The 125542-nt window shown below is 52.1% G+C and overlaps 5 protein-coding genes and 1 pseudogene across 7 annotated transcripts; 4 read left to right on the top strand and 2 right to left on the bottom strand.

Moving 5' to 3' along the window:
- Window positions 1–46182: 46182 nt before the first annotated feature.
- On the top strand, window positions 46183–56474 carry FAM234A (family with sequence similarity 234 member A; the record flags this gene model as incomplete). The annotated part of the gene is made up of 11 exons (XM_080704030.1): window positions 46183–46450; window positions 48847–48963; window positions 49268–49459; window positions 53434–53564; window positions 53964–54096; window positions 54322–54451; window positions 54796–54936; window positions 55209–55284; window positions 55509–55664; window positions 56069–56171; window positions 56263–56474. The coding sequence occupies 11 exons, from the start codon at window positions 46183–46185 to the stop codon at window positions 56472–56474; spliced, it is 1659 nt and encodes a 552-aa protein (XP_080560156.1).
- Window positions 56475–58824: 2350 nt separating this feature from the next.
- Window positions 58825–65712, bottom strand: RGS11 (regulator of G protein signaling 11; the record flags this gene model as incomplete). The annotated part of the gene is made up of 20 exons (XM_080704029.1): window positions 58825–58909; window positions 59154–59220; window positions 59263–59331; window positions 59449–59546; window positions 59631–59713; window positions 60711–60849; window positions 60931–61018; window positions 61189–61304; window positions 61382–61495; window positions 61601–61662; window positions 61733–61762; window positions 63537–63605; window positions 63936–64017; window positions 64150–64226; window positions 64495–64553; window positions 64667–64718; window positions 65176–65282; window positions 65348–65398; window positions 65463–65559; window positions 65650–65712. 20 exons carry the CDS (start codon window positions 65710–65712, stop codon window positions 58825–58827), a joined length of 1608 nt encoding a protein of 535 aa, XP_080560155.1.
- Window positions 65713–67123: 1411 nt separating this feature from the next.
- On the top strand, window positions 67124–68830 carry ARHGDIG (Rho GDP dissociation inhibitor gamma; the record flags this gene model as incomplete). Its single annotated transcript, XM_080703037.1, has 6 exons — window positions 67124–67196; window positions 67840–68019; window positions 68098–68181; window positions 68348–68424; window positions 68498–68561; window positions 68631–68830. 6 exons carry the CDS (start codon window positions 67124–67126, stop codon window positions 68828–68830), a joined length of 678 nt encoding a protein of 225 aa, XP_080559163.1.
- Window positions 68831–69109: 279 nt separating this feature from the next.
- PDIA2 (protein disulfide isomerase family A member 2) lies at window positions 69110–71854 on the top strand (the record flags this gene model as incomplete). The annotated part of the gene is made up of 11 exons (XM_080702587.1): window positions 69110–69323; window positions 69810–70016; window positions 70083–70216; window positions 70288–70425; window positions 70489–70605; window positions 70680–70805; window positions 70870–71067; window positions 71160–71280; window positions 71345–71526; window positions 71626–71724; window positions 71810–71854. Exons 1-11 carry the CDS (start codon window positions 69113–69115, stop codon window positions 71852–71854), a joined length of 1578 nt encoding a protein of 525 aa, XP_080558713.1. The 5' UTR covers window positions 69110–69112.
- Window positions 71855–72594: 740 nt separating this feature from the next.
- AXIN1 (axin 1) lies at window positions 72595–122370 on the bottom strand (the record flags this gene model as incomplete). Of its 2 annotated transcripts, XM_080702826.1 has the most annotated exons (11): window positions 72595–72721; window positions 73134–73301; window positions 74373–74480; window positions 75914–76159; window positions 77166–77336; window positions 77694–78217; window positions 79295–79432; window positions 83121–83217; window positions 86573–86713; window positions 109563–110520; window positions 122347–122370. In XM_080702826.1, 10 exons carry the CDS (start codon window positions 110435–110437, stop codon window positions 72595–72597), a joined length of 2595 nt encoding a protein of 864 aa, XP_080558952.1. The 2 variants fall into 2 exon arrangements, with proteins under 2 accessions (XP_080558952.1, XP_080558951.1); XM_080702825.1 differs by lacking the exons at window positions 74373–74480; window positions 122347–122370 and having other exon boundaries at window positions 109563–110437.
- On the top strand, window positions 92382–105177 carry LOC308267902 (sulfite oxidase, mitochondrial-like; annotated as a pseudogene). Its single transcript has 5 exons — window positions 92382–92623; window positions 93954–94137; window positions 101613–102731; window positions 102971–103116; window positions 104918–105177. The product of its transcript is annotated as a sulfite oxidase, mitochondrial-like (transcript).
- Window positions 122371–125542: the final 3172 nt, after the last annotated feature.

The following is a 125542-nucleotide window of genomic DNA, read 5'->3' as shown; positions in this document are numbered from 1 at the left end:
GGTGGCGCACGCTTATGATCCCAGCGCTTGAAAGGCTGAGACAGGAGAATCACACAGGTTCGAAGCCACCCTAAGCTACTTAGTGAGGCTCTCGGCAACTTAGTGAGACCCTGTTTCCAAATAAAGTATAAAAAAAGGTCTGAGCGTATAACCCAGAGGTAGAAAAGCCCCTGGGTCCCACCCCCAGTACCACAAAAAAAGAAAGAAATAGGGCAGGGAGTGTAGCTCAGAGGTCTAATGCCCCTGGGTTCCAACCCCAAACCCGCAAAAGAAGGAAGGGAAGGAAGGAAAGAAAGAAAAGAAAAAATAGAGCTGGGGGTCTGGCTCGAAGATAGAATGCCCCCTGGGTTCAATCCCCAGTATTGGCAAAAAATAAATAAAATGGGCTGCGGGTGTAGTTCAGAGGTAGAATACCCTCGAGTTCAATCCCCAGTACCACAAAAAGGAAAAAAAAAAAATCCAGTCTAACACCTAGTTTTGCCCCACCCTTAAACCTAAGTCTCTGCTCTCCTGCGGCTTAGTGATGTAAATAAGATAAAATGTAGTCAATCCAGTACTTGGGAGGCTCAAACAGGAGGACCGCAGGTTACAGGACAGCAAGTTGTGAGACTCATCAACCTATTGAGACGCTGTTTCTAAATTTAAAAAATAAAATAGGCGTGGTGGTCCACGTTTATAATCCTAGCTGTTGGGAGACTGAAACAGGAGGATCCAGTTCCCGGACAGCCTCATCTATTTAGTGAGGCCCTTTGCAACTCATTGAGACTCTGTTTCAAAAAACAAAGAATGCTGGGGTGGTGGCACACGCTTGTAATCCCAGTGATTGGGAGTCTGAGAAAGGAGGGTCACACTGGTTCGAAGCCAGCCTCAGCTACTGAGTGAGGCTCTCAGCAACTTAGTGAGACCCTGTTTCCAAATAAAATATAAAAATAGGTCTGGCAGTATAGCCCGGAGGTAGAAAAGCCTCTGGGTTCCACCCCCAGTACCACAAATTAAATAAATAAATAAGTAAGGAATAAAGAATAGGGCTTGGGGTGTGGCTCGGAGGTTAGAATGCCCCTGGGTTCCACCCTCAGTACTGAAAAAAAAAAAAAAAAAGAAGTAGGTCTGGGGGTGTAGGTGTAGCTTGGAGGTAGAATCCCCCTGGGTTCAATCCCCAGTGCTACCAAAAACAAAACAAAACAACACCAAAGAGTTTGCTAGCCATGAAACAGTATGCTTATCATTTAACTACCCTGACTCTGGGGTTTTTTATTTTTTGTACTGGGGGTTGAATCCAGGGGCATTCTACCTCTCAGCCTTTTTTTTTTTTTGAAACAGGGTCTTGCTAAATTGCTGAGCGTCACGCCAAATTACTGGGGCTGGCCTCCAACCTGCAGTCTTCTTGTCTGTTTACCAAGTACTGGGGTTGCAGGTGCGCTCCACACAGCTCAACATTGGGCTGTTTACCTCTGTGAATTAAGGGTGCTAAACCTGCCTCTCACATTTTTTTTTTGGCAGTCCTGGGGATAGCACTGGGGACAAAGCATGCTAGGCGGCTCTGCTGCCATGCTCCATCCCCAGCCCTGCTTTTTTTTTTTTTTTTTTTTTTTTTGGTGGTACTGGGGTTCCTGGAAGCCCTCCTTCCTCCGGGCTACACTCCCAGACCTATTTTATATTTTTGAAACAGGGTCTCTTACGCCAGGACGGCTGGCTTTGAACCTGCGCGATCCTCCTGTCTCCGCCTCCCAAGCGCGGGGATTACAAGCGTGCGCCACCACGCCCGGCACCAGCCCTGCTTTTTGTGAAAGTTAAATCAAGCATGAAATTAATATTAGTCCTATGATTATGCTTTGTGGTTGTCCCTCTGCGAGCTCCGCCAGCCACTCAGGGTAAAGAGTGAGCTGTTGCTGTGTGTGTAACGGGCTGTAACAAGCATCTGTGTGTGATGTACATATCTCCACCACATTAAGTTATTATTACAGATCTTGACTTATCTGCACCTTTCTTAAGTCATAGTTCAGGCTACCCTTATCTTTTTTTTTTTTTTTTTGTGGTACTGGGGGTGGACCCAGAGGCTTTCTACCTCTGGGCTATACTCCCAGACCTATTTTATATTTTATTTGGAAGCAGGGTCTCACTAAGTTGCTGAGAGCCTCACTCAGTAGCTGAGGCTGGCTTCGAACCTGTGCGATCCTCCTGTCTCAGCCTCCCAAGCGCGGGGATTACAAGCATACGCCACCACGCCTGGATTAATTCTTTATTTTGAAGCAGGGTCTCACTGAAACGGGTTTCTTGAGAAGAAACACGGAGTTTCCTTAGAATGAAACAGGGTTTCTTGAGAAGAAACACGGCGTTTCCTTACCGGATTCTTGTCTGTGGCAAACGAAGAATGACACCTGCAGACGGCAAGAAGGGGAGGAAGAAGTTTATTGGAAGCAGCAGGGAATAGAGAAAAGTGGCAGAACACCCCTAAGGGCTGTCGGGACTCTGGTGCCCAGCAACTATCTTCAGGATAGTTGAGGGTAGCCCAAGCCAAATGCCTTCAGTTGCAAGCTGCTTTCTCCCAAAGCCCACGCAATCTGCCAGAAAAGAGGTTCAGGTCACCCCTAGGGGCCCTGGTCGGCCTTGATGTCCAGCGGAGGCCTTCAGGTCACTACCCGAGTGTATCCCGGGCCAAGTGCCTTCAATTGCACCCCACCTTCTCTCAAAGCCAACACAACCTGCGAGAGAGAAAAGCTCCCCCAAAGGGGAGGGGTTCCCAGAGTGGGTAACCGTCCTGCTGACTGATCTAGGGGTTTATATAAGTCCTCTGTTACTTGGAGTCTGGGAGGCAGTTCTTAAAATTTGCAAAGGGTATTTACATGTCCTTGAGGGGCCTTCTTTCAGTAGAGGTGTCAGACTTGCTCCAGGGATGTCTCCTGGGTTTGCTGATTAGTAAACAGATGGTTTTGTGAAGCTTTGGTCATTCTTATCTCTGAACCTTGGAAGGGCTGGTCTCTTTTTAGGAGCCTTGGAAGTAAGATTTGTTGCCCCTCAGGAAATTAAGTTTTTCTACTGAGGCCTCTTCCCTCCCTACCTACTTCCTTTCTACCTCCTCATCACTAAGTTGCAAAGGGCCTCACTAAGTAGCCAAGGCTGACCATGAACCTAAGATACTCCTGTCTCAGCCTCCCAAGTACTAGATTACAAACCTAGGCCACCAGGCCTGGCTCCTGCTTATTTTTTACTTTGAAACAGCCTCCCTAAATTACTAAAGCTGGCCTCCAACCTGCAATCCCCATGTCTCAGCCTCCCAAGTACTGAGATTATAGGTGTGGGCCACTAAGTCAGCTCCCATTTTTATTTTCAATTTTTTTCCCCTAACAGTGCTAAAGTTCTCTTCAAAAGGCAGCATACGGCCAGGCTTGGTGGCGCATGCTTGTAATCCCCGTGCTTGGGAGGCAGAGACAGGAGGATTTCACAGGTTCAAAGCCAGCCTCAGCTACTTAGTGAGGCTCTCAGCAACTTAGTGAGACCCTGTTTCCAAATATAGTATAAAATAGGTCTGGGAGTGTAGCCTGGAGGTAGAAAATCCCTTGGGTTCCACCCCCAGTACCCAAAATAAAAAAGTAGCATATGTAATCTCTTTATTGTAAGCCTGAAAACATGATGGCTTTCCATTGCACCTAAAATCTGTGTGTGTGTGTGTGGGGGGGGGGTGTTCCTGGAATGGAACTCAGGGACATTCTACCTCCGAACCACAGCCCCAGCCCTATTTTTTATTCTGTCTCCTGTCTCAGCCTTTCAAATGCTGGGATTACAAGCATGCGCCACCATGCCTGGCTTCAAATTCCTTTCTGTAGTTGGATGTGGTCCCACAAGCCTATAATCCCAGTACATGGGAGGCTGAGGTAGGAGGATCATGGATTTGAAGTCAGCCTCAGCAACTCAGTGAGAAGAGACCCAGTTTCAAAATAAAAAATAAATCGGAAGTGGTAGTACAGGCTTGTAATCCCAGTAGTGGGGAGGCTGAGTCAGGAGGCTCAAACCATCCGCAGCAACTTCATGAGGCTCTCAACAACTCAGTGAGACCCTGTTTCTAAATACAAAATAAAATAGGTCTTGTGATGTAGCCCGGAGGTAGAAGGCCCCTGGGTTCCATCCCCAGTACCACAAAAATAAATAAATAGGGCTGGAGGTGTAGCTCAGAGGTAGAGTGTCCCTGGGTGGTTCAATCACCAGTACCACAAAAACAAAACAACCCTCTTTCCCATAGCACATTATGCCCTGAAAAATTTGGCCCTTCTGAGACCAACTTCACATGGGTTCCACTCCCCAGACGTCCTCCAGATACTGAAGTGATTGAATGCTCTTTTTGGCATTAAAGCTTGTGGCATGGAGGCTGGAAGCTCAAAGAGAAAGGCATTCCAAGCCAAGCTTGATGGTGCATGCTTGTATCCCAGCATTTGGGAGGCTGAGACAGGAGGATCTGAGTTAACTGACAGCCTCAGCTATTTAGTGAGGCCCTTTGCAACTCAGTGAGATCCTGTTTCAAAATAAAGAATAAGCCGGGTGTGATGGTGCATGCTTGTAATCCCCACGCTTGGGAGGCAGAGACAGGAGGATCACGCAGGTTCGAAGCCAGCCGTGCTGGCTTAAGAGACCCTCTGTCCAAATAAAAATATAAAAAATAGGTGTCTAGGAGTGTAGCCCGGAGGTGGGTTTCCAGGAACCCCAGTACCACCACCAAAAACATACAAACAAACAAAATAAAGAATAAGCCAGGCATGGTGGCTCACATTTGTAATCCCAGCGTTTGGGAGGCTGAGACAGGAGGATCGTACAGGTTCAAAGCCAGCCTCAGCTACTTAATGAGGCTCTCAGCAACTTAGTGAGACCCTGTTTCCAAATAAAATATAAAATAGGTCTGGGAGTACAGCCCAGAGGTAGAAAGCCTTTGGGTTCCACCCCCAGTACCACCAAAAAAATTAAAATTAAAATTAAACAATAAAAAATAGGGCTTGAGGCATAGCTTGGAGGTAGAATGCCCCTGGGTTCCACCACCATCCCCATTACCAGAGAGAGAGAGAGAGAGAGAGAGAGAGAGAGAGAGAGAGAGAGAGAGAAGAGAGAAGAGAGAGAAAGAAAGACTGCACGCGCGCGCATGCGCGCGCAGAGAAGGGGACATTCCAGGGCAGGAAGCTTGTGACACCATCTTTTGTGACACCATCTTTTCACATTTCCTCACCCTCCATAGAGAAGCAAAACACTTAATATTCGGTGCAAGATGGAAGAAGCAAGAAGAAACACCCCCTTGCCATGCTCTACAAATACTTGGGAATCAGGTTGGCAGGAAAATAGGTGTATTCAAAAGCCAGCTTTGAGATAAATAGAAGAGGCCTTCTGTCTAAATCTTCCATCTTCAGGGGCCTCAAGAGTGATAAAAAGCTTATATAGCCGGGTATGGTGGTGCACGCTTGTAACCCCAGCATTCAGGAGGCTGAGACTGGAGGAGCATGGTTCACGGACAGCCTCAGCTACTTAGTGAGGCCCTCCACAACTTAGTGAGATGCTGTTTCAAAATGAACAATAAAAAAAGGGCAGGGGGCTCAGAAGTAGAATGCCCCTGGATTCCATCCCCAGACCCGCAAGATTAAAAAAAAAAAAAAAAAAAAAGCTTATATAAAAGGAGGCATGCCAGGCGTGGTGGCGTGGTGGCGCACACTTGTAATCCCTGCACTTGGGAGGCTGAGACAGGAGGATCGCGCAGGTTCAAAGCCAGCCTCAGCTACTTAGTGAGGCTCTCAGCAACTTGGTGAGACCCTGTTTCCAAATAAAATATAAAATAGGTCCGGGAATATGGCCTGGAGGTAGAAAGGCCCTGGGTTCTAACCTCAGTACCACCAAAAAAAAAAAAAAAATAGGGCAGAAGGTAAATGGTAAATCTATATGCGGATTTAGTTAGAACCTGTTAGTATCAGCTTCCTAGGCATCAGTCTTCAAGGGGAGGAAAGTGTGTGTAAATTCAGAGATTAGAAACAATCTGAGCTGTGCGTGGTGGCACACACTTGTAATCCCAGTACTTGGGAGGCTTAGACAGGAGGATTGGAGGGTCAAAACCAGCCTCAGCAGCTTAGTGAGGATCTCAGCAATTTAGGGAGACCCTGTATTCAAATAAAATAGAAAATAAGTATGGGGGTGTAGCTCAGAGATAGAAGGCCCCTGGGTTCCATCCCCAGTACCAAAAAAAAAAAAAAAAAAAAAAGAAAGAAAGAAAAAGAAAAGGAAAGAAAAGAAACAATTTGGGGTTCAAAGGATCTGGGTGGGTTTTGTTTGTTTGTTTTTTGGTACTGGGGATTAAACTCAGGAGTACTCTGCCTCTGAGCAACAGCCCCAGCCTTTTTTTTTTTTTTTTTTTTTTTTGGTGGATCTGGGGATGGAACCCAGGGGCTTTTGACCTGCAAGCTACACCCCCTGCCCTATTTTTTATTTATTTTGAAAACAGGGTCTCATTAAATTGCAGAGAGCCTTACTGAGTAGCTGAGGCTGTCAGCAAACCACAATCCTCCAGTCTCAGCCTCCAGAATGCTGGGATTACAAGCGTGTGCCACCACGTCTGGCTCCCTCCCAGCCATTTTTAATTCTGAAACAGTGTCTGAATGTATTGCTGAGGCTGTCCTTGATCTCTCAATCCTCCTGCCTTAGCCTCCCAAGTACTGAAATTACAGGCATGCAACAGCACGTCTGGCTAGGAATCTGTTCCAAATCCCCTGGTTTAGCTGGCCAGTTATTGTTGGATTGGTGTGTAGATTCTACCAAATAACTCAAACATAAAATGCTTATTCCTGAAAGAGCAAATCTGAAACATTTAATAGTGCCACCTCGGGGAGGGCTTTAGTGTTAGTCTGAGGGAAGTACTCTTTCCATAGCCACTGGCTGTTTATTATTGGTAAAGTTTGACAAGTGACTCCATGTGATTTTCTCTTGACATTGCTGATTATTTGCCAAACATTTTACTACCACACTACAGGAGCTTTGTCCTGGCCTTTGATCTGAATGGTCACATTTCCAAAGGGAAGCAACAGTTTGAATCAGTGTCAGAGACCCCCTTTAGCCAATTTTAAGCAACAGAAGTTTTATGGGGGGAAAATTAGCTCTTAGGCCAGAAAAAACAAAACATTAATAAGAGCAAAGCATCCCAGTCTGCATAATTCTGAACCAACAATCTATTTAGTTTTATTTATTTATGTATTTATTTTTGGTGGTACTGGGGGTGGAACCCAGAGAGTACCTCCGGGCTATACTCCCAGACCTATTTTATATTTTATTTGGAAACAGGGTCTCACTGAGTTGCTGAGAGCCTCACTAAGCAGCTGAGGCTGGCTTCGAACCCGTGTAATCCTCCTGTCTCAGCCTCCCAAGCGCTGGGATTACAAGCCTGCGCCACCACGCGCGGCTTTAGTTTTATCATTTTTATCCACTGAAAACCAACTTGCAAAAGTAGTCCTGTGGCCGGGTGTGGTGTTGTACCCTGTAACCCCAGGACTGGGGAGGCTGAGACATCAGGATCGCAGGTTCAAGGCTTGCCTTAGCAATCTTGTGAGGTCCCTGCAACTTGGTGAGACCCTGTTTCAAATTTTAAAATAAAATCGGGCTGGGGTGTAGCTCGGAGGTAGAACAGCACTGGGCTCAGTCCCCAGCACCACACCAAGTAGGAATGGGCTGGGGCGTAGCAGAGGCAGACGTCCCTGGGTTCAACCCCGGTATCACAGGACCGACGACGCCTTGAAACCTTGGTCAAGCGCGCCCGTGATGACCCGCTAGCAAGCCGCGGAACATCGAGGTCTCCCACAGACAGCCCTGCCGGGACGGCCAGCGACACCCGGGCAAGACGGAGTCAATCCGCACAGGCTCTCAGCCCTCGGTTGTGCGTGGACAAGACGCGCCGCTCGTGCGCAACCTCACTCACAGAGCACCCGCACCGCACAGGCGCACGGGGTCCACCCGGCAGCGCGGCGCTCCGCCGAGGCGGCGCGGTGTGATGACGCAGGGGGCGGGGCCTGCGGCCGTTGGGGGCGGGATAAGAGGCGGACTCTTCCGGTGTGGGGCGGGGACCCGGGCGCTGGTTCCGTGTGGGCGGGGCTTTATGATAACGAGGGGCGGGGTCTGGAGGAGCTTCCGGCGTGGGCTGGGCCTGCCGCCTGGTGGGCGGGGCTGCGTGGGGCGAGCCGAGACGGGCTGTCACGCCCGGGCGCCGTCTCCGCGCCTCGGCCTCTGCCGCTGGGCGCTGCGTCTCCCGGCTGCAGCTCGCAGCTCCAGGCCGGCGGTGGAGCCGGCTTTCCCGGCAGCGTGCCGCGCGGTGAGGACCCGAGGGTGCCGCGGCCCCGGCCTCGCGGACGAGCCCGGCTGAGGTAACCATGGACTCGCGCCGGCCTCGTGACCCTGCGGCCGCCCCTGGCCGAGCGGCCGGCGAGCGCGGCAGAGAACGTGCAGGGCTCGGGCGGAGCACCGCGCGCCGCCGCAGCCCGGGCTCGCTACGCCGGAGAGCCCGGGAGCAGCAGGAGGTGGGCCGGGGCGGGGGCCTGGCCACCGGCGCCGCCGCCTCTCCGCTCCGTGTCTTCCGCGCTGCTGGTTTCCGGGCAGGTTACCTGCTGCGGTTAGCAAAGTTCCTCCGCCTAGGTGACCTCGCTCGCCCGAGCCGGGAGGTCTGGTTCCTAGTGACCCCAGGCTGCTGTTTGCAGTCCTGCCCTGGCCTCGTGACCGCCCCCGGGGGCCCCTTGTCCTCCCTGGTAGGCAGGCAGCCCCGAGGAAAGGGGTTGCGGGAGGTGGAACCACTGTGCCTTTTATGAACTAGTCTCGGGGTCTAACACTTCCACCATATTCTACTCGTTAGTCTTAGGAAGTACAAAGGACTTCACCTTCTGAAAGGAGGTGTAGCGAAGAGTTGGTGAACATATCTTAAAATCACCAGCTTCGGTGGCCCACGCCTGTATTCCCAGTACTTGGGAGGCTGAGACAGGAGGATCACAGGTTTCTGGCCTGCCTCAGCTGTTTAGTTAGGCCCTCTGCAATTTAGTGAGATACTGTTTCCAAATAAAATAATAAACGACGTGGTGGCGCACGCTTGTAATCCCCGCACTTGGGAGGTGGAGACTGGAGGATCGTGCAGATTCGAAGCCAGGCTGGCTTAAGAGACCCTGTTTCCAAATAAAAATTAAAAAAAAAAAAATAGGTCTGGGACTGTAGCCCGGAGGTAGAAGGGCTTCCAGGAACCCCAGTACCACCAAAAGTAAATAAATAAATAAATAAATAAATAAATAAATAAATAAATAAATAAATAATAAAATATTGGACCAAGCCGAGCGTGGTGGCACATGTTTATAATCCCAGCACTTCGGAAGCTGAGACAGGAGGATGGCCCAGGTTCAAAGCCAGCCTCAGCTACTTAGTGAGGCTCCCAGCAACTTAGTGAGACCCTGTTTCCAAATAAAATAGAAAATAGGTCTGGAAGTATAGCCCGGAGGTAGAAAGCCCCTGAGTTCCATCAGCAGCACCACAATAAAAAAATAAATAAATAAATAAATAAATAAATAAATAAATAATTGGGCCAGAGATGTACCCCGTGGGTAGAAGGCCCCTGGGTTCCCTCCCCAGTATCAAAAAATAAATTAAATTAAAAACTAAAATCCCAGCATTTGGGAGGCTGACACTGGAGGATCACGGTTCACAGACAACCTCAGCTACTCAGTGAGGCCCTTTGCAACTCAGTGAGACCCTGTTTCAAAATAAAGAATAAAAAATAGGGCTTGAGGGTGTATCTCAGAAGTCGAATGCCCCTGGGTTCCATCTCTAGACCCGCAAAATAAATAAATAAATAAATAAAATAATTAAATAAAATCACCAGCCTCAAGCCAGGCCTGGAGGATCACAGATTCCTGGCCAGTCTTAGCAATTTAGTGAGGCCCTCTGCAATTTAGATCATTTCCAAATAATAATAATAATAATAATAATAATAATAATAATAATAATAAAATAGTGCCGGAGTTATGGCTTAGAGGTAGAATGCCCCTGCCTTCCAATCCTAGTATCACAAAAAAATTTTTTTTAAATTAAAAAGCCAGCGAGGCGTGGTGGTGCACGCTTGTAATCCCCACGCTTGGGAGGCTGAGAGACAGGAGGATCACACAGGTTTGAAGCCAGCCTCAGCTACTTAGTGAGGCTCTCAGCAACTTAGTGAGACCCTGTTTCCAAATAAAATATAAAATAGGTCTGGGACTATAGCCCAGAGGTAGAAAAGACCCTGGGTTCAACCCCAGTACCACCAAAAAATAAATAAATAAATAAATTAATTAATTAATTAATTTAAAAGCCAGGCATAGTGGCGCACTTGTAATCCCAGTACTTGGGAGGCTGAATCAGGAGGATCACTGGTTCACCACCAGCCTCAGCTACTTAGTGAGGCCCCCTGAAACTTAGTGAGACCCTGTTTCAAAATAAAGAGTAAAAAATAGGGCTGGGGCCGGGCGTGGTGGCGCACACTTGTAATCCCCGCGCTTGGGAGGCAGAGACAGGAGGATCGCGCAGGTTCGAAGCCAGCCGCGCTGGCTTAGGAGACCCTGTTTCCAAATAAAAATGTAAAAATAGGTCTGGAGTGTAGTCCGGAGATAGAAGGGCTTCCAGGAACCCCAGTACCACCAAAAAAAAAAAAAAAAAGGGCTGGGGATGTAGCTCAGAGGTCGAATGCCCCTGGGTTCAATCCCCAGTACTGAAAAAAATATATAAATAAAATAAAACAACGACACTACTTACCACTTCTGTGACGAAAGAGTGCCCCATTCTTATAATTCCAGCTGAAGTTCTGAACCTGATAATCATGTGGGTTTTAATTTCTGTGCATGCAGTTAGTTGGGTCTGAGTAACAAACCCTCCCAGCAAAACCACACTGAGTGTGTGGGAAATAGATTTCCAAGGACCTCAAGTTACTCAAAAAGGCATAGATATTAGGTAGCCACATCTGATTTGTGTCCTGTGTTTACCTTTGGTGGTGGTGGTGTGTGTATGTTACTGGGAATTGTATCTGGGGCATTCTGTCTCCAAGCTATACTCCCAGTCCCTCTTATTTTTTATTTTGAAAGAGTCTCACTAAGTTGCTGAGGCTGGCCTTGAACCTGGAATCCTCCTGTCTAGGTCTCCTAAGTACTGAGATTGCCAGCATGCAACACTGTGCTTTTTTTTTTTTGGTGGTACTGGGGATGGAATCCTTCTACCTCCAGGCTACATTCCCAGACCTATTTATTTGGAAACAGGGTCTCTTAAGCCAAGGAGGCTTGCTTTGAACATGCGTGATCCTCCTGTCTCTGCCTTTTTTTTTTTTTTTTTTTTGGTGGTACTGGAGTTCCTGGAAGCCCTTCTACCTCCGGGCTACACTCCCAGACTATATATATATATATATATATATATATATATATATATATATATAATTTTTTTTTTTAAATTTGGAAATAGGGTCTCTTAAGCCAGCAAGGCTGGCTCCGAACCAGAGCAATCCTTCTGTCTCCACCTCCCAAGTGCGGGGATTACAAGCAGGCGCCACCATGCCCGGCGACACCATTCATTTTTAATATCCTCTGTTTTTTTTTTTTTTTTTTTTTTCCCAAAGAGGAGAGCTGTTGTGGAACTAGAGATAAAACCCAGGATCATTCTGCCTCCAAGCTACACCCCCAGCCCTATTCTTATTCTTTATTTTGAAACAGGATCTTACTAAATTGCAGAGGGCCTCACAAAGTAGCCAAGGCTGCCTGCAAACCTGTGACCCTCCTGTCTCAGCCTCCCACGTACTGGGATTACCAGTGTGTGTCACCGCTCCCGGCTTATGTCCTCTGTTCATAATCAGTTTTTAAACTCACTTGTTTCTGCGAGGTATAGATTGGAGTGAGGAGAGAATACTAGGGATTGGACCCAGGGGCGTCCCCCAGCCTGCCAAATGGTGGGATTACTAGTGTGTGCCACTGCCTGACTGCAAGCTATAGATTTCAAAGAAAATGGTTAATGATTGCATTCATAAATGACTCTTCCAAGAGAGGTTGGTAAGTAAAGCCTAGCAAGGGTTGGGCATGTGTTCAGAATGTGAATGCTTACTTTCTGTCAGGCACTGCTGTGCTTTGTCCATGGAAAACAAAGCTAATAAAAACAAGTTCCTCAGAGTCTGAGAGAGATCTGAGCAGCTCCTCCCAGAGTCCAGGGCAGTGCGAGGAGGGGCATGAGGCATGGGGAAAGCCTGCAGTGGACTTCAGGCCTGAGTCCACAGAGGGAGAGAGGGAGAGGGTCAGGTGAGATGGCGAATGCAGGACAGCAGTGTTACTGCAGGAAGCAGACTTGGGGCAAGTGGGGTGGGGACTTGGGGTCCGTGACGCTAATAAAAGGGTAGGAGAAGCCAGGAGTGAAGAGACCTGGAGCTAAACAAGGTGCTGTCTTTGCTCTAAAGTGGTAATGAGTAGTTCCAGGATTGTAAACAAGTGAAGAACATAACCAGCAGAGATTTTAGGAAGATGGAAGAGGGCTCCAGAAATCCAGGGAGAAGTTCTAAGAATATGACCTAAAGCAGTTCATTGAAAGAGGAACTACATTTAAGAGATGAATGAGTTAGAATCCATAGGACCTTGCTGGGCATAGTGGTGCACACTTGTAATCCCAGTGTCTGGGAGCCTGAGTCGGGAGGACCACAGGTTCGCCGCCAGCCTCAGCATCTTGTGAGGACCTTTATAATTTAGTGAGACTCTGTTTAAAAAAAAAAAAAAAGAATAAGCCGGGCGTGGTGGCGCACAGTTGTAATCCCCGCGCTTGGGAGGCTGAGACAGGAGGATCACACAAGTTCGAAGCCAGCCTCAGCTACTTAGTGAGGGTCTCAGCAACTTAGTGAGACCCTGTTTCCAAATAAAGTATAAAATAGGTCTGGGAGTATAGCCTGGAGGTAGAAAGCCTCTGGGTTCCACCCCAGTACCACCAAAAAAAAAAAAAAAGAATAAAATATCAGGCTGAGGGTGGAGCTCAGAGGTAGAAAACCCTGGGTCCCACTCTCCCAAAATAAAAAGAATCTACAGAACTTGTTTCAGAGTTTACTGTTTATAGCTTAGAGTGGTAGCACATGCCTGTAATCCCAGTACTTGGGAAGCTGAGACAGGAGGACTACAGGTTTGTGGCCAGCCTCAGCTACCCAATGAGGCCCTTAGCAACTTAGTGAGAACCTGTTTCAAAATAAAAAATAAGCCAAGCATGGTGGCGTACACTTATAATCCCAACATTCTGGAGGCGGAGACCAGAGGATCCTGGTTTATGGACAGCCTCAGCTACTTAGGCTCTTTGCAACTCAGTGAGACCCTGTTTCAAAAATAAAAGACTAAACTGGGCATGGTGGCACACACTTGTAATCCCAGTGCTTGGGAGGCTGAGACAGGAGGATCGCACAAGTTCGAAGCCAGCCTCAGCTACTTAGTGAGGCTCTCAGCAATTTAGTGAGACCCTGTTTCCAAATAAAGTATAAAATAGGTCAGGGAGTGTAGCCTGGAGGGTTCTACACCCAGTACCACAAAATAAATAAATAAATAAATAAATAAATAAATAAATAAATAAATAAGGCTTGGGCTGTAGCTCGGAGGAAATAAATAAATAAATAAATAAATAAATAAATAAATAAATAAATAAGGCTTGGGCTGTAGCTCGGAGGTAGAAGGTCCCTGGGTTCCATCCCTGGTACTACAGACAAGTAAATAAAAAATAAGAGGCTTGGCGTGGTGGCGCATGCCTGTAATCCTAGCGCCTGGGAGGCTGAGACAGGAGGTTCGAGGCTAGCAAAGTCCTTCAGCAACTTGGTGAGACCTTTGCTGGGCATGGTGGTGCACACTTATAATCCCCGTGCTTAGGAGGCGGAGATAGGAGGATCACGCAGGTTCGAAGCCAGACGCACTGGTTTAAGAGACCCTGTTTCCAAAATAAAAAAAAGTATAAAATAGGTCTGGGAGTGTAGCCCGGAGGTAGAAGGGCTTCCAAGAACCCCAGTACCACTAAAAAATAAAAAATATGAGCTGGGCGTGGTGGTGCATGCTTGTAATCCCAGCATTTGGGAGGCTGAGGCAGGAGGATCTCAGTTCGTGTACAGCCTCAGCTACTTAGGCCCTTTGCAACACAGTGAGATCCTGTTTCAAAAAATAAAGAACTACTGGGCGTGGTGGCGCACGCTTGTAATCCCCGCTTGTAATCCCCGCGCTTGGGAGGCAGAGACAGGAGGATCGCGCAGGTTCGAAGCCAGCTGCACACGCTGGCTTAGGAGACCCTGTTTCCAAATAAAATGTAAAAATAGGTCTGGGAGTGTAGCCCGGAGGGAGAAGGGCTTCAAGGAACCACAGTACCATAAAAACAAAACAAAACAAAACAAAACAGCCGGGCGTGGTGGTGCACGCTTGTAATCCCCGCGCTTGGGAGGCTGAGACAGGAGGATCGTGCAGGTTCGAAGCCAGCCTCAGCTACTTAGTGAGGCTCTCAGCAACTTAGCGAGACCCTGTTTCCATATAAAATATAAAATAGGTCTGGGGTATATAGCCCGGAGGTAGAAAGCCTCTGGGTTCCACCCCCAGTACCATAAAAAAAAAAAAAAAAAAAAAGCCGGGCGTGGGGGCCCACGCTTATAATCCCAGCACTTGGGAGGCTGAGACAGGAGGATCGCACAGGTTCGAAGTCAGCCTCAGCTACTGAGTGAGGCTCTCAGCAACTTAGTGAGAACCTGTTTCCAAATAAAATATAAAATAGGTCTGGGAGCATAGCCTGGAGGTAGAAAGCCTCTGAGTTCCACCCCCAGTACCACCAAAAAAAAAAAAAAAAAGGAAAGGAAGGAAGGAAGGAAGGGAATAAAAATAGGGCTGGGGGTGTCTCTTGGAGATAGAACACCCCGGGTTCCATCCCCGGTACCACACACACATAAAAAGGGCCTCACTAAGTTGGTGAGGATCTTGCTAAGTTACCACACTGTCCTCAAACCTGGGGATCCTCCTGCTGTAGCTTCTCAGTGCTGGGTTAGAGGCCTGACCCCCACCAGGCTAGGTGAAGTAAATTTAGAATGATCTGAGATGGAGGATGTGAGAGTAGCGCTGCTTTCTAGGTGAAAATGGCTGGCTGTATGTTGATAATTGTACCTGGTAATGATACATGGGGCTGGTGTTCTCGCTTTTATGAATATTTAGACATTTAAGTAATGAAAGGCATTAAAGATAATGATAAAGAAGCAGATTGGAGCTAAAGTCAACTCATTTGTAAGGTTGATAAAAAATGATCAAATTAGCTGGGCGTGGTGGCTCAAGTTTGTAATTCCAGCATTCAGGAAGTGGAGGCCAGAGAGGATAGCAGTTTGCTGACAGCCTCAGCTACTTAGTGAGACTCTTCGCAATCCAGTGAGACCCTGTTTCAAAAAATAAAAAAGACTTAAAAAATAGGACTGGGGGTGTAGCTCGGAGGTAGAATGCCCCTGGGTTCCATCCCCCTGCACGGCAAAAAAAAAAAAAAAATCAAATCAGAGCAAGGCATGGTGGCACAGTTCTGTCATCCCAGAATCTGGGAGGCTGAGATAGGAAGATTGCAGGTTCAAGGCCAGCCTCAGCAATTTAGCAAGACCCTCAGAAACTTATCCAGATCCTGTTTCAAAACAAAAATTTAAAAGAGCTGAGGGTGTAGCTCAGAGGTATGGGTTCTATCCCTAGTACCAAGGAGGAAAAAAAGTAATCTAGTTATCTGGGCACAGTGTCACATGCCTGTAATCCCAGTATTTGGGAGGCTGAGGCCAGTGTGTATGTGTGGTAATTTAGCAAGACCCTCTTTCAAAATGAAAAATAAAAAAATAGAAAGGACTGGTAGTATGGCTCAGAGGTAGAATGTCCCTGGGTTCAATCTCCAGTACCACAAACATGATCAAGTTATACTGTGTGTGTGTGTATGTGTGTGTGCATATATATCTATATATATATATGTGTGTGTGTGTGTATATATATATAGATATAGATATAGATATATAGATATATATAGATATTTTGGTCCTGGGCACTGAACCCAGATGCATTCTACCACCAAGCTACACTCTCAGCCCAATTTTATTTCTTATTTGGAAACAGGGTCTCACTAGGTTACAGAGAGCCTCTCTAAGTTGCCGAGCCTGGCTCTTGAATCTGCAGTTCTCCTGTCTCAGACTCCCAGTACTGGGATTACAAGTGTGAGCCACCACACCATGGCTGAGTTCTACTTAATCGTAAGGTCTCTTCCCCCCAACACTTATTGTAAGGACTAGAATGGGTAACACTGGGCACTATGGCAACCTCAGGGACTTTCGAGGCTGAGGCTGGAGGATTGCAAGTTCCAGGCCAGCCTGGGAAATTTAGTGAGACCCTATATCAAAAAATAAGAAGTAAGCCGGGCGTGGTGGTGCACGCTTGTAATCCCTGCGCTTGGGAGGCAGAGACAGGAGGATCGCGCAGGTTCGAAGCCAGCTGCACGCGCTGGCTTAGGAGACCCTGTTTCCAAATAAAAATATAAAAATAGGTCTGGGAGTGTAGCCAGGAAGTAGAAGGGCTTCCAGGAACCCCAGTACCACCAAAAAAAATAAATAAATAAGAAGTCAGTGGTATAGCTCAGTGGTAGAGCTCTCCTGGGTTCAATTCTCAGTATCATAAAATAATAACAACAACAACAACAACAACAACAACAACAACAATAATAATAATAATAATAATAATAATGAGTAACATTGATTTATGTAGGAATTACAGAAAATAAAGTTTGCTCTAAAATTCAATTTTTTATTTTTGGTGGTCCTGGGGGTAGAACCCAGAGGCTTTCTACCTGGGCTATACTCCCAGACCTTTTTTATATTTTATTTGGAAACAGGGTCTCATTAAGTTGCTGAGAGCCTCACTAAGTAGCTGAGGCTGGCTTTGAACCTGCGTGATCCTCCTGTCTCAGCCTCCCAAGCGCGGGGATTACAAGCATGCGCCACCATGCCTAGCTAAAATTCAATTTTATTTTATTTTTTTATTTTTTTATTTTTTGGTGGTACTGGGGGTGGAACCCAGAGGCTTTCTACCTTCGGGCTATACTCCCAGACCCATTTTATATTTTATTTTGAAACAGGGTCTCACTGAGTTGCTGAGAGCCTCACTAAGTAGCTGAGGCTGGCTTTGAACCTGCGTGATCCTCCTGTCTCAGCCTCCCAAGCGCGGGGATTACAAGCGTGCGCCATCATGCCCGGCTCTAAAATTCAATTTTAGAAAAATCACTTCATAGCCAGATGTGATGACACAACACTTGTAATCCCAGGAGAATTATGGTTTGCAGACAGCCTGAGCTCCTTAGTGAGGCCCTTTGCAACTCAGTGAGACCCTATTTCAATATAAAAAGAATAAAAAAAGAGGGCTGGGGGTGTCACTCGGAGGTAGAAAGCCCCTGGGTTCCACACCTAGTACTGCAGAAAAAAAAATCACTTCATGAACAAATCTTCAAAATGTATTCTTTGTGGTAGTTGTTCATCTGACGTGCTAGTGGCTATTCAGTCTTGGCTTACTCGTAGGAGATGCTGTGAGCACTCTCCATCACCTTCAACATCTCTCAGTTGTATAAAGGAAAGGAACCCATGTTGAGGTTTTTGAGTGTGGACTGCACATACTGTGTGATACTCTTGCCTTTGTCAGTGAACCATGACCTTAAAATTTGCTCTCACTTGAAAAATGACCATGGGCCATTCTTTGCTTTGAGGTTACTCTTGGTGAGGAGGCGGGGATAGCTGTGCACTGTCAACAGCTGAACACTGTAGCGCTCCTTGTCTGACATCTGCTTTGCTCAGCCAGAAAGTCAGTGCCGCCTGGCCTGGTTGGTTATTGTGGGTGTCCCTCAAGTACCTCCTGGTGAATTGCTGGTAAAATGTGTGGTCCAGCCTTGGCGGGGACACAGCCACATAATGGGAAAGACATTCTTTTTGTTTTCTGTCGCACTCTGCCACTCAGCTACATCCCCAGCTCCCCTCTTTTTTTTTTTTTTTTTTTTATGGTACTGGGGGTGGAACCCAGAGGCTTTCTACCTGGGCTATACTCCCACACCTTTTTTATATTTTATTTGGAAACAGGGTCTCACTAAGTTGCTGAGAGCCTCACTAAGTAGCTGAGGCTGGCTTCGAACCTGCACGATCCTCCTGTCTCAGCCTCCCAAGCGCGGGGATTACAAGCGTGCGCCACCACGCCCAGCTTTTTTTTTTTTTTTTATAGATACTGGGGATGGAACCCAGGGATAGTCTACCTCAGAGCTACATCCTCAGCCCTATTTTAGGAAATTCCACTTAGTTGCACAGGGCCTCACTAAGGAGCTGAAGCTGTCCTTGAACCTGTTATCCTAATGGCTCAGCCTCCTGCCCAGCTCTAGCCCTACTTTTTATTCTTGTTTTGAAACAGAATCTCACTAAGTTGCAGAGGGCCTCACTAAGATGAGGCTGGCCATGAACCTGCTATCCTCCTGTCTCAGCCTTCCAAGAACTGGGGTTACAAGCATGCACCACCACGCCCAGCTTTTAAAACCAGTGTTTGAAGCCGGGCGTTGTGGCGCATGCTTGTAATCCCCGAGCTTGCGAGGCTGAGACAGGAGGATCGTGCGGGTTCGAAGCCAGCCTCAGCTACTTAGTGAGGCTCTCAGCAACTTAGTGAGACCCTGTTTCCAAATGAAATATAAAAAATGGGTCTGGGAGTATAGCCCGGAGGTAGAAGGCCTCTGGGTTCCACCCTCAGTACCACCCCCAGTACCACCAAAATAAATAAATAAATAAATAAACAAATAAATAAATAAATAAAATAAAAATAAATAAGGATGTTAGGAAGCTGAGACAGGAGGATCATAGGATCGAAGCCAGCCTCAACAACTTAGCGAGGCCATCCAAAATTTAGTGAGACCCTGTTTCCATATAAGAAATAAAATCAGGCTGAGGTTTAGCTCAGAGGTAGAATGCCACTGGGTTCAATTCCCAGTGCCACACACACACACACACACACACACACACACACACACACACACATACACAGAGGATGTTAACTATCTTTTAGATTAAAGTGCTTAATTTTTAAAGATTTCTTTCTTTGGCTGATATCTTTATTTTTCTTTTTAATAATACTAGGCATTGAACCCAGGAGCATTCTACCTCCAAGTTACACCTCCACCCCTTTTTATTTTATATTTTGAAACAGGGTCTCTGTAGGTTGCTGAAAGGCTCACTGTTGCTGAGGCTGGCCTCAAACCTTCAGTCCTGTCTCGTCTCCCAAGTACCAGGATTACAGGTGTGCACCATGCCCAGCTCACTGATCTCTTTTGTTCACTGTCTGAAAATTTCCTTAAAAGAATGTTATAGAGCCAGGTGTGGTGGTGCACGCTTGTAATCCCAGCATTTGGGAGGCTGAGACAGGAGGATCGTGGTTCAAGGACAGCCTCAGCTACTTAGTGAGGCCCTCTGCAACTCAATGAGACCCTGTTTCAAAATAAAGAATAGCCGGGCGTGGTGGCGCACGCTTGTAATCCCAGCATTTGGGAGGCGGAGACAGGAGGATCGCACAGGTTCGAAGCCAGCCACGCTGGCGTAAGAGACCCTGTTTCAATAATATAAAATAGGTCTGGGAGTGTACCACAAAAAAAAAAAAAAAAAAAAAGAATAAAAAATTGGGCAGGGGGTGTAGCTCAGAGGTCAAATGCCTTGTTCCATCCCCAGACCCGCAAAAGTAAGTAAGTAAATAAATAAATAAATAAATAAATAAATAAAATGCTATAAAGCTTGGCATGGTGGTGCATGCTTGTAATCTAGCAATCAGGAGGCTGAGACAGGAGGATCCTAGTTCACAGACATCCTCAGCTACTTAGTGAGCTCCTTTGCAACTCAGTGAGATTCTGTTTCAAAATAAAGAATGAGCCCGGCATGGTGGCACACGCTTGTAATCCCAGCATTCGGGAGGCTGAGACCGGAGGATCATGGTTCGCAGACAGCCTCAGCTACTTAGCGAGGCTCTCCACAACTTAGTGAGACCCGGTTTCAAAATAAAGAATAAAAATCAGGGCAGGGGGTTTAGCTCGGAGGTCAAATGCCCCTGGGTTTCATCCCTAGATCCGCAAAAAGAAAGAAAGAAAGAAAGAAAGAAAGAAAGAAAGAAAGAAAGAAAGAAAGAAAGAAAGAAAGAAAGAAAAATAGGTCTTGGGGTGGAGCTCAGAGGTAGAATGTCCTTAGGTTCCATCCTCAGTACCACCAGAAGAAGAAGGGGGGGAGGAGGAGGAGGAAGAAGAAGAAGAAGAAGAGGAGGAGGAAGAAGAAAGGAGGATGGCAGTTCAAAGCCAACCTCAGCTGCTTAGTGAGGCCCTGTTTCAAAATAAAGAATAAAAAATAGGGCTGAGGTTGTAGCTCGGAGATAGAAGGCCCCTGGGTTCAATGACCAGTAAAAGAAAGGAAAGGAAAGGAAAGGAAGAAAAAGAAAAAAAAGAAAGAAAGAAAGAAAGAATGAATCTCAGAGTTGCCAGTTTCTTGTTCTGACAGTTCCATTCTGTCCTTCCTGGAGTTTTCATGCTTTCCCTATTTAAAAGACAATTCAAATGAGACCTTTGTTTTTATTTTTTGTTCTCTGACTTGATTAACTATTCTTAGAGAAAGAACACTTAAAGAAAGAGGTATCTTTTTTCTGCCATTTTTCCTTTTTTCTTTTCCAGGAGGTACCTTTAATTTCTTTCTGCCTATGTATTACTATGGTATTCCTGCCATCTTGAAACGTTAATAAGTTATGAACCATTGCACAATTTTATTGTCCTCCCTACAATCAGAGTTCTCATTCCAACAGATAGCCTAAGAGCCAGTATTCTCCAGGGAGGTCAGGTGTGGCGGCCCTGGTGGCCTTGAACCAGTGCAGTAGCCTCTTGTCTGGATTCCTGATAGCTCCATGATGCGTCCTAAGTAAGTAGTGAGACTGTCAGCAAGCTAGTGAGATTCTGTTTAGAAAAAACAGAATACGCCGGGCGTGGTGGGCACGCTTGTAATCCCCACACTTGGGAGGCGGAGACAGGAGGAGCGCGCGGGTTCGAAGCCAGCCGCGCTGGCTTAAGAGACCCTGTTTCCAAATAAAGTATAAAATAGGTCTGGGAGTGTAGCCCCGAGAAAGGGTTTCCAGGAACCCTAGTACTGCCCCCCCAAAAAAAGAATAAAAAATAGGGCTGGGGGTGTAGCTCAGAGGTAGAAGGGCTTCCAGGAACCCCAGCAACACACACACACACACACACACACACACACACACACACACACACGCCGGGCACAAATTTGTAATCCCAGCTTTTGGGAGGCTGAGACAGGAGGATTGGAGTTCAAGGCCAGCCTTGAATGCCCCTGGGTTCCACCCCCAGTACCACAAAAAATATATATGTATATATATGAGACTGGTGCACTAAGGGAAGGGAGGGGGAAGATTGAGGTTCATTTGCAATCTTTTTTTAATACTACCATTGACTGTGTGTGCGAATGTGAATATGCCACCATCAGTCTCGTACTCTGTATTGGGAAAGGGGGAAAGGGGGGCGGGAGAGGGTACCAAGAGCTGTGTGCATATATGTCACTGTCAACATGATTTACATTATGATGTAAGACCATAATGCACCGATAAAAGCATATTAATAAGCTAATTAAAGGGGTTGGGGTGTAGCTCAGCGGTAGAAGGCTGAGTTCAATCCCCAGAAACAACCAACCAATCATATGTGGGAATTATTTTACGACAAGTTATCCTTTGAGTCACATTTTTGCCTTAATCAATTTATATCCTATTAGTGTATTTTCTTTCCTTCACACTTTTTCTTTATTTCTTTTTTGTTTTGCATCACATTAAATCAAGAAATATGCTTAATAGTTATCATTTCAGAAGCCCAGAATTAATAAGAAAATTTCAGTCAATACTATCTGAAAATTATATGAATGAAAAATTTAGGAACTTCAATTTTTCAATATTTTTTGGGGGAGGGTACTGGGGATGGAACCCAGGGGGCAATTCTACCTCTGAGCTACACCCTCAGCTTGATTTTATTTTTATTTTGAAACAGGGCTTCATTAAATTGATGAAAAAATTTGCAACTGCTGAGGTTGTCCTCGAACCTGTGATCCTTCTGTCTCAGCCTCCCAAGCACTGGGATTAAAAGTGTGTACCACCACCTGGGTGTGGTAGCACATGCTTGTAATCCCAGCATTTGGGAGGCTGAGGCAGGAGGATGGCAGTTTCAGGCCAGTCTCAGCTACTACTTAGGCCCTTTGCAACTCTGTGAGACCCTGTTTCAAAATAAAGAATGAAAAAATAGGGCAGGGAGTGTAGCTCGGAGGTAGAAAGCCCCTGGGTTCTGTTCACCATAGGAAAAAAAAAAAGTGTGCACCACCACACCTGGCTGAATTTCCAATTTCTCTCCTTAAGACTATCAGTGTGAGCCCAGCATAGTGGCACATACTTTTAATCCCAGTACTTGGAATCTCTTCTCTTTACCTCTTTTTTTTTTGGGGGGGGGTACAGGGAATGGAACTCAGGGGCATTCTACCTCCGAGCTATACCCTAGCCCGATTTGTTATTCTTTATTTTGAGACAGGGTCTCACTGGGTTGCAGGGGGCCTCACTAGGTAGCTGAGGCTGTCCACAAACCGTGATCTTCCTGTCTCAGCCTCCCAAATGCTGGGATTACAAGCATGCGCCACCATGTAGAGCGCGCGCTCTCTCTCTCTCTCTCTCTCTCTCCCTCCCTCCCTCCCTTCCTTCCTCTCTTTCTTTCTCCTCCCCTCCCCCTCTCCTTGCTGTGAGCTGGTGGGCAGCAGCACCCAGACTCTTAGCTGGGCCAGAAGAGGGCTGTCCCCTGCAGAGTGGGACACTGTCTGCTGTGTTCCCAAGGCTTCTCCTGGCTCCAGCTGGCATCAGCTCCGCAGTGTCCTGCTTCCAGGTTAATATGCTCACCTGAGGCCTTGCTGCCTGGTTATTGGCTTACTGAGGTCTGCTGCTGTTTAATAGCCAGATGGCCCCTCCCATGGTTATGGTTATAGGTGCTAAAGTACAGCAGGACGTTGCCTGGCCCAGAATTCTGGATTTTTTTTTTTTTTTTTTTTGTCAGTACTGGGAATTGAACCCGGAACATTCTACTTCAGAGCTATACCTCCAGATCTGTTTCTTATTCGTTATTTTGAAATAGGTTCTCATTAGGTTTCAGAGGCTGGCTGCAAACATGCAACCTGCCTGTCTCTGCCTCCCAAGTATTGGGATCACAGACCTGCGCCACAAGCCCGGCTCATGAGGGATCTGGGCATCTGGCCTCCTCATGTTTTGTCCAAGTGCTCCACTTTTGTTGTTTTGTGTGAATGTGTGTGTGGTAGATTTGGTTTTTGGTTTTTGGTTTTGTTTTGTTTTTGGTGATGGGACTAGGGATTGAACACAGGGGCATTCTACCTTCGAGCTACACTCCCAGCGCTTGTGTGTGTGTGTGTGTGTGTGTGTGTGTGTGTGTGTGTGTAGTACAGGGGATAAAACCCAGAGGCTTTCTACCTCCAGGCTACACTCCCAGACCTATTTTATACTTTATTTGGAAACAGGGTTTCACGAAGTTGCCGAGAGCCTCACTCAGTAGCTGAGGCTGGCTTCGAACCTGTGCGATCCTCCTGCCTCAGGCTCCCAAGCACTGGGATTACAGGCATATACCACTATATCCAGCCCTCTAGAAAGTAAGTCTTAAATGAGATCCTGTGGATCTTATGAGGGAATTTCTAATCAGCTCTTTATTTTCCTAAGACTATGCTAGCCAGGTTAAGCATCCACCCCCTTCTGAAGCTGCTTGGAGGCCAGGTGTGGAGGGCGTGTACCAGCATCCTCCTGGAGGCTCCCTGCCATGCGCAGTCTGGCCTAAGTGGCCTTCTGGAGCCTGGCAGTTGCCTCCTGCTCCAGTACTTTGGAGTATCATTGTGAATGAGTTTTGCTGGGAGTATTCTTTTCCCACTGTGGAAAGGGAAACGATTCCAGTGGGTGGTTTTCAGGAAGCCAGTAACTGGTTTGAAGTGGAGAGAATTTGGCGTGCCAGGGTATGGCTCTTCTTTTATGTAGTCTCCAAGTGACCACAGAACTCCACTGTTAGTGATATTCTTTCAGAAACAAGCAAAACAAAGCAATAAGTTTCTGCCTTGGAATAAAGCAGTTTCATAGTAGGAGGCCTTTGAGGCAATAACCAGAGCTGCCTTTGGGGAACTGGTTCTTCCTCTTGGACTTGTACAAACCTCTGACCCCAGGCCCTTGCTAAAGCTCCTTCCTTTCCTTCTTTCTCCTTCCTTCCTTCCTTCCTTCCTTCCTTCCTTCCTTCCTTCCTTCCTGTTTCTTTCATGCTGGTACTAGGCATTGAACCAAGGAGCATATTACCTCTGATCTATACACCAGCCCTATTTTTATTTATTTATTTATTTATTTATTATTATTATTATTATTTTTTTTTTTTTTTTTTGGTGGTACTAGGGGTGGAACCCAGAGGCTTTCTACCTCCGGGCTACACTCCCAGACCTTTTTTATATTTTATTTGGAAACAGGGTCTCACTAAGTTGCTGAGAGCCTCACTAAGCAGCTGAGGCTGGCTTCGAACCCGTGTGATCCTCCTGTCTCAGCCTCCCAAGCACGGGGATTACAAGCTTGCGCCACCACGCCCGGCCTATTGTTTTTTAAAACAGGTCTTGCTAAATTTCTAAGGCTGGCCTCAAACCTGCCATCCTCCTGTCTCAGTTACCCTAGTACTCGGATCCTTTCTTTTTTTTTATTTTTTATTTTTGCAGGTTTGGGGATGGAACCCAGGGACATTCTACCTCCGAGCTACACCCCATACACTATTTTTTATTCTTTATTTTGAAACAGGGTCTCACTAAGTTGCAGAGGGCCTAAGTAGCTGAGGCTGTCCGCGAACCAAGATCCTCCGGTCTCAGCCTCCCAAAGATCCTTTCTTTTTTTATTTCACTTTTTTTTCTGTTTTTCTTTTTTTTGTGATACTAGGGATTGAACCCAAGGGCATTCTACCTCTGAGCTACACCCCCAGCCCTGTTATTTCAAAATATTTATTTTTCAAAATAGAAACAGGATCTCACTAACTTACAGAGAGCCTAAGTAACTGAGGCTAGCTGCAAATGTACTATCCTTCTGTCTCAGCCTCCCAAGTACTGGGATTACAAGCATGTACCACCATGCCCAGCTCTTTTTTTTTTTTTTTTTTTTTTGCAGTACTGGGGATGGAACCCAGGGACATTTAACCTCCAAGCTACACCTCCAGCCCTATTTTTTATTCTTTATTTTGAAACAGAGTCTCACTGAGTTGCAGAGGGCCTCACTAAGTAGCTGAGGCTGTCCATGAACCTCAGCCTTCCTTTCTCAACCTCCCAATGCTGGGATTACAAGCGTGCGCCACCACACCCGGTTTATTCTTTATTTTGAAACAGGGTCTCACAAAATTGTGGAAGGCCTAAGTAGCTGATACTGGCCACAAACTTGTGATACTGTCTCAGCCTCCCAAGTACTGGATTACAAGTGTGCACCACCACACCTACCCTATTTTTTTTTCTTGGCACTGGGGATGGAACCTAGGGACATTCTACCTCCAAGCTACAACCCCCAGCTCTTTTTTTTTTTTATCCTTCTTTATTTTGAAACAGGGTCTCAATGAGTTGCAAAGGGCCTCACTAAGTAGTAGCTGAGGCTGTCCTCGAACCACAATTCTCCTGTCTCAGCCTCCCAAATGCTGGGATTACAAGTCTGCGCCACCACGCCTGGCTCCTATTTTTTAATTTTATTTATTTATTTGTGGGTCTGTGGTTGGAACCCAGAGGCACTCGATCTCCGAGCTACACCCCCTGCTTTATTTTTTATTCTTTATTTTTAAACAGTTTCTCACTAATTTGCGGAGGGCCTCACTAAGGCTTTCCCGAACCGTGATCCTCTAGTCTCAGGCTTCCGAATATTGGGATTACAAGTGTGCACCACCATGCCTGGCTTATTTTTTTATTTTAAAACAGTCTCACTAAGTTGCAGAGGGCCTCTCTAAATTGCTGAGGCTGGCAAGGAACCTGTGATCCTTCTGTCTCAGCCTCCCAAGTACTGGGATTAGAGACATTCACCACAATGCCCAGCTCCAGTTATAAAATTTTAAAAATATAAAATAGGGCCAGAAGCCGGGCGTGGTGGCGCACGCTTGTAATCCCCGAGCTTGGGAGGCGGAGACAGGAGGATCGCGCAAGTTCGAAGCCAGCCGTGCTGGCTTAAGAGACCCCGTTTCCAAATAAAAATATAAAAAATAGGTCTGGGAGTGTAGCCTAGAGGTAGAAGGGCTTCCAGGAACCCTAGTACCACCAAAAAAAAAAAGAGAAAATAATAATAATAATAATAAAATAAAAAATAAAATAAAATAAAGTAGGGCTGGGTGTGGTGGCGCACATTTGTAATCCCAGCATTTGGGAGGCTGAGATAGGAGGATCGCAGTTCGCGACAGCCTCAGCTACTTAGTGAGGCCCTCCGCAACTTAGTGAGACTCTTTTTCAAAATAAAGAATAAAAAATAGGGCAGGGGGTGTAGCTTGGAGGTCGAATACCCTTGGTTTCCATCCCCGGACCGCAAAATAAATAAGAAATAAATAAATAAGGCTAAATCGCTAATACCAAAGGAATAACAGGAGAAACCTTCAAGGAGATAATCATGGTATCTTTCACCTTTTGGTACCTTTTGGTACCGGGGATCAAATCCAGGGGAATTCTTTCTCTGAGCTACACCCAGCCCCTTTTGGTTTTGTTTTTATTTTCTTGTGGTACTGGGGTTTGAACCCAAGTTTATTCTACCCTTTAGATATCCCCCTTTCCTGTCTGATTTTCTTAATTTTTAGTTTAAAACAGGGTCTCACTAAATTGCTAAGGCTGGCCTCTAGCCTTCAATACCTACTGCCTCAGCCTCCAGAGTACTGGGATTATAGACATGCACCACCAGGCCTGCTCTATGAAGCATCTGTATTATATGTTGGACAAATGCTAAAATCAAAGCCAAGGCCTTGTGCATGTGCTATGTCCCTGGCCCTTATGGAGTAACCTTTTTTTTTTTTTTTTTTTTTTTTTGGTGGTGGTACTGGGGTTCCTGGAAAAACTTCTACCTCCGGGCTACACTCCAAGACCCATTTTTATATTTTTTTAAATTTGGAAACAAACACCTCCCAAGTGCAGGGGTTCCAAGTGTGCGCCACCACGCCCAGCATGAAGTATCTTTCATTTGACTGGGACAGAAGTCTTGGAACTCTATTTAAATGATTAGAAGATAGGCCAGGAGCCAAAGTGCAGACAAAGCTCTCTTACTTTCCCTGAACCACCTCTTGGGCTCTGTGCATTGGCCCTCGTCCCTCTTCCACAGGAAGCCTTTCAAACTTTCAAAGACATTATTACAACACAGAATTTAATATCTCTATTTTGTGAATCATTTATTATTGACCCCAATTTAAAAATAATCATGCAAAGTCAGCCTTTGCCCAGGATGAGGACTGTGGCCTTCTGGCATGGCCTACAGTACCATGTAACCAGTCCTGGATGACTGTAGCCTGTCCAGCAGAATGAGGAGAACCCAGGCAGAGCTTTGCCTGTATTGCCCCTCCCCCTTCGCTCCATCCTCTTCCTCCCCTTCCTCCTCCTCCTCCTCCATTTCCCCTTCCTCTCCCTCCTCCTCCACCTTCTTCTTCACTATTTCTTTCCCTCCCAGGCTATTCTTTATTTTGAAAGAGGGTCTCAATAAGTGTAGCCTCACTAAGTAGCTGAGGCTGTCAGCAAACCCAGATCCTCCAGTTTCAGCCTCCCAAGTACTAGGATTTCAAGTGTGCACCACTACATCAGGACCCATCGTGTGTGTGTGTGTGTGTGTGTGTGTGTGTGTGTGTGTGTGTGTGTGTTTTACTGGGGATTGAACCTGAGATGTTCTACTTCTAAGCTGCACCCCCAGCCCTATTTTATTTTTTATTTTGAAACAGGGTCTACTAAATTGCTGAGGCTGGCCTCAAACCTGTGATCTTCCTGTCTCAGCCTCCAAAGTACTGAGATTACAGGCATGTGCCACCACGCCTGGCTAACCCCCAGCCTGCCTGTCTGCTTGCTTGTTTCCTTCCTTCTTTTCTTTATTTGCCCTGGAAATTGAACCCAGAGACTTTCTCCCTTTGAACTATACTTCCAGCTCTATTTTATTTTTTTATTTTGAAACAGGTTTCACTAAGTTGCTGAGGCTGGCCATGAACCTGCTATCCTCCTATCTCAGTCTCCCAAGCACTGGGATTACATGTGCATACGCCTTTTATTTTTATTTTTTGGTGGTACTGGGGATTGAACCCAGAGGTGTTCTACCTCTGAGCTACACCCCCAGCCTATTTTATTCTTTCTTTTGAAACAGGGTCTCATTGAGTTGCAAAGGGCCTCACTAAGTAGCTGAGGCTGGCTGCGAACGAGACCCTCCTGCCTCAGCCTCCAAGTACTGGGGTTATAAACGTGTGTTACCGCACTGACTTTATTTTTTATTTTGGACCAGGTCTCACTAAGTTATCCACTAAGACAGAGTCTCACTAAATTGAGGGTGGCCTCAAGACCCTCCTTTCTCAATTCCCAAGTACTGGGATTGCAGGTGTTTGCCAACAGCACAGCAAAGCCCCTTCTACCGAAACTAGCCACAGTCTTTGGCCCCGAGGACCTTGATGGGTTAGCATTAGAGGAAGGGTACTGTGCTGGAGGTGCCCGGAGAGGGAGTGTTGGTACTTCTGCGTGAACACAGGCGTTTGGGTTGCAGAGCCTCTGGCACAGCCACTCCATTGGGCTGGGCCTGTCCACAGGTTTCGATGGGGCTCTGACATGCAGCTCCAGAAACAGCTGCCCCACATCTTCACTGTCCTTGGTGTGATTAATTGAAACAAGCCCCCAGCCAGGTGTGATGGCACATACTTGTAATCCCAGCATTTGGGAGGCTGAAACAGGAGGATCACAGTTTGCCAGCCTCTGCTACTTTAGTGAGGTCCTTTGCAACTCAGTGAAACCTTGTTTCAAAATAAGGAATAAAAAAAGAAATAGAGCTGGGGCTGTAACTCAAAGGTAGAATGCCCCTGGGTTCCATCACCAGCTCCAGAAAAAAAAAAAAAAAAAAAAAAAAAGGTATGCCTGCCAATCCTGGTAAGCAAGCACACTGAGCAGGAAGTCCACCCAGTTTTTACCCCCAACACAGATTTCTACGCCATACTCCTATTGGTGGAAGCACGGTTTCATAGACTTACTCGACTGGCTAATTCTCTAGAATGGAATACTGGGAAGGGTTGACATTTGCATTTTTGAGGAAATGGGAACTTAGAAAGAAATAGAAATGTATACAAGGTTAAAAATGGTGGTTTTATAGCTGGGCTTCGTGGCGCACGCGTGAGGCTGAGACAAGGATCTCCATTAAGTTTGTGGACAGCCTCAGCTACTTAGTGAGGCCCTCTGCAACTTAGTGAGACCCTGTTTCAAAATAAAGAATAAAAAATAGGGCAGGGGGTGTAGCTTGGAGGTTGAATGCCCCTGGGTTCCATCCTCAGGCCCACAATAAAAATAAAATAAAATAAAATGGTGGTTTTAGCTGGGAGTGATGATGCATGCCTGTAATCCCAGTACTTGGGAAGCTGAGGCAAGGAGGACCACAGGTTCTCAGCCAGCCTCAGCACTTAGTGAGCACTGTGCAACTTAGTTCAATCCCCAGTGCTGCAAAAATGTGCTTTTACAAAATTGAGTTACTGAGCCGGGCGTGGTGGCGCACGCTTGTATTCCCCGAGCTTGGGAGACAGAGATAGGAGGATCGCGCTGGTTCGGAGCCAACCGTGCTGGCTCAAGAGACCCTGTTTCCAAATTAAAAAATACAAAATAGGTCTGGGAGTGTAGCCCAGAGGTAGAAGGGCTTCCAGAGGAACCCTAGTCCCACAGGAAAAAAAAAATAGAGTTACTTTATTTTTTTATTTTTTATTATTATTTTTTTTGTGTGGTGGTACTGGGGTTCCTGGAAGCCCTTCTACCTTCGGGATACACTCCCACGGACTACACTCCCAGGCCTATTTTTTAACTTTTTTATGTGGAAACAGGGTCTCTTAAGCCAGCGAGGCTGGCTCCAAACCAGCACGATCCTCCTGTCTCCGCCTCCCAAGCGCGGGGATTACAAGCGTGCGCCACCACGCCTGGCATTACTTTATTTTTTTATTTTTTTATTTTTTTATTTTTTGGTGGTCCTGGGGGTGGAACCCAGAGGCTTTCTACCTCCGGGCTATACTCCCAGACCTTTTTTATATTTTATTTGGAAATAGGGTCTCACTAAGTTGCTGAAAGCCTCTCTAAGTAGCTGAGGCTGGCTTCGTACCCGTGCGATCCTCCTGTTTCAGCCTCCCAAGCACGGGGATTATAAGCGTGCGCCACCACGCCCGGCTAATAGAATTACTTTATTTTTTTGTTTTTTATTTTTTTTGGTGGTACTGAGGTTCCTGGAAGCCCTTCTACCTCCAGGCTACACTCCTAGACCTATATTTACATTTTATTTGGAGACAGGGTCTCCTAAGCGAACACGTGTGTGGCTGGCTTCGAACCTGTGTGATCCTCCTGTCTCTGCCTCCCAAGCGCGGGGATTACAAGTGTGCGCCACCACGCCCGGCATAGAGTTACCTGAAACTAATTTTTTTTCGGGGTCTGGGGATGAAACCCAGGGGCATTCCACCTCCAAACTATATACCCAGCTCTATTTTGTGTGTGGGGGTACTGGGGGTGGAACCCAGGGGCTTTCTACCTCTGGGCTATTCTCCCAGACCTATTTTATACTTTATTTGGAAACAGGGTCTCACTAAGTTGCTGAGAGCCTCACTAAGTAGCTGAGGCTGGCTTTGAACCTATGCGATCCCCTGTCTCAGCCTCCCAAGTGCAGGGATTACAAGTGTGCGCCACCACGCCCGGCTCTAAACACTAATCTTTTAATAGAAAGGAATTATATCCTCACAATTTTCCCCCTTTTTTTTTTTTTTTTTTTTTTTTTTTGGTGGTACTGGGAAAGGGACCCAGGGGCCTTCTACCTCCGAGCTATATCCCCTGCCCTATTTTTTATTCTTTATTTTGAAACCAGGTCTCACTGAGTTGCAGAGGTCTCACTAAGTAGCTGAGGCTGTCCGTGAACCGCAGTCCTCCGCTCTCGGCCTCTCGAATGCTGGGATTACAAGTGTGCGTCACCACACCTGGCCCCTTCTTTTTATTTATTTATTTTTTGTGGTACTGGGAAAGGGACCCAGGGGCCTTCTACCTCCGAGATACACTCCGAGCCCTGTTTTTTATTCTTTAGTCTGAAATAGGGTCTCATTAAGTTGTGGGGAGCCTTAATTAGCAGCTGAGGCTAGCCTCAAACCTGTGATCCTCCTTCTCAACCTCCCAAGTATTGGGATTACAAGCATGCACCATCAAGCCTGGCTTTCCCTGCCCTCTCTTTATTATACATTACTACTCTTTTCTTCAAATTCTGTTAGCTTAAGATCTCCAAGTTGTCTAACAAGAAGAGCTGTTTTTAGAGCTGTCCCTGTTAGCCCGTGGGTGAGGCCCCTAACACTGGGGGTTATAGAGTGTCCTACTGGATAATTACTTAAAATATTCTAACAAGGGATGTTAGGGCTGATGTCATTATTCCTTAGCATTTTCAGAATCATTGCTCCATTAGACTCGTAGAGGGGTTGTCAGTCCCTGAATTCTTAGGTAGCTCATTTGCTAAAGTGGTCAATCCCTGTAAGGCTTTAGTGATTGCGGCATCGGGGCCCTGTTGTTGGGAATGAAAGGACAACGTTGAATACCAGTCATTACCCAGACTCTAACTTTTCAGCTAGAACCATATCTAGAGCTAAATGACTTTCCCATGTCACCTGCTGGTGCATCTGGCTGGTCAGAGATTTCTTATATTGCAGCTCTTGTATACTTGTCATCTCTACTGACTGTATAGGTCATAATATATAATTAATATAATCTGCATTTTATTATTGGTGGGCCACCAAAAGAGTATTCGAACACATCTTGTTTCTGATTTCTTATTTAAATTCATTTGGTATTCCCCTAGGAATGAATGAATATATATATATTCACGCAGAAGACTTAATTCTCACAGAGTGTTGGTAGGATTGGGAAGGGTATGTGTATGGGTGTGCACACAAGCATGTGTGTGGTGCTGGAGATTGAAACCAGGGACAAGTCAGGCTCCTAGTTAAATCCCCAGCCCTACTCTGTGTGTGTGTGTGTGTGTGTGTGTGTGTGTGTGTGTGTGTAGTACTGAGGATTGAACCCAGGAGCATTCTACCTCTGAGCTAAACCCCCAGCCCTATTTTATTCTTTATTTTGAAACAGGGTCTCACCGAGTTGCAAAGGGCTTCACTAAGTAGTAGCTGAGGCTGTCTGTGAACCACAATCCTCCTGTCTCACCCTCCCAAATGCTGGGATCACAAGCGTGTATCACCACACCTGGCTCCTTTTTTTTTTTTTTTTTTTTGGTGGTACTGGGGGTGGAACCCAGAGGCTTTTTACCTCCGGGCTATACTCCCAGACCTTTTTTATATTTTATTTGGAAAGAGGGTCTCACTAAGTTGCTGAAAGCCTCATTAAGTAGCTGAGGCTGGCTTCGAACCCGTGTGATCCTCCTGTCTCAGCCTCCCAAGCGCGGGGATTACAAGCGTGCGCCACCACGCCTGGCTAATTTTTATTCTCATTTTGAAACAGGGTCTCCCTAAGTCATGGAGGGCCTCTCAAAGTAGCTGAGGCTGGCCTCAAACCTGTGATCCTCCTGTCTTTGCCTCCCAAATACTGGGATTACAAGCATGCACTACCACGCCTGCCTTTTATTTTTTATTTGGAAACAGTGTCTTGATAAATTGCTGATGCTGGTCTCTAACCTGCAATCCTCCTGTCACAGCCTCCAAGTACTGGGGTTCCAGGTGTGCACCACAGCTGAAAGGAGAGGGTTCTGAGCATCGGGAATGAGAAAGTGAGGCTGGTGAGGGTGTGGAACTCACCAAGCAACAGTTCTGAGAAAAGAAGGAATAAACTGCCTATTCTGTTTTGTTTCTGTTTTTGTTTTTTTCATTAATGTTCTTTAAAACTTGGAAGCCATATATGTGAAAAAAAGAATTCGACATTGTTGTAGATGCAGCGTGGGACGGTAACGGAAGCTCAGAGTAGGTATCCTCACTGTGGGGCCAGTGCAGAGTAGGTATCCTCACTGTGGGCCTGTGCAGAGTAGGTATCCTCACTGTGGGCCTGTGCAGAGTAGATATCCTCACTGCGGGGCCTGTGCAGAGTAGGTATCCTCACTGTTGGGTCTGTGCAGAGTAGGTATCCTCACTGTGGGCCTGTGCAGAGTAGGTATCCTCACTGTTGGGCCTGTGCAGAGTAGATATCCTCACTGTGGGGCCTGTGCAGAGTAGGTATCCTCACTGTTGGGTCTGTGCAGAGTAGGTATCCTCACTGTTGGGTCTGTGCAGAGTAGGTATCCTCACTGTGGGCCTGTGCAGAGTAGGTATCCTCACTGTTGGGTCTGTGCAGAGTAGGTATCCTCACTGTGGGCCTGTGCAGAGTAGGTATCCTCACTGTGTGGTCTGTGCAGAGTAGGTATCCTCACTGTTGGGTCTGTGCAGAGCAGGTATCCTCACTGTGGGCCTGTGCAGAGTAGATATCCTCACTGTGGGCCTGTGCAGAGTAGGTATCCTCACTGTGGGCCTGTGCAGAGTAGGTATCCTCACTGTTGGGCCTGTGCAGAGTAGATATCCTCACTGTGGGGCCTGTGCAGAGTAGGTATCCTCACTGTTGGGCCTGTGCAGAGTAGATATCCTCACTGTGGGCCTGTGCAGAGTAGGTATCCTCACTGTTGGGCCTGTGCAGAGTAGGTATCCTCACTGTTGGGCCTGTGCAGAGTAGGTATCCTCACTGTGGGGCCTGTGCAGAGTAGGTATCCTCACTGTTGGGCCTGTGCAGAGTAGATATCCTCACTGTTGGGCCTGTGCAGAGTAGGTATCCTCACTGTTGGGTCTGTGCAGAGTAGGTATCCTCACTGTGTGGTCTGTGCAGAGTAGGTATCCTCACTGTGGGCCTGTGCAGAGTAGGTATCCTCACTGTTGGGTCTGTGCAGAGTAGGTATCCTCACTGTGGGCCTGTGCAGAGTAGGTATCCTCACTGTTGGGCCTGTGCAGAGTAGATATCCTCACTGTGGGGCCTGTGCAGAGTAGGTATCCTCACTGTGGGCCTGTGCAGAGTAGGTATCCTCACTGTGGGCCTGTGCAGAGTAGGTATCCTCACTGTGGGCCTGTGCAGAGTAGGTATCCTCACTGTGTGGTCTGTGCAGAGTAGGTATCCTCACTGTAGGCCTGTGCAGAGTAGGTATCCTTACTGTGGGGCCTGTGCAGAGTAGGTATCCTCACTGTGGGCCTGTGCAGAGTAGGTATCCTCACTGTGTGGTCTGTGCAGAGTAGGTATCCTCACTGTAGGCCTGTGCAGAGTAGGTATCCTTACTGTGGGGCCTGTGCAGAGTAGGTATCCTCACTGTGGGCCTGTGCAGAGTAGGTATCCTCACTGTGGGGCCTGTGCAGAGTAGGTTTCCTCACTATGGGCCTGTGCAGAGTAGGTATCCTCACTGTGGGCCTGTGCAGAGTAGGTATCCTCACTGTTGGGTCTGTGCAGAGCAGATATCCTCACTGTGGGCCTGTGCAGAGTAGGTATCCTCACTGTGGGGTTTGTGCAGAGTAGGTATCCTCACTGTGGGCCTGTGCAGAGTAGGTATCCTCACTGTGGGGTTTGTGCAGAGTAGATATCCTCACTGTGGGCCTGTGCAGAGTAGGTATCCTCACTGTGGGCCTGTGCAGAGTAGGTATCCTCACTGTTGGGTCTGTGCAGAGCAGATATCCTCACTGTGGGCCTGTGCAGAGTAGGTATTCTCACTGTGGGCCTGTGCAGAGTAGGTATCCTCACTGTGGCCCTGTGCAGAGTAGGTATCCTCACTGTGTGGTCTGTGCAGAGTAGGTATCCTCACTGTTGGGTCTGTGCAGAGTAGGTATCCTCACTGTGGGCCTGTGCAGAGTAGGTATCCTCACTGTGGGCCTGTGCAGAGTAGGTATCCTCACTGTGGGCCTGTGCAGAGTAGGTATCCTCACTGTGGGCCTGTGCAGAGTAGGTATCCTCACTGTGGGGTTTGTGCAGAGTAGGTATCCTCACTGTGGGCCTGTGCAGAGTAGGTATCCTCACTGTGGGGTTTGTGCAGAGTAGGTATCCTCACTGTGGGCCTGTGCAGAGTAGGTATCCTCACTGTGGGGCCTGTGCAGAGTAGGTATCCTCTCTGTGGGGTTTGTGCAGAGTAGGTATCCTCACTGTTGGGCCTGTGCAGAGTAGGTATCCTCACTGTGGAATGTCAGAATAGTCTGTCGTAAATCCGTACCATGGATTACTACTTAGCTTTAATAAAGGAATTACTGAAGCTTAGCATAGTGGCACACACCAGTAATCCCAGACTTTAGGAAGATGTGACAGGAGAATCACAGTTTCCAGGCCAGCCTCAGCTATTTAGCAAGACCCTATTTCAAAATAAAAAATATAGCCAGGTGTAGTGGCATACATTTGTAATCCCACTACTTAGGAGTGGGATTGCAGGTTTGAGACCAGCCTCAGCAATTTAGGGAGGCCCCTAAAAACTTAGACCCTGTTTCAAGATAAACAAATAAAATAGGTCTGAGGGTGTAGCTTAGAGGTAGAATGCCCCTGGGTTCAATTCCCAGCACCACAAAATTAAATAAAAATTCAAAAGGGCTGGGGTGTCCTCTGAGGTCGAATGCCCCTCTGTTGGTCCTGGCCAGGTGGGCATGTTCTCCCAGGCTCTTTGGCCACTGATGCAGCGGCTTCTTAGTCTCCTTCCTTCCCAGCTCTGTCTCTCTTCTGTGGGTTTGTGGAGTTGCTTAGGAACATGTATCCTGTTTGATTTTTGTGGCAGACAGCTTTCCATTCATCACTTTTAGACTTTTCAAAGCATCTTAGCCTAGGCCACTGGTCTCTATGATTTCTGCCTTTGTAGTCAGGCTTTCCCGACCTCCTCTAACCCAAGGTTACACAAACATGCTCTTCTACTTTCTCTTTTTTTTTTTTTTTTTTGGTGGTACTGGGGTTCCTGAAAGCCCTTCTACCTCCGGGCTACACTCCCAGACCTATTTTTTATTTTTGGAAAAAGGGTTTCTTAAGCCAGCGTGGCTGGCTTCGAACTTGCGCGATCCTCCTGTCTCCGCCTCCCAAGCGCGGGGATTACATGCGTGCGCCACCACGCCCTGCCTACTTTCTCTTAATATTGTTAAAAACAATGTTTTTGTCAGGTATGGTGGCACTTGCCTGTAATCCCAGTACTTGGGAGGCTGAGACAGGAGGATCACAGGTTTGAAGACAGCCTTAGCAACTTAGTGAGGCTCAGCAACCTAGAGAGTCCTTATTTTGAAACAAACCATAAAAGGGCTGGAGGTATAGCATAGAATTCCCCTGGGTCCAATCCCCAGTACCACATTAATAATAATAATAATAATAATAATAATAATAATAATAATTTTTGCATTTTCATTCTTTTTTTGTCGTATTGGGGTGGAACCCAGGGGCATTCTACCTCCGAGCTACACCCTCAGCCCTATTTTTTATTTTAATTTTGAGACAGGGTCTCACTGAGTTGCAAAGGGTCTCACTAAGTAGCTGAGGCTGTCTGTGAATCACAATCCTCCTGTCTCGGCTCCTTTTTTTGTTTGTTTGTTTTTTGTATGTGGGACTAGGGATTGACCCCAGGGGCATTCTACCTCTGAGCTAAACCCCTAGCTTTTTTTGTCTTTTGTTTTGAAATGGTTTCACTAGGTTGTTGGGAGTTTCACTAAGTTTCTGAGGCTGGTCTTGAACCTGCAATAATTCTGTCTCAGCCTCCCAAATACTGGGATTATAGACATGTGCCGCCACACTCAGCTTATTGTTTTTGTTTGTTTGTTTGTTTGTTTGTTTTTTGTTTTGTGGTACTGGGGTTCCTGGAAGCCCTTCTACCTCCAGGCTACACTTTCAGACCTATTTTATTTTATTTATTTATTTATTTATTTATTTATTTATTTATTTTTTGGTGGTACTGGGGTTCCTGGAAGCCCTTCTATCTCCGGACTACACTCCCAGACCTATTTTTACATTTTTATTTGGAAACAGGGTCTCCTAAGCCAGCATGCACGGCTGGCTTCGAACCTGCGCGATCCTCCTGTCTCCGCCTCCCGAGCGCGGGGATGACAAGCGTGCCCACCACGCCCGGCGTTATTATTGATTATTTTTAAACTAGTTCCTCACCAGAAAAAAAAATTCTTTTTTGGTAACCCAGAGGCGTTCTACCTCCATGGTAAGCCCTCAGCCTGATTTTATTTGGAAACAGCCTCACTAGGATACCGGAGCCTGGCTTTGAACCTGCAGTCCTGCTGTCTCCGCCTCCCAAATGCTGGGATTCACGCACGCACCACCATGCCTGGCTTATAAAGCTTTTTTATCATCAGTCAGTCTGTGTCCCTCACAAATATGTTAGCAGCTGGTTTACAGCTTCAGAAACCTTTGCCAGGCCGGGACTGGTCATGCTGAGACGGGAGGATCGCAGGTTCACAGCCAGCCTCAGGTATCTAGTAAGGCCTCTATAACTTAGTGAGACCCTGTTTCAAAATAAAGAGTAAAAAATAGGGCTGGGGGTGTAGTTTGGAGGTAGAATGGCCCTGGGTTCAATCCCAGTACCACTAAATAGATGAATAGAATAGAAGAGGGCTGGTTCGTAGTTCAGAGGTAGAATGCCCCTTGGTTCCATCCCCAGTACCACAAAAAGACAAAAAGAAATGTTGGCCAGTTAGAATGACGGCTCTCGCGAGCATGTTAGGTACAGTTTGTTCCCAGCCCAGGCCACCCAAGTGCCACAAGAGCTTCTCGGGGCTCCGCTGGCCTGACTGCCTGGCACCTCCTGACAGGACCAGCACTGTTCACAGCAGGTGTGCGTTCGCCTTACCTGTACTAATGTACTCCTAGCGATGCGCGTTTGCCTTCTGAAGCCTTTATGTTTGTCATTTCATTCTCGCCTGCACATGAGGGCACATGAGGCCAAATTTTAATCTGCTTTGAAAAGGCAGATTGCGCAGCCGGCCAGCTGTCCTGCTCTGGGGTGCTTGGTCACATGGCAGGGTGAGCAGCTGCCGGGCAGCGTTCCCTCTTTCAGCAGCTCTCCAAACCAAAGGCAGGTAGCAGAGGGAGAGCCAGTACCCCCTTGTTCCTGCTGCATGCTGTCCCATTTCCTGACTTCACAGGGAAAATCACAGTAGATTTAAGAGTTCATCTTTCCTTTACTTCTCAGCGGTCGCCTTTATAACCTGACTATTGTAGTCACATAGGAGAGCACCATTTCTGTGCTCATGTTTGCCAACGCAGACTCTGGGAGGAGCAGTAAGGAGCTAGTAGCATGTTGCCGCTCCTGGGAGTCACCCTTTCACACCTTTCTTAGGTCATGTCATATATATTGATTGCTGATTTTTTTTTTTTTTTTGTGGTACTGGGGGGTGGAACTCAGGGGCTTTCTACCTCCAGGCTATACTCCCAGACCTATTTTATAGTTTATTTGGAAACAGGGTCTCACTAAGTTGCTGAGAGCCTCACTGAGTAGCTGAGGCTGGCTTCGAACCTGTACAATCCTGTCTCAGCCTCCTAAGCACTGGGATTACAAATGTGCACCACCACGCCCAGCTTGATTGCTGATTTTTAAAAACTAAAAACCAAGCTGGGCGTGGTGGCGCACGCTTGTAATCCCTGCGCTTGGGAGGCAGAGAAGCCAGCCGCGCACGCTGGCTTAGGAGACCCTGTTTCCAAATAAAAATGTAAAAATAGGTCTGGGAGTGTATCCCGGAGGGAGAAGGGCTTCCAGGAACCCCAGTACCACCAATAAATAAATAAATAAATAAATCTAAAAATGGAAGCCAGGCATGATGGTGCACGCTTGTAATCCCTGCATTCAGGAGGCTGAGGAGGATCAAGGTTCAAGGGTAGCCTCAGTTACTTAGTGAGGTCCTTTGTGAGATGCTGTCTCAAAATAATAAATAAAAAAATAGGGCTGGGGTGTAGCTCAGAGGTAGAATGCCCCTGGATTCAATCCCCAAGACTGCGCGCGTGTGCGCGCGCGCACACACACACACACACACACACACACACACACACACACTTCACATTCAAGCGCATGCTTGAATCCCAGTACTTGGGAAGCTGAGACAAGAGATCACAGGTTCTCAGCCAGCCTTAGCAACTTAGTGAGGACCTCTGTAACATAGTGAGACGCTGTTTCAAAACAAAAAATAGAATAAAATAGGGCTGAAGATGTAGCTCAGAGTTAGAATGCCCTTGGGTTCAATCCTCAACACCAAAAAGAAATTAAAATTAAGAATATTAGTTACATTAAGATTGTGTTACCAGGCATGGTGGCACATGCTTGTAATCCCAGCATTTGGGAGGCTGACGGTTTGCTGACAGCCTCAGCTACTTAGTGAGGCCCTTTGCAACTCAGACCCTGTTTCAAAATAAAGAATAAAAAAGCCAGGCATGGTGGTGCATGCTTGTAATCCCTGCACTTGGGAGGCTGAGGCAGGAGGATCACACAGTTTCAAAGCCAGCCTTAGCTACTTAGTGAGGCTCTCAGCAACTTAGTGAGACCCTGTTTCCAAATAAAATATAAAATAGATCTGGGAGTTTAGCCAGGAGGTAGAAAGCCCCTGAGTTCCACCCCTGGTACCACAAAAACAAGTAAATAAATTAAAATAAAGAATAAAAATATATATAGGGCTGGGCATGTAGCTCAGAGGTAGATTGCCCCTGGGTCCAACCCCAGTACTGCAGGAGAAAAAAAAAGATTTGTAATCCCAGTACTTGGGAGGCTGAGACAGGAGGATCACAAGTTCATGGCCAGCCTCAGCTACTTAGTGAGGCACTCTGTAATTTAGTGAGACCCTCTTTTCTTTTTCTTTTTTTTGGTGGGGGCTACTGGCGGTGGAACCCAGGGGCTTTTCTACCTCCAGGCTGTTCTTCCAGACCTATTTTATACTTTATTTGGAAACTGGGTCTCACTAAGTAGCTGAGGCTGGCTTCGAACCTGTGCGATCCTCCTGTCTGAGCTTCCCAAGCGCTGGGATTATAAGTATGCACCACCATGTCCAGCTGAGACCCTGTATTAAAATAAAAAAAATAGGGCTGGGGGTGTAGCCCAAAGGTAGAAGGCTCCTGGGTTCAATCCCTTGTGTTGCCTGCAACCCAAGACGTAGAAGGTCCAGGAAAGGAAAGGCTCTGGGCTTGGTTTGGCCTTGTGTAGCCTAGGTGAAGTAAGAGGGAGCATGCAGTCGCGGTGGAGCTAGAGACCAAAGCAAGCTGTGACACCAGCGCGGCCAGGGAGGGCTCTGTGGGAACTAGAGCGAGGGACAGCCCGCGGCCCGCCCGTGTGCGGCGGTGTTCAAAGAAAGGCTTCTGCAGGTGGCGCTCAGTGTGGACGCCAGGCTTCAGCCTTTCAAAGGGTTTCTAGTGCATCAGTGGCATGGTGTTTCACCACCACTGCCCTTGTTCCTAGTTACTGTCACATGTATTTGATGATAGAAATTTATTAATTTTGTTTACCCAAAGCATTAATTTTTGTTCTATGTAATTAAATAAAACTTGAATGACATGCAATGGTTAAAAAAATTTTCGTTACATGAATGACGATGTTCTGCACTGTCCTTTGGTCTTAGCTTTAAGTATAGAAATAGCTTAGGGACTAGGAACAGGAGCAGCTGAGTCTGCACTTGGCTTAACGAAGTCCTGAGAATCCCAAGGAGAAGGGACGCAGCCCGCGGCCTGCCCAAAGGAAGCGCTGTCTCCCTCTGCCCACCGAGTGAGCTGTGCACTCTCGCGGACAGACCAGACGCGCTGGGCATCTGCACAGCTCAGAACGTACTGGGCAGCAGTAAGTTCCCGAGCAGTCACTTTCATTGGCGCTCTTCAGCCAAGTGCGTGTCCTTCACTTGGTGGCACGATTGAGGCCGTTTCCGTCTTAATGTGTGTGTGTGCGGCACTGGGGACCGAACACAGGGGCACTCTACCTCTATACCCCTAGCCCTACCTTTTATTCTTTATTTTGAAATAAGGTTTCACTAAATTGCTGAGGCTGGCCTCTGCAATCCTCCTATCTCAGGCTCTGAAGTACTGGGATTGTAAAGAGTGCTTCACCAGGCCGTGTGTGTGTGTGTGTGCGTGTGTGTGTGTGTGTGTGTGTGTGTGTGACCGGGAATTAGACCAGGAACATTCTATCTCTGAGGTACATCTCCAGCCAGTTTTTTTTTTTTTTTTTTGGTGATACTGGAAGTGGAACCAGAGGCTTTCTACTTCCGGGCTATACTCCCAGACCTATTTCATACTTTATTTGGAAACAGGATCTCTCTAAGTTGCTGAGAGCCTCACTAAGTAGCTGAGGCTGGCTTCGAACCTGTGCGACCCTCCTGTCTCCGCCTCCCAAGCGCGGGGATGACAAGCGTGCCCACCACGCCCGGCTGTTTTTTTGTTTTGAAACAAGGTCTTGCTAGGTTGCTGAGTCTTGCCAAATTGCTGAGGCTGGTCTCGAACCTGTGGTCCTTCTGTTTCAGCCTCCTAAGTAGTGGGATTACAAGCATGTGCCACCATGCCCGGCTCCAATATTAATTTCTCAAATAATTCTCAAGTCACACATCACACTTCACACAACGATGAATAAAGGTTGCAGAAAGGCTGAGACAGACCTGAGGGCTCAGCCAAGGGTGGGGCAGGGAACACGGGGGTCTGGCGCGAGCCCTGACCACTCCTGCAAGCTGTCCAGCGGCTCTGGCAGGCTTGGAGTATCGGGAGGCATTGGTTGGAGTGGGCAGAGGTGAAGCCTGGGAATAGAGAGTTGGCGGTTCGTCCCTGGCGATTTTCCTGGGCACGAGCGGTGCCACTGTGCCCAGTCCTGGGGATCCTCCTTCTTTGGGCTCCAGATGAGGGAGCTGCCTTCCTCCGGGGTCTAATGTGTTTGATAAGCTCCTGTGTCCGGGACTTCTGCTGGTGTCTGAGATGTTGCTATGTCCATGTCTTTCCATTTAGTTAGGTCGCTCTTATTAGCACAGTTAACTTGCTGGTCACTTTGTGCCTGTGGCTGTGCTGGGCAGATGGTGGTTGTTGACCTGTACAAACAAGGTGTAGAGTCATTTCACTCAGAGCTTGAACTCGAAATGGAGTACTCATGATGAACTGCCGCTTTATGAAAAGGACTCAGTCGCGCTCAGGCACAGCCTGGATGCTGTTTCTGCCATGAATAGTGAAGCGTGAGCAGGCGCTGGGCGGGCTGGCCTGGGGTGACTGTCACCTGCGTCTACCCGGGCTTATACGACACCAGTGCCACATCGTGCTAGGCAGGAGCTACTGTTGAGCACATACTGCAGGCGCTCCCACCACCTGGGAGATCTGGGAGCAAGGCAGGAGGTGCAGGGCCTTGCTTCCAGACCCCTGGGGTCCTCTAGAACTGTGCCTCTTGTTCTCAGAGCGCTTCAGGTGTCAGGGTACCTGCCTGCGCGGGCTGTGCCTTCCAACCGGTGAGGGCAGCCACAGCCCAGCACGCCTCAGTTTCCTGCCTCAAGCTGGAACATGTAATAGCGTGTTAAAAAGAGAAATCTAGCTGGGCACAGTGGCACACACCTGCAGGCCCAGCATTTGGGAGGCCGAGGCCTGAGGACTGCAGCTCTCAGCCCTGGCACCTCAGCCCTCGGGCTCCAGGAGCCACCGCAGGCCAGCTGCTGGCTTTTCCCCAGCTACGTTCCAAGCAGCGTGTGCCCCGCCTCCCCACCCCACTCAGGTGCTGGGCTTGATACAACCTGTCCTGACTCATTGTTTGATTTTCCTGTGCCCAGCTCATTACCTTGATAGGCACAGCTGTCCTGACCTCCAAGATGTTAAAACTACCACAGCACTAAGGAGAACCACACCGATTTGTTTTTAAAATCATGGTAAAACACACCTAACACAAAATTTTCCATTAGTGTATTTAGTGCATTCACAATATTTTGCAACCATCAGCACATTTTCATCATCCCAAAAGAAAACAACTCAAGACTGAAGTGGTTTGCATATGTTGGTAACCATGTTCTTTCTGTGTGTTTGCTTCTCAGTCTTCAAATGTGTTTTCAATGTTGTTGGTGGTAGTGGTGTGTGTGTGTGTGTGTGTGTGTGTGTGTGTGTGTGTGTGTGTTGCTGGAGATTGAACCCAGGGGCATTCTGCCTGTAAGCTACACCCCCACCAATACTATTTTATTTTTTTTATTTTGAAACAGGGTCTCAGTTGCTGAGAGCCTCACAGAGTTGCTGAGGCTGGCCTTGAAGCTATGATCCTTTTGTCTCGGCCTCCCAAGTACTGGGATTACAGGTGTACCCTACTACACCTGGATTCTGAGGTGGCTGCCCTAGGTTTTCCCACCACATCCACCCGCAGTCCAGCAGCAGGAGGGGACTGGGCAAAGATGCGTAGCCCTCTGGGACCTGTCCCCAGGTTACCACACCTACATGGCTGTCCATCTTGCTCCTGCATAAGACTTCTGCTGACTTTACCTTACTATCTGTAGTAAAAAAGTGTCAGGTCCTGTTATAAATGCTCTATGTCCTTAAAATAATCTTCTAAAGTAGATAGGAGCCGGTGGTAGTGGCACAAATTTGTAATCCCAGTACTTGGGAGGCAGAGACAGGAGCATCTCAGGTTCACAGTGTGACTCAGCAATATAGTGAGGCCCTATGAAATGTAATGAAACCCTATTTCAAAAAAAAGAAAAACAGGTGTAGTGGCTCACTCTTGTAATCCCAGCATTTGGGAGGCTGAGACAGGAGGATTGCAGTTCATGGAAAGCCTCAGCTACTTAGTGAGGTCCTTTGGAACTCAGTGAGACCCTGTTTCAAAATAAAAAATAGGGCTGAGGGTATAGCTCGGAGGTAGAATATCCCTGGGTTCCATCCCCAGCACCATAAAACAAATAATAAATAAATAAATAAATAAATAAATAAATAAAATAAGGCTAGGAGTATGGCTCAGGGTAAAATGCTCCAGGGTTTCATCCCTAGTACCACAAAAATAAGTAAGTAAGTAAGTAAGTAAATAACTAAGACATGTATCTCTTTTTACAGATAAGAAAATTGATGAGGCTTAGTCAAATCAAATCATTGTTTCAGATCACACATACCAGGGCAAGCCTGTGACTCCAGAGCACATCTTTATTTAGGATTCTTTGAAGTCAAACATGGTGGCACACACTTGTAATCCCAGTACTTGGGAGGCTCAGACAAGATTACAGGTTTGTAGCTGGCCTCAGCAAGGTAGTGAGGCCCTACATAATTTAATGAGACCCTGTTTCAAATTAAAAAATAAGCCAGGTGTGGTGGTGCACACTTGTAATACCAGTACTTGGAAGGATGAGACAGGAGGATTGCAGGTTCATGGCCAGCCTCAGCTACTTAGGAAGCTCTCTGCAACTCAGTGAGACCCTGTTTCAAAATAAAGAACAAAAGCCGGGCGTGGTGGCGCACGCTTGTAATCCCCTTGCTTGGGAGGCAGAGACAGGAGGATCGCGCAGGTTCGAAGCCAGCCGCGTGCGCTGGCTTAGGAGACCCTGTTTCCAAATAAAAATGTAAAAATAGGTCTGGGAGTGTAGCCCGGAGGTAGAAGGGCTTCCAGGAACCCTAGTACCACAAAAAAAAAAAAAAATAATAATAATAATAATAATAAAATAAAGAACAAAAAATAGGGCTGGGGTGTAGCTCAGAGGTAGAATGCTTCTAATTTCAATCCCTACAACAACAACAACAACAACAACAATAATAATACTGAGCTGAGTGCGGTGGTGCACACTTGTAATCCCAGCATTTGGGAGGCAGAGACCAGAGGATCACGGTTCGTGGACAGCCTCAGCTTCTTAGTGAGGCCCTCTGCAACTCAGTGAGATCCTGTTTCAAATTAAGAATAAAATATGCCGGGCAAGCCGGGCGTGGTGGCACACGCTTATAATCCCAGCATTCGGGAGGCTGAGACCAGGGGATCACAGTTGGTGGACAGCCTCAGCTACTTAGTGAGGCACTCCGCAACTTAGTGAGAACCTGTTTCAAAATAAATAGTAACTTAGTGAGGCTTTCAGCAACTTAGACCCTGTTTCCAAATAAAATATAAAATAGGTCTGGGAGTACAGCCCAGAGGTAGAAAGCCTCTGGATTCCACCCCTAGTACAATAAATAAATAAATAAATAAATAAATAAATAAATAAGGCAGGGGGTGTAGCTTGTGGGTCAAATGCCCCTGGGTTCCATCCCCAGACCCACACAAAAATAAAGAGTAAAAAATAGGGCAGAGGATGTAGCTCAGTGGTCAAATGCCCCTGGGTTCCATCCCAAACCCGAAAAAAAAAATTATATATATATGCCGGGTGTGGTGGCACATGCTTGTAATCCCAGCATTCGGGAGGCTGATAATGGAGGATCACGGTTCGCAGACAGCCTCAGCTACTTAGTGAGGCCCTCCACAACTTAATGAGACCCTGTCTCAAAGAATAAAAAAACAGGGCTGGGGGTTTAGCTTGGAGGTTGAATGCCCCTGGGTTCCATCCCCAGTACTGAAAAAAATATATATAGAGAGAGAGAGCTGGGGTTGTAGCCCTTGGGTTCAAATAAGTGAAAATACTAAAAACTAAAAACTAGGGCTAGAGGTTAGCTGAGAGATAGATACCCCTGGGTTCAATCACCAGTAACACACACGCACGCACGCACACACACACACACACACACACACACATGCGCTCGCGCGCGCGCGCGTGCTCACACACACGATTCTAAGTAGAATGTATGAAGCTGACCCCCCAAACAGTTACGTAACTCTTGTGTCGGGGCTGGTGGTTGGTGGTGGCAGCTGTAACCAGGCGCCTGAGGGGTCTGGACGCCCGGAACTCGCCGAGATGCAGCTTCTTGTGGTGGGACCGCTCACCTTCAGTACTTGTTTTACCGATGCAGTGACCAGGAGCTAAACTCTGGGATGCGACAGGATGATGGACAGCAAGGATTTAGAAGCCGAAATCCACCCCTTGAAGAACGAAGACAGAAAATCTCAGGAGAATCTGGGGAGCCGGCTGAAAAGTGAAGAGAACTTACAGAGCACACCCCCGCAGTCCCGGCTCTCCCGGTGCCGGACAGTGGCGTTTTTTCTCTCCTTGTTCATCTGCCTCTTTGTGGTGTTTGTTGTCTCGTTCATCATCCCATGTCCAGAAAGACCAGCATCGCAGAGAATGTGGAGGATCGATTACAACGCAGCAGGTGAGGCTCAGGCTGGGCCGCGCCACCCTCGGGTGGGGCTCGCCTCCAGAGAGCTGGCTGCCAGCTCTTTTTTCTTATATTATCTTATTTATTCATTTACTTATTTGTGTGGTACTGGAGATGGAACCCAGGGGCATTGTACATTCAAGCGACACCCCCAGACCTATTTTTTACTCTTTTTATTTTTTTTTTTTGAAACAAGAGTCTTACTGAGTTGCAAAGGGCCTCATTAAGTACCTGAGGCTGCCTGCAAACAATCCTCCGGTCTCCACCTCCCGAGTGCTGGGATTACAAGTCTGCGCCACCACACCGGCCTTATTTTATTCTTTTTTATTTGTTTAATTTTTTTTTTTTTTTTTGCAGTTCTGGGGGTGGAATCCAGGGGCTAACCTCTGAGCTAGACCCCCTGCCCTATTCTTTATTCTTTAATTTGAAACAGGGTCTTACTAAGTTGTGGAGGGCCACACTAAATAGCCAAGGCTGTCCACACACCACAATCCTCCAGTCTCAGCCTCACAAATGCTGGGATTACAAGTGTGCACCACCATGCCTGGCTTTACTCTTTTTTATTTGAAAACAGGGTCTCACGAAGTTGCAGGTGGCCTCACTAAGTAGCTGAGGCTGGCTGTGAACCTGTGATCCTCCTGTCTCAGCCTCCCAAGTACTAGGATTACAAGCGTGCACCACTACACCTGGCTCTCTTTTGTTATTTTTAAAAATTTATTTGAAGCCGGGTGTGGTGGCTCATGCTTGTAATCCCAGCATTCGGGAGGTTGAGACTGGAGGATTGCGGTTCGCGGACAGCCTCAGCTACTTAGTGAGGCCCTCTGCAACTAAGTGAGACCCTGTTTCAAAATAAAGGATTAAAAAAAAATAGGGCAGGGGGTGTAGCTTGGAGGTTGAATGCCCCTGGGTTCCATCTCCAGACCTGCAAAAATAAATAAATAAATAAATAAAAATAAAAAATAAAAATTCTTTTTGAGCTGGGCATGGTGGTGCACGCTTGTAATCCCAGTGCTTGGGAAGCTGAGACAGGAGGATCACACAGGTTCGAAGCCAACCTCAGCTACTTAGTGAGGCTCTCAGCAACTTAGTGAGATCCTGTTTCCAAATAAAGTATAAAATAGGTCTGGGAGTATAGCAAAGAGGTAGAAAGCCCCTGGGTTCCACCCCCAGTATCACACACACACACAAAATTATTTTTGTTTTATGGTACTGGAAATTGAACCCAGGGGTGCTCTACCACTGAGCCACACCCAGCCCTTTCTATTCTGAGGCAAGGGTTCACTATGTTGACCAGCATGGCCTTCAGACTTTATCCTCCTGCTTCATCATCCCAAGTCACTGGATCATAGGCTCCTGCCACTGCATCGAACAAGAGTTTGTTAGTTATTTATTTGTTTGTATTTGTGGTTCTAGGGATTGAACCCAGGGGCATTCTACTGTTGAACTATACCCCCCCCCCATGTTATTTTTTATTTTGAAACAAGGTCTCACTAAGTAGCTGAGTCTGGCTGTGTACATGTGATCCACCTGTCTCAGCTTCTGAAGTACTAGGATTACAGATGAGTGCCACAATGTCCAGCTAAAAGTTGTTTGTGTGTGTGTGATGGGGTTCTATGGATTGAACTCAGGGACATTCTACCTCTGAGCTACACCCCCAGCCCTATTTTTTAATTTTGCTTTTGAAACAGGATCTTGCTAGGTTGGCAAGAGTTTCACTACTTGCTGAGGCTATCCTCGAACCTCTTGTCTCCGCCTCCCAAGCGCGGGGATTACAAGCGTGCGCCACCACTCCCGGCAGAAAACAGGGTCTTAGTAAGTTGCCAAGAGCCTCACTAAGTAGCTGAGGCTGACTTCGAACCTGTGCGATCCTCCTGTCTCAGCCTCCCACGCACGGGAATTACAAGCGTGCTCTGCCATGCCTGGCTCTGTATTTAGGACTCTGATCCATTTTTTTAACTTCCCTGTAAGGTTGGAGTCCAACATCATTCTTTGGCTTTTTATTTTATGGCACAGAGTTTATCATTTGCATATTGAGTTAAAGGAAGCACTAGTCCCTTGCAGGATGGAGTGATGCTGGCTGGATCCCACACGGGCCAGGATGATTCCCTGAGCAGGTGTTCAGAGCACCCATTCACAATACCCAAGTGTCCTGCTTGCTCCCTCTGAAGGGTCACGCCTGAGCGTTATCTTCCAGCCTGTCCGGGCACTTCTGGAGCAGTGTGGGGACGCTGCTCCACAGGGCAGCCCTGTTCTTGTTGGGGTGCCCTTCCAGTGCAGGTCCCAGCAGGCACCAAACCACAGGGAGCAGAGAAATGGGTGGAGTTAAACTCCACCTTCCCATAGGAGTTAAGGGCCATGGAACAGCGTCTGTCTGTGGCTTTCTTTTGCAGTTACATATGACTTTCTGGCCATGGAAGACATAAACAGGGACAGAATCCAAGATGTTCTCTTTCTTTATAAAAATAGCAACATCAGCAGCAACTCCAGCCAGTCCTGCGCTGACGAAGGTAACTGATTGTCTGGGAAGGAGGGGCTCCCTGGGAGAGGGCTTTATTCTGAGTCACACGCTGACTCTCACTGTGTTTGGAGGAGTGAGCGGTGGAGATCTGAAGCCGTCCCTCCACTCCTCCTTGCTAGCAGGACTAGAAAGAGGCCAGAGGCAGGCTCAGCTCCCTCACCCTTGGGGCCAACTCTAGAGCCCGGTGGGTCTGAGGCTCAGGGCCACAGGTAAAGGAAATGGCTGTGTGAGGACAGCAGGCGCTGGCAGAGTGTGGGCCGGCCCTGACCTGTGGCTGCGGTCTCTCCCACCAGGCCTTCCTTCTCCCTGCACCTTTGTGGCTGCTGTGTCGGGGGCCAACGGCAGCCTGCTCTGGGAGAGGCCTGTGGCCCAGGATGTGGCCCTCATGAAGTGCTCTGTGCCCCAGCCGGCAGACAGCAAGGCGTCTTCTGCCTGCATCCTCGTGGGAAGACCTGGTTCTCTGCTTGCAGTTGACCTGTTTACAGGTAGGTCCGGTGAGGGGTTCTCGCCATGGCTGACTGGGCGGGAAACCTCCAGGTGAGGACATGGTCACGTGGAAGTACCTCCACTCTGGCACATCACGCGCTGTCTGGTCACCCCTGGCTTGCACCTGCCGTGGGTGCTGAAGAGGCAGTTGGACACCACCTTGGTAGGGAGCAGGATGACGAGGAGGGGCTCGGCTGCCAGCTGCTCAGCAAGGTCCAGGCCTCTTGGTGTCCTTAACACCTACAGCATGAGTCTCTAAATTTTGTTGTTTTGTTTTGTTTTGTTTTTTCTTTGGTACTGGAGTACTGGGGGCTGACCCAGGGGTATTCTACCCTCGAACTATACACCCATTCCCATTTTATTTTTTATTTTGAGATAGAGTTTCACTAATTTGCTGAGGTTGGCCTTGAACCTGTGATCCTCCTGTCTCAGCCTCCCAAGTACTAGGAATACCAGCCTGTGCCACTGCCACCACGCCCAGCTAGACTCTTCGAGTCTTAACCTAACAGGTCACATGGGAGCATGGGAAAATTGACGGTGACTTATGTGACTTGAGGATGGCCCCTGGCATCTTACCAAGGCCATAGGAATTTTGTGCCTGGATTTGATGGATGTTGGCATTTCCCATACAAGTTGTAATTTGTGTGTGTGTGTGTGTGTGTGTGTGTGTGTGTGTGTGTGTGTGTTACTGGGGTGGAAGCCAGGGGCTTTTCTACCTCTGGGCTATACTCCCAGACCTATTTTTAATTTATTTGGAAACAGGGTCTCACTAAGTTGCTGAGAGCCTCACTTAGTAGCTGAGGCTGGCTTCGAACCTGTGCGATCCTCCTGTCTCAGCCTCCCAAGTGCTGGGATTACAGGCACACAATACCATGCCCAGCTCTTATACAAGTTGTACTTACAAGGCTTAGAGGCAAATAAGGAGTAGGCTCTACATATTTTTAAGAATTAAGAAATCAATCCAGAAAAAAGGTGCAGAAGAGATATGATCTGGGTAAGAAGCATTAGTCAAGCTGGGTGCAGTGGTTCACACCTGTAATACCAGCTCCTCAGGAAGCTAAGAGAGGATCACAAGTTCAATGCCAGCCTGGGAAACTTACTGAGGCCCTCTCTCAAAATACAAAGACCAGCTGGGCATGGTGGCGCACACTTGTAATCCCCGTGCTTGGGAGGCAGAGACAGGAGGATCATGCAGGTTTGAAGCTAGCTACACTGGCTTAAGAGACCCTGTTTCCAAATAAAAAATATAAAAAATAGGTCTGGGAGTGTATCCCGGAGGTAGAAGGGCTTCCAGGAACCCCAGTACCACCAAATAAATAAATAAACAAACAAATAAACAAACAAACAAATAGACTTAGAGCCAGACATGGGGGCGCATGCTGGTAATCCCAGCATTTTGGAGGCAGACACAGAAGGATCACACAGGTTCGAAGGCAGCCTTATTAGTGAGGCCCTTTGCAACTCAGTGAGACTCTGTTTCAAAATAAAGAAAAAAAATAGGGGTGGGAGTGGCGCTTGGCGGTAGAATGCCCCTGGGTTCCATCCCCAGTACCACAAAAATAAATAAATAAATAAATAAATAAATAAATAAATAAATAAATAAATATTTACCAGGGCTGAGGATATAGCTCAGTGATAGAGCACCCTGGGTTCTAGCCGCAGTATCCCCCGCTCGCACATACACACACATAAGAAGCAGCAGCATTGCAGCAGGGCCTGCACTCAGGAGGTCCAATTCTTAGCACGCACCTTCCTGGGGCTTAAGGATGTACCTCAGCCAGGTGTGGTGGTGCACATCTGTGATCCCAGTACTTGGAAGCCGAAATAGGAGGATCGCAGGTCCTTGGCCAACCTCAGCAACCTCATGAGGCCCTCTGCAACTTAGTAAGACCCTCCCTGTTTCCAAATAAATAAGCAAAATAGGACTGGGAGCCTGGCGTGGTGGTGCACACTTGTAATCCCAGTACTTAGGAGGCTGAGACAGGAGGATCGCAGGTTTGTGGCCAGCCATAGCTACTTAGGCCCTCCACAACTTAGTGAGACCCTGTTTCAAAATAAAGAACAAAAAATAAGGCTGGGGCCAGGTATGGTGGGACATGCTTGTAACTCCAGCATTCAAGAGGCTGAAACAGGAGGATCACACCTCATGGACAGCCTCAGCTACTTAGGCCCTTTGCAACTCAGTGATACCCTGTTTCAAAATAAAGAATTAATGCCAGTGGTGCACACTTATAATACCTGCTCTTGGGAGGTGGAGACAGGAGGATCCTGCAGGTTCGAAGCCAGCTGCGCTGGTTTAAGAGACCCTGTTTCCAAATAAAAAGTATAAAATAAGTCTGGGAGTGTAGCCCCAAGGTAGAAGGGTTGCCAGGAACCCCAGTACCACCACTAAAAAAAAAGAAAATTAAAAAGTAGGGCTGGGGATCTAGCTTAGAGGTAGAATGCCCCAGGGTTCAGTCTCCAGTACCACAAAAAGAAAAAAACAACAGGACTAGGGGTGTAGCTTGGAAATAGAATACCTCTGAGTTCAATCCCCAGTACCACAAAATAAATAAATAAATAAAGGGTGCAGCCATCCCCAGTACCAGAAGCAAAAAATAAATAAAATAGCCGAGCGTGGTAGAGCACGCTTTTAATCCCAGCATTTGGGAGGCTGAGACAGGAGGCTCACAGTTCAAGGACAGCCTCAGCTACTACTTAGTGAGGTCCTATGCAACTCAGTGAGACCCTGTTTCAAAATAAAAGAATAAAGCCAGGCGTGGTGGTGCATGCTTGTAATCCCTGTGCTTGGGAGGCTGAGACAGGAGGATCACACAGGTTCGAAGCCAGCCTCAGCTATTTAGTGAGGCTCTCAACAACTTAGTGAGAACCTTTTCCCAAATAAATTATAAAAAATAGATCTGGGGGTATAGCCCAGAGGTAAAAAAAAACCCTGGGTTCCACTCCCCCAGTGCCACACACAAAAAATATTAGCTGGGCATGGTGGTGTACACTTGTAATCCCAGCATTTGGGAGACTGAGACCAAAGGATCGCTGTTTGCAGACAGCCTCAGCTACTTAGTGAGCCACTCCGTAACTTAGTGAGACCCTGTTTCAAAATAAAGAATAAAAATTAGCCGGGCGTGGTGGCGCACGCTTGTAATCCCCGCGCTTGGGAGGCGGAGACAGGAGGATCGCGCTGGTTCGGAGCCAGCCTCACTGGCTTAAGAGACCCTGTTTCCAAATAAAAAAATATAAGATAGGTCTGGGAGTGTAGCCTGGAGGTAGAAGGGCTTCTGGGAACCCCAGTACCACCCAAAAAAAAAAAAAAAAAGAATAAAAATTAGGGTAGGAGATGTAGTTCGGAGGTCAAATGCCCCTGGGTTCCATCCCAGACCTGCAAAAAAAGAAAAGAATGAATGAATGAGAAAGAAAGAAAAAGAGAAAGAAAGAAAGAAGGAAGGAAAGAAAGAAAGAAAGAAAGAAAGAAAGAAAGAAAGAAAGAAGGAAGGAAATAGTGGTGGGGGTGATGCTCAGAGGTAGAATGCCCCTGGGTTCCATCCCCAGTACAGCAAAAATAAATGAAATAAAGGTGCACCTGCCACCCCAGCAAAGGCAGGAGTCCTGAGGGCGTTGAGCACTGGTCCAGCTCAGGCCCTATCTACGAGGTGGGAGAGTCACACTGGCCCTGGAGTGCCCTTGCTCAGTGGCCAGGAACAGGAAGCCCAGGCTGGAGACTGTACAGGAAGAATCAGTTCCAAACGGCACTTCCACCATTTTCCACGTAGCCATACAGTCTCTTCTCGCATGGGCTGAGTGTGCGGTCAGCAGTGCTCTCTGTCCTTCCTTGGCAAAGGCTGTGAGGTCTGCTCGTGTGCAGTGTGTGGTGGGCCTCAGGGCCCCTGGGAGGGCCGCCTGCTCATGGGCCTGCTGTGCCATGGCGGGCCGCTGAGAGGGGCTTGCAGCATGTGCAGTGACTGTGTGCTTTTTTCAGGGGAGACCCTGTGGAGCCACTCCAGCAGCTTTGGTGGGGATGCCTCCGTGCTGAGCCCTCTGCTCCAGGTGCCTGATGTCGACGGCGATGGCGCCCCGGACCTGCTGCTCCTCTCCCAGGAGGGAAAGGAGGTGCCGATCAGCACAGCCCCTGCCCGGCCCCGGCCGCTCACCACGCAGCCCCTTCTCTATCTCCTAGTGCACGTCCACCTCCCAGAGAGCTCTTGGGCCTGACTGTGTCGGGGTATGCCCAGGCCTGTGTCCCTGAGGGCCGCAGAGACGCACCTCCCATGTGTGCTGCTTTGGTGTTAGGGGCAAAACTACAAGCCCCAGGGTGCCGTACCGCAGGGCAAGTCGCGCAGCACAGACACAGGCCCTCCGTATCAGACACCCCTGCCTCAATGTGTTTTTCCCCAGAACCAAGAGAATTTCTTTGAGAAATTTTACCACCTTTTTTGGCATCCCTCTTGAAGGTCCCTCTCAGACCTTCTGTCACTCCAGGTCTGTCTCTCCTGCCCTTTGTCACTGCAGATCAACGGGTACATGTATTCGGGCAGCACCGGGCACCAGATCGGCCCCAGAGGCAGCCTCGGTGTGGCTGGAGACAGCAGCCCCCTCCTCCACGTCACCAGGACGGGCGCACACTACATCCTCCTGCCCTGCGGTAGGTTGCCTCCACATTCCCAGGCACCTAGGAGGAGAGCAAGGATGGTGGCTACCCACGGGGCTCGTCAGCGCCTGCCCTTTAGAGGTGCCAGCTCATCTGATGGTCATAGGCCCACGTGGCTGGGCCGACCAGGTGTGCTGTGCTTCTGGACATGGCGCCGCACCTGTCCCAGGGCCACAGAAATGACCCCGGTGACTTCGGGCTCTTCTGTGTTTTGAATAGCAAGTTTCCTCTGTGGCTGCTCTGTGCAAGGTCTCTATGAGAAGGTGACCGGGAGAGAAGGCCCATTTAAGAAAGACCCCCTCTGGGAGAACATGCTCAATGCCTCCAGCCACGGGCAGCTTCTGCGCAGGTCAGTCTGACCCTAGGCATCTGTCCCACAGGTGTTCAGGGCAAAGCTGCAGGCCCTTGGTCAGGTTCAATCTTCGGGGAGCGTGGGACAGCCACGTAGGCTGAGCCGTGCTGTGCCGCGGACCACCTGCGTGCAGGATGAAAACTAGGCAGCCAAAGCCGAGCAAACCTGCGGAGCTCCCTGACGCTGCTTGTCCTCAGCCCCACTGATAGCCATCTCCTGTGCGATCTCAAACTGTGGGGCTGAGCAACCAGGTGTGCTGCAGGTCCTGCAGGCAGCAGCCTCTGCTTGCCGCCCCGGGAAGGTCTGCCACTGTGCGCTTCCCTCTCGCTCTCCTTTCTCAGCTCCGGAGCAGTCCGCTACCTGATGAATGTCCCAGGGAAAACTGGCCAGGACGTGCTGCTTGTGAGCTCAGAGGCCTGTGTGCTGCTGGACGGACAGGAGCTGACACCCAAGTGGACCCTCAGGGCAGCCCAGGTCCTGAGGTATGGGGTCTCTCCCGAGCACGCGGTTGTTGCAGACTCACTGTGGATGTGCCCCTGCCCAGCGTGCCCAGCCCGTCCCCCTAGCTGGCTGGGAGGGTGAGCGACAGCTGGAGGGCAACGTGCTTCTGCCAGAGGACTCTTGTGTGTCTTTGGTGCCGCCTGCATCTGCACAGGGGCCAGTGAAGCTGTTCATCTTATCTCCTTAAGAGACCCTGGGAACTCTCTCTACTCCCCTTCGAGACCCTGTGAACTCTTCTCCGCTCTTCTTCCAGAAAACCCATCCTCGGCCACTTCAGACCAGACACCTTGGCTGTGGTCATTGAAAATGGAACTGACTTTGACAGACAGGTGGGCTCCACTTCCCCAGAGGCACCTTGTTCATAGCTGAGGACAGACCGGAAGTAGGCAGCACTGTGGCCCCAGAGGCAAGCCGCCCTTGGAGTGAGGCGAAGGTGCTGGTCACGTGCAGAGAGTAGCCGCCTCTGGGGCTGGCGTGGCTGGCATGGCTGCAGACAAGTGTCTGTGCAGTCTGGGGTGGTCCACTGCTCCCACAGTGTCCCCTCCCTCCACAGATCCTGCTTCTGGACCTCAGCAGTGGGGCCCTGTTGTGGAGCCAGGCCCTGCCCAGCCTCCTGGGGGGCCCACCGTCCACCAGCCTACCGACTGCAGACCACCGCTCGGCCTTCTTCTTCTGGGGCCTCCATGAGTTGGTCGGCACCAACGAGATGGTACGGGGTGGGGGGCACACATTCAGGGAACACCCCATGCTGGCAGAATGCCAGGCTCGGGTTCCCGGAAGCAGCTGGTGACTGGGCCGCCACAGATCAGCTGCAGCCATGTGAGGGTTGGCCACCGGGGCCTCCCAGGGTGCACACGAGGGACCTGGCAGAGGTGGGGGAGGGTCAGGACCAGGACCAGATTGGTGGGGTTGGGGGAGGATGGGTGTGGAGTTGGAATTGGCAGTGTGTGGGCTCCCCACGGCACCCTGATTGTGCAGAAATATAGGCACAGTTGTTCCAATAGCAGCGTCTATGGGGGTGACCTGAGTGTTGCCAAGGAGGGAGGTTGGAGGCCCAGGGCCCACGTGGCCAAGGCACAGAAGGCATGAGACCCACTGCTGGTTCTGCCCCAGGAGTCCAGGGAGGCCCAGCACAGCCTGTACATGTTCCACCCCACCTTGCCCGGCATCCTGCTGGAGCTGGCCAATGTCTCTGCCAACATCATTGCCTTTGATGGTGAGTGCTGCTCTCCTTGGGGGGCGTGCCGAGTCTCCCTCCAGGTCCGCTCTGGCTGGTCCTGAGAGAGACTGGCCGCATGTCCCCACAGCGGTCCTATTTGAGCCAAGCCGCCATGCTGCCTATGTCCTCCTGACTGGCCCGTCGAGCTCAGACATGCCTGGCCTGGTCTCTGTGACTAAGCACAAGGTGCGGGACCTCGTCCCAGGAAGCAGAGTGGTCCGCCTGGGTGACAGCGGGCCAGACAGCGACCAGGCCATCAAGGACCGGTTCTCCCGGCTGCGGTACCGGAGCCAGGTGTAGATGGTGCCCACTGGGGTGCACAGGAGAGACTCCACCTCAGACACGAAGCACTCAGGAAGTGGGGCCTTCCCTCAGCCTCCATGTGGACCCCACTCCTGCCCTGGCAAGTCTCCATTGGGCCTCCCGGGGGGGGGGGGGGCAGGCCTCCTCTCAGCACAGGCCTCTCTGTGCCCCTGGGTCTCCTCAGGGCCAGCCTGTGGCACTGCTCCATTCTCCGTGCCCTTGCCAGTTCCCCCTGGCCCAGAGCAGCTGCTGTGCAGGACCTGCTGCTCCCAGGTCCCCGTCTGCAGATGTCCCTCCTCCTCTCCCTGTCCGGCTCACCCTGGGCACCCTCCCCAGAGTCAGGGAGCTGCGAGGGTGGTGGGCCCTGGAGGCTGCCTCAGATGGCAGCTGGAACTTGAGGCCATGCCCCACCTCCACCCTTGTCCCCGGCCCTTCCCAGAGCAGAGGGGAAGTGGTCCACCTGGAGGGTAGAGCACAGGGCTCTGCAGTGGGGGCCTCCCCAGTGAGGCGGCCAGGGGCCAGCACGCTATGCCCATTGGGGGTCCACACAAGGCGTGCTTGGTCAGTCTGTGCCCCGCAGTATGTTGGAGCTGCTGTCCCCAGGAGGCCCTGTGCTCTGGCATGGCAGGTCCCCCACCTGGTGCTCAGCCAATACAGGACTCACCTCTGTGCCTTGACGCCCCTGTGACCCACAAGCAGCCCTGCCCGGACCAGAGCCCAGGCTTTGTAGCAAAGCACTGACGACTCGTCACCACAGAACAGAATAAACGTTTGCACTGTGTGGAAAAGCCCAGTGGGCAAGCGTAAACCTTCTGTCTGCCTGTCTTTCTGCCCCAAAGAGTGACACAGTGACCAGGGACTTGCTGGCCAGGCTCTAAGTCAGGTTTGAGAAGGGCAGGTAAGCAGCCTTCCAGACCTGCCTGAGGGAAACTGGGCCCCTCAGGCTCCAAGCCGCCTGGGGGCCTCCGGGCTAAGCTCACTCTTCACACCAGGCGCCCAGCCCTGTGAAGGCAGGTACTCCCTGGGACAGGCAAGAGTGGTCACACACACCTCGTCCATGAGCAGGGAGCACCGGCTGCCACTGCGGCAGGAGAGCCTGGCAGGGCCTGGGGAGACTGGCTTGGTGAGAATGAGGAGGGCAGCCCTCTGGTGGGCCCGGGGCGGCTGCTGTGGGGTGTGGATGGGAGCCATCTTGAGCTGCACCTTCCCTTCTTTCTCCGTGGGAAGGCCTGGGGTGGGACGCGGGGGCAGAACAGGTGAGTGTTCTCATTGCCAACATGTAGGTTCCTTGCCCCTGAGAAACAAAGGCAACCCAACCCCCGTGGCCCTGAGCACAGAGGGATGGGTATAGAGCAGAAACTAGGCGTGTCTGGCCCAGGGACACAAGGGTCCACCCCGCACCCCGCACGGCACAAAACGGAGCACAGGAGCCCGTTTACAGGAGAGCCCCCTCCCTCCACAGCCTTCGCTGGGACTGGGGCTCTGCCTGGGCAGGATCCTGCAGCTCTGGGCCTTACAGCAAGTTGGCCACAGCTCTCCCCGGGAGAGGCTGTCAAGGCGAGGCCTCCTTGACAGGTTCCCTGCTCTTTGCAGGCATCCTCACTGCCCGTTGGCCTGCTGGAACGCAGACAGTGCCCACCCTCACCCCACAGACCAAGCTCCCCACCTCTGCAGCCTGGATCCATCCTGGGGCCTGAGAGGGCTGAGGCCACCTACACCCGAGCTGTGGCTGCTGACCTTCACCTCCTGGCCAGTTCACACCCACACACACCATGTACTCACACCACGTATGATCATGCCGCGTGCACCCTGTGTGTGCACATGCTACACACAATTTGTGACACTTGTGCGCACACTGCATCCGCTTGTGACCCAGACATGCACACACCACACTTGTGACAGATGTGCACAAACTTTTTTTTTTTTTTTTTTTTTCTGGTACTGGGGATGGAACCCAGGGGCATTCTACCTCTGAGCTCTACCCCAGTCCTATTTTTTAGTGTTTTTTTTTATTATTATTTTTTTGAAACAGGGTCTCACTGAGTAGCAAAGGGCCTAGCTAAGTGCTGAGGCTGTCCGCGAGGCACGATCCTCTGGTCTCCACCTCCTGAATGCTGGGATTACAAGTGGGTGCCACCATGCCCGGCTGCACACGCATTTCTAACATGCACATCACGCATGCCTGAGGCAGGGTGTGTGTGTTGGCTGCACATGCACCCACACAGTGCCCATGCCACGCACAGCAGAAGCAGGCGTGCCAGCAGCTGGACTCGCCGGGGATGGGCTGAGCGAGGGTGCTTGAGCCTTTCGGATGGGGGGGTGTGGGCCAGCCCCCACAGGAGCCGGCCTATCTCTTTATCTCATGTCGGGCCGTGGGGCTCTTGCGGGAGCGGAGTGTGGAGGCAGGAGGGCAGGACACTGGCTCTGCAGCCCTGTGGAGGACCTGAGGGCACAGGAGCCTCCAGACAACGTGGATTCCTGTGTTAATCTGGCAGAGGAGCCTGCTGGGTTGGGCTGGGATGGAAAGGTGCCTGTGTGATGGGGGTGGGGGCACCACAGGCCGGCTGGTGGCTCGGGAGAAGCTGCTCTCGTGGCCTCAAGAGAATTGGGGTCACGTGGGTGCTGGGAGAGCTGTTCCTGGCCGGGGCGGAGTGTGGGACCTGCATTTCCTCTCACGGGTGGTGCCACGTGCCGCCAGCCAGCCGGTGCTGTTCTGGAGCTGGGGGCAGGTGCCTCTGCTGGACTGAAGCCCACAGGAGGCAGGGCCCAAGGGTTTTAGCCTCACCTTCCTCTGGAAACATGTCCTGCCCTGGCCACACTGGCCAGCGGACCCCCGCCCTGGGGACCGGTTTGTCTGCGAGAAGAGGAGCTGGAGGGGCTAACATGGTCCTCTGGCACGAGGGCACCAGCAGTGCTGAGCGACCCACAATCTCGGGTGCCAGGCCAAGCTCCTGCTACGCCTCCCCAGCACTGCCTGCAGGGCCGCCAGGTGCTGCGGGATCCCCAGAGGTCGGGGGGCGAGCAGGGCTGGGGTTCGAGAGCCGAGGCTTCCGCGAGAACGGGAACACCCTATGAGGAGAAGAGGCTGAGGCCAGGTTGGAGGCCCGACTCTCCCCGGGCCCTTCCTCTGGGCACAGGGCTGCCTGGGCTCACCGCCTCTTGGTCTCCAGTGGGACCACAGCCTCCGCCAGCAGGCCCTTGTACATGTCGGACTTTAGGAACCTGGGGTAGGAGTCCTGCAAGACATGATGTCCAGCCCCTGACCCCCACCTCACCTCTCAGCCAGGTCCAGCCAGGGGGACAGGGTATTGGGCAGCAATTCTGACCTGCATGGACCAGGCTGGGCAGACCCGAGAGGCCGGGCTCCCATCTCGTAGGGCCAGAAAGAAGGAAGAATGGACAAGAGCCACAGAGCCATACATGGAGGGTTAAATACATGGACGGTTAAACAGGTGCCTCCTCCAGGGACAATCAGGAAGTGTGATCTCTCTGTGGACGTCCACAGAGGGAGAGCAAAGACACGGTTCAATAAAAAGGTGGGGACCAGGCACTGTGGCATGCGCCGTGCTCCTTGTTACTGAGAGGGCTGAAGTGGGAGGCTGCCTTGAGCCCAGGAGCTCAAGACCCGTGTGAGCAACATAGCAAGACCCCATCTCAAAAAACAAAAACCCAGTGAAATCCAGGGTGGTGTGCACGCTTGTAATCCCAGTATTTAGGAGACTGAGACAGGAGGATCTCAGGTTCACAGCCAGCCTCAACAACTTAGCAAGGCCCTCTGCAACTTAGCGAGACCCTGTTCCAAAATAAAAAAACAGAAGCTGTGCGTGGTGGCACATTTGTAATCCTGGCATTTGGGAGGTGGAGGCAGGAGGGTGAGATCCCCAGTGCCACACGCACACACACACACACGCACACACACACACGCGCGCGCGTGCGCGCGGTGGTGACCAAAGGCTCTGCTGTGTGGCCTGTTCCACGGGACCACAAACCATGGAGTTGAGGGAAGGAGCGGGCGGCTCCGGACGGCGGCAGGGGCTGGTGGGGCTGGGTGGAGCCATGCTAGACCCAGGAGAAATGGGCAGTGAGTGTCCGGGGCTGCTCTCAGCTCCCAGCACAGGAGCACGGCACATCCCCTTCTGAAATAAATATTCCTGACAAAAACAAAGTGGGCAGAAAGCTAAACAAGAAAAAGCTGCAGGTGTGTCTGCGGGGCCGTGGAGGGGTGTCAGGCACCTTCTTCATGAGCATATAGATGTGCAGCTGCGCGTCGTCCAGGACGTAGCGATGGGGCCGCTGCAGCCCCTCCAGGGTCCGCTCCATCGTCCGGCTGTCGACGTTGACCCAGCGGGCAGCACCAGGAGCCAGGAACTGCCTGGGGTGGAGACACCAGGCAGCCGGTGGTCCAGGCAGGACGTGCCTGCTCCGGGGATGACCAGCGCCCACCCACACTCACTGGTACGCAGCGTCCACCAGGGCGGGGACCTGGGCCTGCCCTCCAAAGCGCAGCTCCTCACAGGCTTCCCAAAAGCTGAGGTTTTCCGCTGGGGGCCCAGGCACCAAGTCAGGCCCAACCTGGGCAGCAGCCAGGGCCGGTGGCCCAGGCCAACGGGGCCAGGAGGGAACCTGAGCCCGCCGGCAGCAATCTGGGAGTGAGGGTCCCAAGCAGGAGCTTCGGGGAGGCCTGGTGTAGGGAGAGCTGGGAGCTTCTCACCACTGAACTCCTTCTGAAGAAAGTTCATGAAGTGGGCTCGCCCCACAGGGTCGTCCAGGAGCTCCCGGAAGCTGAAGGCCCAGCGCTCCACACGGAGCTTCGTGGGCACGGCCACGCTGCAGAGAGAGGGCAGGATGCTGACTCTATGACCAGCCCTGGGCCGAAGGCACCCCAGGCCCGCCGCCCAGCTCACGTGGGTGCGTTCATGGCCCAGTAGGCGGCGTCCTCTGTGATCCATGGGTTGCTAGGCAGGCACCCCGACAGGATGGGGTCATGAGGGCTGTGCTGGCAGCTGAACTTCAGGTACCTGGAGATGCCAGGGCAGTACAGGCAGGGGCCTCCGGGACAAGGAGGCCCAGAAAGGACCCGGGCTGGGGCCTCCTGCGGCCCCACCCCACCCCACCCCACTTACGCCTCGAGGCAGATGGAGGACTTCACCCGGGCCCTGCCCAATGCCTTCCTGGAGTTCTCGATCTAGACGCCAGAGCGGTGAGTGGGGACCTGGGCGGGTAGACAACCCAGCACCCCCACCCCCAGGACCTACCTCACGCTTGTAGAAATCCAAGCTCTGTGCCTAGGAGGAGACAGGTGGAGAAAGTTATTGGGTAGGTCAGTGGCAACCCACACCACTTGGATGTGGCAGGGAATGGCCCAGGCCCTTATCCCTGGAGCCCCTCCTCCTGACCCTAACCCTAGGAGGTTAGGGTCAGGAGGGGACCCTCAGTCCGGAGACTCCAGAATGTTTCACAGGACACTCAGATTCTCCAAGTTGCTGTGAAGCGCCCCAGTTGTGATTGACCTGTCAATTTCAGGTGCGCTTATTTTTTTTTAATTTATTTTTGTGTGTGGTACTAGCGATTGAATGCAAGGACATTCTACCCCTGAGCTACACCCCAGCCCTATTTTTAACTAATTGTTTATTCATATATATATTATATATAATTTTTTTGTGTGTGGTTCTGAGGTTTGGACTCAAAGGCATTCTCCCTCTGAGGTACACTCTCAGCCCTATTTTAGTCTTAATTTTAGTCTTAATTTTGAAACAGTCTAAGTTGCTGAGAACCTCACTAAGTAGCCTGAGGCTAGCCATGAACCTGGGATCCTCCTGTCTCAACCTCCCAAGTACTGGATTTCAAGTATGGGCCACCACCGCCACCACGCCTAACTGCCTAACTGCATTTAAAGTACTTTTTTGCCGGGCGTGGTGGCGCACGCTTGTAATCCCCGTGCTTGGGAGGCAGAGACAGGAGGATTGCGCTGGTTCGGAGCCAGCCTCGCTGGCTTAAGAGACCCTGTTTCCACATAAAGTTAAAAAATAGGTCTGGGAGTGTAGCCCGTGGGAGTGTGGCCTGGAGGTAGAAGGGCTTCCAGGAACCCCAGTACCACCAAAAATTAAAAATAAAAAAAATAAAGTACTTTTTTTTTTTGTGGTACTGGGGTTCCTGGAAACCCTTCTACCTCTGGGCTACACTCCCAGATCTATTTTATATTTTTTTATTTGGAAATAGTGTCTCTTAAGCCAGCCCGGCTAGCTTCAAACCTGCGCAATCCCCCTGTCTCCGCCTCCCAAGCATGGAGATTACAAGTGTGCGCCACCACACCCAGCTTTAAAGTACTTTTTTTTTTTTTTTTTTGGTGGTACTGGGGTTCCTGGAAACCCTTCTACCTCCAGGCTACACTCCTAGACCTATTTTTTTTTTTTTTAATTTGGAAACAGGATCTCTTAAGCCAGCGTGGCTGGCTTCGGACCTGCTTGAGTCTCCTGTCTCCGCCTCCCAAGCACGGAATCTCCGTGCTTTTAAACCATGCCTGGCTTTAAAGTACTTTTTAAACTACATGTACTAAGTTGGGCCTGGTGGCGCACACTTGTAATCCCAGCATTCAGGAGGCTGAGATGGACACTGCTGACTCCAGTCTTCGCCTTAGCTCTTTGACTGCCTTTATATGGAGAAAAGTCAGGTGCTGCATCAGGGCGCGGGCCTAGCAGCGAGAGGGATGGACTCTGCTCTGGGCTCGGTGGTAGGCCTGGGTCTGGGTGAGACCAACGTGAACCAAGGACCAGCCACTTCCATTCCCACCCTCCACCTCCCTGCTGACACTGGGCCTGGCCTGGCCTAGGGAAGCCCCGCCCTCCCCGGGTGGGCGACAGGCTGAGGGGAGGGGCAGGGGAGGGTGGGGGTGGGGGAGGGGCTGCGGTCAGGAGCAGGGCAGGGCCTCCTAGTGGCCACGCCAGTGACCATTTGTGTGGACCAAAGCACAGGCCAGGGTGGGTGGATGGAGGGCGGCCAGGGCTGCCCACAGGGGTAGTGGTGGCTGGGGAGTGGGCGGGGCGCGGCTGAGGTGCTCACCGTCTGCATTCGGCCGGCAGGGCAGGAGCCCCTCTCTGGACCCTCCTCCAGCACATGAGGGACCCCAGGCTACAGAGGAAAGATGAGCTGAGATGCCCGGTTCCCACCCCAGGGGCCTGAGTTCTCAAGTTTTTTGCATTTTCATGTGGAATCTGTTACACCAATCTCTGGCCTGGCCTTGAGCCCCACTTTCTCTGTTCACTCCCACCGACTGTGCCCAGGTAGCAGGGGCTCCTTGCCCAACCTGCCAGGACCTTGGTCTCAGGAAGGCCTGGTTGGGGGGAGAAGCTGAAGCCCAGTCCTGCAGGGGCTAAACAGGGCCACTTTCTAAAAGCTGTTGCCCTGACCGAGGAGCCCCACCACCCTCATGGCACAGGAGACTGGCACACAGAGACTCACCGGTGGCCGGTTCACCAGCCAGTACGTGTGCTCCTGGCACGCGATGACCAGCCTGTCCCCTTTCCTGCGCTGCTTGGCTGCCCTGAAAGCAGGCAGGTGGGTACCTTGAGGCCAAGACATGCCCCACTTGTCTGGCCGGGCCAGGCAGCAGAGCCTGGGACTGCTGTGGTCCCCAGGGCCTGCGCTCTGCCTGGGATGGGTGGGGGCAGCTCACCGGAGCTGCTCTCGTGCCTGCATCACCACAAGGTCCCACGCATGGCTGATCTTCTTGTGCAGCTGGTCATAATGCTCCTGGGGGCACGAAGTCTCCAGTGGGTGACCCCTAGCATGTCCAACTCCAGGACATGGACACCCCCGTGCAACCACAGAGAACGAGTGGTATGCGTGCCTGCACCTCCTCCAGGACCAAGCCAGCCACCCAGGGCCCTCTCCCTCAGGGCGGGGCTCCCGTGACCACAGGAAGGGAGCAGTGTGTGGAGACTGTCCTGTATCCTGGACTGCATGCTCTGGGCCAGGCAAGGCTGGGGTCCTCTGGCTAGACTCCCACACTGGGGCCCACCTTCTCATGGCCGACCAGGGCCCCCTGCTTTCGGATGCTCTTCTTGGCCAGGTAGATGGCTGGAAGGACAGGGAAGCAGCTGCAGAGAGGCATTCCCTGCCCCCACCATGGCACCGTCGCCACTGGTCCCAGGAGCTGGCCCTCAGCCGAGCGCCACAGGCTCCCCACTTACCATAGTCCAGCTCGGCAGCTGGCCACAGGGTGCTCATCCAGAAGTAGGGTGTCTGGCGTGGTACAGGGGGCAGTGCGTCGACCTCCCACCCAGCAGCCCCTCAAGGCCCCTCTGGGTCTCTGCACACCCCACAGGAGCTCAGCAGACCACGGCCCATCCCTGCCACCTGGGCAAGGCTGGCCCACCCCTGGCCTGGTGCAGGGCCTCCCTGGCTGAGCCTCCCCTCCAGGGTGGGGTGAGGTGGGAGCCTGGGAAGCCCAGGGTGTGATGATGGTTGAGCCTGGGTGGCCTGGTCCCCGTGTGGTCAGGAGGTGAGGAGATCAGGCCTCAGGCCAGCACAGCCTCTTTCTCCAGGGGTGGGGCTGGCAGAATCCCGCACACACACTGCCCTGTCTGGGGTCCTGCCATAGCAGGGGTTGGAGGAGGGAGCAGCAACCACCAGCCCATTGACAGGTCCTGCTCCAGCCCCAGCAGCTCCGCCCCCGCCCCCATCCCCAGCCAAGTCTGACCTGGAACCTGTAGGGTGTCTCGTCAGGCCGGAGCGCCAGGCTGCGGGGGTCGCGCAGCGGGTATATGTAGCCGTGCCGCGCCAGGAGAGTGCCCAGGTGCAGGGCCTCTGCAGGGGCGGGAGTGAGTGCTCCGCCGGCCCACCCTCCCCGCCCCTGGGTGGCCGACTCTCACCCTCCTGGGAGATGCGGAACTTCTGGGCCAGCCACTCCACAACGTCCCCGCCTGCACGGAAGAGGCAGTGGGTGGAGGCCAGGCATCACGCCCCCACCCCTTGCCCGAGCCTCACCTGTCACGGCGTGCGGGATGACCGTGATGAGCAGGCGCTGGCTCCGGGTCCTCACACCCTGGTCGGGGTCCTGCATGCTCACGACCACCCGCTCCATCTGGGGAGGGGCCGTGAACTGCTCTCTGCTGAGGCCCCAGAGGCCCGCCCGCCCGCCTACGCCCTCCCCAGGCCTGGAGCTGCAGCCCACCTTGCTCAGGTGCAGCCTCTGCTCCTGGGGGCGCCCGGCAGGGGGCACGGAGCCTGCAGCCATGGTCAGCATCCGGCAGTGGATGTCCAAGCGGCCCCGCCCCCGCCCCGCCCACCAGCCCGCCCAGGTTAACACTCCCGAGTCCTTCGGCAGCCAGGACCCCAGGGTGACAGGGCAGGCGCACAGGGTGCCCAGTGGGCCTGGCCGAGAGGGGCGAGGACGCGGTGGGGCTCCAGTGGACGCAGAGCTCCCAGAAAGGGCGTAGGGGGGCCTGGGCTTCGTGGTTAGGGCAGCGCCGCCCCTGTGGGGCACAGGCCGCAGTGCTCAGGACCCCCTACTGTGGAGCCTGCGGTGCCTGGCCAGGGCAAGGTTGTGCTTGACCCTGGGCAAGGTTGTGGGGCTCAGTGTGGTAGAGCTTTCGCTGTCCCGGAGTGGAGGCTGCTGGGAACGTGACAGACAGGGAGACACTCTGTGGTCTGGGGCTCCCTGTCTCCCGCTGTGGTCCCTGGGCAGGGGTCTCCAGAGGCTACAGGAGGCTGGGTGGCTCCCTGCCCTCCACTGCACAGGGCTTGGGGCCGGCTGGAGAATAGGCTGAGCCCTGGCCAGGGTGCCCTGGGGCTGTGGAGGAGGCTTTGCTGAGGAGAGATCTCTGCCCCCTGGCTCACCAGCAGCCTCTGCACTCAGGGACCCCACTCCAAGCACTTCCTGCCCTTCCTCAAACAGCTTGGCCAGCTGCACTCCACACCCCCTGCGCTGTGCCCAGGCCCTCGGGTCCTTGACCATTACGGATGCTTCTGTTTCTTTTTTCCTGGAGATAGAAATTTCTATAGAATACCCCCCACCCGCCATTCCCCACTCAGGGAGTACTGGGGCCAGGCAGAGGGGAGCCCATCACTGGCTGCTGAGGAGGACCCAGGATGACGAGGTGCTGGGGGCAGGAGGGGCTCCTGGCCTGGCCTGGACACCCTCACCCCCACTCCTAGAACCCAGGGGCAGCAGGGGTTATCCCCAGCCTGGACGTGGCCCAACCTTCCAGTCCCTAGGGGGAGGGGCAGCAAGGCCCAGCGGGTGGCTTTGCCCCTTGCAGAACCAGGCTCTGGGCAGGGTGTCCTCCGAAAGGGGGCGGACAGGGCCTCCTGGGCTGGGAGCTGCTTCCTGGGTGCCCATCCCCCTGCCCGGGGTGTCAGGGCCCTTGTGTTTCTCAGGTGCCCCTCTCCCCAGGAGTGTGGGGCTGTCTGGGCGGCGGGCCATTCCCAGCCCTCGGTGCCGCCCACCCAGACTGGGGCTGGGCCGGTGGCGGGTGGCCCCTGCGCTGCCCAGGGCGGGCGGGGCGACTCGGGCTGCGGGTCCGGAGCGACTGGGGGCGCGCGGCGCGGGCGCGGGCGCGGCGCTGGGCGCGGGGGGCGCTCCCGGCCGGGATGAGCTCACCGCAGTCGCGCCGGGGCTGAGCGGAGCCGGGCGCGGCCGCGCCACCATGCTGGGCCTGGACGCGTGTGAGCTGGGGGCGCAGCTGCTGGAGCTGCTCCGGCTGGCGCTGTGTGCCCGAGGTGAGGCGGGCGGCCACGTGGTGGGTGGGCAGGGGGGGGCACAGGCTGGCGCCCCCGGCAACTTCAGGGGCGTGGGACCTCTTGGCGCCGAAACTGGCCGGGTGGGGGCTCCGTTCAGATGCGTCCCATGGGGAAGGGGACAGAGAGAGGCAGGAAGCCGGGAACTGCCCTAGGCGGGGCCGGTCTCCCGGGGAATGGCCATCCCCAGGGCGGAGGGCAGGGGCAGGGGCTCAGAGACGCCCCTGGGGGCCCCACAGGAAGAGCCAGAGCTCTGGGGAGGCCCGCAGCTGGGCTGGAGAACACAGGGCCACCACCTCCTGCGGCAGCCGGGCCTCTGGGTGGCTCGGCCCCACTGGGGTCTTCATCCTCCTCTCAGGCCTCTGGCGGGAGGGGCCTGGCAGACAGCTGACCAGCAGACAGCTGACTCTCAGGGATGGGGCCAGCCCCCTCTGGCCACAGGGCCTGCCTCGAGCCAGGCGGGGTGGTGGGTGTTGCTGGGCGTCCTTGGAGCCCTGGCCGCCCTCCCTGCCCCCTGCCCGGGCCCCACGGCCTCCTTGGTAGCTCCCTGACCAGCTTGGGGGTCAGCATGGTGCTTGGATGGCAGGGCAGCTGGGCAGCTGTTCACGCCCCTCTCGACCCCCAGTCCTCCTGGCTGACAAGGAGGGTGGGCAGGCGGTGCCCGAGGAGTCGCTGGATGAGGCTGTGCCTGCGTACCGCGCACCGGGGAGGAAGAGCATGCTGGAGATCCAGCAGCTGGACCCGGAGGACGAGAGCCTGGCCAAGTACAAGCGGGTGCTGCTGGGGCCTCTGCCGCCTGTCGAGGGTATGGGCCTGGGCCCCAGGCTTGGGGGGCTGCCCTGGGGGGGCAGGCGGGCACCCTGTGGACACTGTCCCTCTTCAGATCCCAGCCTGCCCAACGTGCAGGTGACCAGGCTGACGCTGCTGTCTGAGCAGGCTCCGGGGCCGGTCGCCATGGACCTCACAGGTAACTCTCTGCGAAGCGGAGCCCTTGCTTGGAGCGGAGCCCTCTCAGGACGCCCGCGCCCATCCCGAGCCCTGGGGCCATCACCGCAGGCCTGGTAGCACCATGCCTCAGGGGCTCCTGGGCAGGCTCAGCCCAGTCCGAGTTCAGACCTTAGGTTTCCTCATAGGGGACCTGGCAGCGCTGAAAACCCAGAACTTTGTCCTGAAGGAGGGTGTTGATTACCAGGTGAAGGTCACCTTCAAGGTGAGGAAGGCTGTGGGGTGCACAGCCAGCCGGGACCGCTGCCGGCAGAGCCACTAACACCCTCCACCCGCAGGTCAACAGGGAGATCGTCAGCGGCCTCAAATGTGTGCACCACACCTACCGGCGGGGCCTGCGCGGTGAGGCAGTGGGCGGTATGGGTTGGGGGGGTGGCTGGGGACGGCCCCTGACACCTGCCCCTCCCCCAGTGGACAAGGCTGTCTACATGGTGGGCAGCTACGGCCCCAGGGCCCAGGAGTATGAGTTCGTGACTACCGTGGAGGAGGCGCCGCGGGGCGCGCTGGCACGGGGCCCCTACGTCGTCAGGTCCCGCTTCACTGACGACGACGGGACGGACCACCTGTGCTGGGAGTGGGGCCTCCGGATCTGCCAGGATTGGACAGACTGAACCCCGGCCTGGCCCCACCTCTGCCAGCGCTGAAAGGGGCCCAGCCCTCCCCAGCCCCTGTCAGTGGCCAGACCCCCCCCCCCCGTCCTGCCTGCCTGGCACTGTGCCCCAACAGCCCCATTAAACGTCACCTCTCGCTCCCGGTGTCGCCTTTCTTTGCTCCCCCTCCCGGGGGGGCTCCTGGACTTTATCTTCCCTGAGAAAGGGCCAGGTGCCGCGTGGCAGCTGCTGCTTGGTGCTCGGTCCCCTTATCTACTCCGGCCTGCGGGGTCTGGCACAACCATGCGCGGCCAGTGCCTGTCCGTGCTGCTGCTGCTCCTGCTGCGGGCCTCGGGCCCACGGGGACAGGGACAAGGGCCCGAGGGTCCCTCAGAGGACTTCCTGGAGGAGCCCCCCGGGAAGGAGGTCCCCCAGGAGGACGGGGTCTTGGTGCTGAGTGGACGAACCCTGGGCCTGGCCTTGCAGGAGCACCCAGCCCTGCTGGTGGAGTTCTGTGAGTGCTGGGGTCGGCGGGCCGGAGCCACAGGGATGCCTAGGGGTCCCCGCCCTGCCCTGTGGACGGGGCTTTGCTCTGGGCACTGTGCTCCCGAGGGGTCCCAGGGACTGCAATCACACCCTGCGTGGCCATCTGTGAATGCATGCTGAGGCTGCCTCCCCCGTGCCACCTCCCTGAGTGGCTGGGGTTGCTCCCTCTGCGCACCCTGCCACACACAGGTTCAAAGCCAGCCTCTCAGGAACTTAGCGAAAAGGGGCTGGGGCTGTAGCTCAGAGCCCCCAGCTTCAGTTCCCAGTACCAAAAAGAAAAAAAAGAAAGAAAGCCATTTCTCTCTGAAGCCTCAGCAGGAACCCCAACAGGATTCTCAAACTCTCCAGCCCTGCGTCCCCTGCCGAGCCTGGTGCTCCTGGAAGTCGGGCCCCTCTGTGGCCCCACTGAACCTGAGGGGGAGGGCCCGGCAGGCTCATGACCTCGCTCCCCCAGATGCCCCGTGGTGTGGGCACTGCCAGGCGCTGGCCCCTGAGTACAGCAAAGCAGCTGCCCTGTTAGCGGCTGAATCAGCCAGGGCCACACTGGCCAAGGTGGATGGGCCCGCGGAGCCAGAGCTGACCGAGGAGTTTGGTGTGACAGAGTACCCCACACTCAAGTTCTTCCAAGACGGCAACCGCACTCATCCAGAGGAGTACACAGGTGTGGCCATGGGCGGCTGGGCTGGGGCAGGAGGGGCAGGCCCAGGCTGAGGGGGACTCTCCACAGGCCCCCGGACGGCCGAGGGCATCGCCGAGTGGCTGCGGCGTCGGGTGGGGGCCAGTGCCACACGCCTGGACAGTGAGGAGGCGGCCCAGGCGCTGATGGATGCCTGGGATGTGGTGGTCATCGGCTTCTTCCAGGTAAGCGGGGCGGGGCCGGGCCACAGGAGCAGCCCTAGTGCTCCAGCTGGCTCACGGGGCTGGGCCCGCAGGACTTGCAGGACGAGGACGTGGCCACCTTCCTGGCTCTGGCCCGGGATGCCCTGGAGATGGCCTTCGGCATCACTGACCAGCCACAGCTCTTCCAGAAGTTTGGCCTCACAAAGGACACCGTGGTTCTCTTCAAGAAGGTGGGTTGGGCTGGGGGGGGGCAGGGGCCGGGCGGCAGCCCCACTGACCTTCCTGCTGTGCAGTTTGACGAGGGGCGTGCTGACTTCCCCGTGGACGAGGAGCTGGGCCTGGAGCTGGGGGATCTGTCCCGCTTCCTCGTCACGCACAGCATGCACCTGGTCACGGAGTTCAACAGGCAGGTGAGCGGCGCCGCTGGCGCAGGGCCGGGCTGGCCAGGGTGGTGCTGTGGGAGTCACGAGCCCCCGCTCCACAGACATCCGCAAAGATCTACGCTGCCAGGATCCTCAACCACCTGCTGCTGTTTGTGAACCAGACGCTGGCTGCGCACAGGGAGCTCCTGGCAGCCTTCAGGGAGGCGGCTCCTCCATTCCGGGGGCAGGTACTAGGGGGCCAGGAGGGGCAGTGGGGCGGCGGGGCACCCGGTGTGGACTCTGTGCTGCTAGGTGCTGTTTGTGGTGGTCGATGTGGCTGCGGACAATGCCCACGTGCTGCAGTACTTCGGCCTCAAGGCTGAGGAGGCCCCGACCCTGCGTCTGGTTAACCTGGGGACCACCAAGAAGTACGCGCCCGCAGGCAGGGGGCCTGTCACCGCAGCGTCAGTGGCTGCCTTCTGCCACGCAGTCTTCAGTGGTGAGCTCAAGGTCAGCTACCGGGTGCCCACCCACGGGACGGGAGGAAGGAGCGGGCACCCTCCCCTGCAGAGCATCCCCTGAGTGCCTGGCCTGGCCCCCAGCCCTACCTCTTGAGCCAGGAGGTCCCCCCGGACTGGGACCAGCGGCCGGTCAAGACCCTCGTGGGCAAGAACTTTGAGCAGGTGGCTTTCGACGAGACCAAGAATGTGTTTGTCAAATTCTGTGAGTGCTGTGGGTGGTGGGTGGGAGGGAGTGGGCCCAGCTGGTGGAGCCTGACACCCCGTAGATGCCCCATGGTGCAGCCATTGCAAAGAGATGGCGCCGGCGTGGGAGGCGCTGGCCGAGAAGTACCGAGACCGGCAGGACATCGTCATCGCGGAGCTGGACGCCACGGCCAACGAGCTGGAGGCCTTTGCTGTACACGGCTTCCCCACCCTCAAGTTCTTCCCCGCAGGGCCGGGTCGGAAGGTGAGGGCTGGGGCTGGGGAACAGGGCCCACCCCGCCTGGCCTGGGAGCTGGGGTCAGGCCGTGGCCCGGGCCGAGCCCACCGCTCCTGCTCCTCCCAGGTGATCGACTACGGAAGCACCCGGGACCTGGAGAGCTTCTCTAAGTTCCTAGACAGCGGGGGCGAGCTGCCAGAGGAGGAGCCCGCGGCCCCGCTCCCCGTGGGTGCCCAGATGGTGCCGGGCCGGGCTGGGCTGGTGGGGCAGGGCGGGCTGAGATGGGGCTCTGAGCTGTGACCCTTCCTAGGAGCCACCTGCCAACTCCACCACGGGACCAAAGGAAGAGCTGTAGCTGCCCACCCCCATGGCCCGGGCGAGCCGGGAGCCGTAATAAAGAGCTTTGGTCTTGGACACGTGTCTGTTGGTGGGCGGCTGCCCTCTGCCCTGAGCTGTGGCCCAGTGTTGGGCTCCTGGCTTTGATCTGAGTGGGGGCCCTCCTGGGCAGGAGTGAGCTGCGCCCCACCCTCTCTGCCTGCAGGCCTCAGTGTGGCCATCCCGGAGGTCTGAGAGTTAGACAGCTAGCCAGGCCCTGCCCACCGCAGTCACTCCACAACCGGGCAGGTTCAAAAACTTTTATTTCATTATTATCCAAGTACCTTGAAAAGATAATTGTACAAGTCATTGCATGAAAAATGGGCTGGGTCAGCCCCTGCAGGCCCTGACCTGTGAACGTACATATCTACACGGTGGCTGGAGGCGGCGGTGCTGCCCGCGGGGCTCCTCCCAGGTTCACACAGTGGCAGGCAAGAGACGAGCGTGTTGAAGGCACAAGGGTGACATGTACAATTTACAGGGCCAGACGGCCGGTGCAGCGGGCGAGCGCGGAGGGAAGGGGCCGGAGTGTGAGGCCAGCGCAAGGCACCAGGGGGCGCCGGGCTCCGGCTCCCAGGCGGTCCTGCTATTGCTATGGGTGGCAGGGCTCCCTCCTCACTGGCAGGACCCAGGGCGGGCAGCATCGCAGGTTGCACACGCCCCGCGCTGTCCGGCGCCTGGGCTCCTGAGCATGACGCGGCACTGTAATGGCGCAGCCTGTCAGTCCACCTTCTCCACCTTGCCGATGATCTTCTCCTCGAAGATGGGCAGGATGGCCTCGTCCTCCCGAACCTCCTCAAACACCACCCCGCAGTCAAACTCGTCACTCACTTTCTTGAAGTAGTACCTGGGGGCAGAGGCGAGCGGCGGTGAGCGGGTGCCTGCTGTGCCCGCGGCCTCTGCCTCGCAGGGCCGGGGACCACGGTGGACCACTGTGGTGCCGCCCTTCTGCAAGCTCTGCCTGCTGGGGGCTGCGGGAGGCGGTGCCGTGGGTGTCCACTCGCGGAGGGCGACGTGCCTGACTGGCCAAGCGGAGGCCAGCGCCCAGGGCCTCTGCGCGCTCAGCCATGTGGTGACAGGAACCAACCTCGGTGGGGAGCGGATGCTCCCTTCCACCCTCAGCTGGAGCAAGGCCGACCCAGGCACACCAGCGCGTGCATGGGTGTGACCTCCTGTGTGGAGCGGCCACGGCCGGCTGGAGGAGCGGAACCAGGTGTGGGGAGGATGGCACACAGTGGCAGCTCGGCACCTCCTCTTACCTGTAACTGCCCTTCTTGGTCAGCAGCTCCTTGAACTGACCCAGGGTGACAGTGCGGCCCCTCACCAGGGTCCGGTAGGGGATGGGCTCTCCACAGAAGTAGTAGGCCACCACGATGCTGTCGCGAAGCGGGGCGCTCCCTCCACTCGCCTTCCTCTGTGGCTTTGTCCTGGGCAGAGACGGAAGTGACCAGTGGGCTCAGGCCTCAGGCCAGGCCAGCTGGGCAGGGCGCCCTGCTCTGGGATGGGTCAGACATCCACACGCCTGCCCACAAGGTGACCGCATCCAGCGCCATCACCAGCTTGGGGGGAGTGAGCCGGCCTGCCTCAGAGGCCCGTCTGGCTCACAGCGGGCTCCACCACAAGAGGCCTCCCGCTGGACCCTGGAACCTCAAACACCCGAAGGGCCTGCAGGGACCAGGCAAGTGAGACGTGCAGACCTTGAGGCGAAGCGCCCGAGTCCCAGCCCTGTTCCCACGTCCTCTGACTACCCCACCAGCAAGGGGCCTCGGAAGCTTCCAGAGTCAGCACTGTGGCAGAGGCCCAGGCCAGGTGGGCCAGCTTGGCTGTGTGACATTCCACATTGTGACCAGGGGCCACGAGAGGAACGCCAGCCCTGTGGAGCCGGCTTCTCCAGGACAAACGGAAGGCTGCCCCAGGAGCACCCTGGCCCAGGGTGCATGTGCCGCCGGGGCTAGATGTGGTCAAGGCCCCAGGCTCTCAAGTCCTCCTCACGGTGACCCGCTCCTGCCATGAGTACAGACAAGAGTTGGGCCAGCAAGGTCCACACGTGGTCACCGCAGCGCTGGTGTGGAGCACCCTCCAAGCAGCCACACCATCAGACCTGCCTGCGAGGCACCTCGGCTGCATCTGAAGTCCCTGATGCCATTTTGGAGAACATGGCTGTGCACCTAGCCCTGCTCAACATGGCAGCAGACCTCACTGGGAATGCTGGAAGGCAGAGGTGGCACCAGAGGCAGGCTGTGGCTCCATGTAGGTGCCGAGGCATCATAGTGGGCCGCCAGAGACGGGCTGTGGCTCCATGTAGGTGCCGAGGCGTCACAGTGGGCCACCAGTGCTCCTGACAGAAACAGGGAGGCGCAGATCTGACAGGACCTCTGGAACCCTGGCTGCCTCCAGGAAGGTGCCCGAGCTTAGGTCCCAGAAGAGCTGCTCTACCCTGGGACCTGGCTGGGACCAGATGGGATGGGCAGGACCGGGAGGACCTGGGGCACACGTACTCTGTCTCGGAGAGCTCCAGGTCTGACACGGCGGGCACCGTGCTCAACACGGGCGTGCACGCTGGCCTGGTGCAGGTGCGTCCCCGCTGCATGACTGCCTGCACGTACCTAGAGAACAACCGTGTCACTGGGGAGGCCACGGCGTGCTGGGTGACAGGCGGTGGGCAGTGGTGGGCTACAAGGCCCGCCCGAGTGCTCCCATTGAGACAGACTCCAGACCCTTCCAGGCCCGGTGGTGCCAGCGGCCACACAGTCTAGAAGCAAGCTTGTATGTGGCCTCCCCAGAACACTTTGGGGAACTGCTGATCTGAAGTGGTGCCAGACGCTACCACTTTCCGGGCTTCAGAGCTGCAGAGAGCCCCATATCCATCGGCACTCCCCACTCAGCGCTCTGCCCACTTCCCAGGGACGGTCGGATGCCAGCTCTCTGCACCTGGGAACCTGGCGCCAGGACGGGGCCTGTCCTGGGGCCCCTGCACAGCGGGGCCTTTCCCCCTGGGCCGCCCAGATGCTGGCGGGAGCCCCACAGCGTGGGACTCAGCCCTGCACGTCTGCAGCTGCTCGCTGGAAGCCCCATCCCCTGGGTGCAATAGCCTGGAGACCCAGGATCTCCCCACACACGGAAATGCCAGAGCCACAGGCCAGAACCACAGCAGGGAAACCGCGCCCTGAAACACGCAGCAGAGTGGTCCTCATGGGGAAGACAGGCAACGCACTCGGCCCCACACGGCGCCCCCGCCAGGCCCAAGACAGACGGGGGGCTGAGACCACAGGCAGGGAGCTGGAGGCAGAGTGGCTGCTCTGAGGCTCAAGGGGATGCCACCCTTCCTCTGAGCCCGGTGCGGGTCCATGGAGACTTTCCACGGTGGGATGCATTCTGATGGTAGCCCCTGGCCAGGCCAGAACCTCAGAGGGGTCTACATGCTGACCTTGGGGCAACATGCAAGGGCTGTGAGCCTGTGGCCAGCCTCAGCCTCCAGGGTACCAGAGCAGGACCCCACAGGGATGCAGGACCCTGAGCCGTGGGCTCAGACCCGGCTCAGATGCCTCCTCTCTGGCATAAAGAGCCAGCTGCTGCTAGGAATAGTGATTTCTGTGTGGCCACAGCCCTGGGACGACCTGGGGAGAGACGCCCAGGCCTCAGGGGCCACCATCCCATCTGGGACGTAAAGAGCCAAAACATCCGGGAAAGCCGGCTCAGGCCCCGGGGAGGTCAGAAGCCACGCTCTGGCTTGGAAAGAGGCTGCCAGCCAGAAAGGGAGCTCCCTGTGCCTGGCACAACATGCCCCCGACAGAGCAGGCTTCAGTCAGCGCTGCCGCAGCAGCGAATCAGCCACTGGGGCCCAAAGGCCAAGCCGGGCCTCTGGAGCTCATGCCTGATGTGAGCAGGACAGCTCCTCGTCCTACCTGTGACCTGCAGCTGAGGCTGCGGCCACCGGTGGTGGCGGCACCAGGACCCAGAGCCTCCCTCAAGGCCAGGCGTGGGCTGGACAAGGGCTGCCCCTCGCGGGCAGGCCGGAGGACGAGCCCTGGCAACCCACCTCTGCTTGGAGGGGAGCTTGCTGGCTCTCCTCTCCTCCTCCTCCAGACGTCTGCGGGCCTCCTCCAGCTGGGTCAGGGGGTTGGGGGCCGGGTTGGGTGGCATTGTGGGGTCTTGAATGAAGGGATGAGAGGGCTGGACAGAATTTCGGAGCTGAGCGCTGACCCAGGGGTGCACGGCCCCAGGACGCTCAATGGACAACGGCCTGGAGCTCTCGTGGGCTTGCTGTTTCCTCGCCCCAGAAGACCTTGTGAAAGAAGAACAAGGCATGGTGATGTCTGCCCAGCTACATGGGCCTGCCCCTCACCGGGGAGCCGTGAGACATACACACCTTATGCAGACACCTCTTTCTTTCCCATTTATTTTGTTGGTGGCACTGGGGTTCCTGGAAACCCTTCTACCTCCAGGCTACACTCCCAGACCTATTTTTTATATTTTTATTTGGAAACGGTCTCTTAAGCCAGTAAGGCTGGCTTCGAACCTGCGCGATCCTCCCGTCTCTGCCTCCCAAGCGCGGGATGACAAGCGTGCCCACCACGCCCGGCTCCCGTTTCTTTTTTAATCTTATTTTTGGCAGCTTTACTGAGATAGATGCTATTTAGAGGCTTTCTATAGAACTACCAATTTTACTATTTAAAACAAATTTTTTGGGTAGGGGCACAGCAGTGGTGGAACACTTCCTACCATGTGCAAGGCCTTGGTCCCAGCCCAGCATCACAAATAAATACGTAAGTAAATAATTGTGGTGAAAAATCTGAAATAAGTCGGGCATGGTAGTGCACGATTGTAACCCCAGCATTTGGAAGGCTGAGACAGGAGGATCACCGTTCATGAACAGCCTTTGCAACTAAGTGAGGCATTGTTTCAAAATAAAGAAAAAAAACAGGACTGGGGGTATAGCTTGGAGGTAGAATGCCCCTTGGTTTCATCCCCAGGGCGCCCCCCCCCAAAAAAAAAAGGAAAAGAAAAGAAAAAAGGCTGGCAGTGTAGCTCTCAGAGGCAGGATGCCCTGGGTTTCATCCCCAGTACCACCCCCCACACACACACCAAAAGCCACCTGAAATACCCAAAACTGGAGCTGGGCAGAGTGCCAAGATGGGTATCCTGGCTGCAGACGGCCCCCTTGGAGCTCCCGGGCAAGGGTGGTCTGCCCACCCAGGCGGGCGCCAGGGCCCGGTTCCACGCCACCGCGCTGTGAGCAGAGCGGCCTGCTGCAGGAGGCCTCCGGGGCGGAGGTCCGCGCCGCCGCTCACCCGTGGCCAGCCTTGCGGTGTCTGCTGATCTCCTTCTCCCCCTCGATGATCCACTGCATGATCTTCTGGTTCTTCTCTGCGTCCTCGGGGGCGCCCAGCCCCTCAGTGCCGGCGCTCTTCCCGGAGTCGGCCTTCTTGGCGCTCCTTTTGGAGGGCGCACCCACTTTCCCGCTGTGGGAGCAAGGCCTGGGTCAACCGGGTCTCCCCTGCCGCCTCTGAGCCCGCCGGCCTATGGCAGGGCCACCGTGCCCTGCCTGGGGTCGTCTTCAGTGCGCCTGCTCTGGGGCGGCGCTGCCTTAGGCAGCTAGCAGCTGGAGCCTGGGACGGCCCTGCCCATTCCCCTCCACCCAGACTCTGCCGGGTGCCTGCCAGGTTCCTGCCCACAGCTTCCTCACCTTTCGAGGGAAAGCTCAAGCCACCACAGGGACGCAGCCTCACACCCCGCCTCCTCTGGACCCTCCCTGCCATGACACGGGGACAGACAGTGCCCACTCCCAAGGCCCAGGGCAGGGCCGATGTGGGACTTACCTATAGGCCAGGTCGCAGGCATTGGGGGTGGTGCCAACACTCTCGGAGTAGCCGCGGGGCTTGGCCGTGTGGCCATGCGGCTCTGGGCCCCAGGCAAAGTTGCTCTGGACCCTACGGGCGGCCTCGGCCTCCGCCTGTTCCTTGGGCCTGACTGCGCTATGGTGGACATGATGGTGGACGTGCCTGTGGTGGTGCAGGCCAGATGTGTCCAGCTTTGGCCCCAACTTGGGCGCATGCTTCCCATGCCCCGAGGCCACGCCCCCCAGCACTGCCAGCTTGGCTGCGTGCCCGCTTTCTGGAGAGCGGTGGCCTGGCCCGGGTGACTGGCAGCCAGGTGTCCTCATGACCCGCTGTACATGCTCGTCCAGGATGCTCTCTGGGTTCTCCTCGTGGGCATCCCGCAGCCCGGAGCAGCCCATGTCCACATAGCGGGGCGGGAAGTGGTGCCAGGCTGGGGCGGGAGGCAGTTTGTGACTGGTCCCCAAGGGTCCGGAGGGCAGGTCTCCATCCTCCCCTTCTTCCTCCTGCAGGAACAAGGTTGCAGTATCAGCCAGCACCAGCGGCCCTCGCAGGAGACACAGCTGGGCCTGGCTACCACGGCCCTACCCTTCAATGCAGCAGACACCACTGCTGCTCAGCTGTGGCCAGGGACGGCAGGTGCCCAAGCAGCAGAGGGCCCTGCCGAGCCAGCTCCTGCCAGGCTGAGGGCAGGAGAGGGAGAACAGGCAGAGGGGTAAGGGGCAACATCCAGAACCCCCACACCAGGCCCCAGTGCCAGCGCCAGTCACAACCAAGGAGAAAAATCTTCCCTCCATTGTGGCAGCCGCCCAGCCTCCTTCCCAAGAGCTGGCTGTGTGCCTGCTGTCCTCTCCCTGCAGCAGAGTTTCCACGGACTCACGGAGCTTTCTATCTCAGGTACAGAAAAAGCACAGAGGTCACCCGGTGGCCACAGCTGGCAACTGAGCCTGGGTGAGAAGCTCCAGACTGAGCAGCACCTGCGGCCAGGCAGCGGTGCGCCCCCTCACCTCCCGCAGGAGCCCACGTGTGTTCAGAGCTGACATGACGGAGACACTTTTGGGCTCAATGTCTGCCAACACTCCCAGTTCACGGCACTGCTGCCCCAAACACTTGTTCTTCTGGACAGAGCCATCAGAATACTAAAATTGTCCCTGCACGTGGGAGGCGGAAACAGGAGGATCACGCAAGTTTGAAGCTAGCTTTGCTGGCTTAAGAGACCCTGTTTCCAAATAAAAAAGTATAAAAATAGGTCTGGGAGTGTAGCCCAGAGGTAGAAGGGTTTCCAGGAAAACAAAAAAACTGCCTGCTCCCTAAGTACTGACACTCATAAACACGAGAACACACGCAGCCGGATACCGCAGCAGTGCGGGGCAGCGCGCGAGCACACCTGACCGCAGGTGCTGGCGTGGGCTTCTCCTGAGACAGTCAGGAGGCGCCCTGGACCTGGTGCGAGGGAGGGGAGGGAGGGGCCGCAAGGTCCTGGCAGGAGGGTCAGAGGCGGCCGGCCAGGAGTACCGTGAACTCAGGACCCTGGGCCTGGGAAACACAGTGACGCGCCCGCGGCCTGAGGGTGGCCTGCTCACCATCCGCACACGCTTTAGCCTCTCCTCCAGCTTTTCCTCCGCCTCCCGGGTGCGCTGAACGGCCTCCAAGCGGTGGATAAGCTCCTCTGCAAACTTCTGTGGCTCCACGCGGATCTCCTTTGGCATCCGGTAAGTGCGCTGCAGTCAGACACAGGGTCAGCAGGTGCCACCTCCCAGGGCGGCTCCACCCCACCCCGCAGCGCGAAGGATCACTTTGGTGAAGACACAGCATGTGAAGCTACATCTTATTTTATTCATTTTTGGTGCTGGGGATGGAACCCAGGGGCATTCGACCTGCAAGCTACACCCCAGCCCAATTTTTTATTCTTTAGTTTGAAACAGGGTCCCACTAATTTGCAGGAGGCCTCACTCAGTAGCTGAGGCTGGCCACAAACTCGGATCTTCCTGTCTCGGCCTCCCAAGTACTGGGATTACAGGCGTGGCCACCATGCCCAGTTGTTTATGCAATACTGGGGATGGAACCCAGGGTATTCGACCGCCAAGCTACAGCCCCAGCCCTATTTTTTATTCTTTATTTTGAAGCAGGGTCTCCTCACTAAGTAGGAGCTACTGTAAAGCAGGCTGCTCCTTCTCTTGGAGCTAGCTGCTTCTCTGCCCCTTTTCCTGCCTCCATTCATCACTAAAGTGGGAGACTATTTCAATACTTCCAGCCTCTCAAGACTGAAGAACTGGAGGTCTGGCAGGGTGGGGCTAGGACACAGCAGGCCCTTGGTCTCTGGGAACAAGGTTGGAAGATATCAGGGCTCAGCAATGGAGTGAGTCAGGTATGAGGGCCACACTTGTAATCCCAGTGCTTGGGAGGCTGAAACAGGAGGATCTCAGGTTCGTGGCCAGCCTCAGCAACTTGGTGAGACCCTGTTTCAAAATAAAGAATAAAAGATAGGGCAGAGGGTGTAGCTCAGAGGTCGAATGCCCCCTGGCTCCATCCTCAGTACCACCAAAATAGAAAAAGAAGCAGAGAGTGGATAAGTGCAGGCCGTGGCCTCCTGAGCCCAGCACGTGCTAAGTGCCCAGCGCCAGGGGCCAGGGCCTCAGCACACAACCTTGCAATAAGCACCTTCCAGCTGTTTGCAAGGAGATGGTCTGGTGACTGAGGCTCGCACAGAGGATGCCGGGGACAAGAGAAGCCAAAGACGGGCCAGCACAGGACCAGACCCTCCGGTCTCAGTCTCCTGAGCAGCTGTGACAACCGGCAGATGCCACCTGTCTTTTTTTTTTTTTGCTACTGGAGATGGAACCCAGGGGCATTCTACCTCCAAGCCACACCCCCAGCCCTATGTTTTACTCTTTATTCTAAAACAGGGTCTCACTAAGTTGCAAAGGGCCTCACTAAGTAGCTGAGGCTGTCCTCGAACCGCGATCCTGTCTCAGCCTCCCGAATGCTGGGATTACAAGTGTGTGCCACCATGCCTGGCCCTCCTCTTGTAGTTTTAAAAATACTTTTTCCCTCCTCCTAGGGATTTAACCCCAAAGCACACTTTACCTCTGAGCCACACCCCCCAGCCCCCCCTTTGGTGGCACTGGGGGTGGAACCCAGGGGCTCTCTACCTCCGGGCTATACTATCAGACCTATTTTATATATTTATTTGAAAACAGGGTCTCACTAAGTTGCTGAGAACCTCACTAAATAACAGGCTGGCTTTGAACCTGTGCGATCCTCTTGTCTCAGGCTCCCACGCGCGGGGATTACAAGCGTGCACCACCACACCTGGCCCTCCAGCCCTTTTTATTTTGAGACAGGACCTAGGTTGCAGAGGCTAGCCTACAACCTTTGAACCTCCTGTCTCAGCCTTCCAAGTACTGGGATCACAGGCTTGTGCCACCATGCCAGGCTATACTCACTTTTTTTTTTTTTTTGGTGGTGGTACTGAGGTTACTGGAAACCCTTCTACCTCCAGGCTACACTCCCAGACCTATTTTATACTTTCATTTGGAAACAGGGTCTCTTAAGCCAGCAAGGCTGGCTTTGAACCTATGCAATCCTCCTGTCTCTGCCTCCCAAGCGCGAGGATTACAAGCGTGTGCCACCATACCTGGCGCTTACTCACAGTTTTCTAAACCAGCTGGAGTGTGTTTAACAAAAACAAAGTTGTGCCAGGCATGGCGGCGCTTGCTTGTAATCCTCGTGCTTGGGAGGCAGAGACAGGAGGATCACGCAGGTTCGAAGCCAGCCTCGCTGGCTTAAGAGAACCAAAATAGGCCTGGGAGTGTAGCCCGTATATAGAAGGGTTCCATCCCCAGTACCATAAAAAAAAAAAATGTGTTCGTGTCCCTAACCACAGAATAATGCAGACAGTGCAAGACCCCTGCTTCAGTACAGCTGTCAGACAGAGCTTGTTCAAGTTTTACCAGGTATCCTTCCAGATGTCCTTCATGACGCCCTGCCTCCAACCGAGCCAAGAGGACCACAAGATCCAGGCCATACTAATTACGTTCAAAGGGCTGGGATGTAGCTCAGTGCAGAGTTTACCTGCAGTCAATCCCAGTAACACACATACACACCACACGCAAGCCACCAAGGTCCCGCCTGGCCTGGCCTGTGCTAACCTGGAGTGCTGGTGGACAGGGGGCTGGATGGTGGTCAGTGGCTCTGCTCTCAGGCCACGCAGAACCTGGCCTTTGGCGGGGGTGCAGTTAGGACAGACGGGGAAATGCCAGGGCGGAGGCCACATCCCTGTGAGTTCTGCGCCTCCTGCCCTCAGGTAGGGTGTGCAAGGTCCTGGCTGCACACCCCAGCATCTTCATCTACAGAACCAGTGCCTCAGAAAATGGTGTGGGGCAGAGCAAGAAACCCAGGTAAGGATCAGAGAAAGTGCAACACACCAGTCCTCGGGCCAGGACGCTTCCTGAACAAGACCAAGACCTAGGGCCCAGGGCGCACGGGGCTCAGCAGCAGCGCGGCCACAGGTCCCCAGGCGTGCGCAGCTGGCGGCCGGTCCTGGCCCAGCGCCCAGAGGTAGAAGGGTTTCCAGGAACCCCAGTACCACCACACACACAAAAAAAAAACCAAGGCAGGGGGTGTAACTCAGAGGTCAAATGCCCCTGGGTTTCATCCCCAGACCCACAAAAATAAATAAATAAATAAGGTCTTAGTAAGTTTCAAAGGGCTGGCCATGAACCTTCAATCCTCCTGTCTCAGCCTCAGAAGTACTGGGATTACAAGTGTGCACCATCACGCCCAGCTTTTATTTTATTCTTTTTTTTTTTTGGTGGTACTGGGGTTCCTGGAAGCCCTTCTACCTCCGGGCTCCACTCCCAGACCTATTTTATATTTTTATTTGGAAACAGGGTCTCCCAAGCCAGCGCCCGCGGCTGGCTTCGAACCTGCGCGACGCTCCTGTCTCCGCCTCCCGAGCGGGGATGACGAGCGCGCCCGCCGCGCCCGGCCGCTCTTGATTTGAGACAGGACCTCGCTAAGTGGCCGAGGCTGGCCTGGCCTGTGGTCCTCCTTTCTCAGCCTCGCACCAGTGCCAGCTTTCTGCAGAGACACAGGGTCCAGTGGCCAAGGAAAGCCAGGAGCTGCTCTCCCCTTGAGGGGGTGTCTCACTTGACAGCAATGAGGAAAGTCCACTCGGGTGTGCAGAGGGGCCTAAGCCCCTCTGGGGCCTGGGCCTCTTCTGCGTGGACCGCTGTGGGGCCCTGGGGCTGCAGCACTGCTGCGCCAGCGTCACCGAGAGGCACACCGGGTCTGGTGAGGCGCCGGGCTGCCAGGAACCAGGCAGGTGCCTCCCCACTTGTCAGTGCCGCCGTAGCCCAACTCCACGCGGGGAGACAGTGGGCCAAGGCGCCGTACAGAGGTACTTACGGGAATGTGAGGTAGAGGCACCCGCCCGTTGACCTGGACACTCTCCTGCATCTCCCTCCGGTACTGCTTGCGCGCTCTGTATGGGGGGGCTCCATCCCTATGCAGAAGAAAGGCACAGCCATTAACTCAAGCAGGAAGAAGAGACAAAAGGCTGCCAGCAACCACCAGCCTGACGGCCAGGTGCTCGGAAGTGACAGCCACCACGGTGCGGCAGTCACATACACGTGCTCCCACGCACAAAGGAGCACGGTCAGACTCCATGTGCACATCCGCACCCCACACGCACGCGTCACGCATGGCGGCAAAGCCCAGAGCTCAGCCACGTGCCTTCCAGCTGGTATTCACTGAACATTCGACAGAGTTGAGCTCTACTTGCTTTGCTCCCAGGATCAAAAACTAGAACCCAAAGCCAATTTTTGAAGTCTAATGGCTAAGAATAGTTTTTATATTTTTAAAGGGCAGGGCTTAGAATATGTGACAAAGACCGTATGTGACTGCTGGCACTTCGTGAACATGTCCTAGGCCAAGGCCACGATGTGCCTCCCTGGGGGACTGCTGAGCAGACTGAACGGTGGGGCTGCAAAGGGGACGGCCAGGACAACCCAGAGCCCTGAAGGCTCCCACAATGCCAAAGTCCTGTCATGCTGCCCCTCCAGGCAAACGGGGAAGTGTGATTTCTACACCATGCCTAGGTCTGAAGTTCTTACCCATAGGGATTTAATTAGGAGCCTTCAGGAAGTAAGGATACAGCACCAGGCGTGGTGGCACACGCTCGTAATCCTGGCTTTCGGGAGGCTGAGACTGGAGGATCGCGGTTCGCGGACAGCCTCGGCTACTTAGTGAGGCCCTTTGCAACTTAATGAGACCCTGTTTCAAACTAAAGAATAAAAAAAATAGGCCGGGCGTGGTGGCACACACTTGTAATCCCAGCATTCGGGAGGCTGAGACTAGAGGATCGCGGTTCACAGACAGCCTCAGCTACTTAGTGAAGCCCTCCGCAACTTAGTGAGACACTATTTCAAAATAAGGAATAAAAAAAATAGGGCAGGGGTGAAGCTAGGAGGTCAAATGCCCCTGGGTTCCCCAGACCCGCAAAAAAAAAAAAAAAAAAAAGAATAAAAAATAGGGGGCTGGGGGTGTCGCTTGGCGGTAGAATGCCTCTGGGTTCCATCCCCAGTACTGCAAATAAATAAATAGGGCTGGAGGTATAGCTTGGAGGTAGAATGCCCCAGTACTGCAAAAAAATAAAAAAATAAAAAGACTAAAAGATAGGACTGACATGTTTATTTTAGGTTTTCCCCTGGGGAAACATAAGTTCTGTTTCTGGAGAAAATTAAGAGGTTTCCTTTCTAGAAAACTGCACTGAGGTCAACTTCCATCACGTGGACACTGTGCGGGGAGAGCAGGGGAGAGGAGATACAGATACTGCAGGTGCAGCACCTGCTCTCCCTGCAAGGACCAGCAGCAAGGGGCGCTCAGGGACTCCAGGAGCTTCAAACAGGATGTTGCTAGAAATATCAACACGCGCGCGCGCGCGTGTGTGTGTGTGTGTGTGTGTGTGTGTGTGTGAGAGAGAGAGAGAGAGAGAGAGAGAGAGAGAGAGAGAGAGAGAGAGAGAGAGAGAGAAGGAGGGGAAGAGAAGAGAAGAGAAGAGGAGATTAAACCCAGGGGCATTCTACCTCTGAGCTATACCACCAGCCTATTTCTTTTTCTTTTTGTGGTATTTGGGATGGAACCCAGGGGCATTCTACCTCCAAGCTATACCACTAGCCATATTTTCCATTTTTTATTTTGAAGCAGGGTCTCACTGAGTTGCAGAGGGCCTGAGTAGCTGAGGCTGAGCCAGGCGTGGTGGCGCACGTTTGTAATCCTCACGCTTGGGAGGCAGAGACAGACAGGAGGACTGCGCAGGTTCGAAGCCAGTCTTGCTGGCTTAAGAGACCCTGTTTCCAAATAAAAATATAAAACTATAGGTCTGGGAGTGTAGCCCAGAGGTAGAAGGGTTTCCAGGAACCCCAGTACCACCAAAAAAAAAAAAAAAAAAAAAAAAAGCTGAGGCTGTCTATGAAGCACGATCCTCCTGCCTCAGTCTCCCAAATGCTGGGTTACAAGTGCGCCACCACGCCCATCTTCTATTTTATTTTGAAACAGGGTCTTACTAAGTTGCTGAGATTGGTCTGGAACTGCGATCCTCCTGTCTCAGCTTCCTAAATACAGGGATTAAGGGGTGTGCTACTGCACCTGGCTGTTCCCCGAGTTTTCACATGCAGAAATACTCTGGTCAGGTCTGCTGCTAACAGACGTTGAGTACAGCCAGGAGTCCTGCTCCAGGGCCCTGTGCAGTGCAAGGAGAGGAGCCTGGGGTGAGGTCACCCGGTGCGGCTGCTGGGCTCAAACCTGCTTGCTGGTCCTGGCCACAGGCTTCCTCCAATGTCCTTGTGTTCAAAAAGCAATGCTGCCAGCCATGGTGGTGGATGCCTGTAATCCCAGCACTTAGGAGACTGAGACAGGAGAGTCACAGGTTCAAAGCCAGCCCCAGCAACTTAGCAAGCGCTCAGCAACTTAGTAAGACTCTGATTACAAATATGAAATGAAAAGGGCTAAGGGGGCTGCTTGGCAATAGAAGGCCCATGGGTTCAATCCCTAGTGCCACACACACAGACAAAAGGCAGATGACAGACAGACTGGCGGCCAGGCTGACACCCCCCTTGTGTGGTCCACCAGCAGGGCGTCCCACCCAGTTCTTAAGGTATGCGTGCATTCCAGAGGGCCCGCTGCCTTGGAAGGAGGGGAGGTCACAAAACAAACCCTGGGTTCCCTGGGAAGGCGACAGTGCAGAGCCCAGCCCCAACTGTACCCACAGCAGGAGTGAGGCTCAGATAAGACTTCGTGGCCAGTCACCAGGCCACTCACCCCAGGCCACTCCTCAGCCATGGGCACCAGGTTTGGCACGAAACAGCCCCATCACCGCCTGTCCTGGACTCCCTGACCCCGACACAGCACCCTGTCAGACAGGAGGGCAGTGGCAGGCCCCTGGGGACACACCTCCATCCTGCTAGGGACCCCCTCTCAGGGACCACACATCCTAAGGGCCAAGGGACTACGCCAGGTCCCGAGACAGGCCCCCTCTGGCTGCTAGCCTGCGCCTGTCTGTAAACTGAAAGCCCGGACCAAAGACTAAGGAGAAAGAAAACCCACGGTGCTCACTGGTGGGCGGCTCTGGAGGCAGCTTGAACTTTGCCCCCCGGATCCTCCCTCTTTCCAAGGCTCACAGAGGAGTGGCCCATGCAACCCTGTGCGCTGGCTCCAGCGGAGCTTTTCTTTGGTGCTGCGGACGGAAGCCAGGGCCTCCACTGACCGGTAGCCCTCCCCTGCCTCTGCCACAGAGCAATTCTGAGACCAATTCTGGGGAAACCACAAAGCCCAGCGGCGGGCCGGCTCGCAGGACTCACACGCTGCTGTCAGTGAGGGACAGGGTGTCCGCGTCGCTGGACAGGCTCTGCTGCTCGCTGTCATTGGTGCTGGTGGCCGGGGCCAGGGCGTAGCCGGCGTTGACGTAGTAGGGGTTGACAGGCTCCCGCCAGGACCCATACCTGCAAGAAGGAGGCACGTGAGTGGCAGCCAGGCACATCCTCTCGCTTACATTTTCAGGGTTGTCTGAATGGCTTTTTGTGTGTGCGTGTGTGGTACTGGGGTTCCTGGATGCCTTCTACCTCCGGGCTACACTCCCAGACCTATTTTATACTTTTATTTGGAAACAGGGTCTCTTAAGCCAGCGAGGCTGGCTTCGAACCTGCGTGATGCTCCTGTCTCCGCCTCCCAAGCGGGATGACAAGCGTGCACCACCACGTCCCGGCGAACAGCTTTGTATATTTACATATCTATTTACTTGTGGTACTGGGGACTGGACCCAGGGCCTCTCACATGCTAGGAAAGCACTCTATTACTGAGCTATATCCTCAACCTCTTTTTGGTACTGGAGTCTGAACTCAGGGACAGTCTACCTCTGAGCCACATTCCCAGCCCTATTTTATTGATTTTGCAACAGGGAGCTAAGTTGCTGAAGCTGGTCTTGAACCCAGGATCCTCCTGTCTCCGCCTCCTAAGTACTAGGACTACAAACTTATGCCACTATATCTGGATTTTTTGTTTTATTTTTATTTTATTTATTTATTTGGTGGTACTGGGGGTGGAACCCAGAGAGAGGCTTTCTACCTCCGGGCTATATTCCCAGCCCTATTTTATATTTTATTTGGAAACAGGGTCTCACTAAGTTGCTGAGAGCCTCACCAAATAGCTGAGGTTGGCTTCGAACCTGTGTGATCCTCCTGCCTCAGCCTCCCAAGCGCAGGGATTACAAGTGTGCGCCACCACGCCCAGCGATTTTTTTGTTTTAAAACAGGGTTTTGCTAAATTGCTGTGGCTGGCCTGAAACTTGCAATTCTCATTTCAGCCTCCCAAATACTGGGATTACAGCCTGACCTTATTTCTTAGAGATACAGTCTTGCTACTTAGCCCAGGCTGATTCAAACTTGCATCCTCCTGCTGCAGCCGTCCAAATTGCTAGGATTATAGACATGCACACCACGCCAACATAACTATCTGAATATCTTAGTAGGAGAATTAAAATGCAGTGAATTCAGGGAAAAGTAAAAAGGAGCAGAAAGGGCCAGTGTCTCCATTCACTCGCCACCCCATCCTTCCCAAGGGGCAGGTGCAAGGTGCAGGTTAACACCCTGGGCATCTCCAGATCCGTCCTCGGCTTTTAAGAAGACATACAATCACTTGGGTTTGAATTTTATGCATGTATCTGGAAAGAAGACAAAGTTCTTTCTTCTAGAGACCACACGTAGAGACGGTCCATTATCTGTACCGTTACTGGCCACACAGTGAACCCCAGGGCTGAGTCCACCCTCAGGGGTCAGGGTGGCAGGACCCCAGCCAGGCCTTCAGGCGGGCCCGCTCACCAGGTGGCCCTGGCCCTGGGCGCAGGGAGGTGGCTGGAGGCCTGGCCCGCCCTAGCCACAGCCTCCGGCGCTCCCCGGAGATGGGCCTGCGCGCTGCCCTGACTGAGGCCTCACTGCAGTCTGCGCGTCTCCAGTGGGCCAATGGGCAGTGTGTGCGTGTGTCACTGAAATGTCTTTCTCTTCATATGTTCATAGTATTTGTTCATTGTCTAACAGGTGATTTATGAGTTTCTTGGTGATTACAGAAGTTTTGTTTGTTTTGTTGGTACTGGGGATGAAACCCCAGAGCATTCTACCTCAAGCAACACCCCCCAGCCCTATTTTTTATTCTTTATTTTGAAACAGGGTCTCACTGAGTTGCAAAGGGCCTTAAGAAACTGAGGCTGGCCTCAAACCACGATCCTCCTGTCTCAGCCTCCCAAATGCTGGGATTACCAAGCATGCACCACCATGCCCAATTTACAGAAGTTTTAAAACTTTTTTTTTTTTTGGTGGTACTGGGGGTGGAACCCAGAGACCTTCTACCTCTGGGCTATACTCCCAGACCTATATTATATTTTTATTTGGAAACAGGGTCTCACTAAATTGCTGAGAGCCTCACTAAGTAGCTGAGGCTGGCTTTGAACCTGCGCGATCCTCCTGTCTCAGCCTCCCAAGTGCGGGGATTACAAGCATGCGTCACCATGCCCGGCAAACTTTATTTTATTTATGTATTGATTTAGTGGTACTGGAGATTAAACTCAGGGGTGTTCTACTTCCAAGCTACACCCCTTATGCATTTTATTTATCTATTTATTTATTTATTTATTTATTTATTCATTTAGAAACAGGGTCTCACTAAGTTTTAGAGGAACTCACCAAATTGATGAGGCTGTCCTTGAACCTGCGATCCTCCTACCCCAGCCCCCCAAGTACTGGGATTACAAGCATGTGCCACCATGGCCAGCTTATATTTTTTGTTTTGACATAAGGTCTCACTAGGTTGCTGAGTTTCACTTCATTGCACAGGCTGGCCTCAAACTTGGGACTCTTCTGTCTTAGCCTCCCAAGTACTGGGAATACAGGTGTGTGCCACCACATCCAGCTAAAACATTCTTACCATTAGCAAGGCAAAGCAGAGCAGGCCTGCAATCCCAGGACTTGGGAGGTGAGACACAAGAGTCCCAAGTGTGAGGCCAGCCTGGTCAACTCCGAAAATAAATAAAGTAATAAAAAAAAAGAAGCCGAGGTTCTAGCTTTGTGGTAAAGCAACTCTGTGCTCAATCCCTAGAAACACGCACACAAATGCGCACACATGCCTTACTATTAACCTGTTTTTTTGTGGAGGGTTTTTTTTTTTTTTTTTGCTGTTCTGGGGATGGAACCCAGGAGCATTTGACCTCCAAGCCACATCCCCTGCTCTATTTTTATTCTTTATTTTAAAACAGGGTCTCACTAAATTGCGGAGGCCTCACTTAGTAGCTGAAGCTGGCTGTGAGCCGTGATCCTCTGGTTTCAGCCTCCTGAATGCTGGGATTACAAGCGTGCCCACCACGCCCAGGCCAACCTCTGGTTTTATATGTGGACAACTATTTCTCCCTAAATGATTCTCTCTCTCTCTCTCTCTCTCTCTTTTCTTTTTTTTTTTTTTTTGTGGTGCCAAGGATGAACCATTCTACCTCCCAACTACACCCCTAGACCTATTTTTCATTTTGAAACAGGGTCTCACTGAGTTGAGGAGGGCTTAAGCAGCTGGTGCTGGCCATGAACCTGGATGCTCCTGCTGCAGCCCCCAAATGCTGCGACTACAAGGTGCTCACCACTGCCACCGTTAATTTTTTTTTTTTTTTGGTGGTACTGGGGTGGAACCCAGAGGCTTTCTACCTCCAGGCTATACCCCCAGCCCTATTTTATACTTTATTTGGAAACAGAGTCTCACTAAGTTGCTGAGAGCCTCACTAAGCAGCTGAGGCTGGCTTCGAACCCGTGTGATCCTCCTGTCTCAAGCTGATATAGGATCATTACAGGCTGGAGGCCAGCCTCAGCAACTCAGCAAGACCCTGTTTCAAATTAAAACATAAAAAGGACTGGGCGTAGCTGAGAGGGAGAATACTACTGGTTTTGGTTTTAATCCCTAGATTTTTTTTTTAAATCCCATGTATTTGTTTATTTACTTATTTTGAAGTACTGGGGATGGAACACGGGGCATTCTACCTCCAAGCCACACCCCCAGCCCTATTTTTTATTCTTTATTTTGAAACAGGGCCTCACTGAATTGCAAAGGGCCTCACTAAGTAGCTGGGTCTCTCCTAGAACCATGATCCTCTTGTCTCAGCCTCCCAAATAATGGGGTCACTGTGCCACTACACCCATCTGGCCTCTAATTTTATTTTAAAATTTTTAAAATTTTTTTGCAGTACCGGGGATGAAACCCAGGGATATTCTACCTCTGAGCTATACTTCCAGCCCCCCCTTTTTTTTTTTTAATGTGGTACTGGGGGTGGAACCCAGGGGCTTTTCTAACTCCGGGCTATACTCCCAGACGTATTTTATACTTTATTTGAAAACAGGGTCTCACTAAGTTGCTGAGAGCCTCACTAAGTAGCTGAGGCTGGCTTCGAACCTGTGCGATCCTCCTGTCTTAGCCTCCCAAACACTGGGATCACCACACTGGTTCTAATTTTCTTTATATGCTCCACCCCATCCCTATTTTATTTATTTGGAAACAGGGTCTGGCTAAGTTGATGAGAGCCTCACTGAGTTGCAGAGGCTGGCTTTGAACCTACAGACATTTGCCACGACACCTGGCTTCCAATATTATTATTCTTTAAACTTAGATCTTAAGCCAGGCGTGGTGGCACATCTTGTAATCTAAGTACTTGAGAGGGTGAGAAAGGAGATCTGGGTTCCGGGCCAGTTTTAGCTACTTAGTGAGGACCTCCGCAACTTAGTGAGACCTGTTTCAAAGTAAAGAATAAAAAATCGGGCTGTGGGTATAACTCAGAGTTAGAATGCCCCTGGGTTCAATCCCTAGTACCACAAAAAAACAAACAAATCTTAGATCTTTAGCTGGGTGTGGTAGCACACACTTATAATTCCAATATTTGAGAGGCTGAGACAGGAGGATCGCAGTTTCGCAGCCAGCTTCAGCTAGTGAGGCCCTCCACAACTTAGTGAGACCCTGTTTCAAAATAAAAGAATAAAAAACAGGGCTGGGGGTATAGCTCAAAGGTAGAATGCCCCTGGGTTTAATCCCCAGTACTGAAGGGGGAAAAAAAAAACTTAGAACTTTACTTGAATTGTGTACATGTACACACCCCAGCACAAACACAACTAGCCAGCTGTCAGCATAAACCCTGAAGGGTCAGTAACTCATGTCCCTGGTACACCTGGGCCGCCCTCTCTCCCACCCGGCTGCTGCACCTCTGCAGGGCAGCGACACTCCTGCCGCGCCTCCACAGCTCCTCAGATCGGGAAAGTGTAAGCTGAGCAGGGGCTGCCAGGGTGGGCCCTCAGGAGGCTCAGATGTGTGCGCCCTGGCTCAGCCACTGGGCCATCCACCAGCACCTGACACAGACTGCATGCTGCACCAAGGGCTGGCTCCCTGCTCGTCCTGGAGACAACGGGGCCAGCACACAGTGGACACCTATGTGCCCGGTGCACAGAACCCTCTGGAAAGGCCCTTCAACCAGAAGAGGGTCTCAGACCCTCGTCACCCAGGTCACATGGGTTGTGCTCCAGAACAGGAAGCAAGCTGGCAGGGAGGTAGCAGCCGCCGGCCCTCTGCGCACCCTGCAGGCCTGGGCCTGAGGCCACGGCACGGAAGCAGGCCTGTAAGAGAGGCCACAATGGGGGCCCACAGGCCGCCACCATGGTGGGATGCGCGCTCAGAGGGCCAGTCCTCAGAGAGCCTCTCACGGCGGCCTCAGGCCTGGGCACACCTGAGCCATCTGTCTGTGTGCCAGCCCCCACCTGGGCATGGCACAGCGACACGAAGGTGCCAGCGGCAGCTTCACTGTTTTGTACTGGGGATGCCACCCTCGGGCACTCCACCTCCGCGCGGCGTCCCAGCCGGCTTAGCTGCACACTCTTCACAAGCGTCCTCACTGGCCACCAAGGTTGGCGCTGAGCCACCATGGAAGTAAAATCTGGATCTCAGGTTAAGTGCTGAACTATTTTTAAGTCTGCTTGTTACTATTAATATTAAACTTTGGTGACTTTTTATAAACACTCACTTGGTCAAACCAAAAAGGTCAAATTAAAGGGAGAAGGCCCCCCCGAGCCCACGCAGGGCGGCGTTGGGATGAGGCTCCCGATGAGGGGAGCCTTGGCCAGCAGGACCAGCCCTCCCCTGCCCACTGCAAACCCCAGAGTGCCTGGCAGCGCGGGCGTCTATAAAGCGACCAGCAGGGAGAGGAAGCTGTGGCGAATCAACTCTGCCATGTACCCCAGATCCACTGAAGTCAAGGAGGGAGAGAAAAGAAGGGCAGCCAGAGGCCGCCAGCCCTGTGTGCGGCCCGAGCGTCCTGGGCGGGCTGCGGGCACGGTGGCGGCTCGGTGGGCGAGAGGAGCCGGGGTGCTGTGCAGGAAGCCCAGCCCTCCCCAGGCGGCGGGCTGCAGCGCGATGCCTCCACACGCACGGCCTGAGCTCGCTCGGGCGGCTCAGGCAGGAGCAGGACGAGCGGGGCCCACTGAACCCCAGCTTGTCTGTAGCTCCCCAGATTCCCAAAGGCTCAGTGGGCTCCACACAGGGTGCTTAACTGGGTTTAAAAACACAGAAGCAATTTAGCAGATAACAGACGGCCTTCTGAACAAATGGTCTAGACCTAAGTGTGACTGTTTTTTCTTTTTTGATACTGAGATTGAATAGGGGCATTCTACCCCTGAGGGTGTGTGTGTGTGTGTGTGTGTGTGTATGTGTGTTGTTGTTGTTGTTGTTGCTGGGCTAACCCAAGGCTTTCTACCTCCACGCTACACTCCCAGCTCCATTTTCATTTTTCTGTTTGGAAATAGGTCTCACTAGGTTGCTGAAAGCCTCACTATTTGCTGAGACTGTCCTCAAACCTGTGATCCTCCATCTCAGCCTACCAAGTGCTGGGACTACAGGAGTGTGCCACCATGCCCAGATATTTTAATTAATTAATTTTTTCAGTATTAGAGGTTGAATCCAGGGCATTCTACCTCTGGCCTATGTGCCTACCCAATTTTTTTCCTTGTGTGTGTGTGTGTGTGTGTGGTACTGAGGGTGGAACCCAGGGGCTTTCTACCTCTGGGCTATACTCCCAGACCTATTTTATTCTTTATTTGGAAGCAGGGTCTCACTAAGTTACTGAGAGCCTCACTCAGTAGCTGAGACTGTCCTTGAACCTGTGATCCTCCTGTCTAGGTCTTCCAAGCGCAGGGATTACAAGCATGTGCCACCACACCCAGCTAACTCAATTTTATTTTTTATTTTGAAACATGGTCTTGTTAAATTGCCAAGGCTGGCCTCAAACCAGCAATCCTCCTATCTCAGCCTCCCAAGTACTGAAATTACAGGCACGAGCCATCACTCTGTGTGTATGTGCGTATTAGTTACTGGGGATTGAGCCCAGGAGCATTTTACCTCCAAGTTATACCATCCAGCCCTACTTCGTTTTTGTTTTGAAGCAGGGTCTCATTAGGCTGATGTAAGTATCACTACTTGCTGAGGGCTGTCCATGCCCACCTTACTTTTTACTTTGAAATAAATAGGCTTTTGCTAAGTTCCTGAGGCTGGCCTCAAACCTATGATCCTCCTATCTTACTCTCCCAGGTAGTAGGATTACAAGCTGTCCTACCACGCCCAGCTTAAAAATCTCACATTTTCTACAAAAATCACCACACAACCATCAACTCTGTGGGCCAGGGCAGGTCCCCAGGCCCAGTGCCGCCCTGCTACCCTGTCCGCCGGCCACTGCCCAGCATCATGCCCGCAGCTCAGGCGAGCATCCTCCAACGCTGCGCCCTCCTGCCCGCCACACGGGCACCTGCTGCTCTGGGAGGCCGTGTGCCCCGGGAGCAGTAACAGATCCCACCTGCCCCACAGAGCGGTGAGGTGACCAGTGTCCTGGAAGGACCCACTCGGCGGACCCCGCACCACCACATGGCCACCCAACCTGCACCACCAGGCCCTTGTCAGCTCTGCCAGACAGCGACATGCGGCTGGGTCACCACCCGAAGAGACGGCTCCTCGGGACACTGATCCAAGGACAGTGTTGCCAGGAACCGACTCATCCAAGAAGGAAGTCAGCTGCCGCCCTCAGGACGCTGGCGTGCCCTCAGGATGGGGGTGCCACCTGAGGGCAGCGCAGGCTGAGCCCCTTCACCAGGCCCTTGGCCCAGACAACCCAGAGGCCGCTGTGGCCAAGCAGCAAGCTGTCGCTTGAGCACTGTGAGACAGAGGCCACCACTGGCCACCCCAGACACACAGGACCCATTCCACGTGGCTGGCAGGCAGCCGTGCCTCCCAGTGTGGCTCGAGCTGACCTGCCTGCGCTGGCCCTTCGGGCTCTGCACGGCTTCCCACAGTGAAAAATAGCCACTTCCCCTGAAAACACTTGGCAAGCATCCACCTGCAGCGGGCACACTACAAAGCCATTTAGTTATGCTGCAGAGGCTCAAATGCCTGAAGCAGCTGCCGCACAGGTAAGAGGCCGAGCTAACCTGACGACCACAAGGCACCAAGCTGTCCAGGTGCAGGGTGCACATCTGTCATCCAGCACAGGTGGCCATGCGGACTGCAGGAGGGCCGAGGCAGGAAGATCGTGAGATTTTTGTTTTTGTTTTTGGCACTAGGGATTAAACCCTGGGGCATTCTACCTACAAGATACACCCCCATCCCTCCCCCCTCTTTTTTTTGCGGGTCTGAGGATAGAACCTCTGATCTGATCTACACCCCGTGCCCTATTTTTATTCTTTATTTTGAAACGGGGTGTCACTAGTTTGCAGAGGGCCTCACTACAGGGGCATTCGACCTCCAAGCTACACTCCCTGCCCTGTTTTATATTCTTTTTTGTTTTGAAACAGGGTCTCACTAAGTTACAGAGGGCCTCACTAAGTAGCTGAGGTTAGCCAAGAATCCACAATTCTCCTGTCTCAGCCTCCCAAGTACTAGGATGGTAAGTGTGGCCACACCAGGCTCACAAATTGCCTTTTGAAGACAGCCTGAAAAGCTCGTCCTTAAGCACTGGAGGAAGGGCCAGGATGAGGCAGGGCCAGGGCTAATTCCCAATTCCAGGCTTGCATGAGGAGCTGGGCACTCAGTTGCCAAGGAAATGAGTGCTGGAGGCAGGAGGCTTGGTTCTCCCGTTGCAGGGCTGAGGCCTGCATGAGAAGGGGACCCTGCGGGCCTCCACCACAGTCCCCAGCCTGGGCTCTGCAAGGGTGCATTCTGCCAGGCCACCCCCTGCAGAAGTTATGCCGAGGCCAAGACAACAAGCACATTGTGGGCACACTCCTGGCCCTCCTCACCTGGAAGTGAGTCCCTGTGAGGCACATGTGACAGTGAGCACTGGGGAGATCACCTGTCCCTAGGACCCACAGCCATCGGATCCCAGAACCCCAACTCAAGCTGAGGCAACTGTGCACCCCAAACTGCTGCCTCTGCCAGGAGTGGTAGCGTACACTTACAATTCCAGTATTTGGGAGGCTAAGACAGCAAGATCACAGGTTCAAGGACAGCTTCAGCATGTGAGACTCACATCAACCTAAGGAGACCCTGTTTCAAAATAAAACTGAAAAATAGGGGTGGGGTATAGTTCCCAGGGAGATAGACTCTCCCTGGGATCAATCCCCAGCACCATATACACACACAAAAAAGGATACTAAAAAATGTAAAAATGTGATAAAAATCAGGCCAACAAGCTGGGTTCAGTGGTGTGAGCCTTTAATTCCAATAATTGGAAGGCTGAGACAGGAAGATCACAGGCTCAAGACCAGCCTTGGCAATTTAGCCAGGCTCTTAGCAACTTATCCAGACTTTTTTTTTTTTTTTTTTTCCTGTTCTGGGGATGGAACCCAGGGACATTCTATCTCTGAACTAAACCCCCAGCCTTATTTTTTATTCTTTATTTTGAAGCTGGGTCTAAGTTGCCGAGGGCCTCACTAAGTAGCTGAGGCTGGCCACAAACCACGATCCTCCTGTCTCAGCCTCCCAAATGCTGGAATTACAAGTGTGCCCCAGCACACCCCGCTAGACCTTGTTTTAAAACAAAAACAAAAATAAACAAAAATAACCCAGGCATGGTGGCACAGACTTATAATCCCAGTACTTGGGAGGCTGAGACAGGAGGATCACAGGCTCAAAGCCCACCTCAGCAACCTGAGGCCACTGCAACTTAGTAAGACCATTTCAAAATAAACAATAAAATACGACTGGGGGCATAGCTCAGAGGTAGGAAGCCCCTGGGATCAATTCACAGTACCACACACAAAAAAGCATTTTTTTTTTTTAAGAAAGGGCTGGAGTGGGGCATAGTGACACATATATGTAATCTTAGTACTTGGCAGGCTGAGACAGGAGGACCACAGGTTCAAAGCCAGCTTCAGCAACTTAGTAAGGTTCTCAGCAATTTAGTGAGATCCTATTTCAAATAAAAAGGGCCAGGAATGTACCTTGGAAACAGAATGTCCCTGGGTTCCATCTCCAGTACCCCGCCACACACACAGGATGCTCAAAATGTAAAAACACAGCCAGGCATGGTGGCACATGCTTGTAATCCCAGCATTTGGGAGGCTGAGACAAGAGGATCAGCGACTTAGTGAAGCCCTTTACAACTCAGTGAGAACATGTTTCAAAATAAAGAAAAAAAATAGAGCTGGGGTTGTAGTTCGGAGGTAGAATGACCTTGGGTTCCATCCTCAGTACCGCAAAAAAAAAAAATAAAGATTGAAGTCAGGCCAATAAGCTGGGCTTTGTGGCACATACCTGTGACCCCAGCACTTGGGAGGTTGAGACAGAGGACCAAAGGTTCAAGAACAGCCTCAGCAACTTATACCCTGTTTCAAAATAAAAAGGGACAGGGGAGTAGCTGGGATTACAAGCGGCACCACCACGCCTGGCTAAAGCCAATATTCTTTTACTAATACACTAATTAAAAACCAAACATGCTGTTACAGGAATTTGTGGAAAGTGGAAACATGGAAGAAGCCGGGCGTGGTGGCGCACACTTGTAATCCCAGCGCTTGGGAGGCTGAGACAGGAGGATCGCACAGGTTCGAAGCCAGCCTCAGCTACTGAGTGAGGCTCTCGGCAACTTCGTGAGACCCTGTTTCCAAAAAAACATAAAATAGGTCTGGGGGTATAGCCTGGTGGTAGAAAGCCCCTGGGTTCCATCCCCAGCACCAAAATATAATAAAAAGAAACACTGAAGGAAATTAAAAGCCCACTTAGGAAAACAAACAACTGTAACCAACTTTGCTAAGGGACATTTAGTTACTCTGACTGTTGGCTATTAAAAGGAGCACCAAAAAGCAACTTTATAAGAGAAAGCAAAACTCAAGCACCGCCCATTCAGCGAGGCAAACTTCTCTGAGATCAAATGCCCAAAGCAACACTGTTTTCTTTTTCTTTTGGTACCCCAATCCTGTTTTTTATTCTTTATTTTTTGCGAGTCTGGGGATGAAACCCAGGGGCATTCGACCTCAGAGCTACAGCACCTGCCCTATTTTTTATCCTTTACTTTGAAACTGGGTCTCACTGAGTTGCAGAGGGCCTAAGTAGCTGAGGCTGTCCACGAATCGTGATCCTCAGGTCTCAGCTTCCCGAATGCTGGGATTACAAGCGTGCGCCATGCCCAGCTTTATTCTTTATTTCGAAACAGGGTCTCACTAAGTTCCAGAGGGCCTCACTGAACTGCTGAGGCTGGCATGAACCAATCTGCAATCTTCCTGTCTTGGCCTCCCAAGTCCAAGGATTACAAGCATGCTGTCCCAATGCCCAGCCTTATTTTTTTTATTTTGAAACAGGGTCTCACTAAGGTTTAAGAAGGCCTTGCTAAATTGTTGAGGCTGGCCTGGAATTTGCAATCCCCCTGTCTCAGACACCCAAGTATTGGGATTAGAGGCATGCACCACAAACCCCGGCTTCCAGCTAACTTTTTGTGTGTGTGTGTGGTACTGGGAATTGAACCCAAGGCCATTCTACCTCTGAACTACACCCCCAGCCCTATTTTTTATTCATTTTTTTATTTTTTGTGGTACTGGGAGTGTAACCCAGAGGCTTTCTACCTCTGGGCTATAGTCCCAGACCTTTTTTATATTCTATTTGGAAACAGGGTCTCACTAAGTTGCTGAAAGCCTCACTAAGTAGCTGAGGCTGGCTTCGAACCCGTGCGATCCTCCTGTCTCAGCCTCCCAAGCGCGGGGATTACAAGCGTGCGCCACCATGCCTGGCTTTTATTCTTTATTTTGAAACAGGGTTTCACTGAGTTGCAAAGGGCCTCACTAAGTAGGAGCTAAGGCTGTCTTCGAACCACAACCCTCGTGTGGCCCAGGTAACATTCTTTATGGAGGTTTTTTTTTTTTTTTTTTTTTGTGTGTGTGTGTGTGTGTGTGTGGTACTGGGAATGGAACCCAGGGGCTTTCTACCTCCGGGCTACACTCCCAGACCTTTTTTTTTTTAATGTTTTATTTGGAAACAGGGCCTCGCTAAGTTGCTGAGAGCCTCACTAAGTAGCTGAAGCTGGCTTCGAACCTGCACGATCCTCCTGGGATGACAAGGATGAGCCACCACACCCAGCTTGTTTTATGGAGGTTTTGAAAGAGAGAAGACACTAGTTTCTCAGAAAAAAGATTAGTTAGTTCCCCCAAATTAGAAAGCGCTTAACCTCAAAGGGCAAAGAACCCTTGGAGTGGATGCCTAGAGTGATGGTGAGTGCCCTGACAGCTCAGGGCTGAGGACTGCGCCCACCAGTCACGGGGACGCACAGTGCAGGGGTGAGCGCAACCCACACAGCACAGCTCAGCCCACCTGCTGCAAGTTCCACCAGTCTGCTGAGGGCAGAGGCCAGTGCCCAGCTCCACACCAGGTCCCTGCCTGAGGAGTGAAGTGGTAGGACTGAGAGTCCTATAGCAGTCTACGGCGGCCCGACCTTTCCTAAGTGACAGAGATGGAAGGCCTTCCGCCATCAGCAGCCCTGGAAGGACCCCAAGTAGCCACCGAGCCATACTCTCGCTGGGGAGCAGCGGAGTACGCAAGGCTGGCTTTCCTCCATGGGCACAGACACAGGCCAGGCTGGACGTGGACGCAAGAGGGCCATTAGGCTGCTGTGCTTCCTGACACTGACATACCCATGTTTTTGTGGGGGGATGCAGCGGGTACTGGAAAGTGAACCCAGGGGCATTCTACCTCTGAGCTAAAACCCCAGCCCTATTTTCAAACACGGTCTCATTAAGTTGCTGAGTGCCTCCCTACATTGCTGAAGCTGGCCTTGAACCTTTGCGCCTCCTGGCTCAGCTACCCAAGTACTGGGATTAGAGCTGTGTGTCACTATGCCTGGGCACGCACCAGTATTTCTAACAGTTGTGGGTAAACTGGTGTGATTTTGGAGGCTGAGGCAGGAAGATCACAGGTTCTCAGCCAGCCTCAACTACTTAGTGAGGCCCTCTGCAACTTGGCAAAACGCTGTTTCAAAATAAAGAACAAAGCTGGGCGTGGTGATGCACGCTTGTAATCCCAGCATTCGGGAGGCTGAGGCCTGAGGATCGCGGTTCGCGGACAGCCTCAGCTACTTAGTGAGGCCCTCTGCAACTCAGTGAGACCCTGTTTCAAAATAAAGAATAAAAAAAATAGGGCAGGGGGTATAGCTTGGAGGTCAAATGCCCCTGGGTTCCATCCCCAAACCCACACACACACAAAAATAATAATTAAAAAAAAAGAAAGAACAAGCCGGGCATAGTGGCGCACACTTGTAATCCCAGCATTTGAGAGGCTGAGGCCTGAGGATCGTGGTTCGTGGACAACCTCAGCTACTACTTAGTGAGGCCCTCGCAACTCAGTGAGACCCTGTTTCAAAATAAAGAATAAAAAATTGGGCAGGGTGTATAGCTCGGAGGTCAAATGCCTCTGGGTTCCATCCCCAGACCCGCAAAAAAAAAAAAAAAGAATAAAAAATAGGAGTAGGGGTATAGCTTGAAGGTAGAATGCCCCCGGGTTCCATCCTGGTATCGCAAATAATAATAAGGAATAAAAAATAGGGCTAGGGTGTAGCTCAAGGTAGAATGCCCCTGGGTTCAATCCCTAGTACTACAAAGAAAGGAGAAGACAGACAGACAGAATGAGGGAACAGGAGCCAAGCACATGCTTCGCTGACTGACTGGCGCGGGCCGGGGACGGCCCAGTCGCAGCAGCTTAGCTACAGATGCAGCTCAGCCCTCAGCAAGACCACACCGACCCCACAGCACAGCACACGCACGCACGCAGGCCCTGCGCCCTCCTGCAGTAGCTGCTGCAGGTTGGAGCTGAGGGCCATGCAGATGGCCTCCGCGAACAGTGCTCACCCTGCACCATCTTTGAGCACACCCCCGGCATAAACATGCCAAAGCAGTGGTGGGTGCCTGCATCGGCGACTCCCTGAAGCTCAGGGCTGGACTCGGGAACGGGGCCTCTGTCCAGCATTCCTCAATTTGACTCTGGAATCTGTCCCTGTGGAGCGCCTCAGATGACTAGAGCGAGGACAGGACAGGTCACTTCGCGCTCGCTCAAATGGCTGCACAAACACAGGCCGCAGAGGCCCATCGAGGCACCTGTGTCCTAAGGGCTGCAGGTCCTCCTCCCATCTGTGAGGGAGGACATAAAGGGGCGGAGTCCATGGGAGAGCCCTCTGCTGGTGCAGGGAGGACTGGCGAGGGCAGAGGCCTAGAGGGAGGCTCCTACTGGAATGGGGGAAGGCGGTGGGAAAGGAGAGTGGAGGGAGAAAGGAGGCCCATCCTGGGGAAGACTGCGGGAGGGGAGAGTGGAGGCCGTGCATCTCACACGTTCCACCCGGAGGGCCAGGACCTGCTGCCAACCTGGGTGCCACTTCAGAGTGGGAAAGCTTAGAAGAGGAATAGGTTTGGGTTGAATTAATACGCTGCACTTAGGAAAGCCTGATTAAAACGTGAATGTGCTATTCACCGACACGTCCATAACATCTGTAACCCTGATGAGAACATCACAGCACCCAGCACAGGCTCCATCCAGAGGGCGCTGAGGGTGCTGGAGAGTCAGGGCTGACTCCACAGAACCTACTGGGTGCAGGCTCAAGGGTTCAGGCCCTCCCAAGCATCACTGTGCGACAGCACCTTGAAACCTCATGTCCTGCTCCACTGCCCTGGTTCCACAAATGCAGAGATCGGCAGCCATTTCCCCAGTCACACTGGAGCAGGGTTGATTCCACAAAACACACCCACAGAACCGCTGAGCCTAAGGTCCTCAGAGCTCAACAAAAAGTTTAGGCGGTGGCGCTGCACTCGGGCAGGCCAGGAAGCTGCGAAACAGAGGCAGAGGAGGAGGCAGGGCGACGGCACACAGTGGGGCTGCCCTCAGGATAACAAAGTCTACCACGATGCTGCTGTTGGGCAGCTGTGGCCCCAGGCCTGCAGCAGGCCTGCACTCAAGTCACTCAGGCCTCTCTACAGGTGGTTCCCTTGGGCCCATCGCCCCGGCCCCACCTTCTCTGGTGACAGCTCCAGCACTGGGGGATGGGGAGTCACGGGAACTCTGCTAGGCCGTGGTGCAGTGCTGGCCTATCATGACCATCGCTGTAGGGCTGCTCGGGAGTCCCGGCCACACAGCTATACTACAGAGGACGTGAGTTCCCACAGGAGCCCTAACACTGGGATCTGGGCGACTCTGGGCTCTGAGGTCTGTAACATCACAGGATTTGTGAACCTACGTCCAGGGGGGCCATCAAAGTTGACGTTAGCTGCTGGGGGTCCCCTAGAGTCCTTCTGTTCTCTCTATGCGTTTTACAACCAGCCTCATGTGCGTGAGTTACTGGCTCGGTACAAGACTGGGGAGCTAAGCCCTGAAGAAAGTGTGCCCCACCTTGGAGAGAGCTGACCCTTTCCTGATGATCCTGTGCACCACCAGCCCAGTCAACAGTCAGCACCCCTTCATCGCAGGGCCTCTCCTGAACTGCTGACAGAAAACCACATCACACCAACACGATCGTCTTCACTTGAAACCATATGCCTGTACCTAACGTGGCCCCAGACACCTACTGTCAGCCCGCAGCAGGGCCACCTGGAGGTCAATCACTGTCGCTATCCCTGTATGGCATCTACAATTTCCCAAACATGAAGTCACAGTCACTACAGTGCTGGCAACCGACGCTCTGATATGAGTAAGGTCAAGTGAGTAAAAGGGCTGGAGTGGCAGACAGGGGCCATCAGCACTGCACGATGGCTGGGGCGCGGCTCTGCGGCGTGTTAGTCCAGGCTGGTTACCAACTCGGTGAAACCCAGGCCCATGTCTGCTTTGAGGGACTGGACTCAGACCCCACTGGGACGACCGATGGAGATCCATCCCTCTGCCTCAGGCCATGGATCCTGAAGCTGAGGTCTGGCTGGCATATGAGATGAATGGGCAGCCTCTGCGTCCTGACCATGGCCTCCCTGTGCGGGTCGTGGTTCCTGGTGTGGTAGGTGCCTGAAATGTCAAATGGCTGGGCAAGCCAGGCGTGGGGCGCATGCTTGTAAACCCAGCATTTGGGAGGCAGAAACAGGAGGATCCGGGTTCAAGGACAGCCTCGGCTACTTAGTGAGGCCCTTTGCAACTCAGTAAGACCCTGTTTCAAAATAAAGAATAAAACATAGGGCTGAGGGTGTAGCTCTGAGCTGTAGAATACCCCTGGATTCCATCCCCAGTACTGCAATCAATCAATCAATCAATCAATCAATCAGGCTGGAAAAAGTGAGTATGGAACCAAAAGAAAGCTATAGCCACTGGCAACAGTGGGATTACAAAGGCATCTCTCCATCCGTGGACGGGGACACTGTGGATTTCGACTCAGCTCTGTCTACTCAGAAACACCCTGATGCCAGGCGTGGTGGCGCACGCTTGTAATCCTAGCATTCAGGAAGCTGAGTCTGGAGGATCGCGGTTCACAAACAGCCTCAGCTACTTAGTGAGGCCCTCCGCAACTTAGTGAGGCCCTGTTTCAAAATAAAGAATAAAAAATAGGGCAGGAAGTGAAGCTCGGAAGTCGAATGCCCTTGGGTTCTACCTCCAGACCCATGAAAGAAAGAAAGAAAGAAAGAAAGAAAGAAAGAAAGAAAGAAAGAAAGAAAGAAAGAAAGCAAGCAAGCTCGCTCCTTGTCCAGTCGGCTGTCACAGAGCCTCAGGACGAGGTACCATAGAGTCGGGGAGGTGGCGTCAAGGGCTGTGCATGGAGTGGTGGTGGCAAGGCTGTGAGAGAGTGGATGTATGTCTAGATGGGGCTAGCTCTGTCAGAGAAACAGCCTCCCAGAAAGGCCTGGGGCCTGGCATCTACGGCATCTACAAGCCTGTGTCAGCTGGACTGAGAATGGAATACTGTTTGCAAAGCTGTGGATGAGAGCTACAATGTGCAGCCAGACACCGTGGCCCCAATCTGGAATCTGCAAGGTGTACTCAGCAATGCTTAGCACCGTATCCTTCCGTGTCCCTGTCACCCGATGAGGGCGTGGCATAAAGCCATCACTACCCCAGAACCACCTTGACCCCTTGCCCACCCATCCTTTGGCCTCACTGCCACAGAAAAACCCTTCTGTCCTCTCCACGTCTTGTCTCACAACCCCATACTGTGCTTTTCTGAGCCATACCCAGGTGCCCTGCCTCCTCTGATGCAGTGTTCCACAATCCTCCTGGCCTCTGACCCTGTGCCAGGAGGTAAGAGCTGCTGGGACAAGGACTAGAAACGAGGAAAGCAACTCTGGAGACAAGCGCCTTTGTCTAATAGTGTCACACCTCCACTAACGCCTATTCCACCCAGGCCTTATTTTACTTTTCTTCTTGGGCTATTGTGTATGGTAAGAAAAAGCATACACGCGAGCCAGGCATGGGTGCACTGGCTCCCTTGCATGGGGTGCACACCTGTCATCCCAGCATTCAGGAAGCTGAGACAGGAGGACTGCAGTTCAAGGCCAGCCTCAGCTATTTAGTGAGGCTCTTCGCAACTCAGTGAGACCCTGTTTCAAAATAAAGAATAAAAAATTGGGCAGGGGGTGTAGCTCGGAGGTCAAATGCCTCTGGGCTCCATCCCCCAGACCCACAAAAAAAACATAGGGCCGGGGGTGTAGCTGGGAGGTAGAACGCCCCTGGGTTCCATCCCAGTAACGCAAAAAAAAAAAAAAAAAAAAAAGCATACACACTACTCTACTACCTCTCTGGGTTTCCAGAGCTTGTGAGGACGGCAAGGGGCACAACTCTCTCTTTAGAGCGCTACCTTTTCTTAATATGTCAATAAAGCATCTTAAGATTTAAAAAAAAAAAAGTTTAGGTAGAACAAATGGCTCTTTGACTCGCTTAGTTCAGGAATAATTTTTATAAAGTTTTCCTTGGATATTCGCAAACAAAAAAATATCACTTTTTGGATCTGAATCAAACAGGGAAAGCGGACATCCCAAGAGAAACCGGGAGAAAGCCACACAGGAGTGCACACCACCGCAAGAGGCAGCTGCACGCCGGCCTCCTCGTGTGGACATCTCCGAACCGCAGCCCCCGGGGGAAGCAGGGCTGGAGAAGGCGGCAGGCTGCCCAGCCACTGGGGCTGTGAGACGCCCACCAACTCTCGTCCCGAGAACCCACAGCTGCATACTGAGGTCTGTCTGGAAGCACCTCCACTCCCTGTCCTGGGCTCACCTGTGCAGTGCAGGAGTTCACACATCAGAGCAGCCACACGTGGGAAAGAGGAGGGGCTGTGCTCAGCTTCCAGCGCCAAGGCTCAGCAGGGAAGGGGAAGGCAGCAGGAGGCCGGACATTACAGATGACAGCCTTTGTCACCGATGGCCGTGAAGAGAAGGTGCCAGAATCAAATCAGTCTGTCCCACAGGTGTCTTCAGGCTCGGAAGAGTGGGCTCCACTCTCCTCTGCAGCCAGCAGCCCTCACCAGAGCACGGCACTTCCTTAACTCAGACCCCAGAGCTCATCTTCCAGATGAAGCTCTGGACATGTCCTGGGCACTTACTCTTTTCAGTTTCTTCTCTTGACCACCACCAGAAATAGTCAGTGAACTAACAGGCAGGTCCAACAGTCCCTCAGGCAGACTCTGAGGGGGCTAGAGAGCAAGGCCTGATCTTTACCTTGAAAGGACCCTCCCATCGTCTTCTTTTTGAGTGTGTGGTACTAGGGATGGAACCCAGGGACATTCTACCTCCAAGCTATATCCCCAGCCCTATTTTATTCTTCTATTTTGAAACGGCCTCATTAAGTATCTGAGGCTGGATGTGACCCTGTGGTGTTCCTGTCTCAGCCTCCCACGTACTAGGATTACACATCCTAGTACACACCCAGCTGACCCTCGGGTCACTGGGCATGACAGCACATACTCATAATCCCAATTACTGGGGAGGCTGAGGCAGGACGATCACAAGTTCAAGACCAACTTAGCCAGACCCTCTCTCAAAATAAAAGAGCTGAGGATGTAACTCAGTTTGAGTGCCCGCCTAACACGCACAAAGTCCTACTTTAATTCCCAGTATCACAAAAAAGAACAAGAAATAAAAATGTCCAGGAAGACCCTAAAACTATTCAGCTATTGAGGAAAGAAAAGGCAGCAAGCGAATGGAAAGAAGCACCTAGGAGGTCAGGCGGACCAGAGCCAGGTGGTGGCAGGCTAAGGCAGTGTGCTGGCGCAGGCCCGAGCCACAAGCCTGGAAGAGAAAGCCAGGCCAGCCGCACGGCACCTGTGGGTCAGAGCCACCTCCCAAGGAGCGTGAAATACAAGCCTGCCAGCTGGCGCGCCAGTCCCTGCGCCCGACACCGTCATTCAGCAAACAGCCAGAAGTCTCACACCAGTTAAAAGGGTCTAAAAGGGTTGACCTGAGCCGGGTATGGTGACACACGCTTTTAATCCCAGCATTTGGGAGGCTGAAACTGGAGGATCGTGGTTCGCGGACAGCCTCAGCTACTTTGTGAGGCCCTCTGCAACTCAGTGAGACCTGGTTTCAAAATAAAAGAATAAAAAAATAGGGCAGGGGGTGTACACACAAGTTTTTTACCCCAATATGATGTATGAATATAATGCACCAATAAAAAATTTTAAAAAATAGGGCAGGGGGTGTAGCTCGGAGGTAAAATGCCCCTGGGTTCCACCCCCAGACCCATAAAGAAAGAAAGAAAGAAAGAAAGAAAGAAAGAAAGAAAGAATAAAGAATAGGGCAGAGGGTGTAGCTCAGAGGTAGAATGCCCCTGGGTTCCAACCCCAGTACCAAAAAAAAAAAAAAAAAAAAAAAAAAAGTCAACCTGAACCCACCTAGCTCTGCTCCAAGTTCATGGACAATGGGCAACAAAGATGGGGAAAGTCTTTCAGAGAGGCAAAGGAAGAAGCCGGGAGGAGTTCTATGACACCAGGACCCAGGTCTCAAAGAGCCAGTGAGTGAGGCAGATGCACCAAGAGCATCCTGTTTTCTCAGTTGCTCTTTTTGGATTTTTTTGTTTGTTTTTTGCGGGTCTGGTATGGAACCCAGAGGCATTCGACCTCTGAGCTACACCCCCTGCCCTCTTTTTTTATTCTTTTATTTATTTATTTATTTTGGTGGTACTGGTGTTCCTGGAAGCCCTTCTACCTCTGGGCTACACTCCCAGACCTATTTTTACATTTTTGAAACAGGGTCTCTTACGCCAGCGCGGCTGGCTTCGAACCTGCACGATCCTCCTGTCTCCACCTCCCAAGTGCGGGGATTACAAGCGTGTGCCACCACGCCCGGCTATTCTTTTATTTTGATACAGGGTCTCACTAAGTTGCGGAGGGCCAGCTGAGGCTGGCCGCGAACCGCGATCCTCTGGTCTCAGCCTCCCAAATGCTGGGATTATAAGTGTGTGCCACCATGCCCGGCTTGTTTTCTGTTTTGATACAGAGCTGAGTATATGACTCACGTCAGCTCAATGAAAATCACCCAAGATAACTGAACCGGGGGGGTGGGGGGTTGTGGCTTGCACCATGGCAGCATGGATGCCAACAACCAACAGAGACGCAGAGCAGCCTACACCAAGGCACACAGGCAAAAGGCCAGTGCTGCGAGTCCCTTGGCACCATGTGGCGCTAAATGTGGCCCTCAGAGCACACCCTCCACACAAATTCAACACTACTGCTCATTAGCCTGTGGTCCCCAGCAAATGGGACGGAGCTTCAGGGCCTCCCTCCCTGGTGCACAGCTGCTGTTCACCTATCCAGCACCCACTGTTTCTCCCTCCAGCCTCAATCGGCTTGGAGAAACAACCTTCCCCACTGGGGTACAACCATGCTGTCAGGGTGGAGCACTCCACTTCCTTCCAGGATGGCCCTACAAGCACAACCTCAGCCCTTGGAATGGTGGGATGCTCAGGACACAGCCGCATCAGTGCCCTGTACTCTGAGCATGCAGGACCTTCCTTCCACACTGTGATAAGCACCTGCAAACAATGGAGCCAAGCGCCCAAGATCACACACAGTCATCTAGACACAGGAAGCCCACAGCCCAAGATCACAAGAGCCACCTAGACACAGGTGATCCCAGAGCCCAAGATCACAACAGCCACCTAGACACAGGTGATCCCAGAGCCCAAGATCACACACAGCCACCTAGACACAGAGAGCACACAGCCCAGGATCACACGCAGTCACCTAGACACAGAGAGCACACAGGCCAAGTTCACATGCAGCCACCAGCATTTGGCTGACGACACACTGACACTCAAAGGAAAAGGTCTAATTATGGGGCTCCAAGAACAACTACTGGAAGTTTCTAAGTGCTCTGACAACTCAGCACAGAGAAACTTCCCACCACTACCTCCTCCTCTAGGAAGACTCTCAGAAGAGCAGCATAAACAGCAACCATCAGCCAGCAGTGGTGCACACCTGTAATCCCAATACTTCAGAGGCTGAGACAGAAGGATTACAGGTTCACGGCCAGCCTCAGCAGTTTAGCAAGGCCCTTGGCAACTTAGTGAGACACTGTTTCAAAAGTAAAAAGAGCTGGGTTTATAGCTCAAAGGTGGAATGCCTCTAGGTTCAATTCCCAGTACCACATTAGAAAAAAAAAGAAAAGTCAAAATTCTCTAAGTAGAGCCCGGAGTGGTGGAGCACGCTTGTATTCCCAGCATTTAGGAGGCTGAGACTGGAGGATCAGCTACTTAGTGAGGCCTTTTGCATCTCAGTGAGACCCTGTTTCAAAATAAGGGAGAAAAAAAATAGGACTGGGGTGTAGCTCCAAGTTAGAATATACCTGGGTTCCAACCCCAGTACCACAGAAAAAAAATTTTTTCTAAGTACAGATGAATTTGAATGTTTATACCTCCCTTTATTAGTATTTATTTATTTATTTATTGTGGGTCTGGGGATGGAACCCAGAGGCATTTTACCTCCGAGCTACAGCCCCTGCCTTATTTTTTATTCTTTTTTTTGGTGGTACTGGGGGTGGAACCCAGAGGCTTTCGACCTCTGGGCTATACTCCCAGACCTATTTTAAATGTTTATTTGGAAACAGGGTCTCACTAAGTAGCTGAGGCTGGCTTTGAACCCGTGCGATCCTCCTGTCTCAGCCTCCCAAGCACGGGGATTACAAGCGTGCACCACCATGCCCGGCTTTTATTCTTTACTTTGAAACCGGGTCTCACTGAGTTGCAGAGGGCCTCACTAAGTAGCTGAGGCTGTCCACGAATCGCGATCCTCCAGTCTCAGCCTTTCGAATGCTGGGATTACAAGCGTGTGCCACCACGCCCGGCTTATACCTCCCTTTATTAAAAGGAGGTATAAACCCAAATACCTCCTTTGAATTAACCCCAAAGAATTATGTCTCCAGGTATATCCATTTCTATACAAGAGGAAATTAATTTTACCGATGAAGAGTCAAGTTTAGATGTCTTTTTTTTTTTTTTACAGTACTGGTGATGGAACCCAGGGGCATTCTACCTCCGAGCTATATTCCCAGACCTATTTTTCATTCTTTATCTTGAGAGAGTCTCACTGAGTTGCAAAAGGCCTCACTAAGTAGTAGCTGCAGCTGTCTGCAAACTTCAGTCCTCCTGTCTCAGCCTCCCAAATGCTGGGATTATAAGCGTGTGCCACCACATCCGGCTTAGATGTCTTTATGACTTCTAAGAATTCCCGTGTTTCTAACATTTCACAAACCCATACACTTAGTCTGTTCTTGACAAAAGTATTCTCAACATTACAAATATAAAGTATCTAATGACAAACACAGAGGCATCACAAAGGGGAGCAAAGGGCGCTCCAGCCACAGCAGCAATACAGTCAGTTTGGCTTAGAAGACAAGACCCCTTCCCCTCGCTCCTCCTGTCTCAGGGGTGACTCACCTGAACTCTCTGCCTTCGCCGTACCGTCTACTTGAGGCCCGGGGGGCTGCTGTCTCCAGGAGCAGCTTCTGAGTGAGCCTGCTGGGCGGAGCACAACCTCTGCCATCGTCCTCGTCAGCGTCCTGGGCACACTTCCACTCCTCATCTTCATTCAAGGTGGGCAGGTATCCCGATATGCCCTTCCCTGCTCCGGAGCCTGAGCTCTGGTCACTGCAGACCTTTGGGCTCTCGGAGCCTGTCCTTGTGTATTCCAAATAAATGTCGGACTTGAGGAAGGACGGGTAGGTGTTCTCCTCCATGGTGGACTGGATCTCCGTTTGCGCCTGGTCAAACATAGCAGGATCAATCTGCTGCTTCATGACACAGTCCTTTATGAAGCTCTTGGTGGCTGGCTTGGTTTGCCTGGACACAATGCCACTGCTATCCAGGATGTACTTCCGGTAGATGGCTCTTGCCAGCTTCAGCCGCTTCTCCTCATTGGAGTCGCAGGGCTCGAGCTTTCTGAAGCCACTGCAGGCAAACCAGAAGTCCAGCAGGTCAGCACAGCCCTCCTGCTTCAGGAAAGTCCTGAACAGGCTGATCCCATCCTGGTCATCCAGCAAGGAGTGCAGAGACTCGGCCCACCGCAAGTACGGAGGGGTGGGGGAGGCGCTGCCCTCGGGCTCGTAGCCCAGGTCCAGGTCCGAGCGCCGCGGGGTGGCTGTTGAGGTCTCGCTCTTAATGCCAGCACTTTTCCCGGAGCAGAAACTGTGGCTGATGGGCCTCGGGTCTGTGGACACCAGTTCTCCCTCCTCACCAGGCACTGGGGGTCGGGGGGCATCTTCGGTGAAACTTGCTCCGAGGTCCAAGGGGAAACCCTGTTCCTGGATATTCATTTTGGGACTCTGTGCGTCAATGAACAATGAGCGCTGCACCCTAATACATCAGTACTTACAGCTCCAAAGGGGATCAATCTGTCCTGTTGAAACCATTAAGAGGACAAGGTTAGGAAAGGAGCCCACAGAACCACAACCAGAGGTTCTGAGACCAAGCTCACAGCGACACGCCCTCACACTCAAGCAGAACTCAGTTTAAACTCCAAGGAGGGCAGGCACACACCTGTAATCCCAGTACCTGGGAAGCTGAAACAGAAGAGGACTGCAGGTCAAAGCCAACCCCAACAAGGCTCTCAGCAACTTGGCGAGACCCTGTTTCCAAGCCGGGTGTGGTGGCGCACACTTGTCATCCCCACGCTTGGGAGGCTGAGACAGGAGGATCGCACGGGTTCAAAGCCAGCCTCAGCTACTTAGTGAGGCTCTCAGCAACTTAGTGAGACCCTGATTCTAAATAAAATATAAAAAAGGTCTGAGAGTATAGTCCAGAGTGTAGAAAGCCTCTGGGTTCCACACCCAGTATCACCAAAAAAAAAAAAAAAAAAAAAGACCCTGTTTCCATAAAAGAGACCAAGGGTGTAGCTCAGTAGAATGTCCCTGGGTTCAATCTCCAGTACCACAAAAAGTAAATAAATAAAAAATAAATAAATTTCCTCAGAGACATTTTGGTCACAAGGTTTTTGCTGCAATAAGATGGCTTCTGCAAATGTTTATAACTGTAGGAATGCCTCTAACACTAAGAGAATGTCCAGAACACAGGAGAGCCCACCCCCAAGTGTCCTATGAGAACCCCCAGGGCACAAAGACCAGAGGCCTGAGGACCTGCCATCATGGCTAAAAGCTGAGTGACCAGGAGGGTGGGAGGCTCCAGGAAGCAATGATGCTTTTAGCCCTGAGCAATGGTACCAGCTTGCATCAGCTGGTCCTTCACCCATGATGATCGTCACCCCACTTGCCCCACAACACTCAAAACAAAAACGGCACACCACAGACCAAAGGCAGGCGAGTGGCCCTGAGCTCCACGGCCTCTGTGCTTTCTGCCTACTGCGGCACCTCACACTCGGCATACCTCCCAATATGTGCAGGCACACAGCAAGCTGTTCCTCCTACACCAACACACCCCAAAAAGAGTAGTTAACTGTGGACCACCTGGGCCAGGCTGACGGAAGGCTTTCCATGTGCAGCCATTCAGAGGACTTCAACACAGGCAATCTTAGACATGGAAGAAGCCAGGCGTGGTGGTGCACACTTGTAATCCCAGTACTTGGGAGGCTGACACAGGAGGATCACAGGTTCAAGGACAACCTCAGGAAGTAGTGAAACTTTCACCAACCTAACAAGACCATTTCAATATAAAAATAGCCGGGCGTGGTGGGGCACACTTGCAATCACCGGGCTTGGGAGGTAAAGACAAGAGGATGGCACAGGTTTGAAGCCAGCCTCACTGGCTTAAGAGACCTTGTTTCCAAATAAAATATAAAATAGGTCTGGGAGTGTAGCCCAGAGGCAGAAGGGTTCCATCCCCAATACCACCAAAAAAATAATAAATAAATAAAAATAAAAATAAAATAGGGCTGGGGAGTGTAGCTCAGAGGTAGAATGCCGCTGGGTTTAAACTCCAGTATAAAAATAGAATGGGACTTCCGGGAAGATGGCGACCGAGAAAAGCGAGGCTTAAGAGCCCTGCTAACAACCAATCTCCATTACCACAAAATCAGCGCCTTTCATAGCCAGAAAACACCATCACCAGAGAAACAAAAAAATCACCAGGCTCCACAGAGAAAGCGGACTGAAAACAGAGCTCAGAGCCACAGAGGAGATAACCGGCCTCACGCCCGAGGACGCGGCAACAGCGCCATACTGCCGGCAGCAGTGGCAAATTCACCGGACGGCTACAGCAAGCCGAGGTGAGCCGCTGCGGAACAGCCAGGCGGGATTTCTCGCCGCAGGTAAAATCTAAAGCTCCCAGTGGCTGAGCTCAGCACACGCCGCAGGGATTCAGAGTGGAAATCAAAACCAAGAAGAAATACGCCAGCCTCACGGCCGAGGGCGTAGCAGTGGCGCCATATTGCCACCGGCCGCAGCAGCAGAGAATTCACCGAATCCAGTATAGCTACATCTGCGTACTCAAGAACAGTGAGTCAAACTGCGGGCCACAGAGGAGAAATTCCAGTACTGTACTCCCTGGGACTTGACCCAGTGGGGGAGGGGCGGTGGCAGAGATATCACACCATAGGAGAACGTGCAACCTGGCACCCCCCACAGTCTAAAGCAGCCTCTATTGACTCTCTGGGTCGGAGACTCTGTGATACAACCCAGTAAAGGAGTAGTGGGGTCTGAGATACTACTGACTCGAGATTCAGAACACCTTAAGTGAAGTCATAGTGACCCAAGGGAAGAACCCAGAGAAGGCACAAACTTCCGAAATCATGGGAAAGAGGAATAATACTGGAGCAATGAATGCCCACAACCCCACAACATCAGAACCTGATAAAACAGAAAATCAGAGATTTCTAGAAGATCAAATCAGGAAAATAACTGTAGAAATAATAGAGGTGCTTCGAAAAGAACTCAGAGAGAGCCAAAAAGAGATAAAGGATGCAATTAATGAAGTAAAGACCTCAATTCAAAGCACAAACAACCGATTAGACCACATGGAGAACAGAATCTCGCTCTTAGAAGATGATCATTCCAAAAATGAACGCATAGTTTCTAATCTAGGAAAAAATATCCGACAGCAGGAATCTGATATTGAAGAAATATGGGCCCATTTTAAGAGAGCTAACCTAAGAATAATTGGAATAGAGGAGGGAAAAGAAAGTGAAACCAAAGGGATCAACAATCTCTTCAAGGAAGTAATAGCAGAAAATTTTCCAAACATAGAGCAAGAGGTTGATACACAGGTCCAGGAAACTTATAGAACTCCATTTAGACAGGATCGGAGAAGAGGATCCCCACGCCACATAATTGTCAAAATGACCAATGTGGAAGCCAAGCAGAGAATCTTAAAGGCAACAAAAACAAAAGGCCAAGTGACAGTCAGAGGCAAGCCAATTAGAATCACTCCAGACTTCCCAAACCAAGTCATGAGAGCCAGAAGGGCTTGGAGTAACATATTCCAAACTCTGAAAGAAAACAACTTCCAGCCAAAAATTTCCTACCCAGCAAAACTTTCTATCAAATTAGATGGAGAAATAAGAAGCTTCCATGACAAACAGAAACTGAAGGAATTTTTGTCTTCAAAACAAGCACTAGAGAAAATACTCAAAGAGATTAACTACAAAGAAGAAATAGGTAACACACACCAGAACCAGAGAAACAAGAGTTTCCATCCAACAGACAACTAAGATTGGTTATCTGTGGAGATTCATTACTTATGTTAGTCTTTTACCTATCTCTAAATGGTATTGTTTGCCTTTATTGTTGTTAATTTTTAGGATTTCTAGTTGGAATATTAATATACCTTCAGATATAGCATTTGGAAATATTTTATCCCATTCTATTAGTAACTGTTAACTCTGTTTACATTGTCTTTGGATATACAATATTTTTTTTTATTTTTTAGGGAGTTTGTATACTCTTCTGTTGCCTGTGCCACTGAAATCATATCCAAGAAATCACTGCCAATTTCAGTGTTGTGAGGTTTTATGACCCAGATTTTCTCCTAAAAGTTTATAGTCTTAAGATTTATATTTAGGTCTTTTATCTATTTTGAGTTAATATTTGTATATGGGATTAGGTAAGGGTCCAACTTTATTCTTTTCCATGTAATTATTATGTTTCAACAATATTTAGTTAAAATATTATTATTTCTACCACCAAACGTTCGTGGAAACCTTGTCAAAAATAACTTGACAATATAGGGAAGAATTTAGCTCTAGGCTTTTATTTAACTCCAATGGTTTATATATCTGCCTTTAGAATAGTATTACACTGTTTCAATTATTGTAGCTTTATATGGTTTGAAATCAGAAAATATATATCTTCTAGCTTTGTTCTATTTCAAGATCGTTTTGGGTATCTAGAGTCCGTATTCCATATTAGGATAGAGTTTTTTTCTGAAAAATAAATACATAAATATATGATAGTTTCACCTAAAAAAAATAGAAAAAAAATTCTCTGGTAAGAAAGAAAGTAAAAAAAAATATTGAAATGTTATCTTTAAGTCATCAAAAGCTTGGTATCAGACAAATGAAACTGTTATGTGAGATTATCATTTTTAATTTTGGATAAATTGCTATAATACTAGATGTCAACCACTAAGCCAAGCATGGGAGGGAGGGATGGGGAGAGAATGGGGTGGGGATCGGGTGGGGGCTGACTGGGTGATGTGTGCATGTATGTCTACAAAAGTTTGTATCCCACTATGATGTATGAATACAGTGCACCAATTTAAAAAAAAAAATAGAATGGAGGGGTTAAATCAGTGATGTGTACATGTATGTATACATAAGTTCTTTACCCCAATATGATGTATGAATATAATACACCAATAAAAAAATTAAAAATTATAGAATGAGAGGGGAGAGGTAAGAACCTGGCAGGGGTTGGGGGGCACATACTTGCAATCCCAGTACTTGGGAGGCTGAGACAGGAGGATCACCAGGTTTGAAGCCAGCCTCAGCAATTTAGCAAAGCTCTTAGCTACTTACTGAGACCATATTTGAAAAAAAAGAAAAAAAGAAATGGGAAACATTACACTCTCTTACAAAGAGATACACTGCTGATAGCAAATGGTGACTGGGAACATTAAAGACAGAAAAGGTACAGAAAAAATAAACTCCAAGCTGGAGATGGTGGTGTACTCTTATAATTCCAGTACTTGGGAGGCTGAGATAGGATTACAGGTTTGAGGACAACCTCGGCAACTTAGCAAAGCTCTGAACAACCTAGTGAGACCCTGTTTCAAAATAAAATAAGCCAAAGCCGGGCGTGGTGGCACACGTTTGTAATCCCCGCGCTTGAGAGGATGAGACAGGAGGATCGCGCAGGTTCGAAGCCAGCCTTAGCTACTTAGTGATGCTCTCAGCAACTTAGTGAGACCCTGTTTCCAAATAAAGTATAAAATAGGTCTGGGAGTATAACCCAGAAGTAGAAAGCCTCTGGGTTCCACCCCTAGTACCACCAAAAAATAAAAAATAAAGAATAAAAAACCTGGGCATGGTGGCGAACTCTTGTAATCCCAACATTTGGGAGGCTGAGACAGAAGGATCACAAGTCAAGGACAGCCTCAGCTACTACTTAGTGAGGCCCTTTGCAACTCAGTGAGACCCTGTTTCAAAATAAAGAATAAAGCCTAGTGTGGTGGCACATGCTTGTAATCCCAGCATTTGGAAGGCTGAGACGGGAGGATTGCAGTTTGCGGACAGCCTCAGCTACTATTTACTGAGACCTTTTGCAAGTCAGTGAGACCCTGTTTAAAATAAGGAATAATAAGCCGGGCATGGTGGCGCACGCTTGTAATCCCAGCATTTGGGAGGCCGAGACCTGGAGGATCGCGGTTCGCGGACAGCCTCAGCTACTTAGTGAGGCCCTCTGCAACTCAGTGAGACCCGGTTTCAAAATAAAGAACAAAAAATAGGGCAGGGGGTGTAGCTCGGAGGTCGAATGCCCCTGGGTTCCACCCTCAGACCAGCAAAAAAAATAAATAAATAAAATAAATAAATAAAATAAGGAATAAAAAATAGGGCTGAGGTGTCACTCAAAGATGGAGTGCCCCTGGGTTCCATCCACAGTACTGAAAAACAAAAAACCACTAAATAAAGAATAAAAAATAGGGCTGAGGCTATAGCTTGGAGGTAGAATGAATGCTCTTGGTCTCAATCCCTAGTACTGTTTAAAAATAGGGGTGGGGATGTACCTCAGAGGTAGAAAACCCCTGGGTTCAATCTCAGTACTAATGAATAAATGAATTAGCATATAGCTAGAAGGTAGAATGCTTCTGTGTTCAATCCTCAGTACCAAAAAGAGAGAGAGAGAGAGAGAAAGGAAAGATTGATTTTAGAGCCGAGCATGGTGGCACACACTTATAATCCCGGTACTTGGGAGGCTGAGACAGGAGGATCACACAGGTTCGAAGCCAGCCTCAGCTACTTAGTGAGGCTCTCAGCAACTTAGTGAGACCCTGCTTCCAAATAAAATAGAAAATAGGTCTGGGAGTATAGACTGGAGGTAGAAAGCCCCTGGGTTCCATTCCCAGCATAACACACACACACACACACACACACACACACACACACACGAAAGAAAGATTGATTTTAGCCAAGAAAGCATATAGCTTATATGACTCAACTGTGTAAGCTTAAAACCAAACCACTCAACAACCTCCTTAGAGTTATCTCTACATCCCTATGTGAAATACCCAAAAGACCACCCTGGCTTAGGCCTTGGAGCTCCACGGCTCTCTACCTAGCCAAGGGGGAGACTGCCACACAGCTCCCATGACCCAAGCGTCAGCCACAAGAAGGCTGTAAGAGCCGGGCACGGTGGTGCACACCTGTCCATAATCTCACCTACACATAATCTCAGTACCTGGGAGGCTAGGACATGGGGTCCAGAGGTTTGAGGCCAACCTTAGTGAAAGACTCTCGGCAACCTAACCTGACCATGTTTCAAGAGGTAAAAAAAATACGGAGCTGTGCGTATAGCTCAGAGGTAGAATGTCCCTAGGTTGAATCCCTAATACCAAAAAAAAAAGGCAGAGGCTGGAGAGAGAGCTTTATTCACACACGTTTAGGGTCAAACACTTGGAGAACGGAACAAGCCAGACACTTAGGGGAGCTCTACCTGGCCACACTGCTGGGCCCTGAGACATCCCAACACTATGCGCTCCACTGCACCTGTGAGCCCCGGCTGAGGGCTAGGCGCGCCGTGTGCTGTGTACACTGTGTGCGCCCTGACAGCGCTGCAGCTAACCGTTCCTTAGGAAGCCTGCCATCGGAGCCTCAGCAGGACCAGCCTGGTGTCCCTTAAGGCCAAGGCCCCTGCTGCTCGCCCCTTCAGGCGGTCACCCTCTGTGAGCCCTGTCATCCCGGAGAGAGCACCTAGAGCGCCGCAGCACTACACCAGCTTATGTCCTCTCGTCCTGAATGCCATTAAGTGAAGGAGGGCATGCATCCCTGACCACCGGGGCTGGCCTCCACTAGCCCTGAGGAAGCCCAAGCCACTAGAACTGAAAAGTAGCCAAGCAGACAATGTGCCCAAACAGGACGCTGAGGCTGGCTACTGCCATTCTTCTAGGCTTTATTTTATTTTTATTTTTACAGTTCTAAGGACTGAGCATTCACCCACTGAGCTAAACCCCCACCCTTGGGGGGGGCACGGAGGTTACTAGGGATTGAATCCAGAGACATTCTACCTCTGAGCTATACCTGCAATCCTCCTGTCTGAGCCTCCCAAGTACTAGGATTACAGGCACCTGCCACCACACCCAGCTTCCTTTTTATTTCTATTTTTTTTTTTTTTTTTTTTTTTTTGCGGGTCTGGGGATGGAACCCAGGGGCATTCAACCTCCGAGCTACACCCCCTGCCTTATTTTTTATTCTTTATTTTGAAACCAGGTCTCACTGAGTTGCAGAGGGCCTCACTAAGTAGCTGAGGCTGTCCGCGAACCGTGATCCTCCGGTCTCAGCCTCCCAAATGCTGGGATTACAAGCGTGCGCCACCACGCCCGGCTTTATTTCTATTCTTATTGTACTTATTTATTTATTGTGGTACTGAGGATTGAACCGAGACATTCTACCTCCAAGTTACATCCCCAGCCGTATTTTGTTTTTATTCTGAAACAGGGTTTTACTAGGTCAATAAGTCTCACTACTTGCTAAGGCTATCCTTGAACCTATGATCCGCCTTTGTCAGCCTCCCAAGTACTAGGATTAAAAGCATGCACCACCACACCTGGCATATATATGTGTGTGTGTGTGTTATATGTGTGTATATATATGTGTGTGTGTGTGTGTATGTGTATATATGTATATATGTGTGTGTGTGTATACACACACACACACACACACACACACACACATATACTTTTTTTGTTGTTATTGTTTTGTTGTAGTAAAGGGGTTGGACTCAGGGGCATTCTACCTCCTAGCTACACCCCCAGCCCTATTTTTCATTCATTCATTATTTATTTATTTGTTTGTTTGTTTGTTTGTTTGTTTTTTGCGGGTCTGGGGATGGAACCCAAGGGCATTCGCCTCTGAGCTATAGCCCCTGCCCTATTTTTTATTCTTTATTTTGAAACCAGGTCTCGCTGAGTTGCAGAGGGCCTCACTAAATAGCTGAGGCTAAGCCAGGCATGGTGGTGCACGCTTGTAATCCCAGCATTCGGTAGGCCGAGGCCAGAGGATCGCAGTTCACAGACAGCCTCAGCTACTTAGTGAGGCCCTCAGCAACTCAGTGAGACCCGGTTTCAAAATAAAGAATAAAAACTAGGGCAGGGGGTGTAGCTCGGAGGTCAAATGCCCCTGAGCTCCATCCCCAGACCCGCAAAATAAATAAATAAATAAATAAATAAATAAATAAATAAATGTGGCAAGCCGTGCGTAGTGGCGCACACTTATAATCCCAGCATTTGGGAGGCTGAGACAGGAGGATCACAATTTGAGGACAGTCTCAGCTACTTTGTGAGGTTCTTTGCAACTCAGTAAGACCCTGTTTCAAAATAAAGAATAAAAAGTAGGACTTGGGGTGTAGCTCGGAGGTAGAATGCCCCTGGGTTCCATCCCTAGTACCGCAAAAAAAAAAAAAAAAATGTATATATATAATTGCGGCAGAATCTTCAGCACCTAGCACCCATTAATATTTATCTCATTGACATAAAGAAAAGACACTTGTCCCATCTGAAAGCAATAGCTCTTTTGAGATGCTGAACTATTGTGCAACAGAAACCGCAGCACAATCAAGATGTGGCCCTTGACTGCAGAGCTGCAGCTATCCTTCAAAACTCACAGCTTACCTCAAGTGTGAACCCAGGCCATCTAATCGTTTTTCACTATTTTTTATAGCGAGGGAGCATGCCTTGTAGCTCACATCTGTTTTTGGCTGTCAACTGACAGACCTTTGGTATCCCTGGAAGCACATGAATACCTCCACAGATTACCTGAAACACTTCCATCCACAAAATCCCCACAGCACCAACTAGCATCTAGGGCACACACACGTGCCACACAGGCAGCTACGTGAGTGCAGGCGAGACTCCACTGCCCACGAGCAGCACCATTTAGTGATTGATAAAGGGGAGCTCCAAGTCTAACACCACATTTAAAACTCCGTTAGAGCCGGGCGCTTCAAATCCCAGTACTTGGAGGCTGAGACAGAAGGGCCCGGGTTCATGGCCAGCCTCAGATACTTAGTGAGCACTCTACAACTTAGTGACACCCTGTTTCAAAATAAAGAATAAGGCCAGGCGTGGTGGGCACGCTTGTAACCCCAGCATTCGGGAGGATAAAACCAGAGGATCGCGGTTCACAGACAGCCTCAGCTACTTAGTGAGGCCCTCCGCAATTTAGTGAGACCCTGCTTCAAAATAAAGAATAAAAAATAGGGCAGGGGGTGTAGCTCAGAGGTCAAATGCCACTGGGTTCCATCCCCAGACCCACAAACAAACCAGGCTCAAGGTGTAGTTCGGAAGAATACCCCTCGGTTCCATCCTCAACACACACCCCCAAAAAAAAAACTCCCTTAGGCAGCGAGGCACAGTGGCACAGGCCTGTAATACTAGTACTTGGGAGACTGGGATAGGAGAACAGCAGGTTTGAGGCAAGTATGCAGCAACTTAGCAAGACCCAGTTTGGTGGTTTTTGTTTTGTTTTGGTACTAGTGATTGAACCCAGGGGCAGTCTACCTCTGAATTAAACCTTTAACTCTTTTTTTATTTTTTATTTTGAAAAAGTCTCACTAAGTTGCTGAAGCTGTCCTCAAATTTCAATCTTCTTGTCTGAGCCTCCAAGTATTGGGATTACAGGCATGCACCACCACACCCAGCACAAGACCCAGTTTTAAAATAAAAAGGGCAGTCAGGCATGGTGGCGCATGCCTGTAATCCTCGTACTTGGGAGGCTGGGAAAGGAGGATCACAGGTTGGAGGACAGCCGCAGCAAGTAGTGAGACTCTCATCAACCTAGCAAGACCCTTGTTTCCAAATAAAAATAAAATAGGGTTGGGGGCATAGCTCAGAGATAGAATGTCCCTGGGTTCAATTTCCAGAACCAAAAGAAAGAAAAAAGAAAAAAAAGAGGCTGGTGGGGGTGTAGCTCAGTACACCCTAGCCCCTGGGTTCAACCCCAGAGTACCACAAAAAAAAAAAAAAAAAAAAAAAAACACGCCCCTCTGGCACTGACAAGACATATACCTCCAGTACCACTACAGCAAGCTCAATCCTCTAGGTATCTGTATGTATCTACTTTACTCAAACACAACTTCCAGAGCCAGCATGGTGGCACAAGCCTGTAATCCTAACACTTGAGAGGATGAGACAGGAGGATCACAGATTCCCAGCCAGCCTCAGCTATTCAGTGAGGCCTCCACAACTCGGGGAGACCCTGTTTCAAATAAAGAATAAAAATTAGGCCTAGGAGTGTAGAAGGCCCCTGGGGTCAATCCCCAGTACCTAAAAAAAGGGGTATGGAAGTATAGCTCAAAGGCAGAATACCCCTGGGTTCAATGGTTCAATTCCCAGTACCACAAAAACAAAACAGAACAGAAAACAATACTTCCAAACTTCTGATTTACATAAAGTGTGAAGGTTAACAACTGCACCTGCCAACTGTCTGTAGCTTAAACTCCTAAAGGTCAAGGCTACCGCTTCACAGGAAATCCATTCTCCCATCGGCTATGACCACTATAACCCAAAGAAGTCCAATTAGCTTCTCTGAAATAAGAAACCTAAGACAAGTCAACACCTGCTGAAAAAATCAAACAAAAAACTGGAATTTGTGCGCTTTCCCATCCTTGTCCCTGAATAAAAGTTCCTAAAACTGGAATCCAGCTCATGCTGGCCACCTTGGGTACACCAAGTGCATGTGTTCTCAGAAGCAGGGACGATGGGTCCAAGGGAACACGCGTGTGAGCAAACAGGAGGGTGCACATGCACAAAGAGACCCTTTGTGAGTTAGCTTGCAGATGGACTGGAAAAACCCCCAAAGGACTGCAGTATCTGTCTTCGTGGTGCAGGGAAAGTGTGCAGCTCCGGTTTCGTGGGGGCTGAGTTCAAAGCGTGTGGTGAGGACCTAACCCAAGGGAGCGAGACCTGTGTCTTGGCAGCAAGGCGAAAGTCAGGGGTGGGGTATGGACGCCGAGGCACTGGACCCAGAGGGTGCCCTCCTGGGGTTGCAGGCTCACATTCCGCTTCCTCCTGGTTGGGACGCACACTGGCCCAGCAGCTTCTCTACACCCCACCCTTCCCTAGACATGCCCCAGGCCCACGGCCTGCAGCAGGCACAGCACACGGCACACACAACGCATCCAGCTACAGACCCCGCGCCGGCTCCGCACGTCCTTCCACGTCCACGCCCCCAAAGTCAAGGCCCTCGCCTCCCGGTGCCCAGCCCTCGCCGCTTCCGGCACGCCGGTCCGCGCAGCCTCCCACCGCACACACCTCTGGGCACACCCGCTCACTCCCGCACGCCTCCCGGCACCTCTCGCACCCGCACGCCTCCCGGCAAACCCAGCCCAGCACGCCCTCGGGGCCACGCCTGCCGGCCGGCCCGCACCCCTGCCCGCGCATCCCGGCCCCCGGCCCGCACACCTGCTCACCTCCGGGCCTCCCCCACAGCCTCGGGCTCCCGCACCCCGCCCGCGCCCGCGCTGCCTCTTCCGGGTCCGCGGCCGCCGGCCTAGCGCGGCCTACCCCGGCGGCGCGGGCAGCGGGCCTCGGCGCTGCGGGAGCGCCCGGCGGCGGCGCTACTCACCCGCGCGCGGCGGCGGCGCGGCCCGGGCCCAGCTCCCGGCGCGGCGCGGCCCATGCGCTCAGCGGAGGCGCGGCGGGCGGGCCCCGGCGGGGGCGCGGCCCGGGGCGGCCCCCATCGCGGCGGCGGCGGCGGCGGCCGGAGGCCCGAGGCGGCCGCGGGCAGGCCGCAGGCACCGCCGAGCCCGGCCGCCCGCTCTCACCGGCCCGCTCCGCGGGGACGCGGCTCCGGCCCGACTCGGGCGGGCTGCGGCGGCGGCGGCGGCCACGATCGCTTCCCGGAGCCGGGAGCCCGAGCGCTCAGCGCCGAAGCCCAGGCCGAGCGCCCCCGCCGGCGCCGCCCGGAAGTGCGGAGGCGGGGCCTCGTGTGGGCGGGCCCTCGCGGGGGCGGGCCCGGGCTTGGGGGCGGGCCCTCTCGGGGGCGGGCCCTGGCTTGGGGGCGGGGCCTAGCGGGGCCTGGCTTGGGGGCGGGGCCTCGTGTGGGCGGGGCGGGCCGCCAGGCAGAGGCGGGCGCTGGGCCTGGGGCGGAGCCCAAGCTGTCCCGGCCACCGGCGTCCGGAAGCCGCGCGGCTAGGCGTGGCGGGAGGCCGGCCGGCCTCCGAGAGCCGGGTGCCGGTGCGCCCAGGTGACAGCTGACCCGGAATGGCCACCAGGGCGCGCAGGCCGCCCGGACCGCGGAAGGCAGCCTTGGCGTCAACCAGCTCAGAGTTCGGGTTTGGTGTCCGCAGGGATGGACAGGCCCGGCCTCTGGAGGCTGGGCTCCCTACCTGGCCCTCACCGTCACCGCCTGCTCGCAGCTTGACGGAAGCAGATATTCCTGGGATTGCAACTGAGCTCCTGGTAATGTCCAGCTCCTCCGTCCCCCTTTTCTTCAGACTCACTGCCCCCAGGACAGTGAGAAGATGGGCGTGGCGCCGTGTGCCTGTAATCCCAATACTTGAGGGGCTGAGACAGGAGGATTGCAGGTTCGAGGACAGCCTCAGTAACATAGTGAAACTCAGTAACCTGAACCCTTTTTCAAAGCAAAAATCAATCTTAAAGAGGGCTAAGGGTATACTCTGAGGTGGAATGCCCCTGGGTTCACTTCCCAGTACCACAAGACACAAAAGTGAAAAATTAAAATAAAGACTGAGTCCCAAGTAGTAGGCCCAAGTAGTCAGGGCCAGGGCTCACAATAAATGCCGCATACAGTAAGTGTAAATATTGCATACAATAAATGCTGGCTGCCATGTGGACAGGAGCTACAATCTCCAAAGGATTATGCACTGGCTAATCAATGCCACACTTGCTTACAGGACCCTCTGCCTTGATCTCGCCCAGGCACCATCTAAGATCCACACGAAGGCTCTATTCCCACTGTTGCCCAAGAATCCCATTAGTCCAGGCCAGCCTGAGAGGCAGGGCTTCTGGAATCCTGACCTCTGCCCCCCATGCACACTGCCGTTCCTTGGCTTCCCTTCCTGAGGTCTCACGTCTGAGCCTGCCAGCTCAGCAGGCCAACTCCATGTTGCCCGCCCCTGCAGGGCACAAGGCCCACAGCTCCAGACATTCAAGGGCAAGTAGTCTACCTGGCAGTAGCTCTGGCAGGTCCATCCTGTCAGAACCAGCACTGCTCACAATCTAGGGCCCTGCCCAAGCCTTGGCCTCCCAAGCCTCAGCCTTCCACTGCCTGCTCCCCAGAGAGAAGGAGATGGGCACCGGGGACTGCTGCCCCTGAGGGCTTGCCACCCTGACAGCCAGGGGCTCTACCCTTCACAGAGCAGTGTCTGCCTGGACCCTACACAAGCGTTACAGGTAGCCCTCGTTTGCAGCAGGAGGGTGTGACCTAGGCTCATTCCTGCCCAGCCAGGGCTGACAGCACTCCATCCATCCCACGCCTCAGCTGACAGCCCTCACCAGGACTGCCTTTGGCTTTGTGCCTCCCAAGGCCCCCTAGAGCCCACATCCTTTCGGGACCCTTCCCTTCCTAGGAAGTATCTGGTCACTTCAGGGCTTCCATTGTGATGCCCTCCCTCTAAAGCCACCACTACCTCTTCTAGACATTGCTCACCCTCGATACCCGGTTCCTCATCCTTCATAGCTCCCTGGCTTGAGGTTCCTGAGTCACCAGCCCACTCCCACCCAGCTCCCCACCAGAGGCACCTTCCTGGGCTGAGCACGTGCAGAGATACTGCAGGCCTACCCCTGCCACCCGTGTCCCTGGGACTCAGCATAACGCCTGATGCCCAGGTTGCTGTGTGTGGAAAGGCACATGCGCTACTGGGGCGTCCCAGGCGCCAAAGGCTCCTCTAGGCCCACTACCATGCCTCGGGCCAGGGGCCAGGCCACGAGGGAGCTGCACTGCTAAGCTAACAGGAGCACCAAGATTCTGGCAGCAGGTGTCATGCTCACCCACACCGGGCCAGGCCAGCCCCTGATCCACCCTGCTGGCACTAGAGCCTACTTTGCAACCCCTCTCCCAGCTCATTCACCCCCAAGCCTTACAGGAGACGGTAGGTGGCCACCAGGTTGGCAGTCAGTAGCCCTCAGGGCACAGCAGGCCTCCATAAGATGAGGGAGTCCTGGCTGGGTGGACAAACAGCAGGACCTCCCAGGCATCAGCCTTGGGCTGCCTCCCCACTCCGGAACCCGGGACCCGGTGCTTGCCTCTGTTCTGCAGAGCTGCTGCCACGGCCTGGCCAGGGTCTTGGAGTCCAGTCCGTGTCCATCCTCTTCCTGGCCCACAGTGATGGTTGTCCCCAATCCCTGGGACCAGAATAGGACCCTTGGGTCTCCGGCTCCTCGGGGCCCCTGCCCTGGAGGGACAGGAAGGGAGTCAGGAAGTCTGTAGGAAACATGGCAGCGCTGCTAAGGGGGCTTAGGGTGTGGGCGTGGGCGAGAGCATTGAAGAGGATTGGGAGGGAGGAGCAGAGCAGGGAGTGTTTGAGGCCTCACCCTGGACCATCCTGGTGAGACACTGAGGGAGGCTGTGAAGGGACAGGCAGGGCAGCACTGAGGGACCCTGCCTCCAAGCGGCTGGCACTCTCAGGACACAGCGTCCTTTAAGGTTCTGGGAGCAGCCAGGCTTGGTGGCACAACCCTGTAATCCCAGTACTGGGAAGGCTGAGACAGGAGCATCGCAGGCTCATAGCCAGCCTCAGGTACTCAGTGAGGCCCTCCGCAACTTAGTGAGACTCTGTCTCAAAACGAAAAATGAGATA

The sequence above is a fragment of the Muscardinus avellanarius genome (assembly GCF_963383645.1).
Source record: "Muscardinus avellanarius genome assembly, chromosome: 10".
NCBI lineage: Eukaryota > Metazoa > Chordata > Mammalia > Rodentia > Gliridae > Muscardinus > Muscardinus avellanarius.
This window is presented reverse-complemented; position numbering and strand designations above follow the sequence as displayed.